The sequence below is a fragment of the Entelurus aequoreus genome, linkage group LG11 (genome assembly GCF_033978785.1).
Source record: "Entelurus aequoreus isolate RoL-2023_Sb linkage group LG11, RoL_Eaeq_v1.1, whole genome shotgun sequence".
NCBI lineage: Eukaryota > Metazoa > Chordata > Actinopteri > Syngnathiformes > Syngnathidae > Entelurus > Entelurus aequoreus.
Window position 1 is genome coordinate 68,428,318 of NC_084741.1, and position 144,179 is coordinate 68,572,496.

The following is a 144,179-nucleotide window of genomic DNA, read 5'->3' on the forward strand; positions in this document are numbered from 1 at the left end:
CACTGATGTAGACCGCAAGGAAGTGTTTTAAGTGTAGAAAAAAAATCATAATGACTAATTTAAAAGGTTTTAAACCGTTTTTTTTTAATGCTCCAGCTATGAAAAAATTTGTTTTATAAATAATGATTCCTACTTTGCGGGAATTCATTAATCGGAACTGATAAACAAGAGGCCTGAATTTCTTTTGTCAGACTTACATACCAATGTCGAAAATAAGTATCCTTGTTGTGCAATGTCTGTTTGATATTGTCATTACTGCCACAAGTGGTGGGAAAGTGTATTACAACTGAGTATTGCTGTGGCCCATACTGAGCACAGCAGAGAAACATTTATTTTTTTGGCGCACTCTAGGAGGCGCTGAAGAAACACTGATGTAGACCGCAAGGAAGTGTTTTAAAATGTAGAAAAATAATCACAATGACTCATTTAAAAGATTGTAAACCGTTTTTTTGTTTTTTTTTATGCTCCAGCTATGAAAAAATTTGATTTATAAATAATGATTCCTACTTTGCGGAAATTCATTAATCGGAACTGATTAACAAGAGGCCTGAATTTCTTTTGTCAGACTTACATACCAATGTCGAAAATAAGTATCCTTGTTGTGCAATGTTTGTTTGATATTGTCATTACTGCCACAAGTGGTGGGAAAGTGTATTACAACTGAGTATTGCCGTGGCCCATACTGAGCACAGCAGAGAAACAGTTATTTTTTTGGCACACTCTAGGAGGCGCTAAAGAAAGACTGATGTAGACCGCAAGGAAGTGTTTTAAAATGTAGGAAAAAAATCACAATGCCATCCATCCATTTTCTACCGCTTATTCCCTTCGGGGTAGCGGGGGGCGCTGGGGCCTATCACAGCTACAATCGGGCTGAAGGTGGGGTACACCCTGGACAATTCGCCACCTCATTACAGGGCCAACACAGATAGACAGACAACATTCACACTCACACACTAGGGCCAATTTAGTGTTGCCAATCAACATTTAAAAGATTGTAAAACGCTTTTTTGTTTTTTTTATGCTCTAGCTATGAAAAAATTAGATTTATAAATAATAATTCCTACTTTGCGGGAATTCATTAATCGGAACTGATAAACGAGAGGCCTGAATTTATTTTGTCAGACTTACATAGCAATGTCGGAAATAAGCATCCTTGTTGTGCAAATCTGTTTGATATTGTCATTACTGCCACAAGTGGTGGGAAAGTGTACTACAACCGAATATTGCCGCGGCCCATACTGAGCACAGCAGAGGAACAGATATTTTTTTGGCGGCACTCTAGGAGGCGCTAAAGAAACACTGATGTAGACCACAAGGAAGTATTTTAAATGTAGAAAAAAATCATAATGACTTATTTAAAAGATTGTAAACAGTTTGTTTTTTTTATGCTCCAGCTTTGAAAAAATTTATTTATAAATAATCATTTCTACTTTGTGGAAATTAATTCATCGGAACCGATAAAAGAGGGACGCCGGAATTTCTTTTGTCGGACTTACATAGCAATGTTGGAAATAAGCATCCTTGTTGTGCAATGTCTGTTTGATATTGTCATTACTGCCACAAGTGGTGGGAAAGTGTATTACAACCGAGTATTGCGGCCCATACTGAGCACAGCAAAATAACATATTTTTTGGCGGCACTCTAGGAGGCGCTAAAGAAACACTGATGTCGACCACACGGAAGTGTGTTAAATGTAGAAAAAAACCCATAATGACTCATTTAAAAGATTGTAAACCGTTTTTTTTTTTTATGCTCCAGCTATCAAAAAATTTATTTATAAATAATGATTCCTACTTTGCAGGAATTCATTCATCGGAACCGATAAACGAGGGACGCCGGAATTTCTTTTGTCAGACTTACATACCAATGTCGGAAATAAGCATCCTTGTTGTGCAATGTCTGTTTGATATTGTCGTTACTGCCACAAGTGGTGGGAAAGTGTATTACAACCGAGTATTGCTGCGGCCCATACTGAGCACAGCAGAGAAACTGATATTTTTTTTGCGGCACTCTAGGAGGCGCTACAGAAACACTGATGTCGACCACAAGATAATTTTAAATGTAGAAAAAAAGTCATAATGACTTATTTAAAAGGTTGTAAACCGTTTTTTTTTTAAATACTCCAGCTATGAATTTTTTTTATTTATAAATAATTTCATTTCATTTTTATTTATCTCCTTCATTGATGTGCATCTTTGATAGACAATTTTACCACAATTATTCAGTTATACAGTGACACACCAATGCCTGAGAAGGAGCAGGATGAAGAAAAATCTTATATTTTCCTGCCCCCTTCAACATAATGCGTAGTCTTACTTAATGGTATATAAACCAACAATTACATCCAAATATAACGAAAACAAACAAAAAAACACACACACAAAAAAAGTGCAAAACTTCATGAAGTACAAACCGAACAAAAAAAACAAAAGAAGTAATATAGACCTCACGGGATAATACAAAACAAATACAAAACCAGGCAAAAAATAAGTAAAATAATAAATATAAAGCAAAATGTAAACACTTATGGCTGTCCATATGATCTTATTGTTCTGTCTTTGTATATTTTTTTCAATTGGAATATTTTTTTACAATCTTTTATCTCATTGTAAAGATAATTCCATAGTTTAACCCCCACCACTGATATGCACATTTGTTTTAAAGTTGTCCTTGAATACTGATGATGATTCCAACTTTGTGGAAATTCATTCATCGGAACCGATAAACGAGAGACCTGAATTTATTTTGTCAGACTTACATACCAATGTCGGAAATAAGCATCATTGTTGTGCAATATCTGTTTGATATTGTCATTACTGCCACAAGTGGTGGGAAAGTGTATTACAACCGAGTATTGCCGCAGCCCATACTGAGCACAGCAGAGAAACAGATATTTTTTTGGCGGCACTCTAGGAGGCGCTAAAGAAACACTGATGTAGACCGCAAGGAAGTGTTTTAAATGTAGAAAAAAAATCATAATGACTAATTTAAAAGGTTGTAAACCTTTTTTTTTTAATGCTCCAAATATGAAAAAAACTCTATTTATAAATAATGGTTCCTACTTTGTGGAAATTAATTAATTGGAACCGATAAACGAGGGACGCTGGAATTTATTTTGTCGTACTTACATACCAATGTCGAAAATAAGCATCCTTGTTGTGCAATGTCTGGTTGATATTGTCATTACTGCCACAAGTGGTGGGAAAGTGTATTACAACCGAGTATTGTGGCCCATACTGAGCACAGCAGAGAAACAGATATTTTTTTGGCGGCACTCTAGGAGGCGCTAAAGAAACACTGATGTCGACCACACGGAAGTGTGTTAAATGTAGAAAAAAAACATAATGACTCATTTAAAAGATTGTAAACCGTTTTTTTTTTTTTTATGCTCCAACTATGAAAAAATGTATTTATAAATAATGATACCTACTTTGCAGAAATTCCTTCATCGGAACCGATAAAAGAGGGACGCCGGAATTTCTTTTGTCTGACTTACATACCAATGTCGGAAATAAGCATCCTTGTTGTGCAATGTCTGTTTGATATTGTCATTACTGCCACAAGTGGTGGGGAAGTGTATTACAACTGAGTATTGCTGTGGCCCATACTGAGCACAGCAGAGAAACTGATATTTTTTGGGCAGCACTCTAGCAGGCGCTAAAGAAACACTGATGTCGACCACAAGATGGTTTTAAATGTAGAAAAAAAAATCATAATGACCGTTTTTTTAAATGCTCCATCTAGGATTTTTTTTTATTTATAAATAATGATTCCTACTTTGTGGAAATTCATTCATCGGAACCGATAAACGAGGGATGCCGGAATTTCTTTTGTCGGACTTACATACCAATGTCGGAAATAAGCATCCTTGTTGTGCAATGTCTGTTTGATATTGTCATTACTGCCACAAGTGGTGGGGGAGTGTATTACAACTGAGTATTGATGTGGCCCATACAGAGCACAGCAGAGAAACTGATATTTGTTCGGCAGCACTCTAGCAGGCGCTAAAGAAACACTGATGTCGACCACAAGATAGTTTTAAATGTAGAAAAAAAAATCATAATGACTGTTTTTTTAAATGCTCCATCTAGGATTTTTTTTTATTTATAAATAATGATTCCTACTTTGTGGAAATTCATTCATCGGAACCGATAAACGAGGGATGCCGGAATTTCTTTTGTCGGACTTACATACCAATGTCGGAAATAAGCATCCTTGTTGTGCAATGTCTGTTTGATATTGTCATTACTGCCACAACTGGTGGGGAAGTGTATTGCAACTGAGTATTCCTGTGGCCCATACTGAGCACAGCAGAGAAACTGATATTTTTTGGGCAGCACTCTAGCAGGCGCTAAAGAAACACTGATGTCGACCACAAGATAGTTTTAAATGTAGAAAAAAAAATCATAATGACCGTTTTTTTAAATGCTCCATCTAGGATTTTTTTAAATTTATAAATAATGATTCCTAATTTGTGGAAATTCATTCATCGGAACCGATAAACGAGGGATGCCGGAATTTCTTTTGTCGGACTTACATACCAATGTCGGAAATAAGCATCCTTGTTGTGCAATGTCTGTTTGATATTGCCATTACTGCCACAAGTGGTGGGAAAGTGTATTACAACCGAGTATTGCCGCGGCCCATACTGAGCACAGCAGAGGAACATATATTTTTTTAAGCGGTGCTCTTCGAGGCGCTAAAGTAACACTGATGTAGACCCCAAGGAAGTGTTTTAAATGTAGAAAAAAAATCATAATGACTAATACAAAAGGTTTTAAACTGTTTTATTTTTATTTTATTGACTTATAAATAATGATTCCTATTTTGCAGAAATTCATTCATCGGAACCGATAAACGAGAGACCTCAATTTCTTTTGTCAGACTTACATACCAATGTCGGAAAGAAGCATCATTGTTGTGCAAAACATAAATGTCCACCGGCTCTCAGGACGATATAATGATAATGATAAATGGGTTGTACTTGTATAGCGCTTTTCTACCTTCAAGGTACTCAAAGCGCTTTGACATGGCCTCCTCCGTGCTGTACCTTTTGTTACATACAGAAATCTCACCAGCAGCGAAACACGCACGGAAGAAAAAAACAACTAAGAACGCATGCTATCACACAAATTAGCAGTCTCTTTGACGTAATGCGACTAAACTAACGACGCGGCCCTTCATCCCTCTCTTATGGCTTATTAAAAGCAGCGGCGATAACTTCATTGTGTGCTATTCTGCCGGGGTCTTAGCGTTAAGCACCTCCATGTATCCCTCCCTCTTTTTCTTCCAAAGCAGTAATGCACTGATTACTGCTGGCATCATTATAGCAGCATTATTAAGAGGATGGTGTGCATGTGCGTGTGTGTGTGTGTGTGTGTGTGTGTGTGTGTGTGTGTGTGTGTGTGTGTGTGTGTGTGTGTGTGTGTGTGTGTAGATGGTAGGAAGGCGAAGGGGGGGGACGCAATCCAAAAATCAATACAGGATACCTTTTGCAGCGGTAGTGAAAACGAGGGAGATGAGGGTGTGGGTGTGTGTGTGTGTGTGTGTATGTAGGGAGGGAGGTATGGTGGGTTGGGGTTGGGGTTGGGGGAGGGATGGAGGGGTGATGTGTAGTAGCAGCTCCTTGCTCGCCTCAATGTTGCAGCCAGCCTGGTGTGGCAGATCGCTACAATCCTGGAGGGAGCCGGGTCGAGTGAGCTGCTGGGCTTCCCAATACATAGGCGATATAGATAGATAGATATATAAATACATTAAAAAAAAAAAATTGAATATAACGAGAAAGACACACAGGCGGATGGACGGACGTAATATAGGCAAGTGTTGCGATTAATCTTTTTTTTGTCTCTCTCTCTCTCGGTGTATTTATTTATTTATTTATTTATCGATTGATTTTAATTAGTGTGTGACACGCGGGAGGGAGGAGCGTCAGGATCAGGTGTGTGTGTGTGCGTGCGCAGTTTTGTTTGTTTGTTTTCGCCTTTTTAACTAATAAAGCTTTTTTTTCTTCCTCCCAATTAAAAAAAAAAAAGCTGCGCGTTAGCCGGCGCGCACATGAATGTGTTAGCATATAGCAGCGAAATAGTCATACCAAATAGCTCCAAACCAAATGTAACCGCGCGAAATAAGACTTTTGTAAGTAAAAGGGAAAATTGTTTTGTTATCGCTGTGCTTTATTTACGCTACTAGCCGAAGCTAACTGACTGTTTTCATGCCTTTTGGGCGCTTGAGTACAAGAAGACGCGTGAACTTTCCCACCGAGTCGCTCCTCCGTCCGTCTGTGTGCCTCCATTAAAGAAAGAACTCCATTCTATGCACATTGATGCCGGGTTCAAGTCAATAAAAGACCAAAAAAAAAAAAAAAACAAGTGCCGGGCTGCTTTCATGTGTACGCACCAAGCGAGCCGCCTCCACAAAGCCGAAGACACCCGCGAAGACTCCCCGGCGGACGCATCCCGCCGTCCCGCCGTCGCATTGTTATTATTTGCGCCCAAAGAAGAAGAAGACGAAGAAGGAAGACCATGTTCGTCCCCCTGCCGGTGCCGTTCGTGTTTCAGAGAGCTGCCCCCGCAGACCTCAGCGCCTGGCGTCTCAAGTCCCCCCTGGCTCTGCGCTCCAACTCCGGTAAGACGCTCCTTCTTTCCTCCCCTCTCTTTTTCCGGCTCTCCGAGAAAAGCGCGGTCCTTCCCCTCTCAGCCGCTGCCCGCGCCTGAGCCTCAGCCTCCGTCTCTCCCCGACTAGACTCTCCCGGCAAAGGCAGGGAATATTCATGCCAACTTATCGATCCTTCGCGGGGATCGATTCTTGGGGCCGCTGGAAGGAAGCAGAGCGAGGGGTGGGAGTTAGAACAGTCTCTCTGTTTATTTGTTTTATTTTCTAACCGGCTTGTCATTTGTTGCAGTTTGTGCGCTACGTTTCATAGGAGGGGGGGAATAACAGGCAGCGTGGTGGCGGAGAAACATCTCCATCACCCGGCATCATAGGTGTAACTGGTGTGCGTCGGCTCCATCCATGTGGCAGAGGATGGAGCTCTTAAAGGGCCAGGCCCACCTTCTTCTTTACCACCTCTCATTTCCCAATCACTTCAAGCATATTTGATTCCTGCACATCCTCAGGCTATGTCTACACTTAACCTCTTAAACCAGTGTTTTTCAACCATACAGTCTGGTGTGCCGTAATTTCCCCTATTTGGGTTAAAAATATTTTTTGCAAACCAGTAATTATAGTCTGCAAATGATGTGTTGTTGTTGAGTGTCGGTGCTGTCTAGAGCTCGGCAGAGTAACCGTGTTATACTCTTCCATATCAGTAGGTGGCAGCCGGTAGCTAATTGCTTTGTAGATGTCGGAAACAGCGGGAGGCAGTGTGCAGGTAAAAAGGTGTCTAATGCTTAAACCAAAAATAAACAAAAGGTGAGTGCCCCTAAAAAAAGGCATTGAAGCTTAGGGAAGGCTATGCAGAACAGAACTAAAACTAAACTGGCTACAGAGTAAAGAAAAACAGAATGCTGGACAACAGCAAAGACTTACTGTGCAGCAAAGACAAAGTACATCCGAACACGACATGACAATCAACAATGTCCCCACAAAGAAGGATAAAAACAACTTAAATAGTCTTGATTGCTAAAACAAAGTAGGTGCGGGGAATATCGCTCAAAGGAAGACATGAAACTGCTACAGGAAAATACCACAAAAAGAGAAAAAGCCACCATAATAGGAGCGCAAGACAAGAACTAAAACACTACACACAAGAAACAGCAAAAAAGTCCAAATAAGTCAGGGCGTGATGTGACAGTACACCTACTTTGACAGTACACCTACTTTGAGACAAGAGCTATATTGATGCATGGTTGGTTATGCTTTAAAGTCATACCCAACAATTGCAACAACAACTTTTTACTGTCAACTGAGTTTCATGTTTAATGATTTCTGCTGGTGGTGTGCCTCCGCATTTTTTTAACGCAAAAAATGTGCCTTGGCTCAAAAAAGGTTGAAAAACACTGCCTTAAACGAATAACTATTTAGCCGAAGCCCTGTTTCAGCCAGGTCCCCCTCCTCAGACAATTTTTTACACGGGTAAGTGCGCTGTGTATTTCTTGAATCTCCAGCTCTTATTGTATGGACTCATTGATCGTTTACAAACTCAGTTCGGAGAGGAAGTGACGTCAGAAAGAACGCGCCACAGCCAGCTTCGTAATAAAGCGTTTTCGTAACTCGGAGGTAAACACTGGAAATATGGAGGCGAATCATCCAGACATGCCCGTGTTTCTCCTTCCGTCTGTGCAGACGCTTGTGGAAACCACACATGAATACCTTAAGAGAAAGCGATTGCAGCTATTTCGGATGCAACACTTCTCAGACGGCAAGAGAACATCCGAATGTCCAGGTCAGCTGTGATTCTACTTACCGAAAAACTTTTGTCTATTTGTTGATGGAGAGACAACGAGAATGCGGGCTCCCGTGGATGTGATAAATAAAGCTGCGTGTGCTTTGTAATACCTGGCCGTCGAGGAAAAACTACGGAAAACGGCGAATGCTTTTGGACTGGCAAAGCAGACTGTATCAGTTATTGTCCGCCATGTATGTCGCGGACTCAACGTCTAGGTCCAGAGTATATATAGTCACCAAAAACTAATGGACAATGAAGGTGAAGGCAAACGAGTGAGGAGTGTCCTGACCAGATATCTAGATCCATAGTTTGATTGATGTAAAAAGCTCTTGTCTCAACTTAAGTGTCACGACCTGTCACATCACGCTGTGACTTATTTGGAGTTTTTTAATGTTTTCCTGTGTGTAGTGTCTTGCGCTCCTATTTTGGTTGTTTGGCTCCTGTTTGGTTGGTATTTTCCTGTAGCAGTTTCATGTCTTCCTTTGAGCGCTATTCCCCGCACCTGCTTTGTTTTAGCGATCAAGACTATTTCAGTTGTGCGGACGCTATCCTTCTTTGTGTGGAAATTGTTGATTGTCATGTCATGTGCGGACGTACTTTGTGGACGCCGCCTGCTCCTCACGCTGTAAGTCTTTGCTGTCGTCCAGCATTCTGTTTTTGTTTACTTTGTAGCCAGTTCAGTTTTAGTTTCGGTTTCCATAGCCATCCCTAAGCTTCAATGCCTTTTTTGGGGGCACTCGCCTTTTGTTTATTTTTGGTTTAAGCATTAGATACAACGTTTATAAAGCAATTAGCTACCTACTGCCACCTACTGATATGGAAGAGTCTTACAGCACCGACACTCAACAACGGCACTTTATTTGCAGATTATAATTACTGGTTTGCATAAAATATTTTTAACCCAAATAGGGGAAATTACATAATCTCCCACGACACACCAGTGTGCTGCGGCACAGTGGTTGAAAAACACTGGTGTAACTGGTGTGCGTCGGCTCAATCCATGTGGGAAAGGATGGAGCTCTTAAAGGGCCAGGCCCACCTTCTTCTTCACCACCAACTCTCATTTCCAAATCACTTCAAGCATATTTGATTCCTGCACATCCTCAGTCAGCGGGTGCACGTCCTCAGTCAGCGGGTGCACGGCGCGTGACAGTGATGAGATAGGTGCGAGAGAATGGCGTTTGGGGGAGAGGAGAGAGGGCAAGAGTGTGGGGGGATGGAGTCAAGCAGAAAGGAGGCAAAGAACCAAGGAGGAGGAGTTTTGGCGCTGAAAAATTGCAAATGTCAGAAGGAGATAAAAAAAAAAATGTGGGAAGCAGGAGAGGGTGAAAGTAAGAGCAGATGACAAGGTGAAAAACGAGGAGGGGGATGGAAAACCCAGTTTGAGCAGTAGAGGTGAGAGTAAAAAATGGCGGCTGAGCCCGTTATGTTGGCCCGACTCGGGGCCGGCATCCGAATAAGCAGGCCGGGATGTGCGAGATGACGGGATAACGGTGATTCACCGTGCTGACGCCACACCGCTGTCAGTCCGCCTGTAGTCACTAAGTTGAACACTTGCACGTACAAACCATGTAAGTAAGCGATTAGTTGAGCAACTGATCGTTAGGAATGTCGACAGCTCTTGGTTTATGACATCTTGAAGCAACTGGAAGTGTTTCGCTACTAATTCAAACACAACAAGTCACCTCCATTTGAGCAAGCATTGATCATATTTTCTAAAGGCACAATGCTGTACTCCGTAAACGTGGGTATAATTTAGAGTAGTCCGTGTTGCACTTATACAGCGACTCAACAGGCAATAGACAAAGCGCAGTATTGACCTGTACAAACGATAATGTAACATACATGCCCCACCTCTAGTTGGCAGTGTCAAACACCGGCTGTTGCCTTTTGTAATATGATGCCAGCCCGAGTCCAGGTCAGAACTTCAGAACTTGAGAAAGTAAAATTTTTGCAGCTGATTCCGAAAAACAGCACAGCTTTCAGGATCTTGGACAAGCGTTTTTTGCAGTAGTTGTTTAAAAAAGCAGAGCGCTCCTGTTATGCAGTATAAAGGCTCTTTGACAAGTGTTCTTGCAGTCAGTTAAAAAAACAGCAGAGCTCTCATGTAGGATATTTGACTAACGTTTTTGCGGTAGTTGCTTAAAAAAGCAGAGTGCTCATGTTATACAGTATAATGGCTCTTTGACAAGTGTTCTTGCAGTCAGTTAAAAAAAAACAGCAGAGCTCTCAGGATCTTGGAGTGTTTTTGCAGTACGTTCCAAAAAACAGCAAAGAGCCCCTGCTATGTAGAGGGTATTTGACAAGCGTTTTTGCAGTAGTTGCTTAAAAAAAGCTGAGCGCTCCTGTTATACAGTATGACGGCTCTTTGACAATTGTTCTTGCAGTCAGTTAAAAAAAACAGCAGAGCTCTCAGGTTCTTGGAGGAGTGTTTTTGCAGTAGGTTCCAAAAAACAGCTAAGAGCTCCTGCTATGCGGAGGGTTTTTGACAAGCGTTTTTGCGGTAGTTGCTTAAAAAAGCATAGCGCTCCTGTTATACAGTATAACGGCTCTTTGACAAGTGTTCTTGCAGTCAGTTAAAAAACAGCGGAGCTCTAATGCACGATCTTGGAGGAGTGTTTTTGCAGTAGGTTCCTAAAACAGGAGAGTGCTTCTGTTATATAAAGGGGCTTTGACAAGCGTTTTTGCAATAGGTTCTTAAAAACAGAATAACTTTCAGGATCTTGGTCAAGCGTTTTTGCAGTAGTTGCCTAAATACAGCCGAGCGCTCCTATTATATAGGGCATTTTTAATGAGAGTTTTTAGCAGTAGGTTCTAAAAACGCTCCTGTTATATAGAGGGTTTTTGACAAGAACTTTTGCATTAGTTGCTTAAAAGAAGCAGAGCGCTTCTGTTATAATGTATAAAGGCTCTTTGACAAGCGTTTTTGCAGTAAGTTAAAAAAAATAGCAGAGCTCTCAGGATTTTGGATGAGCATTTTTGAAGTAGGTTAAAGAAACAGCAGAGTTCTCAAGATCTTAGACAAGCGTTATTGCAGTAGTTCCCTAAATACAGCAGAGCGCCCCTGTTATATAGAGCATTTTTGACGAGAGGTTTTGCAGTAGGTTCTAAAAAACAGCAGAGCACTCCTGTTATATAGAGGGTCTTTGACAAGCATGTTTGATTTAGTTGCTTAAAAAAAGCTCAGGGCTCCTGTTATACAGTATAAAGGCTATTTGACAAGGGTTCTTGCAGTAAGTTTAAACAAATAGCGGAGCTCTCAGGTTCTTGAATGAGTGTTTTTACAGTAGGTTCAAAAAACAGCTGAGCTCTGCTGTTACATAGAGGATCTTTGGCGAGCTTTTTTGCAGTAGCTGCTTAAAAACAGCAGAGCGCATCCTCTCCTGTTTTATAAAGGGTATCTTTGACTAGCGCTTTTGCAGTAGATGCTTATAAAGAGCAGCACTCTCTTATCATACAGATAATCTTTTAACAAGCATTTTTGCAATAGTTTTTTAAAAACAGCAGTGCTTCTGTCATAGAAGAATTTTGACTCGCATTTTTGCAAGACAAGCGTTTTTATAGCAGGTGCTTATACTGTCAAATGTCATTTGGGGGATCTGGGACTAACATTTTTGCAGTAAATCCCTAAAAACAGCAGAGGCAGAGTGCTCTGGTCATATAGAGGTTCTTTGACGTTTTTTTTTTTAAATTAGGTCTTAATAAAAACACAGAGCACTTCTGTCCCACTGAGAAACTGCAAACTTACAGGAAAACTTTACTTTTGCCACAATTGTCAGTTAGAACTGTCCTCTTCCTCGTCCACCGCAGGGCTTTTGATTCACGCTCTCACTCATGGTTTCTTTTTGTGTCGGGGTCAGAGGTCACCCAGAGAGCGCTTGACTCAGACCCACCTGACCCTTCCCTGCCCCACTCACTCCGCCCCCTGGTGTTGTTGCCCTCTTTCATGTTCAAACAATCCTGGAGCACTCTGCCTCGGTCAGCGTCTCGGGCGCGCTACCATGAAGGAGATGGACCATCATATGACATAAAATCACGCGTGTTAGGCTGTTTTCCACTTGGACGAATCCAGGTTTTGTTGTATTTTTAATGGCATTGTGTCTGTCGTTGCCATTGTGTGTGTGTGTGTGTGTGTGTGTGTGTGTGAGTGTAGTCAAGTGGTTTGTGGAGCCATCAGCATTAACTGCTGTATGAAAGTTTAATAGGACACGCAGGAGAAACAGCAGGTTTCGCACCCCAGTGCGGGACTTGATATGATACGATGGGACACACACACACACACACACACCTTAGATCAGTTCATTTCAGCTATGCACCTTCTGTCACACGTCATTAACCGCTATCTTCCACCTCACCTTATTTTGCTGTACACTAACTCTGTAGACAGAGGATCAATTAGCCATTAAGTTCCAAATCACACATGTCATTCTCTATTTCCATGGCACATACCCATTTATACCTGATGCGCTTGTGTGCGTGTGTGTAGGGATGGCACACGTGCAAACGAGCGTGCATGCAGGCATGGTTCGGCCCTTTGCGAGGAGAGCGTGCAAGTCGCAGTGTTAACATGATTGCAAATGACAAAATGTCAACCTGGGTTTGTTAGCGACATAATGGGGAATCAATAGACGCGAGAAAGATGTCAATACTACATGCTTTATTGCATTAAGCTACCTCTCTCCGTCTTCATAGCCTTCCCTCTCTCTCTTACTCTCTCTCTGTCACAATATCATTCTCTTCCTCCTTTCCCGGCGCTCGTATAGAATTAGATTGCAGAATATGAGTTATCAGTTAACAGTATAATATCAGTTCGAAGGCAGCAGACTGATGGCGGAATGCTTCAGTGGCTAATAAGCTTTTGGTTCTGCTCTTTGCGTACATTGGGATTGTATGGATGGTCCACCCTGCACAGTTTGACACTGTGATTTGGACTGATGTAGAGGTCTGCTTAAAGTACCAGTGGAGTAGAAAACTTAATTGTGATTTGTTGTCCATTAAACCATATCCAATTGTATTTACAATCCGCAAAGCCTGTGAAAATACCGTCAAAACATCACAAAATGCCACAAATTCAGTCAGCCATTTTGAATATTCCGCTTCGAATACCTTCGGCTATTTCCGGAGATTGACGTCATTGTAGTATCACTTCTGCACTTTGACCATAGTATCAGATCAGTCATACTGGAAATACGCTACATTTAGAAAGACATGTAGGAATAGATGTGCTGTCTATCATTCACTGTATAAGTCATCGACACTTGATTTTTTATGCATTCTAAGTCGTAAATGAATAAATAAATAAATAAATAAAAAGTCAGCTAACAATGGAGTCTATGGGGGCTCTCTATTTCATCCACAAAACTCTCTAAATAACCATTCAAAACTTGCACACGATACTCTTATTTACATCTTGTGACCTGAATATTAACCAAATATTAGTAATGTTATTGTAAGCGCTAAAGCAGACAGAGTATTTTTAGCACTGAAATCCGAGCGCTAACTATAATTTATGCTGCACTGTACTCAAGGAGAGACTTTAATTTAGTTATAAAATGAAACTGAAGATGGCAATAATGCAACATAAATGGATGCAAACTGCTGTGCAATTGCAAAGAAGAAGCTTATGCAGCGCAACAGCATTTAGCCGGGGATGTCTTGTTTGCTGCAGCTCTGCTCACGCATCATTGCGTCTCAGCTCATCAAAGTTATTCTGAATGATAAATTATGCCTCTCCTCTGGATAAAAGGAGGATTTAGCCATGAATCTAGATGTTTATCTGTTATATTCAGTTTATACCCGTGGAGGAAGACAGACACACAACAGAAGATAGTGTGAGACTCAGCAGCAACTTTATTAACCCTTTGTCGCATGGATTTATATTCATTCTTCATCTGAACGAGAAGATATGGACATCCTATCAGTTGTCATCACAGTGTGAGCAGACATTGTACAGTAAGCGATCGTTTTATTATGTTTGTAGTTTGTATTTTTTGGTTTAGCACTTAGCAATACTGTTCCATGATGCTTAGTGTTTCACTAAAGATGGATCTGTTTAGCAGAGTTTCTAAAACTTGTAGTGCATCCTCCTTATATTCAGGATTAAAAATATATGGTTCTGAACCATCATTTTTCCCAAAGTAATTGTTGTTGGCGCTCACAAAGTCTGCATGATTTGCATTGTTTTTGGTGATGAAGGAATCTAAGATTCCTACCTCTACGTCACGGATCACGTGACTGGTGAGCTCATTAGCTCTCAAAATGGCTCGGGAATCTCTGTGAGATTGATACTATTTTGATCATATTGATTTACTCGCAAACTTTGGAAGTCTTTCAGTGTCATGCATCAGATTTATATGATAATAGCTTCAAAATAGAGGCAACTTGTTGTTCCACTCTACTGGTACTTTAGATATTGCCTTGTTGGGGCAAGCTTGGGGTAGCAGTACTTGTATTTGATAATATGTACAAAGAAACAACCCGTCTACATTCACTAAGGCTGTACGATTAATCGACATCGAACTGACATTGGGGCTTCAATTTGTGCCGAAATATAAGGCCATCAACACGGACCAACGACCCGAGAAAAGATGTTCAATATTTGTTTAAGGTAATTTTTTGCTTAGAGAAATTAGTAATTTTTATAATTTTTTGTTTTTTTATTAATTTAGAAAAAATACAAGTTATTTACCTTTCAATTACAGCACATTGGTAAACAATTCTACAGTAATTTAAACGGTTACTTGCATTATTAATATATATTATGATTACATTACCTTAATAATGATTAAGGTCAGTTTAAGAGCATGGTGTAGACAAAAGCTTTGAGTCTGTTTGCAAGTATCAGTGTTTCCCATAAACTGCCAAGATACCTGTGGCGGTGGGGGCGTGGCTATGGGCGTGGTCATCATGACATCATCGAGTAATTTGCATAATTGACTACAATGATATGATTTTCTCTAAAAAGGCTAAAAAAATGTATACTTACTAATTAATAACAGTTTTGTTTTAAACGTCCATCCATCCATCCATCCATCCATCCATCCATTTTACAATATAATTACAACACTTTATGTACATATTTATATACAGATTTGAACAATAAGTTATTCACTGAAATATATTTATTAATTGTGGTTCTTACAAAAAATATATCTTATAAAAATATAAAAGCTAAAATGTCTCTTAAAGCTCTGCCCCTTTAATTAGTGCATACTAAATAATTTAACTTTGGCCTACTACTACAACCATATTATTTACCAGCAACATAAAGTGAAACAGAGGCAGAGGTGTCCTGCCACAGTCAGTAACAAATAAACAGAAAACAGTAGTGGTCAAATACAAATAAGGCAACAAGAGAAGTATCCTACACTTCTCTTTTGTAAAGTAAATCTGAACAGCCTATATTGGCATCTACATCAACTATATGATTTGCCTGAGAAGCTGGACAGGACAAAAAAAAAAAACATTTTAATTTTTATTTTTTATTTTTATTTGTGGAGGACGTAATTCTTTCGTGGCGGGCCGCCACAAATAAATGAATGTGTGGGAAACACTGATTACACACAGCGCTCAAAAATCTGTCAAAATGTTTTAGTACGACTTTGGTAAGCTACGAAGCCCCACCACTTGATGGAACACAAAACATTACGGCAAACTTAGTTAGGCGCACTGTGCTTCAACATACGGGTATTATTATGGTGTGTACAATGGACCCCAAAATGGCAGAATTTATATTATCTGGTGTTTTGTTTCGCAATACTATGCAAAACCAAATTTTCTATGTGTATTTGGGATCTGCATAAGTCCCGAAAATTTGCGTTTGTCCGCGACACAGTTATTAAGCTCCTTCTTTTTCTCTATCCTCTTGTTGTGGGGCATTCATCCTCCGCTGTTGCCATTTCTAATAAAAAGTAGCGTACAGTTCTCACTTATGTCAGTCAGTCGCCTTGCTATGGAAGCGCTAAAAACTACCGGTACAACAAATAAGATGGGGAGAAGACACTGTCGAAGTGGAGGCATGTAAGTAAGAGCGCCGATCCTGAAGAGACGGTCAGAAAGCGGCTTGAAGATGGTCTGTAAAAAATAACCTATGCAACATTTTGACCAAAGAACCACCATTATATGTTATAAACAAACTTTAATGATTCACAAGGTACATTTTTACACACAGTAGCTCAGTTACAAAGGATGGAAAGGGTAAGGATGGAAAGGATCGTGCACAAAAAGAGGGTGAAAACAAAAGGTATAAAGTAGACTAGTTATGTAGACTAGTTATGTAGACCAGTGGTTCTCAACCTTTTTTCAGTGATGTACCACCTGTGAATTTTTTTTAAATTCAAGTACCCCCTAATCAGAGCAAAGCATTTTTGGTTGAAAAAAAGAGATAAAGAAGTAAAATACAGCACTATGTCATCAGTTTCTGATTTATTAAATTGTATAACAGTGCAAAATATTGCTCGTTTGTAGTGGTCTTTATTGAACTATTCGGAAAAAAAGATAGGTTTTTATTTATATTTATAAAGGATTTTTGAATTGTTGCTATTTTTAGAATATTTATAAAAAATCTCACGTACCCCTTGGCATACCTTCAAGTACCCCCAGGGGTACGCGTACCCCCATTTGAGAACCACTGATCTAGTCTACAAGAAAGTGCTTTAAATGTTGCAAAAAAAATCATATAATGACCCCTTTAACGCGCCTTAAAATCCCGGTGCGCTTAGCAGTCTGTTGCTGAAAGAGCTATTCAGGGCGTACATGGGGTTAGAGGGCTAGGCCATTTTGCCCTCGATTCCTTAGCAATGCTTTGCAATGCATTCAGCACATGTATTGTTGCATATTTATGTGTTCAAGCTTTCTCTGGCTTCCTCTCTGCTCCTAATCTCACATCAGGCTTGCATGCAGCAGGGTTTTATATTCCTCCAAATATCAGTATCCCAATCAATACCACAGGGTTTTTTAAAATTCCCTTTAATCCTAACGGCGCTTACTTTTTCCTATGGACACGCACAGGTGCGCTACGGCTTTAATGTACGTTTGGAGGGGAATGTGCGCACTGTGACGTGCGCGTGTGGACTGAGACTAATGTAGTATTAATGCTGATGAGGTCCCAGAGCTTATTAGCAGTAGCGAGCGCTATTGAGTTTCTCCAAGGGAACAGGACACACTTCAACCGCTAGCATATTGATGGCTATTACCAAACAAATGACCTTTATGCAAAAACACTTACTGCACACATAGAAAGGCATACTGTAGTGTTTCCCTCTGTGGTTGGATTTGAACGCACACCCGCAATAATGTTGGTTAAGCCACGTCCAGTGAAATGCAGCCCAGCATTAGTCCTAATCAGAGGCTGTGTGAGCAGGCCACTTAATCAGACCTATCACCTGGAGAGCCGTAAATGGACTCTGTGTGGTGTGTGTGTATGGGTGTGGGTGTGTGCAGGCAGTTAATCAACACATCAGCAGGAATCAACACATTCAAAGCACCTGACTCCATTCTGGGCTATTGATTTATGCCTTTTTTCTTTCTGTCGTCGTCTCTCGCCTTCGCTCACATCCAGTTGACGTATGGTGTGGAGGGAGAACTGGAGCATACTTGACCTCTACATGGGGGACATCCTGTTGTACTGTGTGTGTGTGTGTGTGTGTGTGTGTGTGTGTGTGTGTGTGTGTGTGTGTGTGTGTGTGTGTGTGTGTGTGTGTGCATATGTGTTTGTGTGGACGCTTGGTCAGCGGTGGCCTGGCTTGATCGCGGCCTGGAGTGGGCTTCGCCACACGCTACCAATCACAGGTTGGTGTTGGGGGCGGGGGGAAACAGGTTGTGAGCCCCTGCTGGTTATTGAACACTTGCGTAGTTGATTTTGGTGCTTATTACCGTCACCGCAGGAGTTTTGTGTTTGTTTGTTAGCATGGTTATGGAAAAACAAACAATGCTTTCTTGGCAGGACAGGCATAAGCCAGTGAAGAATGTACCCTTTGACCTAACTTGCTGAAAAATGACACACATAATTTGTTTGAAAGCAGAAGAAACATGAACATTTAGTTTTTGGAGATTTTGACTGTCAATCTCAAAGCAGACCTACAAATTATTGCTGATAAACGAGGTTTTTGCCATTATTTATGTGAGACTAAATTAACCACTGTTGTAATGATAATGCATAATAATAATGCAAGCATACCCTTTCAAATGCAATTAACTTGTATTATTTGTATGTTTTAACATTGTAATTGAAATGTAAACATTTAAATATAAAGTTAAATAAAACAAACAAATCATAAAAATAAAAATAAACTGTCTATAAGCAAAATTTTGCACTGGAATAAAAATCACAACCAAAAGCAATACAAAAGGTATTGCTCTCTGTTAAGGAGGGGGAGGGAAGACCCTCATATATACACAACTAAGACAATAAATCAAATGGCTAAATAAAGTTATTGTTACCAAAATTATCACGCCTATCACTATTGTTGTGGTATCGTTTAAAATCTTTTGACCAAGTTGTATTTGTTTTTAAAACAAACCAAAAAATAGCCACACAATATACTGTTTTGGCAAGAGGAAACATCAAATATTGTTCTAGCCTCATAAGACCCATATTATTTTTATTTGTGTGTTTAAATATGTTTGTCATCTTCCGTTTTAATTTGTAAACATTTTACAATGTTTTTTTCAGAAATGTAAATTGGGTGATCAGTTTTTTATTTGACGTCACGCGAGTTCACTTCCTGTTGAAACGACCTCCGTCTGTTTTAATACGACATTATGGAGTTTATATCGATCACTTTGGGCAAAGAAAGCACAACTTTTATAATCATTATGAATACTGCATCTTAGTTGTTAAGGCAGTAATGTGTGTTTTTTACAAAAGCTTAGATTAGGGAATTACGTTTCGTGAAGAGGAAAGACGTTAAATGATAATGATAAATGGGTTATACTTGTATAGCGCTTTTCTACCTTCAAGGTACTCAAAGCGCTTTGACAGTATTTCCACATTCACCCATTCACACACACATTCACACACTGATGGCGGGAGCTGCCATGCAAGGCGCTAACCAGCACCCATCAGGAGCAAGGGTGAAGTGTCTTGCCCAAGGACACAACGGACGTGACTAGGATGGTAGAAGGTGGGGATTGAACCCCAGTAACCAGCAACCCTCCGATTGCTGGCACGGCCACTCTACCAACTTCGCCACGCCGCCGTTAAGGTCTCTTGTTTACATGTTAGTATTTAAGCTGGCTAGCAAGCTAACGCTAATTGGTGTCCATAATTTTATCAACATGTGGATATCAACCAAGGTTATTCGATTATTTTAACTTAATACGCTAATACCAACCGTTGTGAGTTTTACAGCGGTTATCATGATTACCGTTTATTTGTAGTACAGACGCCCGCTGAAACCGATGCAAAAGAGTGAAGGCTCTTGTAACCCGTAATAACGCATACACATGGCAATTATCGAGGCTGGCAAACTTATCCACTTCATTTTCATTTGTCGTCTGGTTATTTAACTGATCGAATATCGGCCCAGGGCTATCTCAATGGTTATTTTAGTGACAGTCAAATTCTTGGAAGATAGCGGCATGGCTCGGTTGGTGGGCCAGCAACTTGAAGAAAAACAGAAAAACAACTATCTAGTAATAACAGTGCTTAAGTAACTAGCATGTAGTCAAAAGCGTAATGGAAAAAAATCAACATATTCTTGTCTCAAGGTGCCACACATTTGAAAAATGCTTAGTACAGACACTCAGAGCTTTTGTCTACATCATGCTCTTGAACTGAAGAAATAAACGATAAAAACTATACAGTGTTTATATTATTATAATATATATTATTAATGTAAGTAACCATTTAAAAATATATAAACTTTTATTTGTCATTACTGTACAATTGTTTGCCATTGTACTGTAATTGGAAGGTAAATAACTTTGTCATCCTAAATAAATAAAGAAACAAAATGTAACCTAAATAGATATTGAACATCTTATAGTGCATTTTTTCCCAGTTGGAAAAATGAGGTCAGACGTTTTAGTTTAGTTTGTTGCTATTCTCTGATCACTGCATTTTTGCTTGTTTGTCCGTGTTGATGGGCTCATATTGCCCGTCCAAACTGAAGCTGAAATATTCCCATAACAGGATTTTAGGCTTTGTAATAAATTGTTCTCCTACATTGTGTTACGTTGCCCACTTCTCACTGGCGAGTCCCCAGGCTCTCTGTACTGTGTGTTCGTCTCCGCCCAGACAAAGATTGTGAATAACTGAAAAGAGGGTCACTCTTTTCAGTCATTTCTACTGGTAAATAAACACGCTCAAGTGCTGAGAGCGATGCACAAAATAAGATGTATTTGTTCCTGTTTGGAGCAAGTGACAAATCAACAATTTCGATTGGCGAACATGGCTGTCACTCAAATGCCTGTGACGGCGTAGGAAAGAACAAAACCTCAGCCTCTCGCAGTTATTTACTGCATTAATTAAAACCTCAATGTCAATTAAATTTAAATTAATCGTGCGGCCCTAACAACTAGCATGAAAATGATCAGCGATTCTCTTTTGGAAGAACAATTCAATCCAACTTGGAAGTCAACCAGAATCCCAGAACAGATTGTGTTGGATTTGATGCTTCTACGGTTTCTCTTGGTCTTCCTACAACAAAAGCATTCTGTTTGTTTATCGCCCTTGACGGCGGTCTTTGCTCTATTGAGTACTCTTCTCTTCTCACTTGGAAGAAAATGACATTTTCAAAATGTGTGATTCTTGTTGGAGTTTCATAAGAAAATTCAAGTGTTTGGCATAGGTTGTCCTTGGAGGAGTTTATTGCAACATTATTGACATTCCCCAGTCATTGGTTTCTTCATATTGAAAGCCGAAGGTCCAAATCGACTGCACGCTCATAAACACGCCACAATCAGTTTTACCGTCGTCATGTCTTTTTTTTTTTTTGGTTGTTGATTGCTGCAGGCTGTCACCTCTGGCACCCTGCTCATGTGCAAGTACATTTAGATAATAAAAAAGCCCAATAAAACCCAGAGGTTTGATTGGGTGTCTCCCCTTAGCGCCCGCACAGCGGACGTCTAAATCAAGGGTCCTTCTCCCCCATTTCATTTAGCTGATAAGATTTATGGTAATGAAGGGCTCCTATTAACCTCTGGGTTTCCACTGCTGTCCTTCACGGCCAGAGTGGATGGGAGTCAACGACGGTGGCGGAGGTAGCCAACACTTCCTTTCGCAAAAGCAGCTCAGCTCTATTTGAAAGACTTGAATACATGTTTAATCTCCCTTCTCTCTGCATTCTCCCTTTTCTTTATCCCCTCTATCCTTCCTGCTCTCCATCCTCCTTTTTCGGCAGGAGGGCTCTGTTGCAAAATTAATCTGGTGTACTCGACCACCTTCTCGCCCGCTAATTCTCTTGTGCAATCTCTCTTACGCCCGGGCGTCCTTTTGTCGGCTCGTATAGGGGCCGCTGTTGTTGTCCTTGCTTAAAAAAGCATGCGGCGGGATATTTCAAGCGACTTAGTTGGCGAGGACTCGCTCGTATGAACTTGATGATGGTTTGACCGGATTTTGCAGGCTGCTTACACGGGCCAACTTAGCACAGAAAACTGTTGCACGTACGACCACGGTGTTGTGGAACTGGCTCTAAAACTTGTGGTTTTGTACTCTGGCCAGGACCAAAGATAGATATACAGTACAGGCCAAAGGTTTGGACACACCTTCTCATTCAATGCGTTTTCTTTGTTTTCATGACTATTTACACTACCGTTCAAAAGTTTGGGGTCACCCAAACAATTTTGTGGAATAGCCTTCATTTCTAAGAACAAGAATAGACTGTCGAGTTTCAGATGAAAGTTCTCTTTTTCTGGCCATTTTGAGCGTTTAATTGACTCCACAAATGTGATGCTCCAGAAACTCAATCTGCTCAAAGGAAGGTCAGTTTTGTAGCTTCTGTAACGAGCTAAACTGTTTTCAGATGTGTGAACATGATTGCACAAGGGTTTTCTAATCATCAATTAGCCTTCTGAGCCAATGAGCAAACACATTGTACCATTAGAACACTGGAGTGATAGTTGCTGGAAATGGGCCTCTATACACCTATGTAGATATTGCACCAAAAACCAGACATTTGCAGCTAGAATAGTCATTTACCACATTAGCAATGTATGGAGTGCATTTCTTTAAAGTTAAGACTAGTTTAAAGTTATCTTCATTGAAAAGTACAGTGCTTTTCCTTCAAAAATAAGGACATTTAAATGTGACCCCAAACTTTTGAACTGTAGTGTACGTTGTAGATTGTCACTGAAGGCATCAAAACTATGAATGAACACATGTGGAGTTATGTACTTAACAAAAAAAGGTGAAATAACTGAAAACATGTTTTATATTGTAGTTTCTTCAAAATAGCCACCACTTTGCTCTGATTACTGCTTTGCACACTCTTGGCATTCTCTCGATGAGCTTCAAGAGGTAGTCACCTGAAATGGTTTTCACTTCACAGGTGTACCTGAAGCTCATCGAGAGAATGCCAAGAGTGTGCAAAGCAGTAATCAGAGCAAAGGGTGGCTATTTTGAAGAATCTAGAATATAAAACATGTTTTCAGTTAATTCACTCTTTTTTTGTTAAGTACATAACTCCACATGTGTTCATTCATAGTTTTGATGCCTTCAGTGACAATCTACAATGTAAAAAGTCATGGAAATAAAGAAAATGCATTGAATGAGAAAGTGTGTCCAAACTTTTGGCCTGTACTGTAATTACATCTGCTAAATTAACTTTATTAAAGTGGTGTATGTCTTCTTCATTTTTAAATTTGTATGTTGTCCTGAACTGAAATTTTTTTGTAGGGAGGCCACAATTGACATCCTCATTCGTCGTGAGGGTTTCTCAAGATTCTATGCTGAAAAAACTCTTGGAACTCTGATTGAAATGGAATAACGATTTAGCACTTCTCTTATTAAATTACCGGAAATGGTTTTCACTTCACAGGTGTGCCTTATCAGGGTTGATTAGTGGAATTTCTTGCTTTTTCAGTTTTGTTGTGAATGAGAAGGTGTCTCCAAACCTTTGGCCTGTACTGTAGATACGAAGATGCTTGTTGAGCATATTTTGGCTTTTTAGCATGAGTGTATCATTAGCCTTGCCCGAACTCAATTAAGATTTCTAGGACAAAGCTGGGGAAAAAATGTACACACAAAATAGCAAAATGTATTTATCCAGTGGTAATATTTGTGTTTGGGAAATTGGACATTTGCCATGTAATACTTTACATCAAAAACTACTCAGGTGGTATGATGAAAACGTGATGCAAAATGGACACGCACACTCTGAGCGACTGAGCTAATTTAGGAGTATCGTATTTACGGACTACAAGCCGCTATTTGTTTCCCAAACTTTGAACCCTGCGGCTTGTACAAGGGTGCGGCTGATCTACGGATTTTTTTTCGCTGGCGGCTAAATTATGGAATAAGCAAAAAAAAATCTTACAATGTACTAAAATGATTCACTTTAAGAAAACGGTTCAAACTCAAAGGGCTTGATTTACTAATATCCAAATACCAATACCAAATAAAATAACGTGTACTAGGGTTGTATGGTATACCGGTACTAATGAATTAAAAACGATACTATAGTGCAGGGGTCACCAACGCGGTGCCCGCGGGCACCAGGTCGCCCATAAGGACCAGATGAGTAGCCCGCTGGCCTTTTCTAAAAAATAGCTCAAATAGCAGCACTTACCAGTGAGCTGCCTCTATTTTTTAAATTTTATTTATTTACTAGCAAGCTGGTCTCGCATTGCTCGACATTTTTAATTCTAAGAGAGACAAAATGATAAATAAATGATAAATGGGTTGTACTTGTATAGCGCTTTTCTACCTTCAAGGTACTCAAAGCGCTTTGACAGTATTTCCACATTCACCCATTCACACACACATTCACACACTGATGGCGGGAGCTGCCATGCAAGGCGCTACCAGCAGCCATCAGAGGCAAAGGGTGAAGTGTCTTGCCCAAGGACACAACGGACGTGACTAGGAAGGTAGAAGGTGGGAATTGAACCCCAGTAACCAGCAACACTCCGATTGCTGGCACAGCCACTCTACCAACTTCGCCAATCCAAGAAAATATTTTAAAGACTTGGTCTTCACTTGTTTAAATAAATTCATTAATTTGTTTTACTTTGCTTCTTATAACTTTCAGAAAGACAATTTTAGAGAAAAATACAACCTTAAAAATGATTTTAGGATTTTTAAACACATATACCTTTTTACCTTTTAAATTCCTTTCTCTTCTTTCCTGACAATTTAAATCAATGTTCAAGTAAATTTATTTTTTTTATTGTAAAGAATAAAAAATACATTTTCATTTAATTCTTCATTTTAGCTTCTGTTTTTTCGACAAAGAATATTTGTGAAATATTTCTTCAAACTTATTATGATTAAAATAAAATAAAAATATTCTGGCAAATCTAGAAAATCTGTAGAATCAAATTTTAATCTTATTTCAAAGTCTTTTGAATTTCTTTTAAAATTTTTGTTCTGGAAAATCTAGAAGAAATAATGATTTGTCTTTGTTAGAAATGTAGCTTGGTCCAATTTGTTATATATTCTAACAAAGTGCAGATTGGATTTTAACCTATTTAAAACATGTCATCAAAATTCTAAAATTAATCTTAATCAGGAAAAATGACTAAAGATGTTCCATAAATTATTTTTTTAATTTTGTCAAAAAGATTCGAATTAGCTAGTTTTTCTCTTCTTTTTTTCGGTTGAATTTTGAATTTTAAAGAGTCGAAATTGAAGATAAACTATGTTTCAAAATTTAATTGTCATTTTTTTTTCGTGTTTTCTCCTCTTTTAAACCGTTCAATTAAGTGTAAATATCATTCATTATTAATAATAACAGAGTTAAAGGTAAATTGAGAAAATTGGCTATTTCTGGCAATTTCGCGAAATGATCAAGTATGACACATAGAATGGATCTGCTATCCCCGTTTAAATAAAACAATTTCATTTCAGTAGGCCTTTAATTCTGTGCGTGATGACGATCGCATCACAAGCGCATTTGTGTGAAATGACTCAAATGCACGAAAATGCACATATTTTCATGTAGGAGATATATTATTGTAATATTTTTCATAAATAATATATAAATACAAAATAATAATAAATAAAATCATAACACGAACAACATTAAAAAAAAAACTCTAGCAGACGCCAAAAAGCATCAATTGAGTTCATTTTAATCAGCCCCTTAAGTCATCCAGCAGCTATAAAAAGGAAAAATGCTGAATAGGCAATATTTCAAAAATGTTTTAATTTATGACTGTCCAAAATGTTGTCACGCACATGTACAACAGAGGATTGTCTTCCTCTGCAGCCCAAGGACTGATCCTACAGCTGTGTGTGGAGCTGTCAGTTTGCACGCCCTACGGACACGTGCTAAATAAAACACTAAATAGTGCTCGTAAAATGGTGATGAGTGTTGATAAATCACATTCCGCGTGTTAAATAATTTTATTTGCATTTTCTCCTCCCAGTATTGTGGCCGTTTTGACAATCAGCATATATTCTGCATATTAATGAAGACAGACTCAAAATGGATTGCACGCCTTATTTTGCTCACTTAACAGACAGAATCCACTTTGCACACGTTTAGTAGATCAGCTTTGCTTGTGCTATCAAGTTTGCACATGTTTTAGTACATGCAAACCTTTAGTAAACTGGGCACAAAGTCCTGATAAACATCTTGAACCATATTAAAAAAAGATGACATTTTCTTAATCTTATAAAGGATGAATGAAGACACCAATGACTTTTCTGTTTTGTTTGATCAGCCGTTTTAATGTCGTGTTACAGGAACCGATTGGAAACAATTAAGGTATGGAAATAAACATTTACAACATCTTTCTATGTAAATATCTTATGTCACAACTTAGCAGTATATACAGTATCTGTCGCTTATAGTCCGGTGCGGCTAATATATGAACATTAGTGGGTGCGGCTTATATACTGGTGCGGCTTATAGTCCGGTAAATACTGTAAATGTACTTCTTAGATACATTACAGTGCAAATGACTACAGTGGTACCACAACTTAAAAGTGTCTTGGATAAGAACTGTCTCTCGGCTAACTGATTACAAGCAAAAATTTGAGTTACAAGCATCCCTGCGATTAGTCGCCGTTGCTAATGTCACAGTAATTCCGCTCGAAACATCTGGTCTTACTCGCTAGCATTAATGCATAGCTAAAATGTACATACTTTTTTTTTTAAAGCACAGGAAGGAAGGAAGTGAGTGTGAAGGTGAGGTGCTGGGAAGAAAACGTGGATGATATTCATTGAATTAAGGAAATAATTCATCCAAAAACATGTATCTGTGTAGCTGAGGGGAGACAACTAATATCTAAATGGTTGACATTTATCCATGAAAATATGGATGAGCTGCTGATGTTTTGATTGACTGAGAGGCAGCTGGAAGGAGAGACCATAAAATTCCTCTCTCCGAGGTAAATTGTATACATTATTATTACATTACTTCATAAAACTACTGTAGTTGTAGTTATTCACACAATATATATATATATTTTTTGAAAGAATGTGACGGCTATAATCGTGCTGTTTTGGAATTAAATAGATTTTATTCCAATAAGAGATGTTGATTTGAGGTACAAGTAGGGGTGTAACGGTACGTGTATTTGTATTGAACCGTTTCGGTTCGGGGGTTTCGGTTCGGTTCAGAGGTGTACCGAACGAGTTTCCACACGGACATATTAAGTAGCGTACCGCACGTTGTGTAAACAATGCACACCGAGGCACAACACACGGCATGCTAGCAGCGACCGGGCTATGACAACATGTAAAAGCCAGAGTTGGAAGACCCTCCTGCCTTGTTAAGATCTCCCGTTTGGGAACACTTTGGATGCGTGATACAAGAATGGAGGATCGAGGTTTGCCAACATTGTTCAGCAGCTGCTTCTGACAACACGTCAAACATGCTAACCCATTTGAAGCGTCATCGCCGCATTCAAGCAGCCTCTCCTCGGCGAGTCAGGCAGGGCTAAAGCAACAACAAATGTTTTTATAGCAGCAGATTTAAGACCATATTGCATTAGAAACTAGATTTTGACCCACTTCTATGGTGGAAGAACAATAAGCCCATATATCCTCTTACTGCCAAGTTAGCCAGGCTGGGGGGGGGGGGAGAAAAGTTAATCTGAGGCTGAGTTGACTTGAAACTGTTTAATGTTGCACTTTTTATATGTAGAAGAAAAGTTTTGTCATTTTATTTAATCTGAGCAACAACTTGAGGAAGTTTAATGTTGATTAACGTGGACCCCGACTTAAACAAGTTGAAAAACTTATTCGGGTGTTACCATTTAGTGGTCAATTGTACGGAATATGTACTGTACTGTGCAATCTACTAATAAAAGTCGCAATCAATCAATCAAAAAAAGCACTTTATTTGTAGAAAGGTTTTGTTAAGAAACCATTCTGAGCCTTATCTTATTTAGTTTTTATTTTATATATGTTGACCACATTAACCCTGGCAATGGAACCTGTGTGTATATGTATGTTATGTCATTGTTTACAAATTTGGTAAATAAATAACCCAAAAATGTATATTTTGTTGTTTTCTTACTGTACCGAAAATGAACCGAACCATGACCTTTTAACCTGAGGTACGTACCGAACCAAAATTTTTGTGTACCGTTACACCCCTAGGTACAAGTGTTTTGAGTTAAGAGCTCCGTCACAGAACCAATTAAGCTTGTAAGTTGAGGTGCTAAAGAATAGCGAGTGTCTCTCTATAGGGGCAGACATGTAAGGCTGGTGGCAGTGTTGGTGGGCGTACCCCCGCCCTGCTTCTGTCCGAGGGCTGCACCCCTCTGTCCCTTTGTCTGCTTGTAAAGTGGACACGAGAGGAGGCGCAGAGCCGGGGGGCTGCTGAAGGAATGACTAAGTGACCTCTCTTTTGACGCACCCATGTTCTGTCCTTTTGGGCTTGTGCGCGCCTTTCCTCCCCCTCTTTCATCTTGTTTTGTTCCCCCCTTTTTTCCAGCCTGGTTAAGTCTCCGTAGCCGTTGGCCTCACCCTTCCTTCCGTCGTCCTTCCCTGCCTCCTCCTCGCATCCTTGACAGTAGCGGCCCGGTTGCCAAAGTGTCTGCAAGACGAATTAAGGCCCATAAAAGCCTAGTTTGCGGTGGCACCAGTCAGAGGTAGTGTACAAAAGTGACTTTAAATGAGCCTGTGATTACCCTGGAACACGGAGAGACGCTAAAGTGGCCAAGAGAGTGTGAGACAAGGCCGCCGCTCCAGTCTCTTAAAAGAAAATTGAGCAGAAACTAATATTTGTTTGTCTTGCCTTAAGAGCTAAAAAGCCTACCTGAGTGCGGCAGGCGGCGGAGTGGACGCAACCCAAGTTTCAAGCCAAATTTTTCTGCCCTCCTCTCTTTTTTTTTTTGTTGCCCCTCCCTACTATGTCACTCTTTTTCCTAATTGGCCACATGCTGCCTTGAGTGACAAGTGTAATCATCAGTCAAATTACGATGGGGGAGGCCAGCGAGAAGGGAAGTGCTTTGATCACAGATAAAGATGGAGGGGCGGGGGGTGAACATGGAAACCTGCTGTCCACACACCTGCTGCTTCATAGGCGAGTGTATTCTAATGGAAATAGCACTGAACTTGGCCTTCAGTCACGTCACAGCACAAAACGCCGCACAACAATAACGCCGCAGCCCCGCGTTATATTTGGCTACATTTTGGGTTCTAGCTCTATAACAGGCTGGCCAACTAACGAAGTTTACAGTAATTAGGAGTGCTGATGAAGCGCTTTGATTCCCCGGCTGTGGCGGCCCGCTCATTAGCGGCGGAGCTAGCTGCAGCCCCAGTCACATCCTATTAGGCGGCTCAGTGTACACTCTGAATCAGGAGCGGGAGATTAAGTGCAGATGAAAAACGGTCTACACACACACACGCACACACACACACACACACACACACACACACACACACACACACACACACACACACACACACACACACACACACACACACACACACACACACACACACACACACACACACACACACACACACACACAAGCACAAAGTCCACATAATGAAGTTTGGAGAACAACATTTGCCCATAACTCTGGACTGCAAAATATACTAATTAGAGTGTGTCGCATTGAGCAGCATGCAAGTTTATCCTAAGAAAAGTAGTTAGCTGTTTAACATAATATTGTATAGTTTTGGTTAGAGATGTCCGATAATGGCTTTTTTGCCGATATCCGATATTCCAATATTGTCCAACTCTTAATTACCGATTCCGATATCAACCGATACCGATATATACAGTTGTGGAATTAACACATTATTATGCCTAATTTTGTTGTGATGCCCCGCTGGATGCATTAAACAATGTAACAAGGTTTTCCAAAATAAATCAACTCAAGTTGTGGAAAAAAATGCCAACATGGCACTGCCATATTTATTATTGAAGTCACAAAGTGCATTATTTTTTTTAACATGCCTCAAAACAGCAGCTTGGAATTTGGGACATGCTCTCCCTGAGAGAGCATGAGGAGGTTGAGGTGGGGGTGGGGGGGGTATATTTTAGCGTCCTGAAAGAGTTAGTGCTGCAAGGTGTTCTGGGTATTTGTTCTGTTGTGTTTATGTTGTGTTACGGTGCGGATGTTCTCCCGAAATGTGTTTGTCATTCTTGTTTGGTGTGGGTTCACTGTGTGGCGCATATTTGTAACAGTGTTAAAGTTGTTTATATGTCCACCCTCAGTGTGACCTGTATGGCTGTTGACCAAGTATGCCTTGCATTCACTTGTGTGTGTGAAAAGCCGTAGATATTATGTGACTGGGCCGGCACGCAAAGGCAGTGCCTTTAAGGTTTATTGGCGCTCTGTACTTCTCCCTACGTCCGCGTAAACAGTGGCGTTTTATAAAGTCATGAATTTTACTTTTTGAAACTGCTACCGATAATTTTGAAACCAATAGCGATAATTTCCGATATTACATTTTTAAGCATTTATGGGCTGATAATATCGGCAGTCCGATATTATTGGACATCCCTAGTTTTGGTTAATGGGTTACACAAAACCCAAAACCAGTGAAGTTGGCACGTTGTGTAAATGTAAATGGTAAATAAAAACAGAATACAATGATTTGCCAATCCTTTTCAACCTATATTCAATTGAATACACTGCAAAGACAAGATACTTAACGTTCAAACTGGAAAACTTCAGTCATACGGGATCTGCGTTATTGTTGTTAAAAATCATAAATCAGCAATGGCCGATCACATATTTTTTCACGAGAATCACTCCACACCGATCGGCGGCCGATCGATGGGCACATTGGCAATTCGGAAAACATTAGAAACAGGTTGCAGTTGTACACCACTGCAAACTACTTGGACATAACAAACATGATTTTTAATTCAGCTCCTGTATTGGCTCCTATTACTGTTATGGCCAGTGAGTATCCCTAATACAAAACCCAATACCAGTGAAATTGGAACGTTTCCCATTCTTGCTTGATGTACAGCTTAAATTGTTTAAGAGCCCGGGGTCTTCGTTGTGGTATTTTAGGCTTCATAATGCGCCACACATTTTCAATGGGAGACAGGTCTGGACTACAGGCAGGCCAGTCTAGTACCCGCACTCTTTTACTATGAAGCCACGCTGTTGTAACACATGGCTTGGCATTGTCTTGCTGAAATAAGCAGAGGCGTCCATGATAACGTTGCTTGGATGGCAACATATGTTGCTCCAAAACCTGTATGTACCTTCCAGCATTAATGGTGCCTTCACAGATGTGTAAGTTACCCATGCCTTGCCACTAATACACCCCCATGCCATCAGAGATGCTGGCTTTTGAACTTTGCGACTATAACAATCCGGATGGTTCTTTTCGTCATTTCAGACGTAGACAGTTTCCAAAAACAATTTGAAATGTGGACTCGTCAGACCACAGAACACTTTTCCACTATGCGTCAGTCCATTTTAGATGAGCTCGGGCCCAGCGAAGCCGGCGGCGTTTCTGGGTGTTACTGATAAATGGCTTTCGTTTTGAGTTTTAACTTGCACTTACAGATGTAGCGACCAACTGTAGTTACTGACGGTGGTTTTCTGAAGTGTTCCTGAGCCCACGTGGTGATATCCTTTACACACTGATGTCGCTTTTTGATGCAGTACCGCCTGAGGGATCGAAGGTCACAGGCATTCAATGTTGCTTTTGGGCCTTGCGACTTACGTGCAGTGATTTCTCCAGATTATCTGAACCTTTTGATGATATTACGGACCGTAGATGGTGAAATCCCTAAATTCCTTGCAATAGCTCATTAAGAAATATTGTTCTTAAACTGTTGGACAATTTGCTCACGCATTTGTTGACAAAGTGGTGACCCTCGCCCCATCCTTGTTTGTGAATGACACAATTAGCCTGTTCACCTGTGCGATGTTCCAAATAAGTGTTTGATGAGCATTCCTCAACTTTCTCAGTCTTTTTTGCCACTTGTGCCAGCTTATTTGAAACATGTTGCAGGCATCAAATTCCAAATGAGCTAATATTTGCAAAAAATAACAGTTTTCCAGTTCGAACAATAAATATCTTGTCTTTGCAGTCTATTCAATTGAATATAAGTTGAAAATGATTTGCAAATCATTGTATTCTGTTTTTATTTACCATTTACACAATGTGCCAACTTCACTGGTTTTTGGGTTTTGTACAAATTGACCTTACCTTTCACCTTTCACTCTTGTTGGTGAAGACGGCGATGAACAAAAAAGGAAGGAGGAAGGGAACGGCCACGCGTACTCCATCTTTGTAATTTGGTACAAGTTCTTTCTGAACAATCAATTGTGTTTCTCACTCTCTTTATCAAAGTACTGGCATTAACAACTTTTTTTGGCCCCATGGTGGCTTAATTTGCAGCCGTACTCAATAATTAAAGGACAGAGAATCACTCACCAACTTGTGGGGTTCTTTGTTCGGACACGCGATTCTGTGGAATGATATAGTTTGTTACACGCAACGAAGTGTGAAAATAGCGGAAAATGTTGTGTTTAAAACTGACATACCACTGTGTATTAAAGCTGTCAAAAAAAATACATTTTCTAATTATTTGACTCTTATATGTAACGATTCTTAATTGATAAAAAAAAAATGTTACATTGTTGCTGTAGATGCCCATATCTGCTGTATAGATTACCGTATTTTCCGCACTATAAGGCGCACCTAAAAACCTCCAATTTTGTCAAAAGCTGACAGTGCGCCTTATAATCCGGTGTAGGGTGTCCCGATCCAGGTTTTTGCACTTCCGATCCGATACGATATTGTTTTTGCACTTCCGATCCGATACCGATACTGACCGATACTGGCCTATCCGAGCATGTGTTAAAGTTTAAAGTTATTTAGCCTACTTAGTTGTCAGAATCATGTTGAAAAAGGTTTTAGTACTCTTGACAACAACTAGCCAGCTGAATTAGGGGAGTTTGAATAATACACAATGGTTGGTAACAAGAAACTGACTTGTTTATTCAAAGATAAACACAAAATAGACAAAATTATACATGACAAACAGAAATGGCATCATTGAACTAGGGCTGGGCGATATGGCCTTTTTTTAATATTGCGATATTTTAAGGCCATATTGCGATACACGATATATATCTCGATATTTTGCCTTAGCCTTGAATGAACACTTGATGCATATAATCACAGCAGTATGATGATTCTATGTGTTTTGATTGATTGATTGAGACTTTTATTAGTAGGTTGCCCAGTGAAGTACATATTCCGTACAATTGACCACTAAATGGTAACACCCGAATAAGTTTTTCAACTTGTTTAAGTCGGGGTCCACTTAAATTGATTCATGATACAGATATATACTATCAGATATATACTATCATCATAATACAGTCATCACACAAGATAATCACATTGAATTATTTACATTATTTATAATCCGGGGTTTGGAGGGGGGCGCCGGATGTAAGTGTCAAAAAGACAGCCAAAAGAGTTTGATATGAGAATAAATCTAAAGTTAAAATATAGGGTAGAAATGCACCCATTTGCAGGAAATGTAGTCTTGATTTTCAAAATTTTCTTTCAAGGCTTGCATGTCTACATTAAAACATTCTTCTTCATACTGCATTAATATATGCTACTTTTAAACTTTCATGCAGAGAAGGAAATCACAACTAAAAAAATCACTAATTTTTTCATACGGTGTTGATGTGGACATTTTTGCCTCGGCATTTTGATGGTGTGGGCGTGTGGCACCGAATGGAGATAAGCGTCTCGACAGACGTTACAATATTTGAACAATGATGACGAAAACTGTTTTCTCTGTCGTGTCCGTGTGTCGAAAATTGTTATGCGCTTATTTTTTTATTTGATTTTGTGCATGGCATATAATTGCTATGCGCAGAGGACGCTTGAGCAGTGTGCAATTGCACAGGCGCGCACCTTAGAGAGAACGTTGCTCGCACGGCTGCGCTAGCATCACAGCTAACGTTAGCCATGCTGCTACCTCTCTGCTCGGGGAGGGCGTATACGTATGTGACGTATGACGTGACAGTATGTGACGTGTGTAAGAAGGTGCGCTTGCTGTCTGTGAGAGGGAGACACAGAGAAGAGTGAGAAGAGCCTGTCGTGTAATGCCAGCAGCTAAAAGCAACTGCGTGAGAATCCACAGACCTGTGGATTTGTTGAAGGTGTGCTGGAAAATGCGGAACGGAAATTAGGGAGCGGCAGAAAAGTGGAATGTATTATTTAAATCTGTGCGTTGGAAAACACGGACCGGAGTTTTTTTTTAACTGGATCTGGATCAGCATTTTCCCATGCCTTGCCGATATGCATTTTTTGGCAAATATCGGCGGCCGATCCGATCCAAATATCGGATCGGGACACCCCTAATCCGGTGCGCCTTATATATGGACCAATATTGAGCCTCCAACAGGTAAAAGTTTCAATCAATCAATCAATCAATCGCAACTACGGTAAGCAGCCGCCGACTTCATTTTCCCCCGTCTTCATTTTCCCCCGTAGAAGAAGAAGTTCTTCTTCTACGGTAAGCAGCCGCCCCCGTAGAAGAAGAAGAAGCGCGCGGTGCATGCTGGGATATATGACTGCGCGAGGCGTGCCGTTTCATTTCCATTTGTTTGTTTATGTAAAGACCCCAAAATGGCTCCTATTAAGAGACACGCTTACGACGCAGAGTTTAAACTTAAGACGATCAGTCACGCAGTAGAACACGGGAATAGAGCAGCAGCGACACTGACTCCATTAATGACGACTTCGACGAGTCTGTTGGATGCCGTATTCGCCCAACTGTTTGATTCGGACACTGAAGAAGAAGAATTCGAGGGATCCGTGGATGAGGAATAACTTCATAAAGTGAGCTTTACATGTTTATTTTGTGTGTTGTGTTGTGTGACATTAACGTTTGAGCAACGTTGAGTTATTGATATATTGTTATTGCTCTGCACTATTTGGAGTGTTACTATATTGTGATTGCACTAACGTTTGATTTACCGTAACAGTATCACTGTTTTTACGTATTTATTGAATCAGGGAAAAGTTCCCCTCCACTATGTGATATAAATGTTGCACTACATGTTATACCTTGCTGTTGTTAGAAGATAAACAAAACACCACGTCACTGACTTTACCTCGGGGAAAATAATAAAACAGCTGTTTATTAATTTTGGGAGTGAACAGAGTTGTCAGAACGCTGGTTTGTAATCTATTAATAAAGTTTGACTGACCTATCTGACTGTTTTGTTGACATTCCCTTTAGCGCAGCTCCATCTAATGGATGCATAGGTGCGCCTTATAATCCGGTGCGCCTTATATATGAACAAAGTTTTGAAATATGCCATTCATTGAAGGTGCGCCTTATAATCCGGTGCGCCTTATAGTGCGGAAAATACGGTAACTTTAGAAAATAGAAGTGTGGGATACTTCTCTTGTTGCCTTATTTGTATTTGACTTTATTAAATGTTTGGGAAGATTTTTAATAAAAAAACTTTTTTTTTCCAAAATAATATAGTAATGTATCACAGCTGTTTATCTATTTTATGGAGGAATGTATACTTAATCATAGAACTGGCACCCAGTAATATTAAAAAGTATTGATTTTGAATCGAGAATCGTTTTGAATCGAACCGTTACCCCCAAAAATCGAATCGAATCAAACCGTGTGGTGCCCAAAGATTCACAGCCCTACTGTGTATAATTTTAAATGAATCCCTCTCTGGATCATTATCATCTCATTTTATGGTACAATTCCCTTCTTAGTTTTGGAACGCTTCTCTACACCTTCTTTCATTTTCCCTATATCTGTTCTTCCATCTGGCTTGACCTCACTCTCTCTCTCTCTCTCTCTCTCTCTCTCTCTCTCTCTCTCTCTCTCTCTCTTCTCTCTCGCTCGATTGTCGTCTTTTGCATGATGGAGTGATTATTGAGGACGTGGCTCCTGTGTTTAACGCCGCTTGATGAAGTCTGCCTTTGTCTGCCTGCGCTAACCTGTCGCAACCGGGACAGCGCTTATAGCAAAATCAATACGCAAGAGTCGAAAGAGCTAGCAGGAGAGGCCGCGATGAGGGACGAGTAAGAAGGGGGGTGTGACGCTAGATACGGAAGGAAGGCAATGTGAACACTTGACCTGCAAGTGGACGGCTTTCCTTCACGGCTCTCGTGTGTTAGGCGTAATCGGCATTTAAATGTGTGTTTGCCTGGGCCGGGGGAGGCTTGTATCACTAGTGTGTGATTGTTTAAGCCGACGGGATGGCTTCTACTGTATATCTGGCCGGGCATGGAGCCTCCTCATCCTCCTCCTGGGAGCACATGACAGAGGGACAAGGGGAAGGAGAGGTGGCGGTGGGGGGTTGTGTGAGAGAGGCACAGCTGGGAAATGAGAAATGCAAACCCCCCCTTTTCCATCCCATCCATCCCTCTATCCATCCCTGTACCACCACCTTACACGCACACACACACACACATAGCATCCCCATCTCTTTATCCTCCCCTCAGGAAAGAAGGGGTGGAGGAAGAGATGGAGAAGGGGGCAGATAGGCGCATTAAAATTCATGGCCCCCCTCTCTTTTTTATTTTTCCCTGCTGAAAATCAATAGTGTTTACTATGAATGAGTGGAACAGTGGACAACAGTGGTGCCAGGGGGACAGAGAGACAGACGGAGAAGAGGAGGAGGAGGGCTCCAGAGGAGGATGGGTGACTTTATTGCAATAGGCAGAAGCACCAGAGGCCAAGGTTAAAGACCAGCTGGGGCAGTGAGACAGAACAAGAGACGCACTAAGTAAATTCAGCTGTCTTGTAAAACAGACATATGTGCTCTAAATGCATATCATACTACCGGCTATCATAATAATGTAATGTGAATCACAGCCTCCCCACTGCCACCCTTCCTTGTAATTACCTGCGCTGTGATATCTTAACTTTCCATACAGCCGGGCTCGCTATATATCAGGGTTACCTAACCATAGGGCAGGGGTCCATTGGTGGGCCGCCAAAAAATATCCGTTTCTCAGCTGTGATCTGCACGGGCCGCAGCGGTGCTCATTTGTAATTAGGGCTGGGCGATATATTGATATACTCGATATATCTCTGTGCGATATAGAAAATAACTATATCGTGATACTCGAGTATGCGTTCTCACGCAGTTGCTTTCAGCTGCGAGCATTACACTGCATGCATTTCTCACTCTTTCTTGTCTCTCCTTCTCACTGAGACGTAAAACGAGCGCACTTTCTTACATACGTCACATACTGTCGCGCGTGCAACATGACGTTGCACATGACACGCCCTCGCGGAGCAGAGAGGTAGCGACACGGGTAACATTAGCTGTGGTGCTAACGGTGCGGTGCGAGTGGTAATACAAGAGAAAGAAGGTGGGAATCTGGTAACAAATGAAGGAAGAATTAATTCCCAAGAAAAACAGCAGGGGGTCCATCGTCTGGCAGTGGTTTGGCTTCAAGCGGAAATATGTCGAACAGACAACCGTAATATGTCAAGTATGAGGCAAAGCGTTGCTACAAAAAGTAGCAGCACTGCTAATGTACCATCATTTGAAAAGTCACCTGCTAGAGAATAAGGAGTTCTTGAAACTCTTCATGTCAACATCTCGGCCGGTGCCACACCCACAAAATGCCCAAGCAACCATTTCCACGTCAACACCGTATGAAACAAATAGTCAACAACAGAAGGAGATAACGTCCGCAGGAACCTACCACATAGCAAAGGACATACACTATTTGATTTCCTATTATGCAGCTCATTTTTATTTGACACTTATTGAAATATCTTGTGTGACATCATGCACAAAAGTGCACGTTATTAGTTTTAAACTATTGTAGTGGCGTTCTGTACAAAAAGTACACTATAATTTAGTGTTGTTTTGATATGTCATCTTAGTGACATCATGCACAAAAGTGCACTAACAGCTTGTTTTAAAATGTCTCTGACAATCTTGCACTTTCGGTTTTGGAAATGACATGAATGTTTGTAACTGTTTAATAAATACAGTTTTGGTCAATTGACTTAGTTGTGATTTCCCTCTCTGCATGAAACTTTAATATGAGCATATATTAATGCAGTATGAAGAAGAATGTTTTAATGTAGACACATAGAATCATCGTACTGCTGTGATTATATGCATCAAGTGTTCATTCAAGGCTAAGGCAAAATATCGAGATATATATCGTGTATCGTGACATGGCCTAAAAATATCGAGATATTAATAAAAGGCCATATCGCCCAGCCCTATTTGTAATACACTTTTCCACTACTTGTGGCAGTAATGACCATATCAAACATAGGCCCCGTTTACACTGCACACCAAGTCTGATTTTTTTGTGCCCTCAAATGACACAGATCAGATATTTTTTGCCATTGCTTCACATCTGACCTTTTTGCATCAGATTTAGGCTACACTATGAAGTAATCCGAATCCGTATGGAAACTGATCTTTTCAAATGTGACTGCAGTCTAAACAGAAATGCGACCTGAATGTGACCTGATAGCGACTTTTACGCTATGTTTAGGCAAGCTACGTCATTTGTGTGCGCCAACGGATACGTCATCACATCATTCGGTTTTGGTGAGCAAAGTATTTTTTTCGTCAGCCATATTTTCGATGCATCACCTGTCTATAGTGTGCGAATTATAGGCTATATGTTAAATACGTATGAAGAAATAGCGATTGTTGAAAGACTAGAAATGACGTTGCTTACATGTTACGTACCTTGCGTAAGTTGTTTACGTAACTGGGTTGAAAAATAAAGCTAACGTAGATTCACGCTGCCTCCTTCACTTAACAGCCATAAAAAGATTGGAACCCTCCAAAATATATTACACTACATATATAAATATATATACAGTATGTGTATGTGTATGTATGAACATATATGTATATATGTATACGTATATGTATATATGTAAATATATGTATACATGTATATACATATACATGTATAAACATACATTTATACATATATGTATATACACATATATCTACAGATATATATCTATCCATCTATCTATCTATCTATCTATCCATCCATCCATCCATCCATCCATCCATCCATCCATCCATCCATCCATCCATCCATCCATCCATCCATCCATCCATCCATCCATCCATCCATCCATCCATCCATCCATCCATCCATCCATCCATCCATTTTCTACCGCTTGTCCCTTTATATATACACTACCGTTCAAAAGTTTGTGGTCACCCAAACAATTTTGTGGAATAGCCTTCATTTCTAAGAACAAGAATAGACTGTCGAGTTTCAGATGAAAGTTCTCTTTTTCTGGCCATTTTGAGCGTTTAATTGACCCCACAAATGTGATGCTCCAGAAACTCAATCTGCTCAAAGGAAGGTCAGTTTTGTAGCTTCTGTAACGAGCTAAACTGTTTTCAGATGTGTGAACATGATTGCACAAGGGTTTTCTAATCATCAATTAGCCTTCTGAGCCAATGAGCAAACACATTGTACCATTAGAACACTGGAGTGATCGTTGCTGGAAATGGGCCTCTATACACCTATGTAGATATTTCACCAAAAACCAGACATTTGCAGCTAGAATAGTCATTTACCACATTAGCAATGTATAGAGTGTATTTCTTTAAAGTTAAGACTAGTTTAAAGTTATCTTCATTGAAAAGTACAGTGCTTTTCCTTCAAAAATAAGAACATTTTAATGTGACCCCAAACTTTTGAACGGTAGTGTATGTATACATATATACACACTTATATAATAATACCCGTATGTTGAAGCACAGTTCCAGACTACGACAATCTATCAAGGCTCTGTAGCTTACCAAAATCGAACTAAAACATTTTGACAAATTTTGGAACGCCATGTGTAAAGCTCCGCATTCTCAATAAAACATCAAAGTTCTGGGCTTGCTTGTCGTTCAACCTGCAGTCCACACGTATCTCTTTTGTGTGACTGCCATCTACCATCCCACTTACTATTGTACCAAATAAAAATTGCTTCGAGGTCAGAGAGTGCACCAGAATTAATCTGCAAAATAGCTGATTTTTGAGAAGATTTAAGGATTTTAAGTGCGCCTTATTGTCCGAAAAATACAATAATATAATAGTAGCGACGTCTTTGTTCATTTACGGAGTCAGGTCAACTTCCTGTTGAACTGCACATGCAAGTGATGTCGAGGCCACATTAGGGCCTGTATGCATTTATACTGGAGTCTGATAGTGATCACATTTTACTTGCAGAGTAAACTGTCCACTGAAAAAAATCTGATTTAAAAAAATAAATAAAAAATCCGATTTGGACCACTTTGGCCTGCAGTGTAGACAAAGTCAAACAGAAAAAGTCTGGAGTTAAAGTCATAGAGAAGTTTTTAAGCACAAAAATTATTAATAAAATGGTGAAGCTTTAATTTCATTTGACAGTTTATTTAAGAAACATATATTATTATTAATATTAATTTATGTAGAATGTATTTATTTTAACAATGTGTATTTTTTTTTAAAATCAGTTTTTATGTGTCCTGGCTTTTGCAGTATATTTGCTGAGTATTCATTTATGTAATCAGCCTGACATAAGCCTTGATGCTAATCTTTGTGATTAGCACATGCTTTCATATCACCACTGTAAGTAGATTATAGATATAATGATTGAATACGAAACAAATTCACAGCAAGATTACTAATTCAGTGTTAATATTTGAGTGAGCCGCCCGGTGGTGGAAAAGCTGGGCCCTGAGAACCCCTGCTATATATGACCCCTCACAAGCCATGTTGATTGGGCCACACACTACACACCAGTGCACACAGAGCTGCTGGCTAACCCTCATGCTCTCCTCCTCCAGGGTGTCAGGACATGGCTTGCTGCGCATTGCTTGGTCCAAATTTAAACAACAGCCAGGAAATAACAAGAACACTACTATTGTTTTCTACCAACATCCAAAAACATGCATGTTGCTGGAGCTTCAACTTCACATTCCAAATTATCCATCGTTGGGAATGGTTGTTAGTCTCACTCTAAAAGTCAGCTGGGATAGGCTCCAGCTCACCAGTGACCCTCTATGACCATGTAGAAAAGGGATGGATGGATGGATGGACAACATGTTTTTTTTATCCTCCGCTCATAAATAACCCATTTTAAATAAATTACTGCGTTTGCGATTTTACAAAACATATTTCTTATCATAAAATGTCCATGTGTTAACATTTTTGGTAACCGAATACATTGGATTTATGTCTGTCTGCCAAACATCTATGAAGCTAACCATAATGTGGTTTTTAATGCATGAAAATAAACTTTTTACAATATTGTTTTATTTAATATAAATAAATCCCACTGTAAACGATTTTTAAAAAATTAGAAAAAGTTCAATAATTTATTTTAATTATTGATTTATGATATTTATTATGAACTACAATCATACTTTTTAGTTAGTTATTTTTGTTATTCGTCCACTGCACATTTAGAAAAAAACAACAACTTTATTTTAGAACAATTTAAAATGTTGATTTGGTCAAATTAAAACCCGTCCTACGGTTTGAATATGTTTTTTTAGATTATTATCTTATTTTTATCCACAATTACTGTAAAGTTGATATATGACTGATGATATACAGTATTTTTCCACTGCTTTTTGTGCTAAAAAAAGAGGCCACTCTTCAGAAAAAGGTCACATATTCCTTTTTTGGGGGTTAAAATACCCAAATGTCTTTTAGTAAGTATTTAAATAATTAATGTTGCTTCAATTTCAAGCCACAGGGATATATTTCTATGGTATTTTGTTTTTGTTTTTGTGTCCAAACAACAAAAAATACTTTCATCTACTTGTATAACAGAATACATGGGACAATCTTTTCGATCAGTGACTCCGATAGAGACAAGCGGTAGAAAATGGATGGATGGATGGATTCTGAAACTGTGGTATGTATACCACTAGTGACATAATGTATTATTTAAAAACAGTGTTACTGTTCAAACTGTGTGTATAATTTTACAGTGGCCATAAATATTAAATATACTTGTAAAATAAAACCTCTGCCATGTTTTTAATGAATATTTAGGCCTACTACGCTACTGAATTTTAATGCTGTGGTCATTATTATGGTACTTGGAGAGCTAAGTGTATTCTGACGCAGTACGTGAAGAAAAAAGTTTGAGAACCACTGCTTTTTATGTCTGGTGCGATACATTTTGCTCAGCTGCAGCCATGCATTTTTCCAATCCAGACACACGTACAATTTTTATGTTATAAAGTTGTCCCTAAACGCCAACGCTCCCCCCTTTTTGTTTTCCTCCACATTTTTCCATGCTTTCCTTTTGCTGTCAAACTCTCACTGCACAGTCTAACGTACGTAACATGTGTACGCGACCCTTGTCCTTGTGCACGGCCATGCATGTGTGCGTATACGTGCGGGAGCGAGAGGGCCGCGCAGTGTAGCGATATATATTCCGGCAGCTCATGCATTATGGAGAGTGCAGGTGAGAGCGTCTAAATGTGAACTGCTGCTATGTGGAGAGTTCAGGGCCAATCTCGCCGCAGCCTTTTGTATTAGCATAGCATCTCCATTTCAAATCCGGCCTGTCAAAAGCCGGCACCATGTTTTATTCAGCGGATGGGTATTGATCACATGTTATGCATAAATACAAATCTATATTGCGTCACCTCCCCCAAACCTTTGATATGTCGATGCTGCTTGCATTGCATTGCCAGGTTATAAAGTCTCTTGATGCAAAATATGGCGCACATGTATTTTTTATTATCCATCCATCCATCCATTTTCTACCGCTTGTTCCTTTCGGGGTCGCGGGGGTTGCTGGAGCCTATCTCAGCTGCATTTCGGGCGGAAGGCGGGGTACACCCTGGACAAGTCGCTACCTCATCGCAGGGCCAACACAGATAGACAGACAACATTCACACTCACATTCACACACTAGGGCCAATTTAGTGTTGCCAATCAACCAATCCCCAGGTGCATGTCTTTGGAGGTGGGAGGAAGCCGGAGTACCCGGAGGGAACCCACGCAGTCACAGGGAGAACATGCAAACTCCACACAGAAAGATCCCGAGCCTGGGATTGAACTCAGGACCTTCGTATTGTGAGGCACATGCACTAACCCCTGTACCACCATGCTGCCCTTTTTTTTTTATTATAGTTAGGAAATCATTTACTCTACCATTACCACAGTTTTAATGCTGTACTTTTTTGTTTTTCCAATGTATTTTTTATTACTAAATATGCATCTACAATTTATTAGCTGGCCTAAACACTAACAAAAAAAAAAAAACTTAGAAGAAAATAGTACCGTATTTTTCGGACTGTAAGACGCACTTAAAATCCTTTAATTTTCTCAAAAATGGACAGTGCACCTTATAACCCGGTGTGCCTAATGTACGGCATAATTCTGGTTGTGCTTACCGACCTTGAAGCTATTATTTTTGGTGAATGGACCAGTGGATGGCAGTCACACAGAAGAGATATGCCAGTAAACAACACCAAAACTTTAAATGTTCCATTTAGAATATAGAACATTACACACGGTGCTCAGAAATCTGTCAAAAGGTTTTTAGTACGACTTCGGTAAGCTATGAAGCCACACCGCTGGATGGATTGTCGGCGCATTAAACATACAAGTATTATTATGATACGTGTATAAGGACAGCAAAATGGCACCTATTAGCAGACATTATCTGGCATTTTGTTTCGCAATATTATGCAAAACCAAATGTTCTTACCTTCTGGTACCTGCTGATCTATATTTGGGATCTGCATAAGTACTGAAAATTTGCGCACGTCCGCCATTGTAGTCCGTGCCGACACCATAGTCGATAAGTTTCTTCTTTTTCTCTACCTTCTTATGTGGCATTCATCTTCCGCTGTTGCCATTTCTAATATAAAGTAGCATAAAGTTCTTACTTGTGTCTGTCAGTAGACTAGCTATCAAAGCGCTAAAAACTGTAGTGGGTTTACAAAATTCACCCACAGAACTTTAGTTATTAGAGAGTTCCAGTCGGACGTTTTTTCACGGGACACATTTCCGGCGATTATGTTGCACTATTGAGCCACGGATGAGAAGATGCTGCTCCGTTATTGATTTAAGTAAAGTCTGAATGTCATTAAAACAATTAGCTCCATCTTTTGACGCTTTCAAAGGTGAGCCACGTAGGTAAGACCGTCCACAGAACTTCGCATCCTGATGAGACGCTCAGAAAGCTACTTGAAGATGATCTGTAAAACATAATCTATGCACACTTTCACCAAAGAACCACCATCACATGTTATGTAGACCAAAAGATAGTATTTTAAATTTAGAAAAAAATCATGAAATGACCCCTTTAATGCGCCTTACTGTATTTTCCGGTGTGCCTTTTGTATGAAAATAGACCTGAAAAGACCCGCTCATCGGCAGTGCGCCTTTTAATCCGGTGCGCCCTTTAGTCAGACAAATACGGTACCTGGAACATGTTAAACACAGGAAGTAAACAAACTATAATTAATTGCTGACAAATAGAGAAGGGATATGATTTAATAAGCTCTGCTTCTTTCTACTCCTGAATTGCTGGAATAAACGAACATCTGCACAATATTAAACATTTTTGAGTTTCACCTGTAAACCCTCGTGATTGGCAATCAGCGCTCAGAAGCAGGAGTAAAGTCACTGCTGCAGAGTAAACCACAAAACAGGAAGTGGAACAAAAGTAAGAGCGCGAGACAGGATTAAACACTAAACAAAGTAAAAACATCACAAAACCCCAAAACTGCCACAGAAATCATGATAATAACTTTAGGACATTTTAGCCAATTTTGTAAAAAAGCAGCACCAGTGTGCAGATGTATTCATTACGCTTGAATATCAAACTTTAAAGGAGATCTCTTATGCAAAGCCAACTTTTCTTACCTATTGGTACTTGTTTTTGTGTATTTGTGATCGACATGAGTCTCGAAAATTTTAAATGGAGGCATGGCGGAGATATTTATATAACAATCTTGCTTTCCTTCATACTTTCTCCGAATGAGCCATTTGACATTTGCCCCAATTGTGAAGTCAGCAACTACTGTATGTCCATGTATGGTAGAAATTTACTCAGAGCTTTGCGCGAGTCCGCCATTGTAGTCCTTGCTGTAATCAATAAGCTCCTTCTTTATCACTATCCTCTTGTAGCGTGTAGTTTGAACTTATATCTATCAGTAGACTCGCTATGGAAGCACTAAAACTACAACATGGATGACAGGGGTAAGAGGCTGTCAAAGTGGAGGCACGTAAATAAGAGACGGTCAGAAAGCAGTTTGAAGATGGTCTGTAAAACATAATCTATGCAAAATTTTGACCAAACAAGCACCAATACGTGTTATGTAGACCAGTGGTCCCCAACCACCGGGCCGTGGCCCGGTACCGGTCCGTGGACCGATTGGTACCGGGCCGCACAAGAATTAAAAAAAAAAAAAATACATATATATATTTTTTTTTTAATGAAATCAACATAAAAAACACAATATATACATTCTATATCAATATAGATCAATACAGCCTGCAGGGATACAGTCCGTAAGCACACATGATTGTATTTATTTATGTAAAAAAAATATATATATATCCCCCCCCCCCCACCGGTCCGTGGGACAAATTTTCAAGCGTTGACCGGTCCGCAGCTACAAAAAGGTTGGGGACCACTGATGTAGACCACAAGGAAGTGTTTTAAATGTAGTAAAAAAAATCCTAATACTAACCTTTTAAGAGTGACTAACTCACCTTAGCCACAGTCACTTATCAGTGCCAAATCCCATTGAAAAAATGTAGGATTTGAGTAATACCCCTATTCATGTAGGCATGGCCTGTATGTTTTTGCTGCTTCACTTGTGTCAATTGAGCCGAGTGTGGATGGTTATCTGGTCGGTCTGCTTCTAGCGCAGCCAATCGGCTGCTTTTGCACCCAGTCACCTCGTCTTCAGTAATGTTGTCGAGGTCAGAATGTGGTTTTTCACTTTCTAACACCAACGTGGGTGCCACCTTCCCCCAAATCTATTTTTCAGGCATCTTGTCCAGAGACGACCTCCATACACCTACGCGCATTTAGAGCCAACACATCATTTTAAGAGCTTTCCTTTGTCCATCAACATGTTTTTTCATCGATATTCCTCCACGTGTTAACTCTCAGACCCGAGGCCACCTTCTGCCTATCTCTCTTATTTTTCATTTTTGTCGTCGTCGTTGTTTACCGCCGCCACCGTGCTAAATCTCCCCGCTCAAAACGACTGGAGTGTTAGAGAGGTCAAGATGCACAGAGGGGGAGGGGGAGCGCCATGTGGGCTCAGCCGTGATACATGGATTGTGCTTTTTTTCCACCAATGGGAAGGCGCCGAAGGTAAATGTTGTTCTTGCTTTTTGCACCAAGGTTTGGATCAGTGTTTCATTAACTGTCCTATCACTTGATTTTTTTTTTCTTCTTTCAAGCGTCTTATGTTATCCACCCATCTCTACCTGTTCCCTGAGCGACTGTTTCTAAGGTGCTCATTCCCAAGGGCTGAAGGGTCCAGTGTTGTGCTGCCTGCATGCATAACTCCACACCTGTAATTCATCTCTGCCCTACTCGGTGTCAAACATTCACTTGTTTGCCTTCTTCTGCACGTTTTCTTTGTTTTTACTATGCTTTGTATGCCTGTCTTCATGGTTTATTTATTTTGAACATGCAGTTACATCAAGGAACATCTTTTGTCTACAGTTGCACAATTCAACATGTCCAAAAAGGAGTAGGTAGAAAAGGAGCTTATTCAACAATGAATTCACATTCTGTGTTTAACAGGTGTTGACACTTGGAAAAAGTATGTTCACTTGCTATGTTTATATGTTTTCTATTCATTTTCAAATAGGGACAGAGAATTAAATATGGAATTTGTCCAGTGGTCACCTTGCTATAGGTGACGCTTCAAAGTTTGTGTTTTTTTTATTTATTAATTAAAAAACAACAAACATTGCGTCTTCACTCTACTACAGATTTTTTTAAAGCATATTCTCTGTATTTTTAGCCCAAATGAAGCATTTTTCAAGCATAATGGCTAAATGACCTACAAATATCAATAGTTTAAGCACGAGAAAACCAATCAGAGCGCACTGTTCAGTATCGTGGCCACTGATTGGCTTAGCCTCGGGCAGCATTACTATATTGGAATAAAACAAGTGTCTTTGTGGGTGCTATTTCATATTTAGAGGGCTTTAACTGTGTTTTAAAAAACTGTATTTGGAAGATCGTAAATAACTTTTTTATGCTCTAGCTATGAAAATATTCGATTTGTAATTAATAATTCACATTATTCGGATTAAATAAGCTCTGCTTCTTCCTACTCCTTTTCAAACATGTTGAATAGAGAAACTGGAAATTGTGATGTATCATGTTTTATGCGTGCATGTTCGAAATAAACTCAAACTCAACTCAACATTAAATATGCAGTGGTAAAAGACAAGGACAGAGAAGTCTTGAAAAATATAAATATTGGAAAAACATTTTTTTTAAAAAGTAAATATTTTTATTTGAATAAATAAATAGATTTAATAAGAATGCAGACATAAATACAGGAGTGAAAGAAAAAAAAAACATTGCATAATGCAATAATGGATAAGTCATGATAAAGGAATCGGCCAGCAACTTGAGGGTTCCAGGTTCGAGTCCAGCTCCTGCTATCCGAGTCACTCTCGTTGTGTCCTTGGGTAAGACACTTCACCCTTGCTCCCAGTGCCACCCATAATAGTTTAAATGTAGCATAAATGTGGATAATGGGTTTCACTATGTAAAGTGTTTTGAGTCTCTAGAAAGAAAAGCGCTATATAAATACAATTCACTTCCGGTATAAGAATAAGTGATCGTTTATTGCCAAGTTCAATGTTGCTGATTTTCTTCCTCAGTGTGGTGAAAATGGTCCAATTCCAGAATTGCTTGCTCAGCAATCCTTTGTAGGGTACAGTACAGTGCATGTTGTTGGCGGATGTGATGGCTTTATTCCATCACACTGCATCAGTCTGTTTGTATATTTGTGCAGATGATGTGAATCTTTACCTTGTGTCCAATTGTTTGTTGTCATTGACAATAAGTACTTTGTATTCCTTCCGGTTGTCCGTTTAACTTGATGTAGATTTTGCAGCCGCTGCTCCAAGTGTGTTGAATTTCCCCGTATTTTTTATTTATTTCTCAGTCTGACAGTACTTCATCTTCTCCCTGGCTGTTAAGAGCCCGGCAGTGGAGCTTGGCCTCTGTCCACAGTGTACATGACGCTCTACATCTGCTCCATGTTTAAAAGGTCATTTGTCAAATCTGACATTTTCTGCCCTTACCAAAGGTTTCCTCAATATCCCGGGCCGGCTTCGTCCAAATCAGAATTTATGTTTCTAGTCTATTTGTTTGGCTTTTGTGTAAACCTTCAGTGACAACACATTTGGCTTCAGTGCCACAACACATCAGGGAAAATAGAGGCGACAGAATACTATCATTGTGTAATGTCCAATACACTAACATATGACAGATGTGTCTCTGTGGTTGTTGGTTGTGTGTGCACGCGTGTGTTTTGGTTGCCTGGGTAGTGGATTCAAGGACTCCTAGAAATGTCAGTTGTAACTGGAAGATTCACCGCACATACACACACTCAGTGTGTTCTGACTGTGGCATTAGTACGTGTGTGTTTGTGTGTTTCCATACTGAATGCTTTACTCAGAGGGCCTTTTCATCAATCAATCAATCAATCAATGTTTATTTATATAGCCCTAAATCACAAGTGTCTCAAAGGGCTGTACAAGCCACAACGACGTCCTCGGTACAGAGCCCACAAACGGGCAAGGAAAACTCACCCCAGTGGGTGTCATCTGTCCACCATCTTCTTCTGCACAAAACTAACTACCTACCTCCTAGGGAGGGCTATAAAATAAAGGGGTCTAAAACGTATGTTGCGATACGTATTGGAGCCTCTTACGATAATGATGTATGCTGCAATATATTATTTAGCATATAAATGAAGATAGAAGCATTTCAAAACGGGTTATAAATAATTATATAATAAATGATAAATATTTGATAACTTTCTGTTGTAACATGGTTGTATCTACACTTCTGTTAAAAACATTTTTTCTTCCGTTGTTTGATCATTGGTTTTTGGCAATACTACAAATTTGGGCAATGCTGATAATGATCTTGAATCATTTTCAACATCAATAAATGATACAATTTTTGACCACAACTATAATCAGACAAAAACACAGGATGGCGGAGTAACAATGTCAAATAAATATTCCTTCTCTCCCTTTATTGCATTCAATATTTTGAGCAAAATAAATTAAACAGTGTAAAATAACTAAACATAAGCAAATCCTACTATTGGCTCTGATTTAAATCCTTTAGTTCAGCGGTCCCCAACCACCGGGCCGCACAAGAAAAAATAAAATAAAATAAAATAAAATAAAAAATTTAATTAAATCAACATAAAAAACACAATATATACGTTATATATCAATATAGATCAATACAGTCTGCAGGGATACACTCCGTGAGCACACATGATTGTATTTCTTTATGACCAAAAAAACCCCCCAAAAACAAACAAACATTGTAATATATTATATGTTCTGTATAATGTATTTTTAAAGTGCAGAAATTCACTTCATTTTTATTTTTTTCCTAGTATTTTGTAAAAAAAAAAAGTAAAAGTAAATAAGTAAAACATTAAATAAATAAAAAAATACTAAATGTACAGTACAGTCATCCCTTGTTTATCATGGTTAATCGGTGCTGGACATGGCCATGATGAATTGATTTCCACAAAGTAGGGATCATTAACTATAAATTATTTATAATGATTAATAACAATTAATACAATTAATTATAAATCCAAAATGTTCATAGATAGAGCATAAAAACCTGTGTACAACCTTCTAAATACGTTTTTTTAAGACTGCGAGAGCCCTCTGGACAAAATAACACCCTTTATTCACCTTTACACAAATATAATCCAATATAGTAACGCTGCTTGAGGCTGAGCCAATCAGTGGTCACAATACTGAACAGTGCACTCTGGCCAACTTGGCCAACACTACTGTAATATTGATATATTTAGTTAATTGAGCCACTTCATTGGTTGAAAACACTTATTCAGGGCAAAAATGTTGTAGAACATACTTATAGCCGCAATATTTGAAGCACAATGTGGCGAGGGACAACTGTTATCAAATGTTCACATCTTTGTGATTTTTTCCTTATATATTCAGTGTGTAAAATAAAGGCCTCCCCATAAAAAAGGCTTTAGTCCTTGTACTTTAAATGTCTGCTACTATGTATGCACTATTGGACTAAAAGGCAGAAGTGCATGTCTAGCCTTGTATGTTTGTGTGTATGTGTGTGTGTGTGTGTGCAGTAAATGTCTCGCTTAGCAGGGGAGGGCTTGTGGGGGCACTGGTGGGCTTTTTGAATGAACTCTGCCGTCGTGCAGACAAATCAATGGTAAAGAGTAACGACATTTACAAGCTAATACGTCTGCCTCCCTTCCTCCTCACTTACATTTTATGCCACCTTCGCGTATTCAACTCGCACCATAAACTGTTTCCATTTCTTCCTGTTTGTGATAATGCACGTCTTTTATCTCTGTCATTTTTTGCTCACTATTGGGTCTGTCTGTCTATCTCCCACCCCTCAGCCCCCCTCTTTCCGTCTATTGATCCAGTCATAGTTTTCTCAGTCTTCACAGTGCAGGGCGGCTCTAATCAATACAGATAATTGTCTGCACTCTGCCGATGCCAAACATAGTGCCCCCCCCCCTTTCCCTCCCTTTTTATCAATGAACCCCTAGTCTTTCCTCGACTGCCCCACCCTCCCTGCAGGCAGGGATTCCCCCTCCCCTAATGACGGGAGATAACCTGCTTTCTTTACCGATTTTCTCCCCCCCCCACCACCCTTTACTCCCTGCCTCCCTTTTCCTCCCTCGTTCATCGATTACCGTGAGAATCTGGGACTGGCCCGGCCGCCCTCCAGATGTAAACACGCTCAGTGCTCGTGTTGTGGCTTAGTTGTGGTTTGACCACTGTGCCATCTTCCCCAGCCCTGTTTTTTCTAAACCCCATGGGGTGTCCTCATTTTTTCACATGACTGTAAATATTGGTGGCGCCCCCTATTTGTTGTTTTGAAATACATAGACAACGTTTACACTGCAGGCCAAAGTGGCCCAAATCAGATTTTTTTTATTTATTTAATTTTTCCAGCTGACCGTTTACACTGCAAGTAAAATGTGATCTGTATCAGACTCCAGTGTAAACTGTGGCCTCAATGTGGCCTCGACATCACTTCCATGCCCAGTTCGATAAAGTGGAAACAAGGGAAGTTGATTGGATTCCTTAAATAAACAAGGAAGTCGTTACTACTACAAAATAAAATACTAGTCACCACACCTTCAAAATTTGTGTTTTTTTTAAAAGTGAAAATACATTTTTAATTTCATTTCATTTTTATTTATCTCCTTCATTGATGTGCATCTTTGATAGACAATTATAACACAATTATTCAGTTACACCGTTACACACCAATGCCTGAGAAGGAGCAGGATGAAGAAAAATCTTATATTTTCCTGCCCCCTTCACATAATACATAGTCTTACTTAATGATATGTGAACCAACAATTACATCCAAATATAACGAAAACAAAACAAAACCAAACAAAAAAAACACAAGTGCAAAACTTCATGAAGTACAAACCGAACAAAAAAACAAAAGAAAGTGAAAATAAATTAAAGTAATATAATGTATGAATGGATGTATATAGTGTAGAGATGTCCGATAATATCGGACTGCCGATATTATCGGCCAATAAATGCTTTAAAATGTAAAATCAGGAAATTATTAGTATCGGTTTCAAAAAGTAAAATTTATGACTTTTTAAAAACCGCTGTTCGGAGTGGTACACGGACGTAGGGTGAAGTACAGAGCGCCAATAAACCTTAAAGGCACTGCCTTTGCGTGCCGGCCCAATCACATGATACCTACGGCTTTTCACACACCCAAGTGAATGCAAAGCATACTTGGTCAACAGCCATACAGGTCACACTGAGGGTGGACGTATAAACAACTTTAACACTGTTACAAATATACGCCACACTGTGAACCCACACCAAACAAGAATGACAAACACATTTCGGGAGGACATCCGCACCGTAACACAACAGAACAAATACCCAGAACCCCTTGCAGCACTAACTCTTTGTGACTTCAATAAGAAATATGGCAGTGCCATGTTGGCATTTTTTTCCATAACTTGAGTTGATTTATTTTGGAAAACCTTGTTACATTGTTTAATGCATCCAGCGGGGCATCACAACAAAAGTAGGCATAATAATGTGTTAATTCCACAACTGTATATATTGTATCAGTTGATATCGGAATCAGTAATTAAGAGTTTGGACAATATCGGAATATCGGATATTGTGTAATATATTTGGGAGGGTTGTAATCTTTTTATGGCTGTTAAGTAGAGGCAACACAGACATCAGCGTGGATCTACATTAGCTTTATTTTTCCACTCATTTTCGTACACAATGTACGTAACATGTAAGCAAATGCGCCACAGCGTCAATTCCGATCCTTCAACAATCGCTATTTCTTCGGAATCAAAATACTCATTTGTGTATTTAACATATAGGCTATTAATTGCGCACTATTGACTCGTGATGCACCAAAAATCGGATGTTGTGCTGAAGTATCCACTTCCGCTGGAGGACTGCGTCTTTCCCCGTGCACACGAGTGACGTAGCTCGCTCAAAGCTGAAGAAAAAGTCACGTACGGGTCACATTCAGGCCGTTTAGACTGCGGCCACGACTGCCGTCACATTTGAAAACCAATCGGATTCAGACTCCCTCCGGATGTGGTTTTGAATCTGATGCAAAAAAAATCGGATTTGTGTCACTTGAGGGCAAAACAAATCTGATTTCTGTCACTTGAGGGCAATAAAATCAGATTTGGTGTGCAGTGTAAACAGGGCCAAAGTAACATACACGAAGCACAAAAATCATTTGACAAATGGTGAATGACATATGGACAATTAGTTGATAAGTTCCACCCCTACACCTGCAAAGGTCTTTTGTATGATGGCGGCCAAGTTTTTTTTTAACAAATCTTGCTCAAATTTTACACGTGTGCTTGTATAGTATGTGTGTTCTAAATTATGTGGCGATTTGCCTAAACACGTGAAGTTACAATGGGTGTTTTGTAGACTTGTAAGTAGGCCTGGGAGGATTAGTCAATAAGTCAATTAACCGAACAATAAATGAAAATGAAGTCTATAACTTTGCCAGTGTGGTTGTTTTCTTCGTCTCTCGATTCAGAACAGAGAAAGCAGTCTCACTCGGTGCATGGTTCTCAGCACCTGAGCGTGTTTAACAGTAGAATAAACTGAACACAGTTAGCCCTCTTTTTTTTTTAGTCATCCACAATCTTTGTCTCTGTGGGCAGAGAGCGAGACCGCTAGCCTACACACACAGGATTCACGAACATGGCCTCCATACTCGCGACTCGCTTGTGAGAAGTTCCACAAAGTTACAACAATTAAGAGGAGATCTATTGAATACAAAGTCAAATTTCCCGTTGTGGAAATATTTCAACTTCCAACCGGATGGCCAATATGAGCCAAACGAGCAAGAATGCCATTATGGCAACAACAAAAATGACAACGCCTGACCTAGTTTTTCCAACTGGGAAAAAAAATGCACTTTAAGATGTTAAAGGTTTATTTTAAGTCAAATTTTTGCTTACAGAGATGAGAGTACTCTTTATTTTTTTGTTTGTTCATTTATTTACATTACATTTATTTATTTTATCTAAAATGTATTTATCTTTCAATCACGGTACAATGCTCAAAGATTCTACAACTGGTGAGAAATAAAAGTGTATATCTTTTTAAATGATTACTTGCATTATGTATATATTATAATTACATTAGTGCTTCATTTGGTCACAAAATAATGCTGTCAATAATATTGTTTATCGGCAATAACTTGTGCAACAATATATCGTTCAGCAGGCCTATTTTTAATGTTGATATAATCATAGCCATAGTCTACATTGAATTATTATTCATAACTAAGCATCTGTTAGGGCAAATGATATGACTCTAGGACAGTTATGCACCTTGGCCTAATGTTGTGATTGTGTGTCAAACCTACTTTTGTGTATGTACGTTGCACGTAGGGCTGCAGCAATAGATTATTTTAGTAATCAAGTATTTTATCGATTAGTGTGTTTGATTGTGATCGGATAAAACACACTTTATAGCCTAAATGCGTGAATAGTCGAAATAAACAATGATATTTCTGCTTGCCATATAACTTTCATTCTTTTTACTAATATACATGTATGCACATCATCATCAAAATTGCACTAACCACATGTGGATTTTCATGACTAACCGCATTTTGTTCAAAGTTAACTCAAAATTCACAGAAAGATATTATTTTCTTCATCAATAAGTGTACACTAGAAAGATCATTTTTAAGTTTTCAACACCATGACTGGACAATTAATTTGCTTGAAACCGCTCAACACAAAAGGATATAGGCAAGCTTTTAAAGAGAATTAAAAAAAACCTGCAAAGCGTTGGTGTCTTGCCAGAGTTTGTATTTTGTATGAATACAGAATTTGTATTTGTGCTTTAGGAGCACTTGCATTTAGAGGAGTAGAGCTACACCTCCATGTTTACGTAGCAGTTTCACACATTAACAACACAAAATGTGGATTGTTACAATCATGCTTTGGTTGTCAAAGATAATAGCTGATATTTGTTCTACCTGAATAAATGTTTCTGATATTTCTATTGAGTTATTTGCAATCATATTTCTGCATGACAATGTTTTAACCGTCTCTACCTACTTTTTAATAACACGTAATATTCAGCCTGTTAAACATTGTGCAATTGCGGACTATCAATCAGAACAGGGTATAAAAGAATATACCACAGCAATGGTAATATTGTGTAGTAACTGTAATTAGCAGGTGTGCTCTGCAGGGGGCAGTGGCAGGCATGCCTGCAGTATTAGACTAGTCTTAGTGGTAGTGAAGAAGATGATGAGATTGTTCAAAGACAGTCTTCCTCCTTCATATTGCCACTGCAATTAAAATACACTTAATTTCACTCGGCCAGAAAACATTTCTTTAGGTACAAAAATCACAGAATAGCTTGATCGTATTGTAAGATGATTTTTCGTTGTTTGGAAGTTAGACCGGATATGAAGCGTCGCGCTATTATTGTGAAGCCGTGTGATTGGTATGAGAAAAGACTTGACATGTTTTGGTGAAAGTCTCTGATAAAAGTGACTTTAGACTTCCTCTCTATTGTCTTTGTTTCTGCTGAGCTTGCATTCCATCTTACTGAAGCAGTTTGGGTAATATTCTACATTTTATGTTTTCAATGCACTTAACTGTAATCCAAACATGGACGTGAAGCTCCTCGTCTCTATAAGCAGCAATGCCCGCCAGCAGCGTTCGCTCCAATGATGCCATCTCACGGCGATTGAAGGTAAAATTGTCTTGTCTTGTCCGAAGAACGACTTGCCATGGCTTTGGATCTGAGATTTCCATTAAGTCCCTATTTCTTTGTGCAGTTCTGCTAGATATTTTCAAGCTTAACTGGACGCCATTACACTTTTCCCCAATATGGCGAGGGTCAAAAACATTAATCATGCGTAAAAAAAAAAAAGATTCCGGTTATAGGAACTTTTACAGCCCTGAAAAAAACTAAACAAACCACATAGATCACAGCACCCACACACCGCCGCTCTCATGTGCGTTTTACTTCAGCGGAAACTATGTCTGTGTATTTAACGTTCCAGGCTCTCCATGCGGTCTGGATTTTAGCAATTTTATACTTTTTGAACAATTAATCGAAGCAACAGAACACAAATCAAAGCTTCTTTCTTATCAGATTAATCGGTGCAGCCGTACTTGCACATTGCATTAATACTGCAGTTAAGGTATTAAAGCACAATGGTGTGTTGCAGTTAAGCAGAGATTAATTAAGGAGTTGCAAGTGTAGAGCGGAGTAAACATTCTAGCCGATTGCACACCAAAGTCATATTGTGTCTGTACACGTGTAATACTGTGTGTTTAATAATGCATCCAGCCAACAAGGGCCTGCAGGTATTATGTGTGTGTGTGTGTGTGTGTGTGTGTGTGTGTGTGTGTGTGTGTGTGTGTGTGTGTGTGTGTGTGTGTGTGTGTGTGTGTGTGTGTGTGTGTGTGTGTGTGTGTGTGTGTGTCAGATGTGCGAGTCTCTGATGTATACTCTATCACTGAAGCCAATCTGGAGCTGCACGTTAAAACCACACAAGCAATATCAATGCCAATATATCTGTATGGCAAAAAAGAGAGCCTATGCCTGTGTGTATATATATCCAATGTTTACACAAATATCTCATATCCATTCACATCTGCTTTCGAGTGATAGGCTTCCGTGTTTGGTGTTTTCCACAAGGGGAGTAAGTGAGATGGAAACATCGGGGCACTTATCAGTCATGATGTAGGTCACAATAGAATGATTTGCTCCAGTATGGAGGAAGATGGGGGTGGGGGCGACACGGCCAATCTTCTTTTTTGTGTGTGTGAATTTAAATGTGGACTGGAGATTTGTCAGAGCACCTTATTCAGGTACCTTTTTTTACCTGTTTTTCACCCAGTTAGAGTTATTGACTTCTTTGTTATGTATTTTATTTACACAGTTCCACACTTAACGTGGACCCCGATTTAAACAAGTTGAAAAACTTATTCGGGTGTTACCATTTAGTGGTCAATTGTACGGAATATGTACTGTACTCTGCAATCTACTAATAAAGTCTCAAATTGTTAAAAACAACAAGGACACAAATGAGAGGGGTCACTACCAAGGCAGAAAGTTTCCGGTTTTGGAAACAGTACCAGTGGCAGGATTTTTGACTGTGTAAGGGAATAGCAAAAAGTCTGAGCATGGTTTTAAAGTTAAACATCTGAGAATTACTTCCCTTGTTGTGACTGTTATTTTATATGTCTGATATAGGTTTCTGATAGCAGGCTTCCATGTACGACAACATTCCCCCTTGCTTCTGTGTGAAAAGCACGGACAAATAAAAGTAGGCTCTAGGGATGGGCAGATCAATCGGCCGATTTTCGTGAAAAAGTATGTGATCGGCCATTGTCGATTAATGTATTTCTACGCCGATCACCTCTGGTTCAAACTTTTTGGTCTCTTGACTGATGTAACTGTTTGCCTCCATACACTGTGTGGAGCCGCTCCTCTCTGTTTATATAATCACCTCCATTGTGGAAAATAAACTACATTTCTTAGTACACTTAGTATGTTACATTGTTACTGGAGGACGAGGCTAAACATGGTTCACACAGAGAAAGATCAAGCCAGGAGCAGGCATGCTAATAGCTAACATGAAACAACAACACTCGAGATAAATGCTGGGGGAAGTCTAGATTTTTATTTTTACACTATTGTTGTGTTCTTGTTTACAAACTGTTTAAATGACTTAAAACTGTATCACGATATACATTTTTGATATCAATAATTATTGTTATTTTTTTGACCAATGCAAAATACAGACCGGGAGAAATATGTATTAAATATTAACTTTTATATTCCAAATGCAACCTTATTCTGATTATAATCCCCTCACTTATCAAGGTAGAAAAGAACAGGAAATGTTAACACAACCATGGAAAACACTCAAACAGTGTAAACACAATTCTAAAATCACAATAAACACTTAACAATAACCTCTTTAAATTAAGGTGCAAAAATAAGGAATATATAAGAAATGCTTAATAAAGTGTAACAAAATAGTGCAAAGTGTGAACATGTAAACTTAGAGAAAACTTAGAACAATATTTTGCAGGTCTACTGCCAGGAAGTTACATGGTCCATGTGACATTTAATTTTGTATGCTATGCTTATTTAAGTATAAAATTAATTTCAGTAGTAGCTGTGCGTGGCACAGTTGGGAGAGTGGCTGTGCCAGCAACCTGACGGTTCCTGGTTCAATCCCCACCTTCTACCAACCTCGTCACGTCTGTTGTGTCCTTGAGCAAGACACTTCACCCTTGCTCCTGATGGGTCGTGGTTAGTGCCTTGCATGGCAGCTCCCGCCATCAGTGTGTGAATGTGGAAATAGTGTCAAAGCGCTTTGAGTACCTTGAAGGTAGAAAAGCGCTATACAAGTATAACCCATTTACCATTTACCATAATATATGTTATGCAGTAATTATTATTAACATTTTATTGGACCAAATTAATTATTTTAAAGTAGCACGTTTGTTATGTTTTGTTATGTATTTTATTTACACAGTTCCACACTTAAGTTCCTACCTGTTGTTTCCGTACATGCAAATAGGAAACAGGTTTTACTTTTTCTTTTCACTCCATGCAGAGAATTAACAGCGAGACAGTAAGATGGCACAACCAAACTTAATAGTCGATACTGTTACGCGATTGGCTGTTTAGCGTGTATCTCCCATTGCTCACTTATCACTTCCTGTTTTGCTAGGTTACCAGAGAGCGAATGCCTTTGTTCATGCAACCAACCACGCTTCATTATTTTCGGTTTCTTCTGACCCAAAATAAATAAATAAATAACTTTGTATATATGTATTAGAGGTGGGAATCTTTGGGCACCTCACGATTCGATTACTATTCAGGAGCTACGATTCGATTAAAATCGATTAATTGACGCATTTTTTCTTTTCATTAAATGAGCGTTTATCACTTGCAACTTTAAAAAGCAGTGCATTTGTAATAAGAAACAGTTGAATTAATTCCAATTACATTTATTTAATTCATGGAAATGTGTGCAAGACTGGAACATAAGTGCCCTAAAATAAAGGCGCTGGTCGGACCTCTCGGTAAGGTGGCTAGCTGCAGTCAGCCAAATTTTGGAACTGTCTGCATTACTTTATTTACAATAAATAAATCGATTATCGATATTTGACATTTAGTAATCGATTTTATAATCGTTTATGCTTAAATTTTGATGCATCGAGAAATCTATTATTTTACCCACCTCTATATATATATATATATATATATATATATATATATATATATATATATATATATATATATATATATATATATATATATATATATATATATATATATATATAGATATATATATAAATATATATACACTACCGTTCAAAAGTTTGGGGTCACATTGAAATGTCCTTATTTTTGAAGGAAAAGCACTGTACTTTTCAATGAAGATAACTTTCAACTAGTCTTCACTTTAAAGAAATACACTCTATACATTGCTAATGAGGTAAATGACTATTCTAGCTGCAAATGTCTGGTTTTTGGTACAATATCTACATAGGTGTATAGAGGCCCATTTCCAGCAACGATCACTCCAGTGTTCTAATGGTACAATGTGTTTGCTCATTGGCTCAGAAGGCTAATTGATGATTAGAAAACCCTTGTGCAATCATGTTCACACATCTGAAAACAGTTTAGCTTGTTACAGAAGCTACAAAACTGACCTTCCTTTGAGCAGATTGAGTTTCTGGAGCATCACATTTGTGGGGTCAATAAAACGCTCAAAATGGCCAGAAAAAGAGAACTTTCATCTGAAACTCGACAGTCTATTCTTGTTCTTAGAAATGAAGGCTCAAACACAAAATTGTTTGGGTGACCCCAAACTTTTGAACGGTAGTGTGTGAAAACACACATATATGTATATATATATATATATATGTATATATTATACAGTATATACATATTTTCAAACATTATTTGTATAGTTGTGTACTGTTGACATTGCTCTGCTCCAAAAATGTATGTAATAAAAGGAATTAGTTAAAATATTCTGTTGATATTGTTAAACTGTATATTATATACGATATAGAACCCCCCTTGAATAAATTAAAACAATTACAGTGAAGACATGTGACCGGTATCAGCTGATCTCACTCATGGAAGATTGGTATCGGCAGCATAAAACCCTGCTCGGAACGTCTCTCGTCAGACCTTCTGTTGATAGGGGCCGATTTCGCAGGGGTTTGCAGTGTGCTAATTATTTAGTTTCTTTGTGCCTTAGCTATGTGCACTTTCACACAGAAACGCGCCAACCATCCATCCCTTTTCTACCGCTTATTCCCTTCGGGGTCGCGGGGGGCGCTGGAGCCTATCTCAGATAATCAAATACGTAAAACCTCAGTGCCTGCACCTTGTGTGACGTACACAATGCTTTTCAGACAATTGCGCTCAACACAACAGGGTGCAAAAATAATTGAGTTAGACTTCACGCCCCTTCAGACTGTCTCAGTATTTTCTACCTCACACATGAATAAAGGTATCATAAATGTCCTCTGTGATATTCTGGTTCAAAGACGCCAATATTGTTGAATATTGGTACCTTTTAGACAGAAACTAGTGAAATCTGTCGCCTCAACTTGTGTATGCCAGCGTCTGGTTTATCCAATACAGTACATCCTTTTAACACGACAGGATCGGGATGTATCGGGATAACTGTGCCTTTTCCACAGAGACCTGCAGTCAAAGAATGATTGTCTGCACTTTCATACTTCCATACATTTTATCCAGTACATCTAATGGAGATGTTTGATATTGTGGCTTTCGTACCAATATCTGGAATGCTAATACCAACTGATACTGATATTTAATAATTGCAAAGTGCGGACACACTGAGCTAGCAAGGAATTTACCGGTGAAGGTGGCGGGGCGGGGGAGTGTTTTATGGTTATATTTGGGAGGGGTCAGACAGGCAGACAGCAGGGATGCTCTTCTCCACCCTCCCCCCTCTTGGGGAGTTGAACCGACAACCCCCTAACCTTCCTCGAGCCCTCTGGTCATGGACTTGAACCCTGTAACCCCTCCCTGATGGACAATCTGTCCTCACCGCGGCGCCGTGCATGCCATTAACGGATAAGTGAGTCAAGTGTTTGGTCAGTTAGCTTTGGCGTCAGGTCCCGGCTCCGCCCCCTTGTCATTACCAGCAAAACAAAGCTCGGGGATTGATCGTTATGGCCGCTTTGTCGACACTTTGAAGGGAAGCGGGGGAAGTAGTTCACACTCTGAATATGGCCGAGAAGCACCAGGAGGAGGATTAACAAGAAATAATGTCGAACATTTTGAAAAAGGGCATTATTTGTTGCATATTTCTGACCTGCGAGTGCGTGCGTGGGGAAAGAGGAGGTGGTTGGACCGAGGGCCTTTGTTGAGGCTTTTTTTCTTTTCTTTTTTTTTCCAGAGCCGTGCGGTCGTTGAGAAAGGGCCCGTTCAGCGCGTCCTCCGGCCTCCCCCCTCTAAGGGGCCCCGATCGATACAAACTCGGAGCAATAAAGCTTTCCCCCTGTCATCTCTGCAGAATACAAAGCAGAATAGAGAGAGAGAGAGAGGGGGGAGAAAGAGAGAGAGTGAGGAGAGAGAGAGGAGAGAGGTGAAAAGCTGTTCCGCTAGCCAGACCAATTTCCTAACCCTCCTCCTCCTCGCTCGTTTCACCACCACTATCACCAGCAACACCTCCGTCACCCCCCCCACCCTTTCTCACCTCCTTCTCTTTATCTATCGCTCTCTCACCTGCACCCCTCCCCAAATGCAGAAAACATCCCCTGGCCTCTAAGGCGTATGTCTCTGTAATACATGCAGCATGAATAAAGTATAAATAGATTCCCCCAACTGTAGTGCGTGAGAGGGAAAGAAGCATGCCACGAGGACAAGTAGGACGGAAGATGGATGTGGCGATACAGGTGCAGAGAGGAGTTGGCGGGCGGCGAAGGAATATTGATGAAGGCGCCGGGGAGGAAGAGGTCAAGGGGTCAAACGGCAATCCTATGAATTGAGAGCCAATTACTGTAATTGTAATCCGGATTCAAAGGAAGTGACAGGGCGCCGTGCACACACACAAAAGGCGAAGAAGGGTATTTATGTGTGCGCGTGGCTCGGCGCGCTGCGTTGATTGTTCTGGCCGTGAATTTGTGCTGTCCATTCTTCCCTGCTTGAAAGGCAGGAGTCTGCCTGCCAATCAACTTTTGTGCTCTGTCAATTTAATAATATTTCTGAGCGCCGACCTCCACGGCACTTCAGACATTGCTTCATATATTACAGCTAAGAGTCTGTGCAGAGGAACTGAGCTTGACCACGTACAGTATGTGCGTTCCTATATAGAGCATCAGTCTTTTACCTCACGACAATTCTCCCCATCTCAATCTTTTATTCTCTCCAATTCTCTACATCAAATCCATCATCTCCCCTCCGCTAATTTGTTTTCTTGTAGTTTGCATTTAATCAACACAATTGCCATGCAAGAATGAATGCTCTTTACCAAGATAATCATGTTTATCTTAAACATGTTTATTGAATATGTTTATCATTATGGTTGTAAGATCGCACTGCATTGAAGTATTGCATCTCTGATGTATAAAGCTAATCATAACAGTGCATTATTACCTCAATGAAAGCATATTTTCCTTTTATGTAGCTCTTGTTGTAGGTCTCAGGTTGTGCCAGTAAACATTAATATTTGTCCCCAATTAAAATAGTGCAAAACAATCATGCATGATAGTTGAGAACCAAGTATGTTGACGTTCCAAAATGACTTAGATTTTTTTTTCCTAAAGATACTATTGTAGAGTATAGGATTAAAAAAAAAAGATGTATTGTTGAGTTTCATATTGAAATGAAACAATAATCCAACTTTAGTTACATTGCTGCAAACAAGGCATTGTTTAAACTGTCATACTGTCAAATATCAAAATATGTATAATTAAATAATTAATACATGTTTTTTTCTGGACATTTACAGGATGAGCAATCTAATATCAACAACTAATAAAATGGGAAGGTTAAAGTTTATTATACTGTACATCAAATTTGTAGAACACCTTTTTGTTTTTTACTATTAATGACCTTATATTTAAATTTAAAATGCACATTTTCTCTTCTTGAACACGCACTAAAAAGCTTGGAAATTCAAAAATGTCCATGCACAGTTTTCATAAATAAGTATAATGTATAATATATGTATATATATATATATATATATTATACATGCGTTATTTAAATCGTTTTTTAACGAGTCATTTTATTTTTGTATTTCATTTGGCTGATTATGAGAGTTGACGGTGACACCTCATACTGAACCTGAACTCTTAAACATTGTCGCTTCCCTCCTTTACGTGTAATATAAAATATTTAAACAAAATAAATAATGCTTCTTCTACCACGAATGTCCTCTCTTTGCTTGTGAAAGCGTCATTGTTGCCCATCTTTTGAGCATCCCTGTTCTCTCTCCTCCTTCATCCCTCCTTCCTCATTCCTCCTCACCTTTCCTCTCTCTCTCTCTTTCTCCACTTTTTTCCTGGGCCAACTCGTCCTGTCTCACTTTCAACATGGTCCCCGCTTGCTTTTTCATCATCATTGGCTCATTTTGTCAACTCCATGTCTTCCGCTCATCCCTCACCCTTCCCTCCTTCCTCCCTATCTCCTTCCTCTCTCCCTCCCACCCTCTCTCTCTCTTTCCTCACCCTCCACCCTGCTCGTTCCCCGGGGAGGTCAGTAATAATGGTAGTGATGGAGTGAGAGAGGGAGGTGCGATTATTGTCTTGTCGGGAGTCAGAAGAATCGATCGGCCCAGAAATATGAGGCGCAAGAAAGAGCCGCTGTGTCAGATACAATAACCACCCACTCCCGGGGGCTTACACACACACACACACACACACATTGAGAACATACACATTTATTTGTGTAGACGTAAGTTGCAGACAGACACCCACACACGCTCTTTGGATTCTTCATTTTTCACGAACAAGCCGGCCGTTCATCCCTATTCTGTGATCATCTGCATGCTTTGATCCGAGGAAAAGCCGCCACCATTCCTCATGCACGGATAAAGGGCAAAGGCGTGGAAAATGGCTCGCACACCTTTCACTGGCGCCGCTATAAACAGACACAAACACACACACACACGCGCACGCACACATTGAGGCGTGCACGCTCACTCTGAGACCTTTCACTGCTGTTGCCAGGCAACGTGGCCGAGTGTCCAATCGGAGGAGAGGAGAGTGGCCGGTGATGTCACGGCTGCTGCTGACCAGCAAGGTCTGAGGAAGAAGAGAAAGTTTGAATGGGAGAAAGGTCGCACGAGAATCCTAATTTGTCATCGTTTTAAGATGAAGGCTAATTGATGATCGCTCCTCGTCCTTGTCTTCCTCAAGGCCGCTCGTCCCTCCCAGTTGTCCCATTTTTTTTTTTTTACCAGAAAACAATTTGAGTGTCAACCTTGGGACACAACGGCGTCCGTCTCCAGCCGGCTCCCTACGGGCTGACCATGTGATCTATAGAGGGGCCGCAGGTAAAAAGGTGTTTGGACAGGAGCGGAATAGGTGTTGTAAGTGTGTAGGTGGCAGCGGAGGCGTTAGATGTTTTCCCGTGGTGGCCAACACGGCAAGAGTGTACTTAGAAAAAAAACAAAAAAAAAACCTTTCTCCGCACTGTTTATAATCCTGCCGCTCCTCATGGGGGCCGCAACCTGCAACCCGCCCAAAACACTAGACTGGATTTTTAATCTCTCACCTTGCGGTGTCGCTGCTCGTAGAGGACTTCCACGCGAGTCCCCGGCCGTACGGAGAGGAATGTGATGGATTAGGTGAATTAGAGGTGCGGGCCTGTGGCGCCACTGGAAATAGGAAGGCTGAGTTCGAGAAGGGGGAGCCGCTGGACTAGTTTAAAGACCTCAGAATAGGTCCGACAATGACCCATTACACACATCCTCCACCTTCTTCACCTCCATCCTTTTCCGCTTCCTTCCTTTTTACCATTCTTTCCTTCAGTCTTTGTAACGCCTTACGCCGTATACCCCCATAGTCCTGTCTGTGACAGTGGAGTGATTGATGGCGCTCTAGAGGCCTCAGCCTCCCCCCATCCTCCTCCCTGGGGTCCCACTATTATGTCGTGTGTATGTGCGTCATATGAAAAAGTATGATGCAACCATACGATGTTTATTGGATCAATGCTAAAATGCATTGTATTTATTATTATCAGTCTGCTCCGTTTTTTATGCTTCTCTCCCTTCACATCTCTTAACCAATTCCAACCTTCCAAACATGAATATGTTTCATTCAGGTCAAATCTGCGCCTGTGGTTTTCACGCTCCAAAAATTCCTACTTTACCCTTAATTCCACATTTTCCATGACAAAAAATCCTAATGAAACAAATAGAGAATTGTTTCAAATGCCACATTTCGCAATCAATTCAAATGTCAAAAATGTTTAACTCATTGAGGGCATGACCACTTCTGTTTTTCACATTTCAAAATGTCACATTTTTGTCCGTGTTTCTGCAAGAATTACCTTTGAAAGGAATGGAGAATTGTTGCAAATTCCAAATTTCTGAAACAATTTTAACCTTCCTAAAATCACAATGTTAATCTCATTCAGGCCATATATCAACCGATTCCAACCATTTCAAAGTCAAAATATTTATCTTATTCAAGACTCATTCAGGACTGAGGTGCTTGTGTTTTTTACATTTCAACCTGACGATTTCAAATTTCCATGACAAATTTCCCAAGTTCCACATTTCTGTAAAAGTTTAACCGATTCCAAACGTCAAACTAGTCAACTCATTCAGGACATGACCACTTCTGTTTTTCACATTTCAAATTGTCACATTTTGTCTGTGTTTCTGGAAGAATTCCCTTTGAAAGGAATGGAGAATTGTAGCAAGTTCCAAATTTCTGGAACGATTTTAACCTTCCTAAGATCACAATGTTAATCTCATTTAGGCCATACATTAACCGATTCCAACCATTACAAAGTGAAAATATTCATCTTATTCAAGACTCATTCAGGACTGAGGTGCTTGTGTTTTTTACATTTCAACCTTACCCTTGATTTCAAATGTCCATGACAAAATTCCCAAGTCCTACATTTTTGTTACAGTTTAACCGATTCCAACCTTCGATTCCAAACGTCAAACATAGTCAACTCATTCAGGAAATGACCAGTTCTGTTTTTCACATTTCAAATGGTCACATTTTGTCTGTGTTTCTGCAAGAATTCCCTTTGAAAGGAATGGAGAATTGTTGCAAGTTCCAAATTTCTGAAACGATTTTAACCTTCATAAGATTTCATTAATTTTCATTTTCATTTATTTATTTATTTCAGGCAATGACATAAAAAAGTACAAAGTTGACAACATATAATAATATAAATTAATATAGTGCATGATTGTCCAGTTTTGCCTGAAAGGGAGTGGGAAGAAGATAATTTATTTAATCCCACCCCCAGTTCTCCATTCAGTGATTATTCACATGAGTTTCACTCTTACTTTGTTCAAGGATTATAATACAGATGTTGTATCATAGGGGCATTACCACAGGTAACAATAATATTACACTGTAACAATAATTTCTATCAACAATGTAGGAATAATGAATATACCAACAATGGTAATAGACAACATAGCAATAATGGTAAGGAAACATTGAGCACATGTTAACACTTTGAGACAGAGTACAGCAGCAGGTCAAATTAAAGACCCTCAGCTCTATATTTGAACCAGACCCCATGTTTGTATAATAGTTTAAATCGATTAATAGTTTGGCATTACTTGTGTTGTAAGTCCAGTTTGTTCCATATTTTTACTCCGCATACAGACACACAAAAACGTTTACGAGTGGTTTGAGCTCTCGGCAATAAGAAATATCCAAAGCCTCTCAAGTTATGAGCCTGCACTCGTCTTATAAAAAAACGTTGTACATTAGGCGGCAATAATTTGTTAAATGCTTTATACAAGATTATTCATGTATTATATTTAACAAGGTCATCAAATTTTAGCAACTTTGATTGCATAAACAGATTATGAGTATGTTCTAAAAAACCAACGTTGTGAATGATCCGCACTGCTCTTTTCTGTAATATGATCAGAGGATGAATTGTGTTGTGGTAAGTATTCCCCCGTACTTCAACACAGTATGTAAGGTATGGGAGTACCAAGGTGCAGTATAGAGTACGTAGTGCATTTTCATTGATGTATAGTTTTGCTTTGTTTATAACTGAGAGGCTTTTGGAGATTTTTGTTTTGAGGTTTCCATGATAGTTTACTATCAATTATTACTCCCAAAAATGTATTCTCATTTACGATTTCAATTTGGGTATCATCAATACTTATTTTCTGTTCAGACGTTATGTTGCGATTTCCAAACATCACTTTTTTAGTTTTATTTATATTCAAAGATAATTTATTTGTGTCCATCCATTTTTTTACTATGTTTAGTTCTGTGTTTATTGTATTTATGAGCTCATTATAGTCATTACTACTGTAGAATATATTTGTGTCGTCTGCAAATAGTATAAATTTCAGTACTTTGGATGTATTAAACATATCATTAATATATACATTAAACAGTTTTGGCCCCAACACGGACCCTCGGGGGACACCACAAGCAATGCCAAGAGTATCAGATAAAAATTTACCCATTTTAACAAATTGTACCCTCCCTGTTAAATAACTTTTTAACCAGTCACCAGCCAGCCCCCTAATTCCATATCTTCCCATTTTATCTAGTAGAATTGAATGATTAATGGTATCAAAGGCTTTCTTTAGATCAATAAAAATACCAACTGCATATCTTTTATGCTCCAGCGCATTAGTAATTTCTTCAATGGCTTCAGTTATCGCCATTGAGGTTGTTCGTTTGGACCTAAAGCCATACTGACCGTCATTGATTATATGATGCTTCTCAAGAAAAGATTCAAGTCGAGAGTTAAATAGTTTCTCTAAGATTTTTGAGAACTGAGGCAAAAGAGAGATTGGTCTGTAATTGGTGAAAGCGTGTTTGCTGTCACTTTCGAAGAGCGGCGTTACCTTAGCGATTTTCATTTGACTTGGAAAGCAGCCAGGGCCTCACCTGCCATCATGGAAAGACAGAAAATGTAAAAAGAAAAAAAATCAATTAAATTGTTATATGTATTCAGTGATTATACTATAAAGTTATTTTCCATTTAACTTCACCAGTAGATTATTTTTATTCAAAATCGCTGAATTTTCACATTTGCCGTTCAAATACTGAGAAGAGACGGTGTGGTGATCAGCAGCCAGTTGAGGCACGTCACTCAGTGGAGCCTCAACGTGGATTGCGGACTCGGCTAACTGCTGGCCTGCTGTGCAGTGAGACCGTATTGCTATATGAACTATATTATACATTTCCATAGTTTAGTTAGCTGAGGTATATAATGTACAGTGTATTTTGTCAACAACTGTATGTGTGTAAAGTATTTCTTGTGCTGAGCAATCATAAAACTGCTGCGAAGACGCACTGTGTGAGGCTCGCAGTAACCCCGCCTCCCTGTGCCGGTTAATGCACCTCCGCCGCAAAATGCACCTCCCGACGGGAGCGCCACACCAACCAAAGTCCACACCCAAACCCTCCACGTGCAAGACCGAATCCACCCAAAAAAAGTCACTTAACAAGAAGCCAAAAAGTGCAAAAACCACAATGCTCGCGCCGTTGGAGCCGTGAACGACCGCAGGGACACAACATTAGGTACACCTGCGGACTGCAGCACAGATTTCATATTTCAGTCATTCACAACTCCTCCAACACGAACACCACTGTTCCCGCACTTATAAGTAAAGGTAAGACCATAATAATGTTTTTTTTTATTAAATGTGCTTTTTTGTGTGCTACAGTTTGTAAGTGTAAAGTTAAAGTTAAGTTAAAGTACCAATGATTGTCACACACACACTAGGTGTGGTGAAATTTGTCCTCTGCATTTGACCCATCCCCTTGCTCACCCCCTGGGAGGTAAGGGGAGCAGTGGGCAGCAGCGGCGCCGCGCCCGGGAATAATTTTTGGTGATTTAACCCCCAATTCTAACCCTTGATGCTGAGTGCCAAGCAGGGAAGAATGCTGGTATGAGCTTTTAAACATAACCCGTTAACTGCTGCCAATCAAATGGTGAATAAGATACTCTTTAGGGTTCATATGTTTGTAAATCTGACTGTGATGAAGTCAGTGCAGGCATGTGATTTTTCCGTCTAAAGTCGGAATTCCGTCTTTTTTAATCTCGGGGAAAAAAAAAAATTATTAGTTCTTATGTAGTCTGTTGAAACTATTGTCAGTGGTGTAACAATCTTGAAGGTAAATATTTTCACACTTGTTTCATGCAATATGTCAGTGTCCTCACATTATTATTATTTCTTATTTTCAAATATGAGTAAACAATACTAAACTTGTTTAATTATTTTCATAAATTTATATCCTATTTTGGCGAAAAGAATGAAATGTTTACATTTGGTATTTTGTTATATTTATCCAAAAAAGAAGCTACAAAAGCAGAGAGCAAAAGGAAAATGCAGGCTGCTCAGAAATTTGCAAGGAAGGCTCATGTTAGGGCTCTCCGAGAAAGCTAATGTGTGAAGTGAACTGAAGTAATGTGGTAATACTGTAAATAAACTGTAGATAATATCACTGATCAATGTGACACCTGTGGATGTGAAATGAACACAAGATGTAAATATTAGTGACTAAATACTGTTGGGACTGAACCATATACAGTGATTCATTATTATAATTGGGTTATGTCTGTTCTATTAATGATGTTTTCATGTCTTTAAACACTAAAATATTTTCTTCAAATGGTGCTGTCTTTGTTAATTTTAGCATGTTAAATTGGTGAAAAACCAGGAGCTTCGGGGGGCGTTGCCCCCCTTGTCCCCCCACCAGGGCCCTGGACCTGGCTGGGGGCCTTCGTCCCCCAGACCCCCGGAAATGTTTTCAGTCTTTTTCATTGTGGTCAAATCACATGCCTGCAGTGCCTCACCAGTCATGAACCTCACCGCACGTCACTGCCTTGATTTCAAATTTCCATGACAAAAATTCCTAAGTTCCACATTTCTGTAACAGTTTAACCGATTCCAACCTTCGATTCCAAACGTCAAACTTGTCAACTCATTCAGGCTATTTGGGTTTGTCCACATTCAAAAATGTCAATTTTTTTCTGTATATCTGCATCACATGAATACCCATTGAAAGGAGTAGAGAATTGTTGCAAGTTCCAAATTTCCCAAACGGTTATAACCTTTTTTAACGACAGGATTCTTAATAGGACTAGTTGTTAAAGACAACTAGTCCTATTAAGAAGTCTCATTCAGGCTATCCGTCAACTAATTTCAACAATTTCCCTAAGTTTGTCTAAGTCGATTCCTACCATTCCAAAGTCAAAATATTCATCTTATTCCAAAAATCCCTACCTTACCCATGATTCCAAATTTCCATGATAAAATTAAGATAAAATGGGAATTGGTCGCAAGTTCCATATTTCTGAAACAGTTAAACTGAAACCAACCTTTCAAACATCAAAATAGTCTTATCATTCATGCCATTTGTGATTTGTTTTTGTTTTTCAAAAATTATTGGTTCATAATTTTCCATGGCAAAGATATCATTGAAAGAAATAGACAATTGCTGCAAGTTCCACATTTCATAAACACTTCAAAACTCAAAATGTTCAGTTCATTCATGACATGACTGTCTTTTAATTTTGGAGAATTGTTGCAAGTTGCAGATATCGAGCCCTATTAAACAGATTCCATTCAAACATCAAAGTATTTTTTCATTCAGGACTTACCGGTAAGTGCTTGTGTTTTTACATTCCTTCCTTACCCATGATTTAAAATTTTCCATGACAAAATTCCCATTTAAAGGAGTGGACAATATTTGCAAGTTCCACATTTCTCAAATGGTTTAACCATTTCCAACCTTTTTTTAAACGTCAAAATAGTCAACTCATTCAGGCTATTTGTGTTTTTCACATTCAAAAGTGTTTTACTATTTCAGTCATTCCACATTTTCTGTGACAAAAATTTCCATTGAAAACAAATTTAGAATTTTTATCAATTTCACATCAAAAATCATGTTCAGTTCATTTGTGACTTAACTGAATTGTTGCAAGTTGTACATATCGCACATGATTTAACAGATTGCAACCATTGAAATGTTAAAATACTCATCTCATTCAGGACTTGGCCATTCGTGTTTTTCACATTTCTAAAATGACCACTGTACCCATAATTTCAAATTTTCCTTGACTACATTTCCATGGAAATCAAAGAATAATTACTACAAATTCCAAATGTTTTAAACTATTCAAAATGTTCAGCTTATTCATGACAGTTGCAGATCGTGTCCCCGATTCAACCAATTCCAACCACCGTGAAAATATTCCTCTCATTCAGGACAAAACTTTTCAGTAATTATACCTTTCTCAAACCATTCAAACGTCAAAATGTTCTGCTCATTCACAATATCTGGGCTATCTATTTCTCACATTGATTTTTTTTTTCATAATTTTACATTTTCTTGACAATCATCCGGTTGAAATTAATGGAGGACAAGTTCCACATTTCTCAACGGATTCAAAACATTCAAGAAATCCAAACTACTTCATTAAAAATGTATCCCTTGTACCATCATTCCACATTCCCCTTGACAAAAATCAAACTGTATTGGAGATTAATTAGTTTGACATTCCACAACACCAGAATGTTTGGCTCATTAAAGACTTTGGAGGTCTTATTTTTCCCAACTTTTTCCGTAACTCGACATTTTTTCTTGACACAAATGTATTCGACTTGTTAAGAATTACGCATTCACCAACTGATTGAAAAGACACATTTTCTAAATCTTTCAGGACATCAAGCTTTATTTTCTACAAATCTTTTTCGTATTTTCACAGTTTTCCTCAGCATTTTCTTCATATTCAAGTTGTAGCTGTAGTTTCCCCATTTTTTCACCGATTCAAACATTGAACATTTCAAATTTATCACATTGCACAGCTCCAGACAATGTTTTGGAACGGTTTCATTGGTTTTTCGAATTGCATCCAAATGCGCTCACGGTCCAATACGTGGCCCATGTGCCGCAGGTTGCCTACCCCTGCTCTGAACGATGCTCATTTCTACTTCTGGGGGCCCAGAACACTCGTTTGTTCATATCTCAATCGAGCCCCCTCACTATCATCTTAAATGGCAAAGCTGCAGTGATGCTAGAGCCGGTTTCCATGGCAACCAAGGCTGAGACCTCCCCCCCTTGGGGGCAGGCGGACCCTCCACGGCCATGACCTGCAAGTGGAATAGTAGACTTTGATAGTAGCGATAGACATGGCAAATATGCACACACACACACACACACGCACAGATGAAGACACACACTTTGCTAGTTATTAGGATAGATTGAGGTTTGAACAAAGGTCACGGCCAAAGCCGGACTGCCCAGACGACCTCTGACCCAGAGATGCTCCGCCCACCACCACCCCATGGCTGACCCCGAGCGCAGTCACTCACACTCCCACAGACACGCCTGCTGCGGGGTTTATGTACAATCAGACAACATCTGCTGCCAAATAGGTCATCAGCTGACATCAGCGATTTTGTTGTTTCATCACCGTTAAGTATTTTAACGAGACAAACTAGGAAATTACTCCCCGTGTCTACTTTTCAGATTGTAGTTTTCTAACCCCGAAAGAGATTCAGGGAACATTAAGATTAAGATTAAAGTACCAATGATTGTCACACACACACTAGATGTGGTGAAATTTGTCCTCTGCATTTGTCCCATCCCCTTGGGGAGCAGTGGGCAGCAGCGGCGCCGCGCCCGGGAATCATTTTGGTGATTTAACCCCCAACTCCAACCCTTTGTTGCTGAGTGCCAAGCAGGGAGGTTATGGGTCCCATTTTTATAGTCTTTGGTATGACTCGGCTGGGATTTGAACTCCAACCTACCGATCTCAGGGCGGACACTCTAACCATTTGGTGTCGTTGAGTTTTTTTTAATTTCAAACAATGTTGGCTGTGTTGAATGGATAGAAGTGAAATGTGCCAGTTTTGACACTTTCTCTGTTACTTGAATGAGCCTAATATGACAGTGCGACACATTTGATAAAAGGCATAGTTTTTTAATTCGGGCTGCAACTAACAACTAATTGGATAGTCGATTAATCTGTCGATTATTACTCCGATTAATCGATTAATAATCGGATAAAATAGACAAACTAAATTTCTATCATTTCCAGCATTTTATTGGAAAAAAACCAGCATACTGGCACCGGGACTAATACCAAATTGGTACGTTCAAATTAGTGCAGCTAATTTTAGTCCAGCACCCCCCGCGACCCCGAAGGGACAAGCGGTAGTAAATGGATGGATGGATGGAAATTAGTGTTGTCCCGATACCAATATTTTGGTACCGGTACCAAAATGTATTTCAGTACTTTTCGATACTTTTCTAAATAAAGAGGACCACAAAAAATTGCATCATTGGCTTTATTTTAACAAAAAATCTTAGGGTACATTAAACATATGTTTCTTATTGCAAGTTTGTCCTTAAATAAAATAGTGAACATACTAGACAACTTGTCTTTTAGTAGTAAGTAAGGAAACAAAGTCCACTGTAACATATTGTGTCATTTATCATTCTATTATTTTAATGACATTATTAAGGACAAACTGTAAAAATAGATTTTTAATCTACTTGTTCATTTACTGTTTATATCTGCTTACTTTCTGTTTTAACATGTTATATCTACACTTCTGTTAAAAATTTAATAATCACTTATTCTTCTGTTGTTTGGATGATACCGCTACTTTTTAGAGGCGGTATAGTACCAAATATTATTCATTAGTATCGCGGTACTATAACAATACCGGTATACCATACAACTCAATTCAAATACGGTGCCGGTGCTTAAATAGTGCCTGAAACCGTACTTAAAAAATGGAAAACATGCAAAAACAACAACAAAAAGTATTTTTATTTCTGCTGAATTTTCTCACGTTCAAGTTAAACATTTAAATATTTTAATTATATAAATTAAATTATAAGTAAATAATACATTCAAAAAGAAGAAATGCAATCCAGAACAAATTGTTATAATTATTGCAGAAATACAGAACATAGAGAACAACTTTCTTGTCGATACTCATTAATACATGTCACTCCCAGGCAGACTGTGTGCTTCTGTCGGGACGCTACATTACTTACAAAACGTTAATTGCACAATATCAGCACCCAGCACTTGTTGCAGGTGGTGGAGTCTGCATTCCTTTAGCACCCAAATAAGGCACAGATAGCTTCTTCTTTTTTTCTGTGTGGTTACTATTGTTTACCTTGAAACCAGGTTTTGGTGCCCATCCCAAAACTTGACATGAACTAATGCTATCTCTTTTAAAAATGTTAAGATTTCAATTTGTACTCCTGGCTTTCAAATATACTTATTTGGATTTGTCCACCAGACGGTGCTACAGTTACCCATTAAAAGCATGCAGCAAAATGTAATCTTTTTCTACTGTCTTGCTACTGAATGTGTGTACATGTGTGCTTTTGAGTATCATCATTTTAACTAAGAGAGGAGAGCCTTTAAGGATTTGAAATAATTTGATTTAGAAATATTATTAGTATTTCTATATGTACAGTAATTTTACTGTTTTATATTTAGCAGGTTTTGGAAAGCTTGCATTTTTCAGGAAAGTTTGACTTGTTCAAAGTGGAAAACAACATGAATCTATGATGTTTTTACTGCAGTTTCTCAAACCTGACAGTGCTTGTAGGTAGGGCTGGGCGATATGGACGGAAAGGTATATTTCGATATATTTTTACTTAAACTCGATATTGGAGACATCTCTGCGCTGCTGACCCGTCTCCGCTCGGGATGGTTTCCTGCTGGCCCTACTATGGACTGGACTCTCACTATTATGTTAGATCCTCTATGGACTGGACTCTCACTAATATGTTAGATCCACTATGGACTGGACTTTCACAATATTATGTCAGACCCACTCGACATCCATTGCTTTCGGTCTCCCCTAGAGGGGGGGTTACCCACATATGCGGTCCTCTCCAAGGTTTCTCATAGTCATTCACATCGACGACCCACTGGGGTGAGTTTTTCCTTGCCCTTATGTGGGCTCTGTACTGCGGATGTCGTTGTGGCTTGTGCAGCCCTTTGAGACACTTGTGATTTAGGGCTATATAAATAAACATTGATTGATATTCGATATATATATCTCGATATATTTTCCGGTGAAAGTATATATATAAAGATATTAATTTTTGAGCAAGATTCACTGAAATTGAGGTGAATTACAACTATACTGTAAGCAGTCAGTGGCACTTTTATTAACCCAGTTAGTCAAGATGGATATTAATAGCACAGAAAATAAACTGTTTAAGTAGCACAGAATTACATAACATAAATAAATACATTAAATAAATAACATAGCTATGCAAATAATACAAAACATTTGCAGGCAGGCACTTTTTAATTCACAGTCGACGATGTAATGGACTGTCGCACACGTACGGTTCTGGTCAGCGCCAAGTAAGTGACTTGACTTAATTGTGCGGCTATGATCTTCCTCACTTTGGCATACATTTTTGGCAGCATTTCTCCTGCGAAATATGGCAACTCGAGAACAGTTTTGATTTAGGCTTACATGGTAAACAACTCAAATGAATGTTTTATCCAGACGCATATATTTGTGCAAATGTGGCCAAGTAGACGCGTTGTGGGTTTTCTGGACGTCGTCTACATCGCTAAAAGAAAAATCTAAAGAAGAGAATCCCTCTGCCATCTTCCACTAGTTTTTTTAATACATAAATCGCCCTCTTCTCTTCTCCGACTCTCTCGTCGTCATTTGGGATGTCTGTTGTGATTTTTATTCCTGGTTCGATGACCCGCCCTTTCTTGCCTCTGATTGGCCTGTCCCTAATGTTTTGCCCTAATCTCAACCAATTGTGACTCATCATAGTAAACAACCAACCAATCATGGATTTTCTTATATGTGCAAGCACGTCTTGGAAGGAGGAAAGGGGCGGGGGGTTTAGTAGCCCATGGAGTGTTGAGAGGGAGTGGGACGCGGGGGAGAATCAAGGAACACAACAAATAAGCGGTGTTTGGTCAATTTAACGTGAAATAAATTAGATCGGTATTACGATATTTTCTTAAAGGCCTACTGAAATGCGATTTTCTTATTCAGACGGGAATAGCAGGTCCATTCTATGTGTCATACTTGATAATTTCGCGATATTGCCATATTTTTGCTGAAAGGATTTAGTAGAGAACATCGACGATAAAGTTCGCAACTTTTGGTCGCTGATAAAAAACCCTTGCCTGTACCGGAAGTAGCGTGACGTCACCAGAGGAAGAACTCCTCACATTCTACCATTGTTTACAATCATGGCCACCAGCAGCGAGAGCGATTCGGACCGAGAAAGCGACGATTTCCCCATTAATTTGAGCGAGGATGAAAGATTTGCGGATGATGAAAGTGAGAGTGAAGGACTAGAGGGCTGTGGAAGCGATTCAGATAGGGAAGATGCTGTGAGAGGCGGGTGGGACCTGATATTCAGCTGGGAATGACTAAAACATTAAATAAACACAAGACATATATATACTCTATTAGCCACAACACAACCAGGCTTATATTTAATATGCCACAAATTAATCCCGCAAAACAAACACCTCCCCCCTCCCGTCCATATAACCCGCCAGTGCAAATCAAACACCCGCACAACACACTCACTCCCACAGCCCAAAGTACCGTTCACCTCCGTAAAGTTCATACAGCACATATATTTCCCCAAAGTCCCCAAAGTTACGTACGTGACATGCACATAGCGGCACACACTTACGGGCAAGCGATCAAATGTTTGGAAGCTGCAGCTGCGTACTCACGGTACCTCGTATCCAACTCAAAGTCCTCCTGGTAAGGGTCTCTGTTGTCCCAGTTCTCCACAGGCCAATGGTAAAGCTTGACTGTCAGTTTTCGGGAATGTAAACAATGAAACACCGGCTACGTGTTTGTGTTGCTGCAGCCGGCCGCTAATGCACCGCTTCCCACCTACAGCTTTCTTCTTTACTGTCTCCATTGTTCATTAAACAAATTGCAAAAGATTCACCAACACAGATGTCCAGAATACTGTGGAATTTTGCGATGAAAACAGACGACTTAATAGCTGGCCACAATGGTGTCCCAAAATGTCCGCTACAATCCGTGACGTCACGCGCAATCGTCATCATACCGAGACGTTTTCAGCAGGATATTTCGCGGGAAATTTAAAATTGCACTTTACTAATCTAACCCGGCCATATTGGCATGTGTTGCAATGTTAAGATTTCATCATTGATATATAAACTATCAGACTGTGTGGTCGGTAGTAGTGGGTTTCAGTAGGCCTTTAATTCATATCTTGTTTAAAAATATATCGATATATCTTACAAACTCGATATATCGCCCAGCCCTAATCGTGTGTTAGTTTTTGTTTAAAAAAATATTACTGACAAAATTTAACCCATTTTTGAAAAATCTTGTGGGTCAAATGTGTGAGTGAATTTCAGGGACCTTAAAAACAGAGTTAACCAAAGTAAATGAAAGGACACAAAGATCGATCAAACAAATAGAAGGCACAGGATAAAGAAATAAACAGAGGAATAAAACAGAATAACTATAAATGATTAACTCACATACAATGCTAAGAACAACAAGTTTATCTGGTGCCTTATAATGAATGCTGCTGTTTTTGCAGCCAGTGTCCAGTATGATGCATATTTCTAAACAAAACTATAGCACATCAAGGACTGTATACTGCTGCTCTTGTGTGAATAAGTGACCACAGGAGGTCATCTCTTGCAGCCATTGAGCCCTTCTTCATCTTTCATCCGAGGCTCAAGAGTGCCACCCTGTGGTCAGGGCCACCTACCTTCAGTGCAGAACTTCACATCTTAATACTAACATTTCTGTTATTTTTGTTTTATTTTTGCTCAAATAAAACATCTGGAACATCCCTCCCACTGATTTAGACCTCAGTTTCTTTTTTTAGCAGTCTCGTGGGCTGCGTCGCTCGTGTCTCATCTAATTTCCGAGGCACGTGCGGGGTTGTGTGGGATAGTCAGCGCCACATCCATGCAAACATCAATTCAGAACAGTGTGTGTGTGTGTGTGTGTGTGTGTGTGTGTGTGTGTGTGTGTGTGTGTGTGTGTGTGTGTGTGTGTGATTATTTTCTTCCATGTATGTTTAGATAACAGTACTTTTACTTAACACAAAAAATTATTTAGAGCACTTGAAAGTTGGAGCATTGTAAAATATCAAACTATCGGATGGTGTGTGTGTGTGTGTGTGTGTGTGTGTGTGTGTGTGTGTGTGTGTGTGTGTGTGTGTGTGTGTGTGTGTGTGTGTGTGTGTGTGTGTGTGTGTGTGTGTGTGTGTATGATTATTTTCTTCCATGTATGTTAAGATAGCAGCACTTTTACTTAACACAAAAAATTATGTTGGAGCATCGTGGTCAAAATATCAAACTATGGGATGTTCTTTGAGTGTGTGTGTGTGTGTGTGTGTGTGTGTGTGTGTGTGTGTGTGTGTGTGTGTGTGTGTGTGTGTGTGTGTGTGATTATTTTCTTCCATGTATGTTAAGATAGCAGCACTTTTACTTAACACAAAAAATTATGTTGGAGCATCGTGGTCAAAATATCAAACTATCGGATGTTCTTTGAGTGTGTGTGTGTGTGTGTGTGATAATTTCCAGCAGCACTTTCCGACAGCCCCCTCTTTTGCTCGCTCATATCTCCCCCTCTTTTGCTTACACACCCTCACGTGGCCTCCTTTCTTTCTATCATTCCTCTCTTCATGCCTTCTAACCTTTGTGCAGCGTGCAATGGAGTTCCCACTCTTTGGACCCTCACTTTCTGTTCTAACGCAGGATGTGGTGGAAGAGGTGGGGCTTAGGTGAGAGAGCTAGAAAGGGAGAGCAAGAGAGAGAGAGAGAAAGAGAGAGAGAGAGACTCTGGGGTGGAGATGAAATACTCATATTTTTGGTTTTTTTTGCACATACACATGCAGTATATACATTGTCAGACTATATGACCAAGGCAGCAACAACAATAGCAACCAAGGACGACTTCTTCTCCACGATGTGGTTGCCAGGTGAGCGTGCAGCCCTTTATTGAGCAATTAAGCTGGAAGACTGTGTGTGTGTGTGTGTGTGTGTGCTCGTGTTTGTGTGTGTGTGTGTGTGTGTGTGTGTGTGTGTGTGTGTGTGTGTGTGTGTGTGTGTGTGTGTGTGTGTGTGTGTGTGTGTGTGTGTGTATGTCACTAATTAGAGAGCACCAGAGAGCAAGGGGCAGCCTGGGGAGAAAGATGGACACCAGTCAGGAAAGGTCAGACACCTTGAGTGTTTATGTTGCCATTGGAATGCAAGTCTTCAGTTCTGCCGCTGATATTTGAAGGTTGCACTCCAGTGGCGTCCAAAGTCTTAAGCTCACAAATAACGTGTGTGGTGATTCATTAGTCATTTGTTTTGTAAGTCTGATATCTTAAAAATAATAAAAATAATAATTAGACTTAGACTTCCTTTTATTGTAATTCAAATTTGAACTTTACAGTACACATAAGAACAACATTTCGTTGCATTAGCTCATTGTAGTGCAGGATAAAAGAGCAATAAGGTGCAGATATAAATAAATAGATTACTGTACAGATAAATATATTGCACTTTTGCATATGCATCCAGGTTTATGTATGTATGTTATAGTGTCTTTAGTTGCACATTAAGAGGCATACAAGTGAGGACAGGTGAAAAATAGCACTCATGTTGCATCCTTAACCTTGTTTTGATGGTCAGCTCAGGTCGACGGGGGTCAAGAGAGCTTGTTAGCTGGCTCACCAATTACCGCTTACTTAAATGTCTTCCACCGCCCTCAGCAGACATGCTATTTCACTAATCAAAGGCATTTCTTTGATGTTTTTTTTTACATTTTCAATCATGAATAAGTTATTCATTACTATATGTTGATGTAAGCCAGCTAAATTGCCCCCCAGCAGTGCTACTTTGGGTATAGTGCTGGAAATGAAACATACTTACTGTAATTATAGTTTTAAAAACCTTCATATCGAAGGTTCTCAACTGGTCTCAGTTTGTTAAATTAGCCAACAAGATAGCCCTTGTCATCTTTTTGTACAGAAATACACACAATCAAATGTGCAAAGTGCATTTCATTAGTGATGAAATGAGGAATGTGCATAAGATGATTAAAGTGAAATGAAATGTCAATAAAACTTGAAAATTCAGATATTTCACCAACATTTTTGCATTTCAAAATGTTGAAAAACCGTAACAATGTGTCCAAGACCCACATTGAATGGCTCCACAGCTCACTTTTGGGTCTTCACCCACCAATTGAGAATAACTGCTTTTTAATAATGCACTTTTTATTCATTTAAAAAAAATTAAAAAAATAATAGTTATTTATATATATATAATATATAATAAATATATATATATATATATATATATATATATATATATATATATATATATATATATATATATATAAATTTATTATTTTCTCTCCAAAAAATCAGTGCGTGTATGCCAGCCCTAAAAAAAATGTTTTTTTAATCTTTGTAATCTAAATGTTCAAATCCACGGATGTATGAAAATAATATATATATATATATATATATATATATATATATATATATATATATATATATATATATATATATATATATATATATATATATATATATATATATATATATATATATATATGTATATATATATATATATATATATATATATATATATATATATATATATATATATATATATACACACACAACCGTTCAAAAGTTTGGGGTCACATTGAAGGAAAAGCACTGTACTTTTCAATGAAGATAACTTTAAACTAGTCTTAACTTTAAAGAAATACACTCTATACATTGCTAATGTGGTAAATGACTATTCTAGCTGCAAATGTCTGGTTTTTGGTGCAATATCTACATAGGTGTATAGAGGCCCATTTCCAGCAACTATCACTCCAGTTTTCTAATGGTACAATGTGTTTGCTCATTGGCTCAGAAGGCTAATTGATGATTAGAAAACCCTTGTGCAATCATGTTCACACATCTGAAAACAGTTTAGCTCGTTACAGAAGCTACAAAACTGACCTTCCTTTGAGCAGATTGAGTTTCTGTAGCATCACATTTGTGGGGTCAATTAAACGCTCAAAATGGCCAGAAAAAGAGAACTTTCATCTGAGACTCGACAGTCTATTCTTGTTCTTAGAAATGAAGGCTATTCCACAAAATTGTTCGGGTGACCCCAAACTTTTGAACGGTAGTGTATATGTTTTATTTGCCTTTAAATATTTTATTATTGTTTCCAATGTTCGCTGATTGGCTGGAATAATTTACATGGTTCCTTGCTTCATTTGACAATTTAACAAAACAATTCATTCAACATTGTTGTGAAGTTATTAACAAGCTAAAAAAAAAAAAACACACAATGAATCTATCTTAATATGCTACTTTGCTGTGTTAAGTCAACTTTATAGCAAAGTTGTTTTTGGAAAATGTTACTCGGATTATTAAACCCTTCACCTCATTTTTGATTGCTGTAATAGATCAACAAAAACGTTGCTGGAGTAGTACTGTACTACAGTAATAGTACAATTTTATTTGCTGTTTGTAGTGCTTCATAGCTGGTAAATTGTTTATTTGAAGATGATTGAATTTCTGTTGCTGCAACAACTGTGGCTGGAGGACATGTTTATATTTATTTTTAACCCTGACACCAGCCTGTGTTGCATCATATTTTCATGACACAGGATTATGCAGCACATATACACAATTATAGCAGCCATCACTGCATTGGCTCAATAAACAGTCATTGGTATGAAGTGTTTTATTTGTTAAAAGTGGAAGCACATGAAGTGAGAGCTGCACACTTTGAATGGCACTATTAAAAGTGTGTGCGGCTACTATTAACAATGTTGGCTTAAACACACACACACACACACACACACACACACACACACACACACACACACACACACACACACACACACACACACACACACACACACACACACACACTCTCACACACACACACTACTGTATTGGATTGGCAACAAGGGGAAGCCAGGAGGGGGAAGTGAAAGAACTGACTGCATCTTGATATACTGTCCCAGCACAGTATCAACAACCACATTATCTACCATACTGCCATTTCAATTTCATATATATATATATATATATATATATATATATATATATATATATATATATATATATATATATATATATATATATATATATATATATATATATATATATATATATATATATATATATCCATTTTTTACCGCTTGTCCCCTTCGGGGTCGCGGGGGTGCTGGAGCCTATCCCAGCTGCACTCATTATATATATATATATATACATATATATATATATATATATATATATATATATATATATATATATATATATATATATATATATATATATATATATATATATACTGAATGTCAATCAATACACACTCCTCACCGTGGGTCCTGCCAACGTGTAGTGTAAGCACCTCTATATACGAGAGGCGGCCCTTTAAGTACTGCACAGGAGAGGAGTAGCCATTAAGGCTGTTTTATTACCCGCACAGTCGTTTTTTTCGATTGTACAGTACACTTGTGCGCAGTGTCGGTTTTGAGCACTTGAGCGCGAAAAAGCTTGTCCAGTGTCATTTTGCTTTGCCGTAAAAGTTTAGGACAATGCACTGTAAGTAATCTAGCGTCTAACAAGCCATGTCTGCCTTTGGGCTGGCTGCCAATTTGCCTGAAAGTTTTATCCAGTAAGTAACTATGACAACTTTATGCCTTTAAAATATTCCATAATATAAGCACTCATTTTGAATGTTTTATTATATTCTTTCAAAGTGTAAAACCTATTTATATATACCGACAGCATTTCTCACAGAATCCAGCGAAGGTGCTTTCACTCAGCAACATGGCATCCTGCTATCAGCTCATTCAGACGTGTAGTGTACTGTATCATATTTGTCAAAGAGACACCATTGCTTTCAAACCATGAGGACAGGAGAAGATATGAATGTCGGGTGATAAATTCACACCCCTGTCCCAGCATGGCGGAATACCTTTGCGCACAGGCACTGCCTATAATACTACCTCAGATGGTAGAACAATCTTGCCTTATATACTATATATATATATATATATATATATATATATATATATATATATATATATATATATATATATATATATATATATATATATATATATATATATATATATATATATATATATATTATATATGTGTGTGTGTGTGTGTTTATATATATATATGTGTGTGTTTATATATATATATGTGTGTATATATATATATATATATATATGTATACATATATATATATATATATATATATATATATATATATATATATATATATATATATATATATATATATATATATATATATATATATATATATATTATTAGGGCTGCAACTAACGATTAATTTGCTAATCGATTAATCTGTCGATTATTACTTCGATTAATCGATTAATAATCGGATAAAAGAGACAAACTACATTTCTATCCTTTCCAGTATTTTATTGAAGAAAAACAGCATACTGGCACCATACTTATTTTGATTATTGTTTCTCAGCTGTTTGTACATGTTGCAGTTTATAAATAAAGGTTTATTTAAATAAAATAAAAATTAAATTTTTTTATTTTTATTTTTTTAAAGCCTCTGCGCATGCGCATAGCATAGATCCAACGAATCGATGACTAAATTAATCGGCAACTATTTTTATAATCGATTTTAATCGATTTAATCGATTAGTTATATATATATAGTTATATATATATATATATATATATATATATATATATATATATATATATATATATATATATATATATATATATATATATATATATATATATATATAGGGTATGGTACGACTCCTCCCTGGGAGGGAGGGGGGGGTATTAGAATGACGGGGGATGCAAAACAATAACAGTGTAATACGTTTTTCATAACATGGTCACTAATGCCTAGTTTCTCTTGTTATATTCTTATTTTACTCTTATATTTGTATTCTCATTGATGCTTTTTGTTTTTATTCTATTGTAATATTTTTCTATTTTGTTTCCATTTATACCCCCATTATTTACTTTTTTAAATTCGATCTCAATTCTGTACACTGCTGCTGGAATTTTAATTTTCCTGAGGGAACTCTCCTGAAGGAATCAATAAAGTACTATCTATCTATCTATCTATCTACTTTGTATTAGAAATGGTAACAGCGGAGGATTTTAGCATGCATGTGCATGTAAGAGCCAGTCTGCCCCACAACAAGAGGATAGAGAAAAATAAGGAACCTATTTTGCATAATAAGATCCCTTAGCGTAGTTCAGCAGTAGCATTTATTCATTTATGCCTTTTCCACAGAAAAGGCTAAATAACTAACAGTGTGTGATTTCACATAGCAACAAAGCGACAATTGCTTTTAACACAACAGTGATAAGAGAAGAAGTGAGTGTCGGGTGTTGAACGCCACACACCGTCCTGGCATTGCAGAATACCCTTATACACAGGTGCCAAGTCTTGTGCGGCTCTGATACTACTTTCACAAAGGCGACAATTTGTCTGTATAAACAGCAGTGACGCAGGAAAAAAGCCAACCTAAGGAGCTCCAGGTATCCAACTCTAAACACACAATTTATTAGTTTGTTTGTGCCTTTTACACAGAACGCAGCCATTGCTCTAACTATATGTCGATTCAAACTATTAGATGCCTGGCGACAGTCTTGGTGTGACGTATAAATTACTCGTTAGTCAGCGATAATTTGTTTCAACACAATAGGGCGAGCGAAATGAGCGTCATGATTACCTGCAAACATGTGCCAATACCTGATAACACGAATTTGCATTATCGACGTCATCCCTTGTTTGTTCTGTGTAAATGGCACAGTCACGGTAAAAAGGGAGGGGAAGAGGAAGTGTGAAATGGACTAGAGCAGTGGTTCTTAACCTTGTTGGAGGTACAGAACCCCACCAGTTTCATATGCGCATTCACCGAACCCTTATTTAGTGAAAAATAAAACTTTTTTTTTTTTCAAATTCAAGACAAAGTTATATGTTTTTGGTAACACTTTAGTATGGGGAACATATTTTAACTAACAAAGACTTAATTTAGAGTTATTTGGTTAGAGTTAGGGTTAGAGGGTTAGGGCCAGGGTTAGAGGGTTAGGGTTATAATAAGGCCATGCCGAATAAGGCATTAATAAGTACTTAATAATGACTAGTTAAAAGCCAATTTGTTACTAATTTGTATGTTAATAAGCAACTAATTAATGGTGAATATGTTCCCCATACTAAAGTGTTACCATGTTTTTTTACTGGTGCACAAAATGAACCGTGCATGAACATCACCTTGTTCAAACAACAAAACCAACTCAGTGCATAAACTCACAACAAATTACACACCTGCAAATCAGTGTGACTTCTGCTGTTGCCGTATCCTTAATACGCCGATAGGGAGAAGTTTTTATATACACGAGGAGTCGGGTGTGTCTTGACCTCCGCCGAACCCCTGAGCCCGACTCACCGAACCCCTAGGGTTCGATCGAGCCCAGGTTAAGAACCACTGGACTAGAGCAAGGGTCCCCAAACGTTTTGAGTTGAGAGCCACATTTGGGTTAAAGGATATATAAAAATAAATAAATATATATACAAATATATATATATACACATATACGTATATAGTTTTTGTCTTGTCCCCGCAATTTCCGCCTATGTCTTCTTTTTTTCCTGCTTTCTATCCCCACCTGCTCCGGCCAAACACTAAATATATTCAACATTTAATAAAAGTCAAATAAAAATAAGGCAGCAAGAGAAGTATCCCACACTTCTCTTTTGTAAAGTCAATATATACAGCAGATATGGACATCTACATCAACAATATAACTTGCCTTAGCAGCTTGACAGGACAGATTTTAAATAAAATAATTTCTATTACATTTTTACTTGGAACGTCCTGTGGTCCAGATTGCAGACACTGGTAGACCGAATACTTTGGACCCCCGGACTTGAGTTACAGTAACAGAAGATTTAGCATTTATTCACCTCCGCCTTTTACCCAGAACTTAAAATATTATGGAATGTTGTTGTAACGCTGCGCTTTCACAGATAACTAGATAAGTGTCTATGGTGTGACGTATAAATTGTTATTCTACCAGGACAGGAGAATACCCTTACACATGGTTCCGCCTCTTGGATGGCTCTGTTGGGACTTCCAAAGGGGGACAATTGGCAACTTCATCCCCCTATCTCTTATCTTTTTAAGCATTGTGAAAGTTTGTGTGCAAGCTTGATTGCATGTCTGCTTCTCTTCCTTCTAACCTTGAACATTATTTATTGTATTGACTGTTCACAATCATCAGCGGGTGTGCTAACTGCCCCCTCCAGACATTTGGCTCAGCTTTGTCTTAAAAATCTTAAAAGCAAAATCACCATCTGCGTCGCTGTGGCTTCTCTGTGTACTCAAAGTGTATGATGGAAAGAGGAGGGGCGGGGGTTATTATGCAGGTGGCAGATATAATTAGTTGGTCGTTGGGCAGATTTGCATGTTTTCACAAAAGGGAAGTAGCTGGCTGAGTGTGTGTGTGTGTGTGTGTGTGTGTGTGTGTGTGTGTGTGTGTGTGTGTGTGTGTGTGTGTGTGTGTGTGTGTGTGTGTGTGTGTGTGTGTGTGTGTGTGTGTGTGTGTGTGTGCGTGCATTTAAGGTTCTCAAACAGCTGTAGCATAAACCTGTCTCCCAGTTTGTTTGCAAGTAAAAACGGACCAAATAAAAGTGAAATAATGACTTAAGCTGTCGCCGTGGGGAGTACGCGCCAAGCCAGTACTCGCAGTGAATGACACACATTTCTGTGAGACATTTTTAGCATCAACAGCTCCCACGCAAACACCATGAGTTAAATTTAGAACAGCCTACTCTGGCTCGGATCGCTAATTGGAAAGAATGAATGAATGAAACTGATTGAGTGTACAGTGAGAACCCTCCCACGTTGCACCTCAATGTTTCTCTCACCCACGCAGCTACCCCACATTGTGTCATCAGCCGCTCTGTGACTCAGTATTCTCATCTTGATTGACTTGCTCTGTGTGTGTGTGTGTGTGTGTGTGTGTGTGTGTGTGTGTGTGTGTGTGTGTGTGTGTGTGTGTGTGTGTGTGTGTGTGTGTGTGTGTGTGTGTGTGTGTGTGTGTGTGTGTGTGTGTGTGTGTGTGTGTGTGTGTGTGTGTGTGTGTGTGTGTGTGTGCAGATGCCAGGATGTCAAGGCCAGCTGAGGTTGACAAACTAGGGGCTGACTCACCACTGGACAGCACAGGTGAGAGCAACTTACATTGAATAACATAAACATTATAACAATAACTACACTGAACAATATTCAAGAAAAACATGTTGTGTCGCATTAATAGTATTAAAGTTAGAGATTGTCATTCCTCACTTCTTTCATTTCCTTCCCATGCAGAATCAGAGCGCAATGGATCTGAATCGAATCACCAGGTACATTCAACTGACCATTACTTCCTGTTCATTCATAGTTTGAAACTTTTTTCCCATAGAAAATAATGTAAAGGTAATTATGAGTTAATACTCTTTTCTAGCGAAAGTTAAAGCGACAAGTTCAGAAAAAAAATAATGTTTACTATAATTGAAAGTAGCATGAAAAATCAATAAAATGTGTACTTAATACCTTGATGAAGACATTCACAGTTTTTAATTTATATGCATTGTTTAGTGTGCAATGTGTAAATATGTGCATAGTGGTGGCATTATTATTCAAAACTATTTTTTTTTAGTTTGCACTGCAACCACAGAGTTTATTACAAGTTATTATTGTAATATATTGTGGCAATATTGTACTGAACTGCCAGGACAAAGATACGTGGATATATCCATCTATTGTTCTATAGTTAATTTTCCTCCTTCTGTGGTGGCATTGGACAAAAAAATAAAGCCAGTACTAATTTACCATTTGGATGCTGATTAAACTAAAGTTTTGTGGCTATGAGCTGTGTTTTTCTTTACAATGTTGCTTTGGTTAAAAATTACTCAACCAAACGTTGAGATTCCACTGTAGATTTAACGACCTTCACTGGACACTTCATTAGGAACACCGGCACAATTTAATAGGACCAAACATAAGCATATGACATTTATTATTGGAATAGAGTTGTATTGTTTTAACAATATCTTTTTATTATGGTGTTGTAGTTTGCAGTGCATAGTGTAAAAATACATCACACTGACCGATGTTTTTAATATTTGTGCCCTATTGCAGAAGTAACCCAATGCTAGTCGGGTCTCATTTGATTTTGCAGCTAAAATTGAATTGAATTCATATTGTGTTACATTAAAAGTTGTAATAAATGTCGGTAAACCGCATTTCCCTGTATTATATATGTGTTTGCTTTTTTAACGTCTTTTTCTCCTCTTAAAGGCCCAGTCAATGAAGGTTAATCCATTCTCCCTGTCGCCAAGCCTCAGCAGCAGCAAGGTGAGCGTGTTTTGTGTGTGTTGTGTGTGTGTGCTTGTCAGGCCGCGTGTTTGCCCACCTTTTGTGTTTTAACGTCACACGGTAAGTTGTGTGTCAGCAGCGTGAGAGCTCTGAATTCCTCTTTTGTCCCACCCCTGGCGGTCTTCAGCGTAAACAAACAGCAAACTGATGGCATTCCCCTTTTTCCCAGAACTCGCGTGCAGTGCGTAAATAACTCGTATGACGCTACAAGTCGTCTAAATTTGCATACGCTGCAAGCGAATGCAAATGAGCGAGCTGGAAGAAGAGGAGGAGGAAATATGATGCAGCTCTTTAGGCGTAACGTCATGTTTCTCCCTTTTTTTTTTTTAGAACAAGATGGAAGAGTGTGGCGACATGACACACTCCCACGGCCCGACCCCCTCCCAGACGGCCCTGCAACACACGCAGCTCATGCTGACCGGCTCCCAGATCGCAGGGGTGAGACGTCTCGAATCGCACGCTCGGCTCGGCTTTCCCGCTGCAAACTTTGCACTAACACTTTCTGCGCGCTCCGTTTTCCCGCGTCTTTGCGCCGCAGCTCACGGCTCTGTTGCCGCCGCAGCAGCAGCTTTTGTTGCAGCAGGCCCAAGCGCAGCTCCTGGCCGCCGCCGTGCAGCAGTCCAGCGCAGCGCACGCCGCTCACGCCGCCCACGCTGCCGCCCAGGCCAATCAGCAAGCTCAGGCGGCCGCCGCGGCCAATCAGCAAGCCCAGCAGCAGCAGCAGCAGCAAACGCAGCAGGCGGGACAAACCGGCCAGCAGCAGGCGCAGGGTCAGGGACAGAACACGCAGGAACACACTGCCCAAAGCGTCCCTGCCCCGCCTCCTCCGCCCCAGCTTACCCTCTCTCAGCCAATCCAGCTCACCGCCCAGGTACTGGCAGCCAATCGAAGCCACCTGCTAATGATTGAGGGCGCAGTGGTGGGCCACCTACAGCCTTGTTTCACCTCGCATGCTTTTCCCCCTTTCCCTTCTCTCCGTTTCTGCTCCCGTTCTCTCGTACTGACTTCCAATGTTCTCATCATCATCAGGACATCCAGCAGTTGCTGCAGCTCCAGCAGCTGGTTTTGGTTCCCGGGCACTCACTCCCGTCTCCTGCCCAGTTCCTCCTCCCGCAAGCGCAGCAGGGACAGCAAGGTAGTGTGACTGGAGCATTCTTGAATGACCTTAGGGGTGCAACCACTTGTCGACATAGTCGTGGCTTCATCACTCATGTTTCCCCGAAAGGACGCGAGTCAGCACCGCCACTCGCATCGACATCGCGGGTGAAAACATGTCAAGTGTGGGAATATTTCCTCCTATTTTTGTTGAAAACATGAATACCATGCTCATTTTGCAAAGCAAATCTTGTTTTTTATGACATTACATCTGTAATACGCAGTGGTGTGCCGTCAGGGCCAACAAGGCCTTCTCTGCTGGCCTAACATAACCAGAAAAACCATGATCATAATTAAAGATAAAAGTAATTTTGTATTTACTTTCCGTAAATATCTAAAAGTATTCATATCCTCTTCAGGTCATATTATCATACTTGCCAACCTTGAGACCTCCGAATTCGGGAGATGGGGTGGGGGGTGGGGTTGAGGTGGGGGGGCGGGGTTTGGTGGTAGCAGGGGGTGTATATTGTAGCGTCCCGGAAGAGTTAGTGCTGCAAGGGGTTCTGGGTATTTGTTCTGTTGTGTTACGGTGCGGATGTTCTCCCGAAATGTGTTTGTCATTCTTATTTGGTTTGGGTTCACAGTGTGGCGCATATTTGTAACAGTGTTAAAGTTGTTTATACGTCCGCCCTCAGTGTGACCTGTATGGCTGTTGATCAAGTATGCCTTGCATTCACTCATGCGTGTTTACAAGCCGCATATATGGGGACGGCGTGGCGAAGTTGGTAGAGTGGCCGCGCCAGCAATCGGAGGGTTGCTGGTTACTGGGGTTCAATCCCCACTTTCTACCATCCTAGTCACGTCCGTTGTGTCCTTGGGCAAGACACTTCACCCTTGCTCCTGATGGGTGCTGGTTAGCGCCTTACATGGCAGCTCCCGCCATCAGTGTGTGAATGTGTGTGTGAATGGGTGAATGTGGAAATACTGTCAAAGCGCTTTGAGTACCTTGAAGGTAGAAAAGCGCTATACAAGTATAACCCATTTATCACTTATTTATATATCATGTGACTGGGCTGGCACGCTGTTTGTATGGTGGAAAAGCGGACGTGACGACAGGTTGTAGAGGACGCTAAAAGCAGTGCCTTTAAGGCACGCCCCCAAAATTTTTGTCCGGGTGGAAATCGGGAGAAATTCGGGAGAATGGTTGCCCCGGGAGATTTTCGGGAGGGGCGCTGAAATTCGGGAGTCTCCCGGGAAAATCGGGAAGTATGCATATTATGCTCCTTCCAGCGCTGTTGTTTTTAGGTTATAAAGTTTTTATCCAATCAGAATTCAGCTAGCTTATGTTGCCATCATGCCATGCTGTACCAAATCTGCCCGAAGCTTTCAGAATCAACAATTGTGGCGTCCGTGCACTGTAAGTGAACGGGGACATACAGTTGACAGACAGGTGCGATAGCCAAGCAGATCACGAGTTGTTGTCAGTAAGGCCTTCTAGATGGCCTAAGGCAGATTATATATTGTGATGTTGTGAGCTAGGTAACATAAGAACTCCTTTACCCAGCATGCCACAGTAGTGAAGAGCATGCGCAGTAGCCGTGTTTAGCCATGCCGGCAGCGGGATGTTTTTGATGAGCACATTGTGGAGTAAACTTGAAGAACTCAGCCAACACGCCTCGTCTGCATCTTAATGATAAGACATTGTGAGTTTAGAGATTGTGAGTTCAGATATTTTATTTCTTTATTTTTTCTTGTTTAACATGTTTTTTGCCATTTTAATTTTGACAGTACCACATAAGATATGTTTTAATTGCTGATGCGGGTTTATTGATTTTTAAATGCGCCAGAAAATAACCCGTTATGTACACTGTTGGTGGTGATTCAATGCCCAGTAGTGCGTAAATGTGTTCCTGTATAGTATTTCTCCAGCAATGGTCATGTGGTGACATAAATGATGGTGTTTTGAGAGCTAATCATTGAAGTCGGACATCTCTGAAGGCCTAGGTGGGAAACGCACAGCTCGCCACTGGTAATACGTGAGCATTGGATGATGCGGTCTTAATTTAGTTAGATAGTTAGCTGGTAACTTGCTAGCTAGTTAACAAGTGTGAGACGAAGTTGTTAAAAAATAAATGTAACTATAATTTCAGCCAAAGTCCGCCAGCTAAACTTTGCCAAAATCAATGCAAGTACTTTTTACAGGGAAACTGCACTTTTTGGGGAATTTTGCCTCTTGTTTACAATCATTATGAAGGACATGACAATGGATGGATTTTTTTTAACTCATTCTAAATATATATATATATTTTAATTAACCTTTATTTAACCAGGAAAAAATTCCATTGAGATTAAAAAAATTTTTTTCAAGGGAGTCCTGGCCAAGAGGCAGCAGAGTTACACATAAAATTACATTCACATTACACATTAAAATGACAGGATGGACATCAAGTAAAACAGTTACAGATAACTGAAGCTCCTTCAAATGCTCTCAATTTAAATTTAAAAGCATTTAAGGATTAACATTCAGTCAGTTTCCAGTCTCTCTGTAATATGTTCCAAGCACAAGGAGCTGCATAGACAAAATATTTTTTCCCTAGCTCAGTGCGAGCAAAAGGGACAGAAAGCAACAGCTGATTGTTGGATCTCAGTGCATAAGAGTTTGTACTTCTCTGTGAAATCAATGCACAAATGTGATCGGGCAATAGTCCAAGGCGAGCCTTGTAAATAAAAATGTACCAATGACACTGTCTCCTAATGGACGGAGAAGGCCATCCCACCCGAGAGTACAAGTCACAGTGGTGTGTCATGTCTTTACAGTTTGTGATGAACCTCAAAGAAGCATGGTAAACAGAGTCGACCATCTGAAGACAGGAATGAAAATAGTAAATGAATGCGATCAAAAGTCCGCTTACAATGGGGAGCCGTTCAATTCTGCCTATAGCGTCCCTAAAAAAATATCCAAACACCTCCATTAAGGTTTTAGATACACGTTGTAAGTATATCAATCAATGTTTTCAATCAATGTTTATTTATATAGCCCTAAATCACAAAAGTCTCAAAGGGCTGCACAAGCCACAACGACATGTGTAATGTTGGAGCACATTTATAATAATAATTTTAAGCATACACGGCACATTAAATTAAAAAACACATCACAACGTTTGCTTTTTCTTTTCCTTCATTACTGAATTCTGCTTACTGCAGACTTTATAAGAGCAAACAAACATAATAAAACATCACTTACTGTACAAGGTCTGCTGTCAATAGGATGCCGACTGTAAGGATGTTCATATATTCCCATTTAGGTGAAGAATGTTGCATAATCCTCGCGAAGAAACAAGGGGCCTCGGGGGGAACAAGTGCTTTTTGTGTCGTTCTCGCCAGTTCCAGGTCTTAAACGGCTGTCAACGTGTTCCAACTTGTCAAATTATATTCTTGGCCATCTACTTTTCAGTTGAGAGGCATGATTTATGATCTACAATAAACTTCCAGGGAGCAGAGACACGAGAAAGCAGCAGACCACTGCATGATGTAAACATAAGCACACATGCTAGTGATCACAGCGCCGATTTAAATAGTTTGTCTGCGTTAACAATATCACTTATACTTGGTTAATATTCAAGTCACGAAATGTAAATGGAGTCTTGTGGGCGCTTTTTGAATGGTTATTTATCGGATTTTATGGGCAGAATAGTGGAGTTGTAAGTGGACTTTTATTTACGTTTATTTAATATTTTGAATGCATTAAAAAAAATCCCTCCGTCATGTCTTGCATAATGATTGTGAACAATAGGCAAAATTCCAAAAAAAGTGCAGTTCCCCTTTAAGGCAGTGTCGATTTCCAATGCAATGAAGAAAGGCACCTTAACAAACGTCATTCGCACACACACACTAAACATTGGGCACCAATGCGCCGATGTCATAAGATTTAACACATCCGCTAGCTAAAATGTTAAGAATTATTCAATGATACAATTATATGCATTGTGTCTACTCGAGTACTAAAATTCCAGGAGTTAATCAATAAGACATCATTATGTAGCTTTTTAAACAGATCATCACAAAATGATTGCTTATTTTTGAGCGAGTTAGTTTTGGTGTTTTATCATTTGTTGTTATTTGTGCTATTTTAACTGTCCTTTTTTTTTTTATTACATAAAAAATATACTTGTTTTATTTTGAACTTTTCTAGTCCTTACTTTTGAATAGACAAGTTTAATAGTTATTTATGTATTTTTGTAGCCTAATGAGCAACATAGTTACAGTATGACTAAATATTTATGAACGAACTTGTCATCTTTGTTGTTAGTAAGCACATGACTAAAAGTATCTCAAGTTGATGACTAAATTAGAGCCACTGAATATGTGTATGCTTTAAAATCCCACTAGTCGACTAATCGTTGAGATAGTCGATGACTAGTCAACTCTCAAAATAGTAGTTAGTTGCAGCTCTATGACATCATAAAGTAGAACACAGTCCAGTACAACACATGTCGCCAGTTGATTTCCATTATTAAATGATGTATTTGCTCAAATATAAGACAATATCGGGTCTTCTTATATGCTGTGTTTAGAGATTTATACATGTAAACCAACAGGTGGTGCGGAACAAATTCTCAGAGCTATTCTTCTTGTCACTCACACACCGGTGACCTGAAATTGGGTTGTCTTATATTACACAACATAGCTTTCCAGCGATTTCAAAACAGAATAAATTTTGTCAAGTGGCATTTGTCCCATATTACTATAAATGTAAATGTTTAAACTAACATTTTATCATTAATAAACCTGATATAAGTGTAAACATATGTGAACCACTAAGTAATAATAAATTGAATGCAACTCACTGTTTGGTAACACTTTATAATAAGTAAACAATGTTAAGCATTAATAAAGCATATTTATTCTGCTCATTAGTATGCAGTTTATAAACAGTTATAAATATTTTACTCTTTACTGTGCTGTATAAATAACTCATCTAATGGTTGCCTTTTTATACTTTATAAATCTTAATCATTGATTCCGAATTTCTATATTATATTAATGCATTGTTTGATCATTTAGAAAGCGCATGAAAACAATCTCTCCAGACATTTATACATACAGCATTCAGACATGTACTAATGGTAATATTCATAAATGTGTTTATAAACTGCATACTAATGAGTATTCATGTCGGAGATATGCTTTTTAGATTGTGAATTCAATATTTACTAATGATTTATCAATTATTTATCAAAGGATTTACAGCAGGGGGTGTCAAACTATGGACTGTACTGTCACATTATTAACCGTATCCCCTTGGCATCCATTGCACCGGTCAACCAGGTGGGGTGTCCCCACATCTGCGGTCCCTTCCAAGGTTTCTCGTTCCCATTGGGTTGAGTTTTTTCTTGCCCTTATGTGGGATCTGAGCCGAGGATGTCGTTGTAGCTTGTGCAGCTCTTTGAGACATTTGTGATTAAGGGCTGTAGAAGTAATATTTGATTGATTGATTGATGGATTTTTATTGAGGAACACATCGCAATTATTGTAACAGTGAATACATATGAATATAAACGTATAATAGCCTTGTTACACAATTTGCATAGGCAACTATTTTGTTTCATTATTGTATGGTTTATTATTTTGTATTGTATTTTAAACACTGTTAGCCAGAATGTGCTTTATTTTTTTTGCAGCCTTTTGCAGGCCGCATCAAATGATGTGGGGGGCCAGGTTAAAAGAATGAGGCGGGGGGCCGCATTACACGATGTGTTGTCCTAAAAAATGTGGCATGCTTAAATGTTGTTGTGGGCCACATTAAAATAATGCGGCGGGCCTCAATAAATGATGTGGCGATTGATTGATTAAAACTTTTATTAGTAGATTGCACAGTACAGTACACATTCCGTACAATTGACCACTAAATGGTAACACCCGAATAAGTTTTTCAACTTGTTTAAGTCGGGATCCACGTTAATCAATTCATGATGTGTCGGTCCTAAATGACGTGGCTGGCCACATTAAATTATGTGGCGGGCCAGATCTGGCCCCCGGGCCTTAAGTTTGACACCTGTGCTTTATAGTGTGCACTTCTCATAAAGTGTTACCCACTATATTAAAGTTAAAGTACCAATGATTGTCACACACACACCAGGTGTGGCAAAATTATTCTCTGCATTTGACCCATTACCCGTGATCACCTCCTGGGAGGTGAGGGGAGCAGTGGGCAGCAGCGGTGGCCACGCCCTAGAATAATTTTTGGTGACTTAACCCCCAATTCCAACCCTTGATGCTGAGTGCCAAGCAGGGAAGTAATGGGTCATTTTTATAGTCCTTGGTATGACTCGGCCGGGGTTTGAACTCACAACCTACCGATCTCAGGGCGGACACGCTAACCACTAGGCCACTGAGTAGTTGAAGACGCTTGAGCGGTACAGGAAGTTGTACACCTAGTGGCGTTTTATAGGTACTGCTGTTATTAATACCCTGTGTGCTGCATTATAAGTGTATTTACTTACATGCACAAATTAACTTGTGTCTGTAATTAATGTCAAATTTAATGGACTGAACACTCATACTATGTTGCAGTTCTATGGGTATCATCACACATTTCTCTTTCTGCTATGCTGCTGTGGCATCACAAATAAGCCAAAGAAAAAGCTTGTGGCTATGCTTGAATTTAAAAAAAAAAAGGAAGCACACCCCTGCCCCACCCCACCACTGTAAAATAAAATAGATACAAATGTGCATGTTATTTTATAACCTGTGTATTTTATAGGACTCCTGTCGACACCAAATCTTATTTCGCTACCTCAACAAAACCAAGGGAGCCTGCTGTCTGGTCCAGCTAGAATGGGACTGCAAGCACAGGTAGGCAGGAGTAAGGATGGCGTCATATTTGGTTACAATATGTCCTAACCGGGCTCTGTTTTTCAGCGAGACAAGAGCATGGAGATCAGCGGCGGAGTAGGAGGCATGACGACGGTGTCGTCTGTGACCGCTCACGCCGAGGAGCCCAGCGACTTGGAGGAGCTGGAGCAGTTCGCCCGCACTTTCAAACAGAGACGCATCAAACTGGGCTTCACGCAGGTACAGGAGCAACATTCTGTGCGTGTGTGTGTGAGCATTATTCAGTGCTGAGTCTGTTTCCCTCACCCCCCCCAGGGAGATGTGGGCCTGGCCATGGGGAAGCTGTACGGCAACGACTTCAGCCAGACCACCATCTCTCGCTTCGAGGCCCTCAACCTGAGCTTTAAGAACATGTGCAAGCTGAAGCCGCTGCTGGAAAAGTGGCTCAACGACGCAGGTGAAACCTCGTCCACTTCCTTTTTGTGCATCCATTGAAGTTTGTGACTGACTTTGTGTGCTTGTGACAGAGACCATGTCCATGGACAGCACCCTGCCCAGCCCCAGCTCACTGTCCAGCCCCTCGCTGGGCTACGACGGGATGCCCGGCCGCCGCAGGAAGAAGAGAACCAGCATCGAGACGAATGTACGCATTGCCCTGGAGCGTGCTTTCTTGACGGTAGGACACACAGCTCTCCTTCGGGTGCTTGAAAATCCTTGAAGAAAGTCTGCCAATTTTATTCCAAAAGTGTAAAAAACAGCTCTGCATGGTAGTTGTGTGCGCACTAACTTTGAACTTCTGTTATTTTGTAATTATTCAAGCTTATCATAATTATATATTTTATGTGTTTAATGAAAACAAACATTGTAGATCAAATACAAAGTTAAAAAAATGTTTTAGTATTAAAATGTTTTATTAAAATTCGATAGTAATTAGAATTACGTAATTTAGAATTGAAGAATTATTAAATCAATTTAATGTAAAAAAACAAACATATGATCATTTCAGTTATATTTATAAAAATCATCAAAACATTCTAACTATACATGTATATTTTAATATAATATTTTACACAGTTTCAATACTATAGTAATTAAGGTATTTAATTTTGCATTTAAAATAACTGTAAGACAATCGTTTGTCACTATCAATAATAATCCATCCATCCATTTTCTACCGCTTGTCCCTCATTGACAGTAATAATGGTGTTGCAGGTTATTTCAAAGCATACCACATTTATTTTAAATAAATAATATGATTCATATTAATAATTCTCATAAAATGTATCCCGTATAGACATTATACACAATAATAATCAGTGATAATAATAATGGTGTTATGGCTTACTTTCAAAGCATGCAAAACATAATATATAATAATATCTTATCTTATTGTATATTAAATATTATAACTCTACTAATGATGTATGTATCGCACATATAGACATTATATACAGTAAGTGAATGTTGTTTTGTTTGTTTTTGTTTGTATGCATATTATATTGAGATGTAAATATAGTCTATTAATAACAATGCAATATTATCATAGTAGTATTAATACTGGTAGTAATCATGTTATCATTTTACAGATTAGTTTAGTTAATAAATCAGGAAATGAATCAGATAATTAATATTCAATGCCAAGACAACAATGCTATGCTAATGCTACTGTGCGCCCATCTTCTTCTTACCATTTTTAACATCAGAGAACAAAATGTGCGCTTTGCATCACAGTCCTCTCCGTTCCCTGCTGGTGTACTTGTCCTACAATTTCTCACTCAAAAGATCAAGTCCAGTGTCGAGCGTGAAAATGTGAGCGTCCTGACGAGGTCATAACTGCTCGCTGAGTCAGCTGCTTTCTTTTGGGTCGCAGAACCAGAAGCCTACCTCAGAGGAGATTCTGCTGATTGCTGAGCAGCTCAACATGGAGAAGGAGGTGATCCGGGTGTGGTTCTGCAACCGCCGGCAGAAAGAGAAACGCATCAATCCCAACAGCGCCACCCCTCCCCTGCCCAGCCAGCCCGCTGTGACCCCGCCCACCCACAAGGCCCCGTGCTACAGCCCTCACATGGTGCGGGGATACGAGCACGAATAGCTGCAAATTCTCTGTTTGGAATAGAATGCCTTTATTGTCGTTATACGTCAGCACAATGAGATTAGAGCCTCGCCACTATCAGTGCAAAAACATTTTTTTAAAACATCATGGCTCCTCTCTTCAAACAGATAACCAGTCAGCTGTCGCAGGCGGTGACCAGTCTGAGTAACACAACGGCGGCGACCACCATCTCCTCCATCTGCCCTCTGACCTCCAGCCTCACCTCCCTCACCTCCAGCCACCCTTCCTACAGCTCTTCCCCTTCCCCGGTGACTCCTCCCCTTCCTCCTCCTCCAGCTGCAGCTCCTGTTGGTCCTCCGCCCCGCAGCACGGTCAGCCCCGCCACTTCCAGCCACGGCACACTCAATCTGAACGCTGGGTAAGATGGCCGCCAGCGGCAATGCAAACCAATAGAGCACTGCAACTCGTGTGTTTCACCTGCAGTTTTCACGCTGACATCCCGACATGCTAACCGTGTGTGTGTGTTCACAGCTTGTGGCGTATGGGGAAAAAGAACGGCGACATGGCGAGCTACATCACCGACTTTGCTGCAAACCTGAGGTGAAAATGACATGACACATCATATTAACAATGCTCTATGCCTGTGGATGTACAGTGCATGTACAGTAAAACCTCTGAGGTTGAATAATTTGTGTGGTTTTTTTTTATATTCAGAATACATTTTTTCAATAGGAAATCTTGGAAATAGAATTAGTCTTTTCCAGGGTCAAGATGTCATCATCTGTGAGACCTTTATCAACTCAATAGAAAATGTCTGAAGTAACAATTTGATAATATTGACTGTTGAACAAGTGTAAAACTAAGTTAATCTCTGCGTAATAAACATATATTTGACATTTTTTACTTTGATATAAGTGTAAAAAGAAGTTACGCTTTTTTTAACATTCTTAACTCTCACCCAAGTGTAAAAAAAATTTGGGTGGCACAAAATAATTGATTCACATCGGAATCACAATTTGTATTCATCCAATTTCGAAATCGATTCATAATTTTCAATAATTAATTTTAAAAATGAAAACTTTTTTTATAAGAATCATTTTTTTTTGAGGACGTTTTTAGGTTGTTTAGAAAGAGTTTCATTCTAATTATTATACCAAATAATACATTGCCAGAATGGGTTTGAATCGAGAATCATCTTGAATCTAGTATCGGTTCTGAATTGTCACCCCAGGAGTCGGAATTGGATCGAATTGTTAGGTGCCCAAAGATATATATTCATAATACAATTCTTTATAGGAAATCTTGGAAATACAATTAATCTGTTCCAGGGTCAAACTGCCAAGGTAATCTCTCCAGTAACAATTTAACGATCAGAGCTCTCATACAAAAGTTTAAAAAAGTTCATCACTGAAAGGCAAAATAGAGTCTAATGCAAGTGTAAAAAGAATATATGGTGAAAGTAACTGTTTTACACTCTCAACTCTCTTAGAAGTGCAAAAATAAGTTAATCGCTTTATGACAAAAGAGATGTTTTAACATTGTGAATAGAAGCTAACTGCTGTATGATGAAAGTAACATGTTCAACTCTCATGAAAGTGTAAATATAAGCCTAATCGCGGTATGGTAAAAATCTTAACCATTGTACTTAATTGTAAAAGAAGTTAACCGCGGTATGATCAAAGTATCTTTTATTATACAGAAGTAAAACTACTGTATGATCAAAATATGTTTTATTATACAGAAGTTAACTACTGTATGATTACAGTATATTTTATTATACAGAAGTTAAATACTGTATGATCAAAGTATATTTTATTATACACAAGTTTTAACTACTGTATGATTAAAGTATATTTTATTAAACAGAAGTTAACTTATGTATAATAAAAGATACTTTAATCACTACTGTATGATTAAAGTATATTTTATTAAACAGAAGTTAACTGCTGTATGATTAAAGTATCTTTTATTATACACAAGTTAACTTATGTATAATAAAAGATACTTTAATCACTACTGTATGATTAAAGTGTCTTTTATTATACAGAAGTTAACTACTGTATGATCAAAGTAACGGTTTAATTAGTGCTGTTAAACGATGAATTTGTTTAATCCGATTAATCACACAATTGAATTTTGATTCATCACAAATAATCGCGGTTAATTACTTGCTTGCATAATGACTTAAAACAATATTTTGACACAAATATAATGTTATTGTCAGACATTTTTCAAATGTATTGCTTGTCATTAATTTGCTGAAAACTTGGCAACAGTAAATTATGAAGCGCACATTTTGTTGTTTCCTCACTCACTACCTATTTAGGATGTCACAATAAGCCCAATTTCTAGTTCTATGGTTGTCATCACACTTTGCCTTTTATCACTGGTGACCTGTCTGTGGTCACAACTGAAACGCAGCAAAATTGAGAAACTATTTTTCTATAAACGTAGTGAACTGTGCGACTTCAACGCTTCCACTGTAAGTGTGCAGCTTCCTGCTCTACTTTTTGAACTATACTTTTTTTATTTCTTGCTGCTAAACTTGCCTATTTCCTGCCCCTTTTTCTCTTCTGCTTGTGTGTGTGTGTGTTTATGCTTCGATGTTTGGTGCTGTGTGTGTGTGTGTGTGCGTGTGTGTGTGTGTGTGTGTGTGTGTGTGTGTGTGTGTGTGTGTGTGTGTGTGTGTGTGTGTGTGTGTGTGTGTGTGTGTGTGTGTGTGTGTGTGTGTGTGTGTGTGTGTGTGTGTGTGTGTGTGTGTGACACAACAGGAACACTGTGATGGGGGTTAACACAGGGATGAACCAAGCTCTTCTCGGTAACAATCCCCTCGCCACTATTCAAGGTGTGTGCGTGTGTGCGTGTGTGCGTGTGATTAGACTTTAATACACAACTCAAGGCGAATCATGTCATCACCATCCAAGAATGTGTCGCTGGCACGAATGTGTTGCTGTGTGTGTGCTCATCTTCCTCATCTGCGTCCTCTCCTCCCTGCATGAGTTGTCACCGTAACACATTTTGTATGTGTAACTGCAGTAATGATCATTTTTAGAAACACTTTTCAAACTCTCATGGTGCTCGGTCGATCAAAACCCATCCATTAAATGGCCCAAAATGCCTTAGACGAATGAAAGCAATCTGCAGGTAAACAAGTGACCTAAGCATCATGTAAAGGGCTGTTGCCGTGACAACTGTTCACTCAGGCCTCTTGTTCGACCTCTTTGTTCATCACAGCTGTAATTGATTGTGAAATGATTGATAAAAATAACCACTTTACAGGCCTGACGATATGGAGGATTTCTTTTGTGTGTGCCAAATATTAAATACATATAAAGTACGTATGTAAAACAATTAAGTAAAATGTTAATGAATAAATTCATTTATATGCATGATAATTTTACAATTGTCCATTAGTTCATTAAAATATGCAAAATAATCTTAAACCAATTGGATTTTAATTTGATAGTGTGTGATGCGGCAGTCATAGAATTAATAAATATTTGAATGATGTATAAATATATCACCCATTGTATAAATAATTGATTGTATATAAATCAATTGCTCTTGAAATACATCAATGAATATATTTGATACAATTACTGTTTAAATAATGTATTTGATGGACAGTTTTATTCACATTTAATTGACTTTCCAGAAAAAACCTCCATAGTCATGAAATAGATACAAAACAAGTAATAAATACACATAAATAAATATGTCATGAAATTCTATATTGTTAGATGAATATTTAGAACAAGTAATAAATACATACAAATAATTATGTCATGAAATAACGATATTGTCAAATAAATATTTAAAACAAGTAATACATACAAATAATTCTGTCATGAAATAACTACATCGTTAAATATTTAAAACAATAAATACGCAGATATGAGTCTGTCATGAAATAATGATATTGTTAAATGAATATTAAAAACAAGTAATAATTACATACGAATAATTCTGTCATGAAATAACTATATTGTTAAATGAATATTTAAAACAAGTAATAAATACACAATAATTCCTTCCTTCTATTGTTAAATGAATATTTAAAACAATTAATAGATACGTATAAATAATTCCGTCATGAAATAAGTATATTGTTGAAAAAAATATTTAAAACAATTAATAAATACGCAGATATGAATCTGTCATGAAATAACTATATTGTTAAATGAATATTTAAAACAATAAATACGCAGATATGAATCTTTCATAAAATAACGATGTTGTTAAATGAATATGTAAAACAATTGCTAAATACACACCAAAAAATCCATCATGAAATAACTATATTGTTAAATTAATATTTAAATCAAGTTATACAATACACATAATAATTCCTTCATAAATTAACTCTATTGTTAAATGAACATTTAAAACAATTAATAGATACGTATAAATAATTCCACCATGAAATAAGTATATTCTTAAAAAAATATTTAAAACAAGTAATACATTTGCAGATATGAATCTGTCATTAAATACTGTAACTATATTGTTACATGAATATTTAAAACAATTAATAAATACACAGAAATACATCAGTCATGAAATAACTATAATGTTACATGAATATTAAAAAAAATTAATGATTACACAGAAATAAATCTGTCATGAAATAACTATATTGTTACATGAATATTTAAAACAATAAACACGCAGATATGAATCTTTCATAAAAAAATGATATTGTTAAATGAATATGTAAAACAATTGCTAAATACACACAAAAAAATCCATCATGAAATAACTATATTGTTAAATTAATATTTAAAGCAAGTTACACAATACACATAATAATTCCTTCATAAATTAACTCTATTGTTAAATGAACATTTAAAACAATTAATAGATACGTATAAATAATTCCACCATGAAATATTTAAAACAAGTAATACATTCGCAGATATTAATCTGTCATTAAATACTGTAACTATATTGTTACATGAATATTTAAAACAATTAATAAATACACAGAAATACATCAGTCATGAAATAACTATATTGTTACATGAATATTAAAAAAAAAGAATGATTACACAGAAATAAATATGTCATGAAATAACTATATTGTTACATGAATATTTAAAACAATTAATAGATACGTATAAATAATTCCACCATGAAATAAGTATATTCTTAAAAAAATATTTAAAACAAGTAATACATTCGCAGATATGAATCTGTCATTAAATACTGTAACTATATTGTTACATGAATATTTAAAACAATTAATAAATACACAGAAATACATCAGTCATGAAATAACTATGTTGTTACATGAATATTAAAAAAAATTAATGATTACACAGAAATAAATCTGTCATGAAATAACTATATTGTTACATGAATATTTAAAACAATAAATACGCAGATATGAATCTTTCATAAAAAAACGATATTGTTAAATGAATATGTAAAACAATTGCTAAGTACACACAAAAAAATCCATCATGAAATAACTATATTGTTAAATTAATATTTAAAACAAGTTATACAATACACATAATAATTCCTTCATAAATTAACTCTATTGTTAAATGAACATTTAAAACAATTAATAGATACGTACAAATAATTCCACCATGAAATAAGTATATTCTTAAAGAAATATTTAAAACAAGTAATAGATTTGCAGATATGAATCTGTCATTAAATACTGTAACTATATTGTTACATGAATATTTAAAACAATTAATAAATACACAGAAATACATCAGTCATGAAATAACTATATTGTTACATGAATATTAAAAAAAATTAATGATTACACAGAAATAAATCTGTCATGAAATAACTATATTGTTACATGAATATTTAAAAAAAAAATGATTACACAGAAATAAATCTGTCATGAAATAACTATATTGTTCAATTGATATTTAAAATGAGTAATTAATACACACAAACAGATCAGTCATGATATAAATGTTTAATTTATTTCAATTAATGAGTTGATTATTTGAATAAATATTTTGAATTTAATGAATTAATTCACAAACTATTTAATTTTGCTACAAAGTACGGCTCTATAATGAAATCCATAGATACATCAAATATATATTTTTATTAGGTGGTCATGAATTAAATACCGTATTTCTAATTATATTTGACATTGTAATTAGTCAATGGATAATTTGACAGGTGATTATTTCCTATTGTCCTTTCTTACATTTCATCATGCGTGTCATGTGATGAGCCAGCGTGTTTTGTGTGTCTCAGTGAATCTTTTCCTGCACTTGTCTCCTTCATCCAGCCCTAGCAGCCAGTGGTGGCCAGCTGCCTCGTTCTAGTCTTGACTGCGGCAGTAAGATGATGCTGGGGGCGTCGGGCGGCCAGGCGGGGGGCCTGGCGTCCTCCCTCTTCCTCAACCACCCCGCCTTCCTTCACATGGGCCAGAACCCCGGCGCCGGACTGGTCAGCGCGGCCGTAGCCAAAGCCTCCCTGCCCTCCCCCTTCGCCCCTTCGGCCAGCAGCATCAGCCCCTCCCTGTGCTCCCCTTCCCCCTGCTCGAGCCCCGCCTCCTCTTGCTCGTCCATCGAAATGGCACACAGCCCCCCCTCTCTGGGCGGGGCCAAGATGGAGTGACGGCGGCCAGTGAGCGGCCAATCAGCGAGGAGGGGGAAGAAGGAAGGAAGTAAGAATCTCGCCTTTCACACCAAAGCTAGCTCTTCTCGTCTCTTGTGCTCTTCTTCCGGCACCTCTTCACGCCGTTCGTCCTTCCCTCGCCGTCTTTCGATGCCAAAAACCCACAGAATGAAGGAGGGAGGGAAGGGGGGAGGGATCGAAAGGGGGCGGAAATGACGGGAAGACTGAAACCAAAAATTCTTTATCTAGCCAAATAGTCAGCACGGCACCTCTCCATCCACAGCAACAGTGACTCTTTAAGACGAGCAGAGAAGCCTAAAACCAAAAATGACTAAACGTGGCAAAGAATTAAAAAAGGAGGAGTCCTTTTTTTTTTTTTTACTTTAAAATGCTGCGGGTCTGACGGGAGAGAAGGAGAAGTTTAAACCAAAAATATAACCTAAGAAGAAGAAGAAGAAGGTGAGGAGGCGGCGGCGGTGATGGAACACACAATGACAAAAAAAAAAAAGACAAGACAACCATACCAAAATCCCAAATACCAAAAATACGGAGAGAAAAGCTTTATTCAAAAAGGACATGTAAATAAATACTGAAGCTATCCAGGACCAGGACTCCACTGCTAAACATCATCCCCATCATAAGCGCGAGATAGCATAGCGTCGCTTTCTACTCATTTACAAGCACTACTCATCATGCCGTGTCATCGTCACCATCATCTTTGTCACCTTATCACCCTTTTTTACCCCGGGGTCAGAGGTCACGCTCCAAACGTGCTCGTAATCAAAATGGGCGAGTCAGCGCCGTAACAGACAAAACTCACGGGACATTGCGGCAGTACAGTAGGAAGGGGATTCTTACGGCCCCATTCGCCAGAGTTTACCCGACACATGAAACGGGACAAATTAAAGGGGAGCACTATACACTTTCGCCGCCAGACTGCAGTAGAGTGTTGAATTGCTTAAAATGGGCTTTGTGGCCATTCCAGTTTTGACCACAGCGTCAGTTGCTTTGCAGAGTGGCGCTTTCCATCCTTTTCAGCAGACTGCATTGCAAAATGATTAACCCCGAGATCCACCCACTACTGTATCGTTCAGGTGTAAGACTTTGCAGGATCCCTATACACACAGGCGCTGTCCCGCCTCTGTTGCGGCTCTGATACCCCCTACCAAGGCGGTCAATGGCCGTCTCTCCATTTTGTGTCCGTGCTGTTCATATAGAACAACAAAAAGGCGGAAAAAAGCCGGCAAAGAAATTCCAGGGGTTGTCCACAGGCCCGCCCGAAGGTAATTTACAACCATTTTAATGGGCTTTGACATATTTTCCAAATAAAATACACACTAAGAACATAAAAAAATAAAAGGTTATGGGAAAAAAAAGTTGAATGTGTAAAATGTTACCAGAGTATTTTGGCAAAAATATTTTTACTCACACACAATTCGCAAAGTAAAAAAAAAACTATTTTCTTCAGTTAAAAAAAATATTTGCTGGTATAAAAACAATGTTTTTGTTTCCAGATGAGCTTGAGCTGTAGTAACACAAATAGCTGTTATTCTTATAGCCAGGTACAAATAAACACACAGGTCTGGCATTTGGGCTGCAGTGTTTTTTAAACCCTGAGACACATCTAGCTCAAAAAATAGTTTGTTTCTTGTAGAGGCAAATATAATCGTGCGTGGTCTTGGTATCAAATTAAAGCAGAGCCGAATGATTACAGTAGAAGTGGAGATGTATCTTCAGTAACTGATCATTGAGTTTTAGCGATAAAAGAATGCTACTTGTTAGTGTTAGCGTTCAAATGATGCCAAGTATGTCACAATCGTCATCGAAATGTTACAAATATCAGAATAAGACAGAAACAGCGTGGACAACCCCTGGACTAGACTCTCGTAGAGCATTGGTTCTCAAACTCCTGTGCAAGCGCCAATTAGTAGCACAAACAAAATATATAATAACAAAAAGTGCCGTAGTACCTCGGTTTTTGTTGTTTTTCAAGAAAACCAAAGTATTTTCCCATAAAAAATCATGTAAATCCAATTAATTTGTTGCAGAAAATGTCATCTCAAAATGTGTTTTGTGTTTATATTTGTGTGGTTGTGGTAAAAAGCAAAGAGACTTGTTGTGTAACTGTGTTAGCGAGCAAAGAACTCCAGAGGCAACCAGTGATGACATCACTGACGGGCGACGGGGGGTGAATCACTTCCTGTTTGGGTCGTAACTGCTACGTTTTGTAATAAAGACACGTTACAAATACAGTCAATATTTATTGTTAATGCCACGACAAGACCGAGTCACCAACGCACAAGGTTCTTTGTTTGTGAAATGATACACAGACTGGTTTGTTCGGAGTAGGGAGGTAACGATAAACATACTCATGATAACCACTATAAAACTGCAGATGGTTAGTAATACCGCTTGAAATAAAAATAATCGAAAAACCGTGAATGATAAACTCACGGACTGACTAGCGCCAGCTTGCTAGCTCTCTTAAATGCTAACATGAAAACAAGAGACATTAACGTCTTTCATACCCTAATCTAAGCTTGTACATTACATACATTACTGTCTGAGCAACTATTTGCATACTATATTACCACTGACGGGAAAATAGGAAGGGAACTCTTGGTTAAAAGACTTCTGTGTATAAGTACTTTTTGAGTACATTCAACAATACCACGATAATGATAACCGTGATCATGTTGACAATAACCCTGATATGACATTTTCATGTCGTTACAACCCCAGTTAGGCGTCATGTTTCACTGTACGACAACCAAGTCGGTGTCACGGAAACCCCGGCCAACTTTTTATGAATGATTTCGCCAAAAACAAAAGTCTACGAAAAATGGCCAGTAAATTGCAGTTCTATTTTAATCGTAATTAATCTTAGATTTGATAGATAAATAGATACATCTTCACGCTACAAGTTTGAGGTGGAGCTTTTGTTGTAAAATAGTGGCCCTCAAACTTTTTTCACCAAGTGTCACCTCAGAAGTCACTTGGCCCTCCAAGTACTAGCATAATGCCCAACATTAAAGTAAAGTATTTTCCTGGACTATAAACCGTTACTTTTTTCCAACGCTTTGCAACCAGTGGTTTATAAAACGGTGCAGCTAATTTATAGATTTTTCTTTGCTAACGGCCACAATTTTTTGTATTCAACAAGAAATGTTCAACACCGACAGAGACACTTGAAAAGTTTGTTGTTTATTTGTGCTATGGCGCCATCTTTTGGACAATTTCGCTCACTGCGGGTGATGGGGGTTGCAAATTGTACTTCCTGTTTCACGCCTTAAAACCGGAAGTATATTGTGTTTTGTCTACTATTAGTTAATAGCATTTCTGCTCGAAAGGATTCTTCTAATATCGGACTGCCAATATTATCGGCCGATAAATGCTTTAAAATGTAATATCGGGAATTATCTGTAAAATGTATGACTTTTTAAAACGCCGCTCTGTACACGGACGTAGGGAGAAGTACAGAGCGCCAATAAACCTTAAAGGCACTGCCTTTGCGTGCCGGCCCAATCACATATTATCTACGGTTTTTCACACACACAAGTGAATGCAAGGCATACTTGGTCAACAGCCATACAGTTCACACTGAGGGTGGTCGTATAAACAACTTCAACACTGTTACAAATATGCGCCACACTGTGAACCCACACCAAACAAGAATGAAAAACACATTTCGGGAGAACATCTGCACCGTAATACAACATAAACACAACAGAACAAATACCCAGAACCCCTTGCAGCACTAACTCTTCCGGGACGCTACAATATACACCCCGGCTGGGTGTGGCTTAAAAACCGATGCGCTCTGTAGCCCGGAAAGTACGGTATTTAATATATATAAATTGCACACAGTTTGAACAGTAACACTGTGTTTGAATATTTGATTAAGTGATGCTTTGGCGTACCAGTAGATGCTTTGGCGTACCACGAGATGGAACCACAGTTTGAGAATCAATGTTCCAGAATCTTAAGAGGCTGAAACAATAGAAAACGTCTTAAGAAAATGCGAGCGTTGAAGGTTTATAAACGCATCGTTTGGTGACCTCTCACTTCCTGCTTCATCAATCAACCTCTTTCATCATCATCATCATCATCATCATCCGCCATTTTTGTCACTGCCATGTCCGACTGCCATTAATCTCTCAAATGGAAACCAAAGCATTTTTCAAGGCTTTGTCAGGAGCCTCATCTTTAAGACGTTTGAACTTACCCACCCTGAGGGGTCGTTGGGTGGGGGGTGGAACCTACCAGGACACACCCCAGGCGGACACCCCGACGTCACCCGGCGGACACCCCCCACCCGTGTCCTCTGGGGAAATCAGCTCCTGCTGAAATGTCAGAAAGTTTGCCTGCAAGAGACTGACGCTTGACTTGCCAGGCGGAAAGAAGCCAGGAGGGACACACGGACGTGAGCAAAGCGGGCGTCACATCTTTTCTAAGAGGATACCAAAAATGAACCCAAGCCAAAAAAAAACAACCCGAGGAATGACCGAAGCAAACCAAAAATAAAGAACACCAAACCAAATGTGTCTGGAGGGAGGAGGGGAGGACTCTCAGGCCCCCGCCTTTCAAGTGTGTAGCACAGGTGGGGCGGCCATAAAAGGCAGGCAGGTAGACGGGGACGGGGTACGAGGCCTTGATGAAGGACGGTACAAGCCCCGCCCCCACCCCCAGTCCTCCGCCTCTCTCTCCAGCCCGGCTCTTTGGTCCTGGATGGAACCAAACGCAAACGACCTCACTGAACTGAATCTTTTATTTTTCTGTCGGTTGCTTCTTTTATCTCTGCTGTGTCTCTTGATGCTGATGTTTTCTGTACCGTACCTGAGTGCGTATTATTATTATTATTATTATTATTATGAATACCATGACTCAGTTGGACGAACAAAAGCTCCTTATGTTTTTTAGTCGTGCTAGAGATTTTTAAAAAGGAAAAAAATACTGTGAAAATTTAGCTTCCAGATTTTTTTCTAAACGCCAAAAAACAACTAAACCAAATACAGACGCGGTGTAGGCCTGTTAGTGGGCGCCCGAGTACGAGAAAGGAGGAGCTTGCGTCGTGACCCAAAGACCGTTTGCTTCGATGCGCTAAAAACAGGCGACCCAGGAGAGTCGTTCCCGGAAAACCAAACTTGTAGATGTGGAGGTCAGCGCCTCAAAGGCGACGCCTTTTACCCACATTGACTCTTTAGACGGAATGTATCTGTTAGTGCTTCTATAGATTTTGTAGTAAAAAAAAGAAAAAAAAAGATCTATGTTCTACTGCTTACTTATTGCCAATGTACTAAAAAAAAGAAAAAAAACTTTGAGAAAAAAAAAGATCCTTAAAAGCATTGATGACTTGATTTTAGACCAAAAATTTAAAACTATCTCTCTGTTTTTGTTTTATTTTGAAATTTAGACTTTTGATTGTACTATTTATCCAGGGTAGACTCGATTTGATTTACGTGTTCCCCTGCTGTTATTTATTTGTTAATTTATTCCTTTTTTTTTAAATTCTGGTATGAATGTGACTTTGATGTTCCTACCCCCCCAAAAACCTTTTTTTTTTAACTGAAGTTCTTTCTTCTCTAAAAACCAAATAATTCCAGAAATGCAACAAGGAAGCTGGAGTTTGAGACGACATCTTCCTCACGTTTAGGAGGCAGCACTGTGCGGAGAGCTTTTTGTGTTCTGTGACACCTCGCTTTTTTTTTTTTTTTACTAACCCGCCCCAAAAAGTCGAATCATACGAAAACTGAAGCATTTTTTTCTATAAGAATTCATCCGAATCCAATAATCCAACTGAAAAAAGCGCAGACCTCCTCTGGGGTCTATAGCACCCAATAGTACATAAGTCCTGAACCCAGACGGTGATCCGGATCAGCCCCAAAATATAATCACTTGTTACTTACATCATTTCTGACATTTCCTGAAAGTTGCATCAGAATGCGCACATAACTTTTTGAGCTATCTGTAATGGAGTGAAATAAACGGAGTGAAGTCTCTTGTCAGTCAGCCACTGTCTTTGTCTCTGTGGGTAGAGGCGGTAACGCTCGCATACACACACAGAAGTTGACACTTGTAAAGTAAACATAAAGTAAACATAAAGTAATGTAACATAAATAATCCGGATCACCCCCGAAATGGAATGACTTCTTCCTTGTTCGGGCATTTCTTGAAATCCGCCTGCACGTTTATGAGCGATTTATAGGGGAATGAGAGAAACAGAGTGTTTGTCTCTGTGGGTGGAGGCGGGGCCACTCGCATACACACAGACGTTGAAGCTTGTCACGTAAACATAAGGTATTGGTGACTTCTTCCTTGTCCCATTTCGGATAATAGGGCTTGAAAGTGTGATGTGGAAACGCATTGCATTGTGGGTCTTGCTAGCCTGAATCGCTTATTTACGTGGCTGAAAACAAGACTCTGTGCGTAAAGCAGCACTAAGTAACTTTTCAACCTTCATAAAATATTTTCATAACTTTTGGGACGATACATGGACTTACAGCTTCCGTCAGGGCCTGAAGAGGTCTGTATCGCTTCTACTGACACTTGGCGAAATTGAGGAGGGTGGCAGAAACCTTGTCACACAAAAAACTACAAACGTGCTGACTTGCTTTACAGCAGGGGTCACCAACGCGGTGCCCGCGGGCACCAGGTAGCCCGTAAGGACCAGATGAGTAGCGCGCTGGCCTGTTCTAAAAATAGCTCAAATAGCAACACTTACCAGTGAGCTGCCTCTATTTTTTAAATTGTATTTATTTACTAGCAAGCTGGTCTCGCTTTGCCCGACATTTTTAATTCTAAGAGAGACAAAACTCAAATAGAATTTGGAAATCCAAGAAAATATTTTAAAGACTTGGTCTTCACTTGTTTAAGTAAATTCATTATTTTTTTTACTTTGCTTCTTATAACTTTCAGAAAGACAATTTTAGAGAAAAAATACAACCTTAAAAATGATTTTAGGATTTTTAAACACATATACCTTTTTACCTTTTAAATTCCTTCCTCTTCTTTCCTGACAATTTAAATCAATGTTCAAGTAAATTTATATTTTTTATTGTAAAGAATAATAAATACATTTTAATTTAATTCTTCATTTTAGCTTCTGTTTTTTCGACGAAGAATATTTGTGAAATATTTCTTCAAACTTATTATGATTAAAATTCAAAAAAATTATTCTCGAAAATCTGTAGAATCAAATTTAAATCTTATTTCAAAGTCTTTTGAATTTCTTTTAAAATTTTTGTTCTGGAAAATCTAGAAGAAATAATGATTTGTCTTTGTTAGAAATATAGCTTGGTCCAATTTGTTATATATTCTAACAAAGTGCAGATTGGATTTTAACCTATTTAAAACATGTCATCAAAATTCTAAAATGAATCTTAATCAGGAAAAATTACTAATGATGTTCCATAAATTATTTTTTTAATTTTTTCAAAAAGATTCGAATTAGCTAGTTTTTCTCTTCTTTTTTCGGTTGAATTTTAATTTAAAGTGTCGAAATTGAAGATAAACTATGTTTCAAAATGTAATTGTCATTTTTTTTCTGTTTTCTCCTCTTTTAAACTGTTCAATTAAGTGTAAATATCATTAATTATTAATAATAACATAGAGTTAAAGGTCGATTGAGCAAATTGGCTATTTCTGGCAATTTATTTAAGTGTGTATCAAACTGGTAGCCCTTCGCATTAATCGGTACCCAAGAAGTAGCTCTTGGTTTCAAAAAGGTTGGTGACCCCTGCTTTACAGCATACGTCACTCCCTCTTTCCCCATTCGTTAAAAAGACGGAAATCGATGCGAACGCCGCGTGCCGCCAGAAAACTAAAAGAAGAAGAACGCCTACGTGCAATTACTGCTATCATGGCAAAGGCTGCAAAACAACAACAAAAAAACTAAAAGTTTTGTCTGAGGAGACAAAGAAAGAAAAATGGAGGCTACCTGGTTCAAAGGACAGTCAAGGATCAACATTGGCTCGGCTTTCATTTACTGGCGTGAGCTCAAAGACGAGGGATTTCAGATCAATGCTGCCTTGGCTCTGTTCCTGTTGGTCTAGAAAGTGACTTTCGATGCTCAAATCAAAACGATAATGCTAATAAATGGCTTCACCAGCTTGATAGTTCGCAGTTCCACGCTACTTCCTTCGAAAAAAAACTCTCCGCCGGTCTTTCTTTGCTTTGCACCTGCATCCGCCCCGATACATTCTTGCACTGCAAAAAGTCAGTGTTCAAAAACAAGGAAAAAAATTACAAAAATTAGGGGTATTTTATTTGAACTAAGCAAAATTATCTGCCAATAGAACAAGAAAATCCGGCTTATCAAGACTTTCCAAAAGAAGTAAAATTAGCTAACCTCAATGACTTCAAAATACCTTAAAATAAGTATATTCTCACTAATAAGTGCACTTTCTTGGTAGAAAAAAAAATTAGACCTTTTTGCTCAATATGTTGAAAAAAATTCTTAAATTAAGTAAATGCTAGTGCCATTATCTTGACGTAATAATATGCGCGCGGCATCATGATTTTTTTTTTCATGCTTGAAGTAAGAAATAATTACTTTAAAAAAGTAGTTTTATACTTGTGAGTGTTGATGACACAGCTTTGCAACAGTTGATATTCTAGTTTCAAGCATGTTTTACTCAATATAGGTCATCAAACCTCAGCAACAAGCTGTAATATCTTACTGAGATCATTTAAGACCAAATCCCTTAAAACAAGTAAAGCACTCTAACATAAAATCTGCTTAGTGAGAAGAATTATCTTATCAGACAGAAAAAAGCAAATATCACCCTTATTTGAGATATTTAATCTTACTTAGATTTCAGTTTTTGCAGCGTCATGTTTGTAGCTCAATCCAAGATCATTTATTGATAGTATCTGCTATTTAACATCAGCATAGCCATTAGAGACGTAATATTTGTGCCAATATTACAGCAGACATCATGTCAGTATGATGCTAAATGCGCTAGTCCTCATTGGAAATGTGGTCTTCTTCTGGCTAAACACTACCACTTTGGTCCACTGGCGCCGACAAAATCAACCAAAACTAAAAGCTCTTAAGTTGGGCTTTAAGTTTTTTTTCTTTGTTTTCCTTTAACAAGTTCAAAACATGGCGCGAACGTGCGACATCATTAACTGCCACAATCGTGGTCATAATCGCTTTAAGGAAAAAAAAAGTTAAGTTAAACTACCAATGATTGTCACACACACCGAAATTATTCTCTGCATTTGACCCATTACCCTTGATCACCCCCTGGGAGGTGAGGGGAGCAGCGGTGGGCACGCCCGGGAATCATTTATGGTGATTTAACCCCCAATTCCAACCCTTGATGCTGAGTGCCAAGCAGGGAGGTAACGGGTCCCATTTTTATAGTCTTTGGTATGACTTGGCCGGGGTTTGAACTCACAACCTACCGATCTCAGGGCGGACACTCTAACCACTAGGCCACTGAGTAGGTTAGTGAGATTTGTCTCATTTTCAGCGTAAAAGCAAAACCGAAAGAAGTCGGGTTATGAAGCTAATAAAGAGACTTTGGATAGCAACCATGAGACGATCAAACATGACTTTTAACGCCATCACCTGGTAAATGTTGGTGTGTTCCCAGCATTTTCACACTGGTAAATGTCAATCAAAGCATGTATTGTTCAGTTACACGCATAGTATTTAGTTGGCTCTTTGCCAAGCTATCTGCGGGCATACTTAGATAGATAGTAATAGATAGTACTTTATTGGTTCCTTCAGGAAAATTAAAAAACGTATTTGCCAACCCTCCCGATTTTTCAGGGAGACTCCCGAATTTCAGTGCCCCTCCCGAAAATCTCCCGGGCAACCATTCTCCCGAATTTCTCCCGATTTTCACCCGGACAACAATATTAAGGGCGTGCCGTGCTGGCACTGCCTTTAGCGTCCTCTAGAACCTGTCGACGCGTCCGCTTTTTCACCATACAAACAGCGTGCCGACCCAGTCACATGTTGTATGCGGCTTCTGCATACGCAAGAAAGTGACTGCAGGACATACTTGATCAACAGCCATACAGGTCACACTGAGAGTAGCCGTATAAACAACTTTAACACTGTTACAAATATGCACCACACTGTGAACCCACACCAAACAAGAATGACAAACACATTTCGGGAGAACATCCGCACGGTAACACAACATAAACACAACAGAACAAATACCCAGAATCCCTTGCATCCTTAACTCTTCCGGCTACAATATACACCCCTCTACCACCAAACCCCCCCCCACCCCCCCACCCCCCAATCTCCCGAATTCGAAGGTCTCAAGGTTGGCAAGTATGTCTGCGGGCAACTTTACAAACAACATACAGTATTTTGAAAACATTTAAATAGTGTCTGTTTACTTTTAGTCTCAGGTAAGCACAAAAATGGATGAGTATCCGAGACGTAGTGCACTGATTAAAATACTTAAAAGTAACAATGGACTAGTTTTTTCCCGGGGAAACCTGCCAATGAAACGAGGCCGGGGGACCTCACGTATCTCGGACACATAAGAGATGAAAGCCGTGGATTAAGCGTAATTTGAACGATAAAAGACTTCGCATTCTGAAATTCTTCAGTGGTACTAAAACTGACTCCTTAGACAAAATATAGACAAGTTTGGCGGCACTTTTACTTGATTGAAATCTCTCATATGAGTCAATTCCACCATTGTGGATTATTTCTTCCAGGTAGCGAGCCTTGAAATAGGGTAGTGTTTGTCTTGGTACGGTCCCTTCTTTTATTTTGTACGATCCATTTTAATCCAGTTTGTTGCTCGCCTTCACAGTGTCAACAAAGGCTTTATCCAACGAGTATGTCTGCCCAGCCCCACAATGCATTGCAAAATCACGTGGCCTTTTGAGCCCTTTCCCTGCAAGTCGCGTGAAAATCGACCCGCGGCTTCTCGGGTCGCGTTGCAAACTCACAAACAGACGACTTCCTAAGTGCGTCCTATATTCTCCCAGGTGGTCTGCACAGTGCTGCCTCTCCTCCTCTTCTCCAGTGGGAGAAACTACTGAAAGCTTTACTGCTACCTTACCAAAAAAAAAAAAAGTAGATAAGCAAAACACAAAGAGATGAACAAGGACGGCGGCTACTTTTTTGGTTTTTATATTACAAGAGGTGGAAAAACAAAATGTAGTTCCAACTTTTTTTGGTTTCTCAATCTTTGTTTCGACCGTGTTGACTTCATCCGGTGTTGGATGTGCAAGAGAGATAGTCCATCATATACCTCATATTGTCTGATGATAAACCAAATAGATGAATGCTTTAAACATGCGAGGGGGGGTTGGGGGGGGTTCAAGTGTGGGGGAGGGGGTGTCGTAACAGGAAGTGGTGTTGACGCAGCGTTATTGGACAGGAAGGGCGCATCATGGAGGATTTATCCACCTGTGCCTTTTATACTGAAGGTATTTCAACACAACACCACGGCGATGTTACGGCTCTGATAGCACCTCCACAGTTTGGATTGATGCTGCAGTCAACACAAGCTGCTCGCCCCTCGATACCCCCCACCCCCCCACACACACCCCCAACCCCCTTGCCCTTGCTGTCTGTGTTGAGCTTTAAACGCCGCCCCCCCCCTGTCTTACCCCACCCTCGGTGCGTCCTTCCTGACTGAAAGACCAAATCCTTCCATTCAGGACTTGAAAGGCTGATTCCTGAGAGCATCTTTATCACGATGGTCCTTTAAGAGGGAGCACTGCGGGGACGGAGGGGGTAACCGGGTGCACGGCCTGGACCGCGGTTGCGAGGTGACGCATCTCTCTCAGAACCACTGTGCAGCGAGAAGGACGGAGGCGATCTGTTCTTTGCTCTCGGCGTTACTCTGATTGGTCACTTTGTGGTGGACATCAGTTGTCCAAGTGGAAGGTGCTGCCCTCTCTGGCGGGGATGCCCCCCTTAAATGAATGATACCAAAGTCTATGCCCCGCCACGCGGGTCAGCATCCACTTCCTTCTCATCCCTGATGACCACCTGAGTGCTCAGGAAGACTGCTTCCCGTCTGCGAGCCTTCAGCAGGTTCAGTCTTTCCGTGCCCACAGATAAATCCAACATCATCTAAAAATCTATTATTCTTTTAGTAAAGTTATGTTTCTGCATATGAGCAGCAATCTTCTTATAGGAAATAATGCAAGTAGAAACCAAAGTGACACACCGTTTTCTATGGAGTGGAATTACTGTCAAAACTCCACGAACACACAAAAATGTTTTTAATCACGGCCAATGATTCGCAAGTAAAAAATTAAAATTCTGCAAGTAAAAAAAACCTTGCAAAAAAAAAATCTTTTTTTTTTTCAAATAAAAAAAAAAAAGATTTTACAAGTATTCGAAAAAAATTTGCAAGCATAAAAAAAAAAATGTTTTCCCAAAAAATAAATACATTTGCAGGTACAAAAAAATACAATTCTGCAAGTATAATCACATTTGCAGGAATTAAAACGTTTTTTTTTTTCATTAAAAAAAGATTCACAAATATGTAAAAAAAAAAAAAAAGATTCTGCAAGTAAAAAAAAACCTTGCAAAACTAAAAACTTTTTTTTCCCAATTAAAAAAATTATTTTGTAAGTATTTAAAAAAATTGGCAAGTAAAAAAAAAACAATTTGCAAGTATAAAAAAAAATGTTTCCCAAAAAATAAATACATTTGCAGGTACAAAAAATAAAATTCTGCAAGTAAAATCAGATTTTCAGGAATAAAACCTTTTTTTTTATTAAAAAAAGATTCACAAATATTAAAAAAAGATTCTGCAAGTAAAAAAAACTATTTGTAAGTGTAAAAACAATTTTGTTAATGTAAAAAAAAAACTATTCGCAATTTAAAATACTTTTTTTTTTTTTTTAAAGAATTTGCAGGTATAAAAAAATATTAAACCGTTTTCTGCAAGTAAAAAAAACGGTTCTGAATTAATTTGGTTATTTGTCTTAAGTTGATCTATACTTATTTATTTTTTGTTGTCTTTGATTTTATTAGGGATACAATGTACTTATAAGAGTTTTAATGACAAATGATACTATTCATGTTTTCTTCTTCCGGGCGGGGGGGCGTGACAGAAAATAATTGAGAAGCACTGCATTAGAGCAGGCCCTGCGGTGAGGTGGCGACTTGTCCAGGGTGTACCCCGCCTTCCGCCCGATTGTAGCTGAGATAGGCTCCAGCGCCCCCCGCGACCCCGAAGGGAATAAGCGGTAGAAAATGGATGGATGGATGGATGGATGGATGCATTAGAGCACTTGGGTTTTTAATTATAATTTAGTTTTAAATACATGACTGCAGAACACTGACTTTAACCAGTGGTTAACTTCTCTTTACACTTGTATGACAATAACAAATGTTTAAAAAGTAATGAATTACATCTTGCTCATTGAAGTTAAGGTTATTTCTTGCTTTTACATCCAAACATTAACAGTCATAACTTATTTTTGCACTTGTCATTATTGCCAGCAGGCAAGGTGGGAAGTGGGAAGTGGGATGCCGTGGCGAGAGAAAAAAATATGGAGTGAAATTACTGCCAAAACTACACAAACAGACAAAAATGTTTTTACTCACACCCGGTAAGGTCAACAATTTTCTGAAATAAAAAAAAAGTAAAAAGACAATTTTCTGCAATTAAAAAAGCAATTTGCAAGTATGAAAACAATGTTCTTCAATTAGTAAAAACGATTCGCACTCTACAATGACAGGTGGCGCTGCTGAGTCAACTTAAAGTCGTCAGAGCTACTGTTATTTGCGCATGGTGTCGTCTGCCAGGCAGGGTGGGGAGTAAAATGGCGGACAGAAAAGAGGGGAAACAAGTTCAACTTTAAGTTACCCTGTAAGTTTCCCCGCCATTTTCACCACCCTGCCTCTTCTTCTTTGGTATTTTTGGCGGACGGCACCATGCGCAAATAAGAGTACCTCTGACGGTCTTAAACTGACTCAGTCCAAGTGTGTGGATCGCGCAGTGTAGAGTATCACTGCCAAGAGTTTGAACTTGCAAATCGTTCTTTTAATCGCATAAAAAAAAATGTTTACTCGCAAAAATCTTAATAATAATAATTAGTCTGTTTGTGGAGTTTTGGCACTAATCCCACTTCATTTTTTTTCTCACGACCACATCCCACTTCTCACTTCCCACCTCGCCAGCCGGCAATGAAGACGAGTGTAAAAAGAAGTTAAGCACTTTTTCGGACTATAAATCGCACTGGAGTATAAATCGCATTTTTTGGGGAAATTTATTTGATAAAACCCAACACCAAGAATAGACATTTGAAAGGCAATTTAAAAATAAATAAAGAATAGTGAACAACAGGCTGAATAAGTGTAATGTTAGCATTCTCCAGCCAAAACAGACAAAATCATTCCAATTAAAGTGTGCTAATGTCATCTTTTTCCACCACTGCATCCCACTTCTCTCGCCGGTGTTGGTTAGCACTAAATGTTTACGTTTGCTACGCCATGCTAAGCTAGCCTCTAACTATCCCTCTAATAAGTGCTTTGGCATGTAAAAGTGAATTGATTTACCGTATTTTTCGGAGTATAAGTCGCTCCGGAGTATAAGTCGCACCGGCCGAAAATGCATAATAAAGAAGGAAAAAAACATATATAAGTCGCACTGGAGTATAAGTCGCATTTTTGGGGGGAATGTATTTGATAAAAGCCAACACCAAGAATAGACATTTGAAAGGCAATTTAAAATAAATAAAGAATAGTGAACAACAGGCTGAATAAGTGTATGTTATATGAGGCATAAATAACCAACTGGTATGTTAACGTAACATATTATGGTAAGAGTCATTCAAATAACTATAACATATAGAACATGCTATACGTTTACCAAACAATCTGTCACTCCTAATCGCTAAATCCCATGAAATCTTATACGTCTAGTCTCTTACGGGAATGAGCTGAATAATATTATTTGATATTTTACGGTAATGTGTTAATAATTTCACACATAAGTCGCTCCTGAGTTTAAGTCGCACCATGAAAAAAACTGCGACTTATAGTCCGAAAAATATGGTACGTGGACCCCGACTTAAACAAGTTGAAAAACTTATTGGGGTGTTACCATTTAGTGGTCAATTGTACGGAATATGTACTGTACTGTGCCATCTACTAATAAAAGTTTCAATCAATCAATCAGAGACAAAGATCCGTGGGCACGGAGGAATCAATCTGTCGCTCGCAAAGAACGTCAACGAGCAAAACACCTTTCCCTCCATCTTGCCTCCTGCACTCCGTCATCCCCTTCCTTCTCTCCGTCTATCCTACTGTGTCTTCTACAATGCAGCTTTCGTCCAAAGGTTCTCCAGACACGCAGCAAAAAGAGTCCGATGTTACAACAAAAAGACTAAAACCAAAGAGCTTAACTTAACGTGACTTTTTTCCCCCCCGTCACTCTCGACATCCCACTTCTGTCGCCACAAGCGTCACCTTGCCACCCGGTCTCTAGCTATCCAAAGGGGAATAATAACAATGAAGATGATGAAATGTATATTTTTGAAGTATTTGTCATTGGGGAAATAATCTGAATGATGCTGATAATGAAGTTTCTCTTGGTATCTTTGTAGCTGTTCTGATCCTTCTTAAGTTCTTTCTGCCAGAGTACTGCTTAACTACCATCACCCCCCCTCTAACCGCACTCCATCCATCCTTCCCCGTCATCCCAATGTTTGGTCCTGACCTTTGACCCCGGCCTGTCTACGGCTTTGTATGCGCGAGTAAGGGGTTTCTCAGGAGGTGGCCATGTTTGCCAGCTTCCTTGTTCAAGTAGCTTTAATGGACCCCATCACCTTGTATCCTCCACGCTGTATGAATGTGCGCCATTATTCCCCTCCCCCCATACTCCCTTTCGTGTCTTCCATCACGTGAGCAGTCCCCCCCCCCCCCCCAGTCCCCCGCGTAGTAGCGAGTTTTAGCGTGTTTATCTTGAACCCCCCCCCCCCCCAAAAAAAAGACAAAGAAAAAGTAACTCTGCTTGTCCATTGTACAGTGTTGTTCATTTTAAGTCATTTTTGTAACTGAACGTGTTTCATTCATCCAAATAAAAACGGCAGACAAAAAGGTGTACTCACGAGCCCCCCTTCCTCCGACCTTTGACACCCCCTTATCCCAGCAAAACGTTGTTGTGTGACGGTGTGACCAGCAGAGGGGGCTAGAGACCCAACGTTGACATTGGCAAGACATACAAGGGAAAAATACAACCAGTATCTGGAAGATATAAACTGTGAATATACCCTCATTATTGACATTTAATGTGTAATTTTTACATAATTTACCATTATTCTTGGGTATAAACTATGCTATGTGCCAGTATGTGGCCACATTTGGTGTACAAACTGTACCAACACAGAATACACCCTCATATTAGGGGTTTAAAGTGTATTCTTTCCACATAATATACCATTATCCAAGTGTATGAATTATACTATATGCTAGTATTTGACTAGATTTGGCCTTTAAATTGTACCAACACAGAATATACCCTCATCCCTATAGGGTATAAAGTGTATTTTTTCACGTTACATACCATTATCCTTGTGTATGAACAATGCTACATGTTAGTACGTGCCTAATGTCGGTTTACTAATTGTACCAACACAGAATATACCCTCATCCTGAGGGGTTTAAAGTGTATTCTTTCCACATAATATACCATGAATTATACTATATGCTAGTATGCGACTAGATTTGGCCTTTAAATTGTACAATATACAATACATATTGGACCACAAATATAAAAAAGTAATCTGTCTGGAGCCGCAAAAAATGTAAATACTTATATATAAGTGTTATAATGATGGCAACACATGATGTAAGTGGCTAATTAGCTATATTAGCCTACTATCAAAATGACTATGTGTCGCAGGCTAATGCCAGTCTTTGTTGACAGAAATGTTGAGATGTAATATTTATTCTACACATTTTTACAATTTTGGAAAACATTAGTAAAACTTCTCAGAGGATGAGATAACTCCTGGAAATGACTGACTTGGAATGGCCAGAAGTATATATTGTGTGTGTCCAAGTTTAAGGAAACGGCAGGTTGTCTTCTTCTAAAGCAAAGGTCACCAACCTTTTTGAAACCAAGAGCTACTTCTTGGGTAGTGATTAATGCGAAGGGCTACCAGTTCGATACACACTTAGATAAATTGCCAGAAATAGCCAATTTGCTCAATTTACCTTTAACTCTATGTTATTATTAATAATTAATGATATTTACACTTAATTGAATGGTTTAAAAGAGGAGAAAACACGAAAAAAATTACAATTAAATTTTGAAACATAGTTTATCTTCAATTTCGACTCTTTAAAATTCAAACTTCAACCGAAAAAAAGAAGAGAAAAACTAGCTAATTCGAATCTTTTTGAAAAAATTAAAAAAAGAATTTATGGAACATCATTAGTAATTTTTCCTGATTAAGATTCATTTTAGAATTTAGATGACAGGAGAAAACACGAAAAAAATTACAATTAAATTTTGAAACATAGTTTATCTTCAATTTCGACTCTTTAAAATTCAAACTTCAACCGAAAAAAAGAAGACAAAAACTAGCTAATTCGAATCTTTTTGAAAAAATTAAAAAAATAATTTATGGAACATCATTAGTAATTTTTCCTGATTAAGATTCATTTTAGAATTTAGATGACATGTTTTAAATAGGTTAAAATCCAATCTACACTTTGTTAGAATATATAACAAATTGGACCAAGCTATATTTCTAACAGACAAATCATTATTTCTTCTAGATTTTCCAGAACAAAGATGTTAAAAGAAATTCAAAAGACTTTGAAATAAGATTTAAATTTGATTCTACAGATTTTCTAGATTTGCCAGAATAATTTTTTTGAATTTTAATAAGTTTAAAGAAATATTTCACAAATATTCTTTGTCGAAAAAACAGAAGCTAAAATGAAGAGTTAAATTAAAATGTATTTATTATTCTTTACAATAGAAAAAATAAATTTACTTGAACATTGATTTAAATTGTCAGGAAAGAAGAGGAAGGAATTTAAAAGGTATATGTGTTTAAAAATCCTAAAATCATTTTTAAGGTTGTATTTTTTCTCTAAAACTGTCTTTCTGAAAGTTATAAGAAGCAAAGTAAAAAAATTAATGAATGTATTTAAACAAGTGAAGACCAAGTCTTTCAAATATTTCCTTGGATTTTCGAATTCTATTTGAGTTTTGTCTCTCTTAGAATTAAAAATGTCGAGCAAAGCGAGACCAGCTTGCTAGTAAATAAATAAAATTAAAACAATAGAGGCAGCTCACTGGTAAGTGCTGCTATTTGAGCTATTTTTAGAACAGGCCAGCGGGCTACTCATCTGGTCCTTACGGGCTACCTGGTGCCCGCGGGCACCGCGTTGGTGACCCCTGTTCTAAAGGATTTATTACAATCTTTGCAAGCTGGGTAACGTTTGCTGTGGTCTGAAACAACATGGCACACAAACAACTATCAGAAATGGAGACAATATTACATACAGATAATGTGTCATGAAACAAAAATAAACTAAATGCACAAAGGACATAAGTAAAGGAAATAAAATGAGCTCAAATATACCTACAAACGAGGCAATATGTACATACAGCTAGCCTAAATAGCATGTTAGCATGGATAAGCTTGCAGTCATGCACTGACCAAATATGCCTGATTAGCACTACATAACAACTACAAAGCTCACCTTTTTGCATTCACGCACAGCATAAGACGTTTGGTGGACAAAATGAGACAAAGAATGAGTGGCATAAAACACGTCTTACTGTGGCAGTGTGGGAGAAAGTTGTACATGTAAACAAACTGTTGAGTCACGGTCCACACAGCGGTGAGTTCAAGGGCCGCTGAAATTAGTAGGACAAAACGGCGCTCGCCTAATACTCTCATCAGTGAGGCACAAACATTCAACAGTGGGATTTATAACAATTAGGAAGGTTTGTGCTCCTATAGAAACAATATTACAACAAAAAACATCTTTCACCCCAATTTTTTTTTCCGTTTCCATACATTTTGGAAAAAGCTCCATGGAGCCACCAGGGTGGCGCTAAAGAGCCGCCCTAACCCTAACCTACAGTATGTGCCTCAGGTGGAATATTTGCTGGACTCAGTTTTCTTGGTGCATGTTCTGTGCTCCTTCATGACTTATTAAGTGTGTCTCCTCTTCCTCGCCATCCTCCTCCTCCTCCTACTGCCGTGTGTCACAGGAGGAGGACGATTAGGTAGGATGTTGGAAAGAGTGTGTGTGTTCCTGTCCCCACACACACACACACGCACACACACCTCCACACTGAGTCATGCACCATGCCATCATGTGATCCCATCACCAGGGTGACTCGGGTAGATCTGTGTCGTAACTCACCGGCGATGTCGACAATGTAAGACTTTCATCCTCTCTTTTGTTTTGTTTTTTTAAGGAATTATTAGCATGGATGCTAACATTGCTAATTATATTACATGCTGGTTTTTTTTCACTTGCGAGGCTGAGGACTGTACCGTATTTTCCGGAGTATAAGACGCACCGGCCGAAAATGCATAATAAAGAAGGAAACAAACATATATAAGTCGCGCTGGAGTATAAGTCGCATTTTTGGGGGAAATTTATTTGATAAAAGCCAACACCAAGAATAGACATTTGAAAGGCAATTTAAAAAAAATAAAGAATAGTGAACAACAGGCTGAATAAGTGTACGTTATATGAGGCATAAATAACCAACTGGTATGTTAACGTAACATATTATGGTAAGAGTCATTCAAATAACTATAACATATAGAACATGCTATACGTTTACCAAACAATCTGTCACTCCTAATCGCTAAATCCCATGAAATCTTATACGTCTAGTCTCTTACGTGAATGAGCTAAATAATATTATTTGATATTTTACGCTAATGTGTTAATAATTTCACACATAAGTCGCTCCTGAGTATAAGATGAAAAAAACTGCGACTTATAGTCCGAAAAATACGGTACTCACAGCACTAATACAGTCCAATGTCATGTGGCCCCATTCCTGGGTGGATCTCGTGTGATCATTTTGCAATGCAGTCTGCTGAAAATGATGGAAAGCGCCACTCTACATAGCAACTGAGGCTGTGGTCAAAGTTGACCTTGGCACAAAAAGCATTTTAAGATAATCAACACTCTACTGCCATCTGGCGGCTTAAGTGGATAGTGCACCCCCCCCCCGCCCCCCTCCCAGTTTGTCACGTTTCATGTGTCAGGTGATGAATGGGGCCATATGAATTCCCTTCCCACTGTAGCTATCTTGTTAATGTTAATATTACATTGGTGGGCAGTTGTGTGTTATTTGGAATGTTCAAACAATAAACATCACCAAAAATGATTCCCGGGCGCGGCCACCGCTGCTGCCCACTGCTCCCCTCACCTCCCAGGGGGTGATCAAGGGTGATGGGTCAAATGCAGAGGATAATTTCGCCACACCTAGTGTGTGTGTGTGACAACTTTTAACTTTAACTTATAGACATTTAGTGGGTAAACAATCAGAAAAAAATCCTGTGACAAGGACATTTTTTGAATTTGTAAGAATACATTTCTAAGATTTTAAGAAAAATAAATTGGGGGAAAAAAATCATTTTGTAAAAATATGAAGAAAAAGTCGGAATTTTTGAGAAAATTAATGAAATTATAGACAAAAAGTTGTAGCAATATGAGTTTATCGAGAAAAAAAAAATCAAAATATTTAGAGAATGAAGTTGAAATGTTTGTGGAAAAAAACCAAATGCAGAATTTAGAAAAATAATTGCCAGAATTTATATAATGCGAAATATTTTTTTAAATAATAAAAAGACGTAATGTGTGCAGTTTGCATTTTGTCCCCAAGGGAAAAAATTCAATATATTAGGAGGATTAATTGTTGCAAGAAAACTGTTAAAAGAGCATTAAAATTTTAAAACAATTTTTAATTTGAAGAAATATTTAACACGACAAGAGAAATCTTGTCATTTTTACAGGAATGAAAAAGTCAATATGTGAATAAAGTCAATATAACAAGATAAAAGTCATAACATTTTGAGTGATTTCATTAGAACAGTTTTTTGTAAGGATATCTTTTTAACGTTTACACCAAAATATATATATATTTTTTAATTAATAGAGAAAGTCATAATCTTATAAGAATAAAGATGTCTTTTTTTTTCATTAAAAAAGTGACGATATTGTTAGAATAAAGTTGCGATGTCCCGCATGAACGTCATCATAGGGCAAGAAAAAAAGAGAATCAAGTCATATTTTTTCAAGAAAAACATCAAAATAGGAGAATGAAGTTGAAATGTTTGCAAGAAAAGTAATTTTTATGGTGAAAAATATTGTGAGAATTGTCTTTTTCATACTTCGTTGCACGACTGCATAGGTTGTAATATGTGTGATATGCATGTTTTACGAGAAAATAAGTCAGCATTAAAGTATATGACAAGAATTAAGAACATTTAATGTTACAAAAAAGTTTAATTAATTTATTTTGAATACATTTTTAACATGACGTGAGAAAGGCTGTAAATTTACCAGTAAAAAGTCATATTATGTGAATAAAGTTGTATTTAAAAAAAAAAAGGAACAATATTACTCGAAAAAAAAAAAGTAATATTTTAAGAATTTACATTAAAATAGTTAGATTTTTTTAAATATTTAATTGTAACGTTATGAGCAAAACAATTATTTTTTTATTAATTAAAAATTTAGTCAAAATCACATAAGAATAAAGTTGTTATTTTTCAATAAAGAAGTCATGATAATGGTTTGATATAAATCAAACTTTTTTTTATAAAACATTTTTCATACATAAAAGAAAAGCAACGCAAAGTGCTTTACAAAGTTAAAAACAATACCCCGATGACCCAGATCTCCCACTATCACATACGTACACAGATACCAAACACAAACACAAACACACACACACAACATACACACATATGCAACTATATGGACAAATGATTGTATGACTGAGTACAGAGGAGCCAGGTGAGTAAACACTATCACAGGAGCCATCAGCCCATGGCCACCAGGGCGCTGACACTGGGGAATGTTGGAAAGTAAAAATAATAAAACTTGTAAAATCGTAAGAACTATGAGTAGAGATAAAGGGTAAAATACAAGCAAGAAATATGAATATAAAAAAAAGTACAAATAAAGATAAAATGTGTATAAGTAAATAAATAATGAATAGAACTAAATAAAATCTTGCATAACTAATAGGATAAAAAGTTAAATATGAATGACTTCAATAAAATAATTAATATCAGGTAAAAGCCAAATGAAAAAGGTGGGTCTTAAGCCTGCAGCCCTGAGGTCGTCCGGCGAGTTGTTCCATAGACGTGGGCCATAATGGTGGAAAGATGCCATGCTATAACTTTGTGTGCTGACTTTTGGAATAACTAGGAGATGAGTGGCGGAGGATCTCAGGGTCTGGGAAGGTCCGTAGGGTAAAAGCAAATCTGAAAGATAAGAAGGCCCAATACCATTAAAACATTTATAAACCATAAGAAGAACCTTAAAATTGATCCTGAAACACACAGAGAGCCAATGCAGAGATTTTAAAACTGGTGTAATGTGAGCCCGCCTTCTGGGCTTCATCAGGGCACGTGCCGCTGAATTTTGGTGTAATTGCAATGGTGCAATAACCTTATTGGACAAACTCTGTCTATTTTGTTAAGATGATAAAAAACCTATTTTTGTTCTATTTTTTTATATGTGATATAAAACTAAGGTCAGTCGAAAATGACGCCCAGATTTTTCACTTGTGGTGATGGACTTAAAGACAAGGATTGTAGTTTTGGTTGTCTTTCTCCCTCAACGCCTCGGGGCCAACGACTAAGACTGCAGTCTGTCCTGGCAAAGCTGGAAAAACGTATCTGCCATCCAGGACTTAATGTCTGAAATGCAATTAAAAAGAGTATTAAAAAAAGAACGTCATAATATTGCAAGGGAAAAAAACAAATGAAGTCATAATTGTTCAAGAAAAACTTTGGCACATTAGGAGGAGAAAGTTCAAATGTTTGTAAGAAAACTATTTGTATTTTTTTTTATTTTGCAAGAATGCATAGGTCCCAGTGTGAGTAATATGCACTTTTTTTCCAAAACAAAAAAAGCATATTACAAGAAAAAGTCGAATTTCTGTCAGAAAACTTTTGACATGTTATGAAAAGTATAAAAAAGTGAAATCAATTCAATTTGAACAAATTTGTAACATAAACAGAAAGGTCGTAAATTTCCAAAGTACAAAGTGAAAAAGTCATTTATTTTTATGATAAGTCTTAACATTATGAGCAATTTCATTGAAATGGTCAACTTTTTTCAGGATATTATTGCATCGTTATAATTTACTTTTTTTTTTTAAATTCTTAATATTCCATTAAAAAAAAAAAGTATTTATGTGATTTTAAAAAGTTTTAATATTACCAGAAAAAAATAGGAATATTTTGTTTCAAAAATAAAAAAAATATAGATATTTTGTTATTTAGAAAAATAAGTCTTAATCTTCGTAACAATTTGTACTTTTGTGATTTTAAAAAGTCCTAATAGTAGGAGAGAAAAGTTAGAATATTTTATTTAAAAATAATTGTGATTTTGGATTTAAAAAAGTAAATATTTTGTGATTTGGAATATTTTGTTTTGTAAAAAGTAGCAAATTTGAGCAAAAAAAAGTCTTAATATTAAAAAGTTTATATTTTGTGATTTTAAAAAGTCTCAATATTACTAGAAAAAAGTTGGAATATTCTGTTAAAAAAACTAGTCATTTTGTGATTTAAACTTAGTTTACATTTTGTGAATTGAAAAGTATCAATATTACCAAAAAAAAAATGTTGTAATAAAAAAATGATGTTAAATAAAGTCTCAATTTAAAGAAAAAGAAAAGTTGGACTATTCCGTTAACAAAAGAGTAGCAATGTTGCGATTAATATTAATAATCCATAAAAAAGCAGTAGTTTTGTAATTTAAAAATAAAGTTGGAATATTTTGTTTTAAAAAGGGAGCAATATTGCGATTCAAACATTTGTATAGTTTACATTTTTAATCATTCTTAATATTCCATTAAGAAAAAAGTATTTTTGTGATTTGAAAAAGTTTTAATATTACCAGAATTTGTTTGGAATATTTTGTTTGAAAAAAAAAAGAATTAGCAATTTTGTGATGTAGACAAAGGAAATGTTTTGTGATTTAAAAAAATCAACAAATTGTAGTTTTGTGATTTTAAAAAGTCCTTATAGTACGTTTAAAAAACAAAATCAATTTTGGATTAAAAAAAGTAAATATTCTGTGATTTGGACCTTTTTTTTTTGTAAAAAGTAGCAAATTTGAGCTAAAAAAATAAAAAAAAGTCTTAATATTAAAAGCACAGACAGTTGTAATATAACAGATTAAAATTGTAATTGTCCTTTAGAATTCTCAAAATATTTTGGGAATACCACTAATATTATTAGATTAGGTCAACGTTTACATGAGAAAAGTCATTCATTTACTAAAAAAATTATTATGGGGGGGGGGGGGGATTAATTTTGGAGAAAGAAATGTCAAAAATATGAGAATTAAGTAAAATAGAAAGCAATATTTTTAGAGAATGAATTTGTAATCTCATAGGAATAAAGTGTTGGTTTATAAGGGGAAAAAAGGCATGCTGTTTGAAAATGAGATGAAAGTCATGATGTCACAGTTTTATTGACATTTTTACAAGTCAAATAATGAATGCGTGAATAAACAAATCAATAACAATTGGTTACAAAAAGAGACTTGTTTATATATGGTCTTTATAATTGATGTCCATGTGGAGTGAAGGAGCATCAGACATATTTGCAACAAGTGCAGCACGCCTCTCTTCCACAAGAGTGTGGCGGCACGATGAGGATGGCTGCAGGAAAGTAGGCCTGATGATGATGATGATGATGATGATAAGTATTCCTCCCACAGCGGTGAGTGTGTGAGGGCGGGCAGCCATCATCAGACCAACACATGCTCTCTTTTCCTACGCTGCCATCTGATTCATGACACACACCTACTCTACCTACGGCCCTCAGCATCATCATCATCATCATCATCATCAACATCATCAACATGAACATGCAGGATGCTGTAAGAAGCAAATATATTCAATATCAAATAAGCTATCTGGTCACCCAAGAGGGGGGTCCTTCCAAAGGTTTCCTCTTTTTCCCATTTTGGGCTTTTGGAGTTTTTCCTTGCCCGGATGTGGGTTTCAGATCAGGGGACGTTGTCGTTTTTTGTGCAGCCCTTTGAGACACTTGTGATTTAGGGCTGGATCAATAAGCTTTGATTGATAAAAGCATGTGTTGAATTCCATCAGATACAATTTTACACGCATGTGAGTTGTGGTTGAACACCAGGTTCGCATTTTGAAACCATTTTCCTGTTGGGAGTATTGGAAAACAAAAACATCACTTTAAATCAGGGGTCACCAACCTTTTTGAAAGCAAGAGCTACTTCTTGGGTAGTGATTAATGCGAAGGGCTACCAGTTTGATACACACTTAAATAAATTGCCAGAAATAGCCAATTTGCTCAATTTACCTTTAACTCTATGTTGTTATGAATAATTAATGATATTTACACTTAATTGAACGGTTTAAAAGAGGAAAAAACACGAAAAAAATTACAATTCAATTTTGACACATAGTTTATCTTCAATTTTGACTCTCTAAAATTCAAAATTCAACCGAAAAAAAGAAGAGAAAAACTAGCTAATTCGAATCTTTTTGAAAAAATTTAAAAAAGAATTTATGGAACATCATTAGTAATTTTTCCTGATTAAGATTAATTTTAGAATTTTGATGACATGTTTTAAATAGGTTAAAATCCAATCTGCACTTTGTTAGAATATATAACAAATTGGACCAAGCTATATTTCTAACAAACACAAATCATTATTTCTTCTAGATTTTCCAGAACAAAAATTTTAAAAGAAATTCAAAAGACTTTGAAATAAGATTTAAATTTGATTCTACAGATTTTCTAGATTTGCCAGAATAATTTTTTTGAATTTTAATCATAATAAGTTTGAAGAAATATTTCACAAATATTCTTCGTCGAAAAAAACAGAAGCTAAAATGAAGAATTAAATTAAAATGTATTTATTATTCTTTACAATAAAAAAATAAATTTACTTGAACATTGATTTAAATTGTCAGGAAAGAAGAGGAAGGACATTAAAAGGTAAAAAGGTATATGTGTTTAAAAATCCTAAAATCATTTTTAAGGTTGGATTTTTTCTCTAAAATTGTCTTTCTGAAAGTTATGAGAAGCAAAGTAAAAAAAATTTATGAATTTATTCAAACAAGTGAAGACCAAGTCTTTAAAATATTTTCTTGGATTTTCAAATTCTATTTGAGTTTTGTCTCTCTTAAAATTAAAAATGTCGAGCAAAGAGAGACCAGCTTTCTAGTAAATAAATACAATTTAAAAAATAGAGGCAGCTCACTGGTAAGTGCTGCTATTTGAGCTATTTTTAGAACAGGCCAGCGGGCTACTCATCTGGTCCTTACGGGCTACCTGGTGCCCGCGGGCACCGCGTTGGTGACCCCTGCTTTAAATATTATTAGAATAATGTCCTAATTATATGAGACAACTCTAAATGTTAGGAAAAACGTTTTAGAAAGTCATAACTTTGCAAGTAAAATCTTACTGTGCCAAAAAAAACTTTTGAAAAAAGTCATCGTTTGGTGAGACGAATCAAAATGAAAACATTTTATAAAAAGTTTTTATTTTTCCCAGAAAACTCTGAATGTAATTATTTTTATTTTATTTTTTGAACGTAATTTTGCCAGAAAAATCCAAATGTGGAAGAAAAACATTTTAAGTCAAAATTTACTCAGAAAATCTAAAGGTTTAAAAAAAAAAAAAAGTTTAAGTTAAACTTTTGCAAGAAAATCTAAATGACAAAATATTTTAAAGTCTTAATTTTGCCAGAAAAATCCTAATGTTACAAAAAGGTTTCTTTGATAAATGGTACAATATTTTTGCAAAACAAATTGAAATGTTATAAACAAGTTTAAAGTTTTTGTATCGATCCGTTGTGGTGAAGAAGGAGCTGAGCCGGAAGGCAAAGCTCTCAATTTACCGGTCCATCTACGTTCCCATCCTCACCTATGGTCATGAGCTTTGGGTTATGACCGAAAGGACAAGATCACGGGTACAAGCGGCCGAAATGAGTTTCCTTCGCCGGGTGGCGGGGCTCTCCCTTAGAGATAGGGTGAGAAGCTCTGTCATCCGGGAGGAGCTCAGAGTAAAGCCGCTGCTCCTCCACATCGAGAGGAGCCAGATGAGGTGGTTCGGGCATCTGGTCAGGATGCCACCCAAACGCCTCCCTAGGGAAGTGTTTCGGGCACGTCCGACTGGTAGGAGGCCACGGGGAAGACCCAGGACACGTTGGGAAGACTATGTCTCCCGGCTGGCCTGGGAACGCCTCGGGATCCCCCGGGAGGAGCTGGACGAAGTGGCTGGGGAGAGGGAAGTCTGGGCTTCCCTGTTTAGGCTGCTGCCCCCGCGACCCGACCTCGGATAAGCGGAAGAAAATGACTTTTTCAGACATTTTCAGAAAAAGTCCTAATATTACAAGTTTCAGTATTGCAAAAATATTTTGAATTGTATTTTTTTTTTTTTTTTTTTTTAAGGCATAACACTATTAGAATAAATTTCAAATCAAAATGAAATAATTTATAAAAAGTTGTATTTTTACCGGAAAAATCTGAATGTATTTTTTTTTTTCAAAACGAAATTTTGCCAGAAAAATCAAAATGTGGATAAAAAAAATGTTGCTCGAAAAATCCAAATGTTGTAAAAAAAAAAATGTTTCAGTTGTACTTTTGAGAGAAAATCTAAATGAAAAAACATTTAAAAGTCTTAGTTTTGACAGAAAAATCTTAAAGTTACAAAAAGGATTATTTTAAAAGTGTTACAATATTTTTGCCAAAAACATTTTTAATGTTATAAACAAGTTTTAAAAAATCGTCATTTTGCAATAAAATTCTAAATGTTATGAAAAAAAAGCAAACAAATAACTATCTTTTGGCAAGAAAAATCAAAATTTTATTTCAATCAGGTTAAAAAAAACATTTAAAAATTGTGAGAAAATTCGGAAAATATCAATATGAGAATAATGTATTTTTTAAAGAATTGTATGTTGTGGTATTACAAGAAAAATGTTTAAAAGACTAACATTTTCGATTATTTTTATATGAAAATGTTTTTACATTTTTTTATTTTTGTTAAGGAATATTAAGAAAATCAATAGTCCAAATGTTATATTAAACAGCCCCAATTTATTTTCAGATATTTTCAGAAAAAGTCCTAATATTACAAGTTTCAGTACTGCAAAAAAAAAAAAAAAGTTAGAATTGTATTCATTTTTATTAATGTTTTTTTTTTTTTTTTTTTAAGGCATAACCCTATTAGAATACATTTCAAATGAAAATGAAAAAAATATGTAAAAAGTTGTATTTTTACCAGAAAAATCTGAATGTATTTTTTTTTTTAATGTAATTTTGACAGAAAAATACAAATGTGGAAAAAAAATGTCATATTTTGCTCGGGAAATTCAAATGTTGTAAAAAAAAAAAAAAAAGGTTAAAGTTGTACTTTTGCGAGAAAACCTAAATGAAAAAACATTTACAAGTCTTAATTTTGCCAGAAAAATCCTAATGTTACAAAAAGTTTTGTTTTTTTTAATTGTACAATATTTTTGCAAAAAAAAATTGAAATGTTGTATAAACAAGTTTTAAAAAGTGGTAATTTTGCAAGAAAATGCTTAATGTTATGAACAAAAGTTCAAACAAACAAAAAACAAAATTTGGTGACCAGAATGATCAGGTTATAAAAAACTTTTTTTTTTTCTCTTCCAAAAATTCTGAAAAACTTTGACATTTGAAAACATCAATATGAGAATAATGTAGTTTTGTTAATAATTGTATGTTGTGGTATTACAAGAACAAGTTTTTGATTATTTCTATGTAAAAATGTCTTTAAAAAATGTCATTTATAACCAATCTGGCGCCCTAGGCAAGATTTTAGGTGGCGCCCCCCCCCCCCCCCCCCCCCCCCCACATCGGCAGTGAAGTGTATATACTCACAAGAAACCGAATAGCTTTGTCTTTGACCTTTTTTTTTACTTAAAGAAAGCAAATTAACAATCAGAATAGTTAACAAGATAAAAAAAAATATGGATAAATAAATGAATACAAAAAATGAATATATGAAATACAATATTTTTTACATACATAAACACAAAATAAAACGTGTCAACAAGTTGCATAAAATAAATTAAAAATACAATATAAATAAGGCACTGCACAAAACAAGATATCAAACCAGTATGACTTTAACAACTATATTACAAAAAAAGGGGATCTTACAGAGTTCTCTATTTGTGCTTTTTAATATTGCATTAACTAGAATGACTTACAAATTACTGTACACCAGGGAGTACTGTAATTACCTAACGTTACATTATTATTTTCCATAACAATTTAGCCCCCTCCACAATATTAACCCGACGTTAAAACAGAACTAGCTATTTATTGATTAGCAATTGCCGAATCATGTAACATTAGCTTAATGCTAAAAAGCCAGGTTAATATCACATTCTGTAACAGACAAATAATTTCATGTAGGCTAACGTTACCTACCTGCTACCTCTGTCTTTTTCTCGTTTCTCCTCTTCTTTTCTCTTTTTTCTCCCCTGGGCACCTGACAGTTTTGGCCGTTTTGACATCTTGTGTTGATTTTTTTATGTGGGACGTCCAAAAAGAGTCATGATACGGGAAGGGAGGGGGCGCACCGTGCCGGGGGAGGGGGAGCGTAATGTTGTAACAAATAATATTTCTATTAAATAGGCTTTATTTTGCATTTTAATTAACGTGGGATTATTTTATGTATTTAGAAATAATAGTACCAACTTTTTTTTTCTTTTTTTTTTTTCCCTCCAACATTTGTGGCACTGGCGTGGCGCCCCCTGATGGACGGCGCCCTTAGCATTTGCCCATACGGCCTATGCCACGGGCCGGCCCTGTTTACAACTTATAGTGTTACCAAAAAAAAGTCTGAAATGTTAAGAAAATAAATAGTCCAAACGTTACATAAAACAGCTCCAATTTTTTTTCAGACATTTTTAGACATAGTCCTAATATTACAAGGTTCAGTATTGCAAAAAAAAGTTAGAATTGTATTTTCTTTTTCTTTTTAAAGGCATAACCCTATTAAAATACATTTCAAATACTACAAGAAAAAAGTGGTAATATTACGAAAAACTAAGTATAATAGTTCAAGACCAAAGCTAGACTTTTATAATTAACTTGTATATGACTTTCATAAAGTAAAAATAATAAAGCCAAATCAAATATCACAATGAAACTGTTTAAAAACAAATTATAATCCTACCAGATGGCACATTCGTACATAAAATATACTTAATATTAAATACAGATTGTTCATAATCTTGAACATGGTGTCTTTGTCTGATTCTCAGTTCCAAGCTGGCATTTGTCAGTGTTTATCACTGAAGATTTTGCCCTGTCAAATCTGCCTAGCAACAAGTGGCTGTTTGGACCGAGATGGTAAATTATGCTAATTTCACATCTGACGCCATGTTGGGCTGTAAAAATCCTACAGACCCCGAGATGGAAACATGTTAGTGTACTTACTGTATTTCCCTGAGTATCCCATAATGATGTAAGCGTGGTGGTGTACAGTAGTGCCTGCGGAAGGATCCTGGCGGTGTAAGGTTGCAGCAGGGACATCTGTCACAGACTCACGGCTGTTCACATTCGCACTCATCGTGTGGAAGTTTTGAAAGTGAGGCTGTTATTGGACACGACAAAGATATCTTCCCATATACTGTACATTTATATTTATAGCAGCCCTGCATTGGAGGCTAGTTGTGGCTTTGCTGTGACACACTGACACACATGTGACAGCACATACTGTACAATAATCTCACACCTACACTCATCAGTTCTCACTTTGCATTTTGAAATTCGTATCATTTTTACAGTAGGATATAGAGACCACACAAATCCACTCTTCATGAGGTCAGGATTATTAAAACTTAAATTGTAGAATTGCATACTCTATTAGTGATGTTCAAAACTAGAAATAAAGTTCTTCCGAAGGATTTACAAAAGTTATTTGTGTTCACGTCTGAAGATGAGAGCCACAGAAGGCCGTATGATTTTAAACATACAAGAGTGCGAACAAATTTGAAGCAAATGTGCGTGTCTGTTGCTGCTGTGAAAGCATGGAATACTCTTAACGAAGACTTAAAAAGTTGCAAGAATATCTCTGAATTTAAAAAAAGAGTTACAGAAAGAGACAACTGGAATTATATGAAATTTATTTTTGATTTTGATTGGACGTGTCATTGTGAAAATGCTTAAACGGAAATGAAAAAGTATGTTGGAGTTCGGGTGTTGGTGGAGGGAACAGTTGTAAAGTCATCTAAAATAAAGGTTAAAAAGGGGGCATATATATATGAGATAGTGTATGTGAGAGCATTTCAGTAGTGTGTATAAGAGTGTTTCAGTAGTGTGTGTGAGAGAAAAACATTTCAGTTGTTTATATGAGAGCATTTCAGTAGTGTGTATAAGAGTGTTTCAGTAGTGTGTATAAGAGGGTTTCAGTAGTGTGTGTGAGAGAAAAACATTTCAGTTGTTTATGTGAGAGCATTCCAGTAGTGTGTATAAGAGTGTTTCAGTAGTGTGTGTGAGAGAAAAACATTTCAGTTGTTTATGTGAGAGCATTTCAGTAGTGTGTATAAGAGTGTTTCAGTAGTGTGTGTGAGAGAAAAACATTTCAGTTGTTTATGTGAGAGCATTTCAGTAGTGTGTATAAGAGGGTTTCAGTTGTGTGTATAAGAGTGTTTCAGTAGTGTGTATAAGAGGGTTTCAGTAGTGTGTATAAGAGGGTTTCAGTAGTGTGTGTGAGAGAAAAACATTTCAGTTGTTTATGTGAGAGCATTTCAGTAGTGTGTATAAGAGTGTTTCAGTTGTGTGTATAAGAGGGTTTCAGTAGTGTGTATAAGAGGGTTTCAGTAGTGTGTATAAGAGGGTTTCAGTAGTGTGTATAAGAGTGTTTCAGTAGTGTGTATAAGAGGGTTTCAGTTTACAAAAACACAGGATAAGTTGTAAAATTCCTTTGTGCTGGCACATACTTGAGAGTGTTTGGTGATGGCTGGTGAAATGGTGGATGGGTGTTTTGCAATTTGGACGCATCATCAGTAGTGTGCCCCTGGGTCACTGGGCGTTTCGGCCTTATCACTAGACGCCCTCTCCAGGGGTGGCCAGCCACAGGGTGATCGGCCCAGGGCTTGCGTCAATCCCAATTAAGCATGAGTCGCTTGGTGTTGAACAGCAGACTTCTCATGGGACTATGCATGGCAGGGGCGTCCTTTTCCCTGAGTCAAGCCTAAGCTGACCGCATACCTCCTGGCTTGCTACTTGGGGGCCCAACAGGGGTCTTTCCTCCTCATGAACAGCCACTGGCTGCCTCTTTCGGCTGCCTCCGATGCAGCTTTGATGGCTATACGCAGGCGTTGGCCTCGGACTCCCAGGTCTACAAGCAATTTGGTGGTAGATCTCGCCACAAAGCCTCTGCAGCCCACCTCCACTGGACGGACCTCAGTGTTCCAGCCACGATGTTGTGCTTCAGCTGCAAGCTCAGCATAGCGTTGGTGTTTTCGCTCATAAGCCTCATCCACTGAGTCCTCCCAGGGTACTGTGAGCTCGATGATGAAAACCTTTTTTTGTGAAGGGGACCAGAGCACCACGTCCGGTCTCAGGGTGGTCACAGCAATCTCCGGAGGAAACGCAAGCTGCCGGCCAAGATCAACCAGCATCCTCCAGTCGCGGGCTAAGCATAGCTGGCCTCGCTCCGGTGGTATGGAGCCGCTCCTGACTACCTTAGCCCCTTCGCGGACAAAGGTAATGGTCTGCTGGTGGTTGGCTGCTGGTGGTGGTAGGGAGTTGATGGTTACTCGTTTGTCCTCCAGGGTGTACGCAAGGGTCTTTAGGACTTGATTGTGACGCCAGGTGTAACGTCCTTGGGTGAGACTGGTTTTGCACCCTGTGAGAATGTGCTTGAGGGTGGCTGGCATGGAACAAAGGGCACACACCGGGTCTTCGCCGAACCACTGGTGAAGGTTAACTGGTGTTGGAAGGATGTCATATGTAGCTCTGATGACAAAGCTCAACTGCCTAGCTTCCAAGGCCCACATATCCTTCCAGCTGATCTTCCTCCTCTCCACACTGTCCCATCTCGTCCACTGACCCTGTTTGCCCAAAGAGACTGCCTTGGCCCATCTTGCAGCCTCTTCCTGGCGGTGTACTTCGTCCACCACCATCTTCCTCCGTTCTGGTGCTGTGGCCTTACTCCAAGCCGGGCGGGTAGCTGTTAGCCCAAAGCCTCCTCTTCCTTGCTGGACATAGCCCACAATGTCAGCATGTCTGAGGGCTGCTGTTGCTTCTTCCACTGCTTTGGCTGGTCTCCATTTACGCCCTGTCGCCAAGGTTGGTGCATTGTTGCTCACTACCAAGTCTCTGGATTCATTCAGTGTCATCTGGAGTCTTGTTTTTGCACACTTGAACTCCTCTGTGAGACTGGTGAGGGGCAGCTTGAGGATGCCATCTCCGTAGAGGCCTATGGTGGTAAGGCATCGTGGAACTCCGAGCCATTTTTTGATGTAGCCTGTGACTCCTCTTTCCAACTTCTCTACAGTCGAGATTGGGACCTCATAAACTGCGAGGGGCCACAGTATCCTGGGTAGGAGTCCGAACTGCAGGCACCAGGCCTTTAACTTTCCAGGCAGTTGGGTGTTATCGATGGACTGTAGGCCGCTGCTGATATCCTTACGTAGTTGTTGCACCTGGTCTTTGTCCTTCAGGCTTGCATCATACCACCTGCCAAGGCTCTTTACAGGCTGCTCAGACACTGTTGGGATTGGGTCATCTCCGATGAAGAATTTCAGGTCCGAGAGCACTCCCTTCACAATTGAGATGCTTCGTGACTTGGATGGTTTGATCTTCATACGGGCCCAACTGATGTTCTCTTCCAGTTTTCTGAGAAGCCTCCTGGTGCATGGGACGGTGGTGGTCAACGTTGTAATATCGTCCATGTAAGCTCTGAGTGGGGGAAGGCGCTGGCCAGAGTCAACCCGCTGACCGCCTACCACCCACTTTGAGGCGCGGATGATAACCTCCATCGCCATCGTGAATGCCAGGGGTGAAATAGTGCATCCCGCCATGATGCCCACCTCCAAGCGCTGCCAAGAGGTGGTAAAGTCAGAGGTTGTGAAGCAGAACTGCATGTCCTGAAAGTAGGATTTAACTAGGGCTGTGATGGTGTCTGGTATGTGGAAGAAGTTGAAGGCAGACCACAGGAGTTCATGGGGCACCGAACCAAAGGCGTTGGCGAGGTCCAGGAAGACTACGTGGAGATCCTTTCTCTCCGCTTTTGCCACTTGGATCTGGTGCCAGATCATGCTGAAGTGTTCTGAGCACCCAGAGAATCCTGATATACCTGCCTTTTGTACAGATGTATCGATGTACTTATTTCTTCGCAGATACTCGCCCATCCTCTGTGCAATGACACTGAAGAAGATTTTGCCCTCAACGTTTAGCAGGGAGATTGGACGGAATTGGCTGATGTTCTCTGCATCCTTCTCCTTTGGGATGAGGACTCCTCCTGCCCTACGCCACATTTTGGGTATCATTTTCTTTTGCCATGCTGTTCTCATGAGTCTCCAGAGAAACCTCAGGATGTCCGGTGCGTTCTTGTACACCTTGTATGGGACTCCATTTGGCCCCGGGGCTGATGCAGATCTTGCTCGACGCACAGTGTTTTCCACTTCTTTCCATGTTGGAGGGCCGATAGGCATATGATGTTCGGGAGGGTCAATCGGCGGGATATCTGAAGGGATGGTGAGACATTCATAGCGCCTTGGGTCAGAGTGCGTTGCTTTCAGGTGATCTTCCAGGTCTGCCTTTGTTGTTTTAAGGGCTCCACTTTTTTCCTTTGCGAAGATACTTTTGAGGAACTTGAAGGGATCTTTATAGAACCGTGTTCTAGTTTGTTCTTTCTTCCTTCTACGTTTCCGTAGGTTCTCTGCTCTGCGGAGGGATGCCAGTCGGGTTTTAATGTCGACTTGGAGCACATTTATGCCTTCCCTTTCCACTCCAGAGGCTTTTCTCCACTGTTTCCTAAGTTGTCTCCTTTCAAGGACGAGGCGCCTGATCTCATGTTGCCTCCTAGAAACTGGTGCGGTTGAGACGTTTTTTCCACCTTTCCTTACTTGCACTCCGAAGCGTTCTGACCCATATTGATAGATAATGTCCCCCATTCTCTCCAACTTCTTTTTCACTGTCCCTTGTAGTTGTTTGAGGGACAGGGCCAGGTCAGTATTGATTGTTTCCCACAGTTTCTTATCCACGACACCGGGCCACTTCACATGCAGTCTAATCCCTGCTAGTCTCCTTTCGACTGCAGGTCTAGGAGGTTGGGTCGGTTCTACCGTCGTTGTCATCAGCTCTGTGTCTGGGTCATCAGCTTCCTCCGTGACATTGGTACTGATGTACTGCAAGCTGTGGTTTGCGTCCAGTTGCTGTACTTCATTCGACTGATTTGACTCTTTTCGTAGAAAGTAGTCAATGCGAGGCCTCTGTCTCTCTTCTCTCAAACACTTCTTCTTTCCCTGGTGAACTCTCAACCCATGATGTGATGTAATGCTCCTCCAACCACAGGGACATATCTGCAGTTTGTGTCCCGTCGTCGTGGTTGTAGCTGTGGCAGTTGCAGTGTCACTCTCTTGTATTGTGCTTTCACTCATAGTCGTTTCCGGTCCAGGGTCTGTTACCGTGATGTCAGCCGATGAGTCATCTTCCGCCCCCACTCTCGCAGACTCTAGGGGTGTTTTCTTCTGTCGTCTTTTCGTAGCTATAACGGGTGCTTCCAACATGCGAAGGCATGGGAAGCTACAAGCATGGGAAGCTAGCCCATGCCTGTCCCAGTGGGGTCTATTCCCTCCTGTCAGCTGTCTTTCCACGCTGCCACAAGGACTTTCCCCTGTTGTCAGCTGATCTTTCTCAGCGGTCACTGGACTTAGTGTCCAGTTACTCAGTTTACAAAAACACAGGATAAGTTGTAAAATTCCTTTGTGCTGGCACATACTTGAGAGTGTTTGGTGATGGCTGGTGAAATGGTGGATGGGTGTTTTGCAATTTGGACGCATCATCAGTAGTGTGTATAAGAGGGTTTCAGTAGTGTGTATAAGAGTGTTTCAGTAGTGTGTATAAGAGGGTTTCAGTAGTGTGTATAAGAGTGTTTCAGTAGTGTGTATAAGAGGGTTTCAGTAGTGTGTATAAGAGTGTTTCAGTAGTGTGTATAAGAGGGTTTCAGTAGTGTGTGTGAGAGAAAAACATTTCAGTTGTTTATGTGAGAGCATTTCAGTAGTAAGAGGTAATTCTGAATAATGTCCCTAACAGCCCCTCATACAGATAAATATGAGGATATTATTCTTCCATCTGCTTCTTTCTGATCATGGAAATGTATAAGACACAAAAACAAAAAACAATGAAAGTGTCAACTGTACATGGCGTGTATATATGCATTTTCATGAAAGGAATAAAAAGAAATGATGATGCTGATGATGAAATGAAGAATTACACACAGGCAATAGTTTTTGCAATAAAGCCCCAAAATGAAGGAAAACAGGTTGTAATATGAAGTAAAACTCTTTAGACAAACACTTCTCAATATTACGAGCGGAAATTCTCAACATTACAAAAAAAAAGTAGCAGTTTTGCAATAAAGTAAAACATTTTAAGACAAAAAAGTTGGAATATTCTGTTAAAAAACTAGCAAAGTTAAAAGTTAAAGTACCAATGATTGTCACACACACACTAGGTATGGCGAAATTATTCTCTGCATTTGACCCATCACCCTTGATCACCCCCTGGGAGGTGAGGGGAGCAGTGAGCAGCCACGGTCACGCCCGGGAATCATTTTTGGTGATTTAACCCCCAAATTCTCAACATTACAAAAAAAAAAGTAGCAGTTGTGCAATAAAGTTAAAAATCTTAAGACAAAAAAGCTGGAATATTTAGTTTAAAAAGTAGTCATTTTGCAATTAAAAAAGGTTTATGATTGATTGATTGATTGAAACTTTTATTAGTAGATTGCACAGTACAGTACATATTCCGTACAATTGACCACTAAATGGTAACACCCCAATAAGTTTTTCAACTTCTTTAAGTCGGGGTCCACGTTAATCAATTCATGGTAATATTATAATATATTATATTTTGTGATTTTGAAAAGTCTCAATTAGGGATGTCCGATAATGGCTTTTTGCCGATATCCGATATTCCGATATTGTCCAACTCTTTAATTACCGATACCGATATCAACCGATACCGATATCAACCGATATTTGCAGTCGTGGAATTAACACATTGTTATGCCTAATTTGGACAACCAGGTATGGTGAAGATAAGGTACTTTTTTTAAAAATTAGTAAAATAAGATAAATAAATTAAAAACATTTTCTTGAATAAAAAAGAAAGTACAACAATATAAAAACAGTTACATAGAAACTAGTAATGAATGAAAATGAGTAAAATTAACTGTTAAAGGTTAGTACTATTAGTGGACCAGCAGCACGCACAATCATGTGTGCTTACGGACTGTATCCCTTGCAGACTGTAATGATATATATTGATATATAATGTAGGAACCAGAATATTAATAACAGAAAGAAACAACCCTTTTGTGTGAATGAGTGTAAATGGGGGAGGGAGGTTTTTTGGGTTGGTGCACTAATTGTAAGTGTATCTTGTGTTTTTTATGTTGATTTAATTTAAAAAAAAAAAAAACAAAAAAAAAAAAACATACCGATAATAAAAAAAAACGATGCCGATAATTTCCGATATTACATTTTAACGCATATATCGGCCGATAGTATCGGCAGGCCGATATTATCGGACATCTCTAGTCTCAATATTACGAGAAAAAAAAGTTGGAATATTCTGTTAAAAAACTAGTAATTTGGGGATTGAAATTTACTTTGCATTTTGTGATTTGAAAAGTCTTAATATTACTTTTATTTCTTTGGAAAATTCTTAGTATTTCCAGAAAAAAAAAGTTGTGTAGTAGAAAAGGAGGGCCCCCGAGGTCAAAAAGGTTGAGAACTAGGCTAGGGTTTTCCAACAGTACTGTGATGGACCAAACCCAAGTGAACCGCACCGCTTGGTGGGAACATGTCATGCCGGGGGGAAAAAACACCACATGGGGGCGCTGTTATTTTTACCGCATGAGTGGGATCGCATTTAAATTTGTCACACAGGTGTCTGCGCTCAAGGAAATAGCCACTGTGACTTCAGGGTGTTTGTGTTGCGTCTGGGTGACAAGGTCCCCAAGATGTAGAAGGACGCCAAGAAGCAGCGTGCAGGTAAGATGCTGGTTCATTCTCAAGGCAAAAGACGGAAATCAAACCCGCGGGGAACATATAAGATGCTCCAGGCTAGCTTTAGCTTAGCATATTAATGCACGGAGTCTGTGGCATGGGAATTAAGAAACACAATCAATCAATCAATGTTTATTTATACAGCCCTAAATCACAAGTGTGGAGAAGACTGCATATGTGGGTAACCCCCCCCTCTAGGGGAGACCGAAAGCAATGGATGTCGAGTGGGTCTGACATAATATTGTGAAAGTCCAGTCCATCGTGGATCTAACATATTAGTGGGAGTCCAGTCCATAGTGGATCTAGCACAGGGGTCACCAACACGGTGCCCGCGGGCACCAGGTAGCCCGTAAGGACCAGATGAGTAGCCCGCTGGCCTGTTCTAAAAATAGCTCAAATAGCAGCACTTACCAGTGAGCTGCCTCTATTTTTTACATTTTATTTATTTACTAGCAAGCTGGTCTCGCTTTGCCCGACATTTTTAATTCTAAGAGAGACAAAACTCAAATAGAATTTGAAAACCCAAGAAAATATTTTAAAGACTTGGTCTTCACTTGTTTAGATAAATTCATTAATTTTTTTACTTTGCTTCTTATAACTTTCAGAAAGACAATTTTAGAGAAAAAATACAACCTTAAAAATGATTTTAGGATTTTTAAACACATATACCTTTTTACCTTTTAAATTCCTTCCTCTTCTTTCCTGACAATTTAAATCAATGTTCAAGTCAATTTATTTTTTTTATTGTAAAGAATAATAAATACATTTTAATTTAATTCTTCATTTTAGCTTCT

At 38.5% G+C, this 144,179-nt stretch overlaps 2 protein-coding genes across 2 annotated transcripts in view; both read left to right on the plus strand.

Annotated features, from left to right (window-relative positions):
- Positions 1-5,693: 5,693 nt before the first annotated feature.
- On the plus strand, positions 5,694-107,821 carry pou2f2b (POU class 2 homeobox 2b). The gene is made up of 16 exons (XM_062063886.1): positions 5,694-6,624; positions 87,098-87,163; positions 87,308-87,342; positions 88,280-88,336; positions 88,688-88,795; positions 88,896-89,228; positions 89,387-89,492; positions 96,216-96,307; positions 96,374-96,526; positions 96,602-96,743; positions 96,814-96,962; positions 98,157-98,354; positions 98,507-98,757; positions 98,871-98,939; positions 101,111-101,184; positions 104,605-107,821. The coding sequence occupies exons 1-16, from the start codon at positions 6,522-6,524 to the stop codon at positions 104,934-104,936; spliced, it is 2,268 nt and encodes a 755-aa protein (XP_061919870.1). The 5' UTR covers positions 5,694-6,521; the 3' UTR covers positions 104,937-107,821.
- A 35,463-nt stretch (positions 107,822-143,284) lies between these two features.
- The window catches only part of erfl3 (Ets2 repressor factor like 3), a 163,363-nt gene continuing 162,468 nt past the window's right edge, over positions 143,285-144,179 (plus strand). The window contains exon 1 of the mRNA XM_062063895.1: positions 143,285-143,370. The gene's annotated coding sequence lies outside the window, so the exon portion shown is untranslated. The remainder of the gene's footprint in view (positions 143,371-144,179) is intronic.

Bases quoted from the DNA above. Each gene is read 5' to 3' on its own strand.
- pou2f2b (XM_062063886.1), top strand. From the start codon at position 6,522: ATGTTCGTCCCCCTGCCGGTGCCGTTCGTGTTTCAGAGAGCTGCCCCC. The intron at 89,229-89,386 runs GTACTGGCAGCC...CATCATCATCAG, and splicing joins CAATCCAGCTCACCGCCCAG to GACATCCAGCAGTTGCTGCA. The intron at 89,493-96,215 runs GTAGTGTGACTG...TGTATTTTATAG, and splicing joins AGCGCAGCAGGGACAGCAAG to GACTCCTGTCGACACCAAAT.